Source organism: Salvia miltiorrhiza, chromosome 2 (genome assembly GCF_028751815.1).
Source record: "Salvia miltiorrhiza cultivar Shanhuang (shh) chromosome 2, IMPLAD_Smil_shh, whole genome shotgun sequence".
Classification (NCBI taxonomy): Eukaryota; Viridiplantae; Streptophyta; class Magnoliopsida; order Lamiales; family Lamiaceae; genus Salvia; species Salvia miltiorrhiza.
Window position 1 is genome coordinate 2797011 of NC_080388.1, and position 140096 is coordinate 2937106.

A 140096-nucleotide genomic window follows, 5' to 3' on the forward strand; every position below is an offset into this window, starting at 1 on the left:
ATGGAGGACCCGGGGGGTGCAACCAACTTTCGCGGCTTACGATTAAATAGTAACCCTCTGCGCGGAGCATGGAGGACCCGGGGGGTGCAACCAACTTTCGCGGCTTACGATTAAATAGTAACCCTCTGCGCGGAGCATGGAGGGCCCGGATGGCACAACCAACTTTCGCGGCTTACGATTAAATAGTAACCCTCTGCGCGGAGCATGGAGGACCCGGGGGGTGCAACCAACTTTCGCGGCTTACGATTAAATAGTAACCCTCTGCGCGGAGCATGGAGGACCCGGGGGGTGCAACCAACTTTCGCGGCTTACGATTAAATAGTAACCCTCTGCGCGGAGCATGGAGGACCCGGGGGGTGCAACCAACTTTCGCGGCTTACGATTAAATAGTAACCCTCTGCGCGAAGCATGGAGGACCCGGGGGGGTGCAACCAACTTTTGCGGCTTACGAGCGCTTCCCTCCCTCTGCGCGGAGCATGGAAGGCCCGGATGGCGCAACCAACTTTCGCGGCTTACGAGCGCTTCCCTCCCTCTGCGCGGAGCATGGAAGGCCCGGGTGGCACAACCAACTTTTGCGGCTTACGAGCGCTTCCCTCCCTCTGCGCGGAGCATGGAAGGCCCGGGTGGCACAACCAACTTTCGCGGCTTACGAGCGCTTCCCTCCCTCTGCGCGGAGCATGGAAGGCCCGGGTGGCACAACCAACTTTCGCGGCTTACGAGCGCTTCCCTCTGCGTGGAGCATGGAGGGCCCGGGTGGCACAATCAACTTTCGCGGCTTACGATAGCTTCCCTTCGCTCCGATGGCAGCGTGATTCCTCTGCTTTTCCCTTGACTTGCTGAGGAGCAATTTTTGGATTTTCGAATTTGAAAATTGGGGACTACGGGTATACACCCTACTCCCCCCCTGGTGACATGTGCAATACTCTGTTATGAACATGTTGGCCCAATTACTCCTTATTCCATCTCCGGCCCATAAACTCACGTGAGCCCGTTACCTTCTAGCCCTTTCCTTAAGCCCAACACCCTCTCTATATATACCCCCCACTTTTCATGACCTAGCTTAGAATCCCTTATCTTCTTTCCGCCGCCCCAATCTGATCTCCTCTCAAACCCTAGATCTCCCGACCCTTTGTCTCTCGTATCACGTATCCCTTCCTATCTTGGTTGTAAAGCACTCAGTCGGGGGAGTGAAACCTGTTAAGAAAGTGCACAATGTTGAAGACTGAAGAAAAACAGGACTTTCCCCCGCTTGAGAGTTTTATCTCCAGGGTTCATCTTTGAAGGCTTCGCCCTTCCCTTTGCGTTTTCGGGGTAGATCTCCGGTATTGTGGTTGTAAGGAGCAGGCTTCCGGCAATCGGGAGCATTATCATCGGCTTCCTGAGATCTGGATGTTGGTTGGTCTGTTCCTCTTCTGTACTCTTTCTTTTTGGCACTTTGACCTGTTTTTTTCTTTTTTCTTGGTGTTCTGCAGGCGTGGAGTAGATTTGGAGTAGATTCTGAGAAATGGGCATGTCTCAGCGGAGAGGAAGAGCTTGAAGTGTTGGCGCATGGAAGAGAAGTCGTCAATCCCTGATGTTTACTTTCCCTTTGACCTGCTAAGAAGCAGTTTTTGTATTTGTTTCTCCCTTGTCCTGCTAAGAAGCAGTTTGTATTTTGAATTTGTAAATTGTGGGCTAGGGGTATACACCCTACTCCCCCCTCTGGTGACATGTGCAATGCTCTGCATGAACATGTTAAGTAGCATATGTGATGTAAAAAAGCGATAATTTAAAGTAAATAAAACAACACCAGGGAATTCCCTAGAACCACATATCTGTTTTATTGATATTATGGCCACGGACCTCGTTAAAACTCCTGTGGGGAAAAAGAGTATCCGGTCTACATTGGCATTAGTCCTGCTAAGTAGCAGTTATACATAGAACTTTTTGAGATTGTTAATATTCCATGGTCTAGGAAGAGCTCTGCTGTCTGGATCCGACAATGTATAAGCTCCACCCCTATGACCTCTGTGATGATAAACGGGCCTTCCCAATTAGCTTCGAACTTGCCCACTCCCTTAATGCATCAACTCGCTTGAGAACCAGATCTCCCTTTGATAATTTCCGCGCTCTGGCCCGCTTGTCATACCCTGCCTTGATAATGCCTTTGTATTTTGCTGCTCTGACCCGGGCTTCATCCCTCTGTGCTTCCACCAAATCTAGCTCTGCTCGGCGAAGTTCAGCATTGTGCTCAGTGTCGTAGGTTGTTATCCGATATGATTCCAATCTTGCCTCCGCTGGTATTACCGCATTAGATCCATACACCAGAGTAAATGGTGCTTCACCCGTGGCTGTCTTTGGGCTAGTGCGGTAGGCCCAAAGTACAGTATCCAGCTCCTCAACCCATTTGCCTCTGCTCTGAGTCAGCCTTTTCTTGATCCCTTCACATATTGTCCTATTGGCCAACTCCACTTGGCCATTTGCTTGCGGATGGGCTACCGAGACGAATCTTTGAGTGATATCCATCCGATCACAAAAATCCGCGATCCTCTGCCCCGTGAACTGTGTTCCGTTGTCAGAAACGATGATCCTGGGCACGCCAAATCTGCAGCATATATTCCGCCAAATGAAGCGCTCCACAGTCACCTCATCGATTTTCCCCACAGCCTCAGCTTCGACCCACTTAGAGATGTAGTCCACCGCTACAAGCAAAAAACATTTGCCCCCTGGTGCCGTGGGCAGCTTCCCGACTATGTCGATACCCCACTTGTCGAACGGACATGCAGCGTACATAACGCCCATAGGTTCCCCTGGAATGTTGATTCTCCCGGCGTGTCTCTGGCAAGCCTCACACTTGCGGACGAACTCTCTGGCGTCTTTGTTGATGTTAGGCCAGTAGAACCCTGCCCGAATGATTTTGCGTACAAGGTCCCGGAATCCTGTGTGACCACCACAGCAACCTGCATGAACTTCGTTTAAAGCAAAGTTAGCTTCCTCTGGAGATAAGCATTTTAGTAAAGGCTGAGTAAAGGATCGTTTGTAGAGTTGGTCATTAAGCAAGCAATAATTTTCGTATCGGGCCCTCTGATTAGATTCCTTGTTCAACCGCTCCCCTGTCTTGAGAAAATGTAAAATAGGAGCCCGCCAGTCGTCTCTGATCTCTACGGAGAAGACATGTGAAGTCCCCATCTCTCTGGTATCACAGTAAAATAATTTCATCACTCCAGGTTTGTTCCACTGCACTAGCCATTCGCGCCAGTAGGTCTGCTTTCGTATTATCTTCCCGGGAAATCTGCTCGATTTTGAATTCCATAAACTTGTCCTTCATCTCGCTGAGCTTGCGGTGGTACGCCCTCATGCGTTCTTCTTTGACACTATAACCCCCTGAATATTGTTGGGCTACTAACTGGGAGTCTGTCTTGATGATGACACACTCGGCCTTGAGTTCTGACAAAATGTGCGCCCCTCTGACCACAGCTTCATACTCCGCCTCATTGTTGGACAGTCGGCAAGTGAATTTGATTGCAAACTGATATGTACCATACCCCGGTGATGTGATGTATACCCCAATTCCGCATCCCTCTTTTGTCACTGATCCGTCCACAAAGGCAACCCAAAACTCTGGTACGGGACGGCGAGTTGTTTCTTGGATGAAATCTGCCAACGCTTGTGCCTTGATCCGTCCACAAAGGCAACCAAAACTCTGGTACTCCACATCATATTCCCCCAACTCCACAGCCCACTTCACCATTCTTCCCGACAAATTCGGGCGCCCCAGCACTTGTTTAAAAGGCAAGGCAGTGCGCACCACTACCCGATGTGACAAAAAATACGGCCTCAACTTTCTCGCCGTGACCATGACCACCAGAGCAACCTTCTCTATCTCTGTGTAATTCAATTCAGGACCCTGGATGATTCGGCTGACGAAGTAGATAGGTTTCTGGTGACTTTCCTCCTCTCTGATAAGCACAGAGCTGATTGCATCTTCCCCCACTGCTATGTACAGATACAACGTTTCTCCCGGGACCGGCTTGGTCAGAGTCGGGAGCTTTGCTAGATATACCTTGAGATCCTCAAATGCCGCTCGGCATTCCTCTGTCCATAGAAATTTAGTGCCCTTCCTTAAGATTTTGAAAAACGGCATGCTGCGCTCTGCCGACCGTGATATAAACCTGCTCAGAGCAGTGATGCGCCCATTTAGAGTCTGCACTTCCTTGATCCCTCTGGGTGGTGTCATTTCCATGATGGCCTTGACCTTCTCTGCGTTAACCTCGATCCCTGCAGGGGTAACCTTGTAGCCCAAGAATTTGCCTGTTGTGACCCCAAAAGTACATTTTGCTGGATTCAACATGAGCCGATGCTTTCTAACCACAGTGAAGATCTCCTCGAGATCAGAGACATGGTCCTCTGCCCTTATACTCCGCACAAGCATGTCATCCACATACACCGAGATATTCTTGGAGAGCTGTTCCTTGAAGACTTTTTCCATCATCCGCTGATACGTGGCTCCCGCATTTTTTAAGCCAAACGGCATACTCCTCCAGCCGTAAACCCCGCAACAGACGGCAAAAGCCGTTTTGGCAATGTCTCCTCTGTTCATTTTAACCTGATGGTATCCCAGATACGCGTCCATCATAGATAGTAAAGCGCATCCCGAAGTGGCATCCACCAGCTGGTCAATCCTCGGCAGAGGATAGTGGTCTTTTGGGCAAGCGGCGTTCAGATCTCTAAAATCTACGCACATCCTCCAAGTATTTGTTTTCTTTGGTACCATCACCGCGTTTGAAATCCACTCTGGGTATTGCACTTCCACAATGTGCCCTGCTTCCAACAACCCATAGACCTGCTCCCTTATTGCAGCGTCCTTCTCGGCCCCAAAATTCCTTGTTCGTTGCTTTACTGGCTTAATTTTAGGATCCACATTAAGGCAGTGCTCTGCCAACCCTCTGTCAATGCCCTTTAAATCGGCGGTGCTGAATCCGAACACATCCGCATTTTTGCGCAAGCAAATAATGAGCTCGTCTCTGACTTGATCACTCATGGAAGACCCAATTTTGGTCTGAAAACCCTCTTTCCGTGGAAACAATTCGATCATGTTGCAAACATCACTAGTAGACACCAGCGCGGTTTTTTCTGTACTGTCCCTGTCTTTCAATACGTCTGCCAATTCCTGGCGCTCTTCTGCCGAGGCATTCACTTCGCCCACCTTCCCCTTCTTTCGTGCATCCAATCCCTCTGTCACTCTTTCCCTTTTCTGTCCCGCTGAATGCGTAAGCATTTGTACATGGCAAGCTTTCGATGCTGTTTGATCACCACAAACTTCTCCCACTTTCCCTCCCTCGATGGGGAATTTCATTTTCAAGTAAAACATGGAGATCACCGCCCTAAACGCCATCAATGCAGGCCGGCCAAGTATCACATTGTAGGAGGGCTTTGGCATGTCAACCACCAAGAACCGCACCATCCTAGTTTTGCTATTAGCAGCTGTAGTGCCGAGATTTAACGGTAACTCCACATAACCCAGAGGCATGACCATTTCTCCTCCGAACCCAAACAAAGGGGCATTCGTTGGCTCAATATGAACGTCGATTCCCATGTTTTGAAGGCATTCCCAATATAAAATATTCACCGCGCTGCCCGAGTCTATGAAAATACGGTGAACGATACAGCCGGCAATATCCGCCATAATAACCAGTGCATCATCGTGCGGGTACATTAGTGTACGTAGATCTTCTGCCCCAAAGGTGATCATCGGCTCTTCTGCCGCGCTTGTAACTTCCATAACCTGCTTGTGGTAGTATCCTGACTTCACTGCTCTGACCACTTGTTTCTTAGCCCTATTTGATGTGGGCGTCCCATTCTCTCCACAAATCATATGAACTTCCCTCCGATACGGGGAAGGAGGTGCTTGTCTTTCTGGCCCTTCCCTACGATTATCCCGATTGTCATTTCTCTGATCCCTATTATTCCCATGTTCTTGTCGCTGATCCTGGTTATTTCTCTGATCCCTCTGATCTCTGTGATCCCGCTGGTCCCTATGATCCCTCTGATCATTCCGCCTATGGCCCTTGGTTCCTCTGTCAATGAACCGGTCGAGATTTCCCTGGCGCACCAGTAGCTCTAACTGATTTTAAGATGCCCGCAATATTTTGTGTAATGTCCAAAAGAATTGTGATACTCACACAGCTTATTATTAGGCCCTTCCTGTGGCGGCCCATCCCGATAGGTTCCCGGTGCCCGAAAGAATGGTTGATCCTTTATCAAATGAAAGATTTCCTCATGTGGTTTATTTAAAGGCGTGTATTCAGTAAACCGCGTGACTTCGTTCACGGTACGTTGCTGCCGGGGCGGCATTTCTCCTTGGGGTGGCAGTACCCTCGGAGGTAACCCTCTGAATGGTGCTCTGTCCTGGTGTCTCTGTCTCTCTGGTGCTTCCTCAGCTCTTTTAGCTTTATATTTATCGTTTTACGCTTTTCTCGCCATCTTGGCGTCTTCCAACTGTAGATAGCCTGGCAACCTTGCCATAATATCGTCAAAATCCCTTGCTGGTCGGATCTGTAGCTCGTCAAAGAAGAGCCCCGGCTTGAGCCCTCTGACGTAGGCACAATTCTTAATCTGAGATTCCGCCTCTGGCACCTCCAGAGCGGTTAAGTTAAATCTGGCAGTGTATTCTCTCAATGTTTCATTTTGATCTTGTTTGATATCCATCAGCGACAGAGCTGACTTCCCCACCCTTCGCGAGCTTGCGAACTGACGTAAGAAGCGGGTCTGTAAATCCTCAAAGGAGTGAATAGAATTGGGGGCGAGCGTTCCGAACCATAGCTAGGCTGGTCCAGTGAGAGTAGTGGAGAAGATGCGGCACTTGATGCCCTTAGTATACATATGCAGTGTGACCAATCCTTCGAAACGATTGAGGTGGACCTTTGGATCGGTAGTGCCATCGTAATCTAGCGAGATGGGTTTATAGCTCCTGGGTAGAGTGTCTGTCAAAATATCATCAGAGAAAGGACTACGGTTGCTGATAGGATGAAACCTTGAAGTCTTGGCCCTCTTGTTCTCCTTGTACCTTCCCTGCTCCCTTCTGTCCCTTGGCACGTCACGGTCGTGACGCTTGTGAGCCCGGTGCCCTGGCCTGCCAGAGGAAAACTCCAGCTCCCTTTCTTCTGCTCTTTCGGTGTACCGTGATTTCTCTGGGCGGTGGGACTTCTCTGCTCTGTACGACCGCTCTGATCTCTGTCCCCTGTCGTCCCTCCGGGATTTCTCCCTCAACGATTCTTCCAGATTCTCGAGTTGGTGTTTCAGCTGCGACACTTGCTTTTTCAACCGTGCCTTCTCCTTCGGTCTCTCTTCCTCAAACACAAGGGAGACAGATTGACTATCAGACTCGTCAACCCTCTCCTTCCTGACAACACTGTTGAGCCTAACACGGCTCCCCTCTGGTCTGGCTAGTTCTCTGTCAGCAGGGTTCCCTTGCATTTCCCCAGGCATCACAGCCTGTTTGTTGATTGCCAAAATGTTTGCCTCCTGAGCAGCGGGAGGTGGGGCCTCAGTGCCCTGCGGGTTGGCAGCTCCGACCGAGGGAGCTACAGTGGGGATGACAGACAGCATCGGAGTTCCCAGTGCCTGACGCATATTAGCATAGCTGAGTAAAGCCATCATTTGCTCCGCCAGCCCGAAGTTAAGCGACCCCCCTCCAGACGTGGGGGCTAAGTTTGGCAGATCAGAGCCCGGTGTTGCCAGAGCAAACCTCTGGGTATTGACGTTCAACCCTGTTGTCGGAGTGGCTGAGATAGCCTGAAAACCCGGTGGCACAGTGAAAGTGGGGTTACCCTGAAGGCCATTGAACAGTGAGGTAGGCACCTCGGTAGTGATAGCAGCAGAATCGAACTCCTTCTCCAAGTTGCAGTGAGCATCAGAGGATCCCATAGTACCTACATATAAACAAAGTGAGAAGAAATCTAGATAACAAATGGATAGATCCTCCCCTACTGATTGAAAACCCGATATGAGAAATTCCAAGCACCGGCGCAGAGGCCATTAAAAAATTCCCCTTAAGACAACTCCATGTCCTGGGAAATAAACCCAGGGCATAGATTGGAACAATCAGAGCCCGAACAACAGAAATTTCCCTTGTAAACTCTTATCAAGATCCGGCAGAAGAAACAGAGTGTCCAGAGATAGACATAAACAGAACAACCACCAAGAAGCTTGTTAGCACAAAACGTTAAGCATGATATATAGTAAAGCATTTGCAAGAAAACGAACATCATAACCCGAAATTACCACGATCGTGTGCTATTTTAACCGCAAAAACCTAAAAACAACAGAGTTATCATGGCAATCAGCCGGATTAGTAATATAACGCGCTAAACAGGGCATAGAACGAGGATTAGTCGAAGAAAACATGGAGCACACCCATAATTATCACCCTCAGTCGAAACATAGCCACAAATTAACAGTGCAAACCCAATCATCACAGAAACAGATCATTACCCCATAATCCACCGATAGAAAACGAAGATTAGCCACGAAAACACGAAAAATATCGACAATTATTACCCTTAAACGAAAAACATCCACAAATCAACAACACAGGCTCAATCGCAGCAAAAATGGAATGTTGACCAACATTCTACCGAAGTGAAACCCCATAAATCGTCAACCAAAACCCAATTCAAGCAGAAACAGAGCGATACTCCACGATTCACAGGTATAAACATCAGATCTATAAATAAAATCTCGATTCTACGAAGAAACTTTGTATTTACCCATAATTGAACCGATCAATCGGTAAATAAACACATATCCCCCCAATTCATGATTTACGACTTTCGCCACCTTTCCCCATGCACCAAAAACATAATTAAACACAGATCGTAAAGGATTAAAAGCACATCAACCCGAAAAACGTAATTAGCAGCTCAAAATCATCTGGGTGTCCGAATTATCGGCTCAAGCGGTACCGACACACGCAAACCCGATTGGAATTTCAGATCTGCATGCGCCAGCGTCCACAAACTCACATCCTAACTCAGTAGCCTTCCCACAGACGGCGCCAGTTGGTGATTCAAGGAACCAACACCTAATCTACAAAGCGATAAATATAGACTATACCTAGTGTGAATGATCGGAGAAGGCAAAGTAAACAATCGGAAAACTCAGAATGGGAGAAAAGTAGCTGTTGTATTCGAAAATAAGAGATAGCGTCGTTACAATGTACGAGCTCAGGTTCTATTTATAGACTACATAGGAGGGCAAAATAGTAAAATCAGTGCCCACGCATGCGCCTTGCGTGGTCGAAGGATAGGATGGTAATTTCGTCTTCACGCGGGTACTCTCCCGCGTTTCTAGTGACTTCGCTGATGAAGAGCATTCCTCTGGCGAGAACGGTTCTTTTGCCGGATGTAGCTTCTCTGGTGGAGATGACTTCTCTGGCAAGGACGGCTCCTCTGGCTAACATGACTCCTCTGGCAAGTACGACTCCTCTGGTGAGGATGATTCTTCTGCCGAGAATGGTTCCTCTGGCAAGTACGACTCCTCTGGTGAGGATGATTCTTCTGAAGATTATGTTTCTTCTGCCATGCTTGTTCCGCTGGTGGGGCCAATTTCTCTGATTTGCATCATCTCCCTACTCTGCATATATCACTCCTCATCAGATCTGCTTCAGAATATCTAGCAGGTGGTCTGATGACTCTCCTAGCTCTATCTCTAGCTAGGTGATACTCACTCAGATTATCAGAATCATGGGTGCTAATTTCTTCTTCCTCATGTTTTACTGAGGTTTTAACTATTGGATGCTCAGTTTGAGTCTTAGGTTCTGGAGCACTATCATTTTTTATAATTTCTAGATCAAGCTCAGGATTACTACTGGAGCTATTCTCACCAGGTTTTAGAGGCATAATACTCTCTTTAAACACAACATCCCTGCTAATAAGAGCCTTTCATTTTCCAGGTTCTATATACCACAACTTATATCCTTTCACACCAGTAGGGTAGCCTATCATAACACACTTAAGAGCTCTAGGCTCAAGTTTGTCTTGTCTAACATGCATATAAGCTAAACACCCAAAACTCCTAAGATTTGTATAGTTAGCAGGCCTCCCATACCACATTTCTTCTGGTGTTTTGAATTCTATAGCAGCAGATGGGCATCTATTAATCAAGTAAGCAGCAGTAGTGACAGCTTCTCCCCAAAATTTAGCAGGCAATCAAGAACTAGATAACATACATCTCACCCTCTCAAGCAAACTTCTATTCATTCTTTCTACCACACCATTTTGTTGAGGATTACCTGGAACAGACTTGTGTCTTTTAATACCTCTTTCTCTGCAATATTCTTGAAACTTTTCTGATGTAAATTCTAAGCCATTATCAGTCCTTAAGCACTTGAGCTTACATCTTTTTTCATTTTCAACTTCACTGCACCACTCAACAAACTTGTTAAAAAGCATCAGATTTTTGTTTCAAAATATAAACCCATACTTTTCTTGAAAAATCATCAATCAAAGATATGAAATATGACCCTCCACCTATAGTAGTGGTTTTAGATGGTCCCCATAAATCACAATGTACATATTGCAGGGGCATAGATGAGGTATGTTTTCCAGTAGGGTGTGGTAATTTCTTACTTTTACTAAGAACACAAGTTTCACAATTATCAAGTTTAATATCATGAGATAAACTGATAAACTCTTGTTTCTTAAGTTCATGCAATCCTTTTTCACTTACATGAGCTAGCCTGGCATGCCACAATTCTGTTTCAGAGATATTAACGTTCTCAGATTCACCAACTATTATTAAAATGCGATTTTATTGAAGAGGAAAAAAAGGAAAATAAAAACAAAAAACCCTTGAAAGCGCAGGGACGCAGACTAAGGGCCGAGCCTCATTAAAACCTTCTTACAGAAAACCCTATGGGAAAAACCGTAAGAAGGAAAAAGAGTGCTCGTAAATAAAAGAAACCGAAAAAGAGAGCGGAAGAGAAGGTTTCAGGAACTCCGGCCTAACCATCGTCCCCAAACCAACCCGGCTCAGGCAAACCAAAACTAAAAAACCAAAACTGAAGCAAACAGGAGGCCGTTGAGACGCCGTCGCCAACTGACTTCAGAAAAGCCCAGGAGCCTAGGGCCGGTGAGACGCCGTCGCCCCAGACTCCACAGAAGAAACACGAGCAAAGGGCCGGTGATACGCCGTCGCCCCATGCCTAAAAAAAGAAGAAAAAAATGGGAAGCTTATGGCCGGTTATACGCCGTCGCCATAAAGAATTCCACGAACACCGAACACAGAAGATCCAAAAAAGGCCGGTAATACGTCGTCGCGTATAGCGAATCAAACCAACAACAAGAACAACAGAAAAGAAGCAAAAAAGAAACTTCAAGATGAAGCCCAACATCAACGCATGCTCCAAAACATGGAGGATCAGCATCTTCCCAACACCGCCGCTCTCAAACTGGTGCTCTACCCAACGCAAATGCCTCGCTGCCGAAGGGAGGGAGCAGTTCCTGGTGCCCGATCTCTGCCTCACCGCTCACAAACTTCCCAATTTCGGACGCCCACCACCTGTTCGCCAAAAAGCGGGACCGCATCCCTCTAACAACCAACTTAAAATTTGCATCTAACATGGCTATGGATAGATAAATCTCGCACCACAGCGTCTCGAATACAGTCTACTCCCAACGGCCACCATCCCTCCGGAGTGTGAGGACTAGCCATGATATCCGCCGGGACGTTTTCTTCTCTGAAAATGTGAGAAATCCTATAATCCATATTATCTAAAAGCAAAAGAGCTTGATTCCAAATTGCTTTGAATCTCCATGGAACTCGAGTGGATTTAGTGGAAAGGATATGAACAACATACGAAGAATCGGCTTCAAGCCAAAGCTTGTTCCACCCCCAATGATGAGCCAGCTGAATCGCCGTGATCACTCCAAGCAGCTCGGCTTCAAAAGCGAAGCCCAGCCCTCCCTCCACATGAAAACACCCTCTCACAAAGCCCCGCCAATCTCTAAACACGCCACCAGCGCAGATACGGCCCGGAGCTCCCATCGCCGAACCATCAGTGTTCGCTTTCAGCCATAAATGAGCAGGAGGAGACCAATAGACCGACGTCATCTCAGGCGGCGAACGAATTCTCGGCCGAACACCCATCTGTCGAATAACAAGATAATCCTTCCATTTATTGTCCATATGCCCCATTTTCGGGAAAGAATTATCTACTTCAATAAAAGTAGCTTTAAGGAAAACCAGGATTTCATGATGAACAAAAACCTTGTCGTCAAAGTGGCACTTATTCCGAGCAGCCCAAAGAGCCCAGATTAAAGAAATCACTCCCAACTTCCAGAACTTTTTAATTTGCGAACTCAGTTGCACTGACCACGCAAACACCAGCAACTCATGAACCCCGTGACAATCCAAGCCTTCGGCCAAACCAAACCAGCTAAGCAAAGCACACCAAATAGGTCGAACTATAGAGCAATTCCAAAGAATGTGGTCCAAATCTTCCGCATCTCTAAAACAAAAAGAACAATAGTTTGGAATGATAACTCCCTGCCTAATCACTTTGTCAAGAGTGGGAAGGCGGTTGAGAATAACCCGCCAGCAGGTGATGGATCGGCGAGCAGGAATAAACCTTTCCCAAATCCAGGTACCCCACAAAACACGCGGAAAACGATGACAACAAGAGGCAAAGGCAAGAGCCGAAGTAACCTCCCCATGAATCGAAGGCTTCCACAGGCGGACATCCTCCTCGTTTCCAATCGGCAAGATCAGAATGTCATAGACAATATCAGGGAACTCATGAACAAACTCCTGAGCAAAATACCAGACCCCATCATAAAAATAGTCCGACACCGTTTGCTGTAGACGATGCCTCATAAAACTAGGGATGTTTGTTTTATCTGCAATAGTGTAGCCGAGCCAATCATCATGCCAGAAATAGATCGTCTGACCATTTCCAAGAAGACAGTAGGAATCATCTATAAGCTCCGGGATAAATTGTTTAACACCTCTCCAAACCGAAGAAGCAAGCGCTCAGATTCACCAACTATAGTCAGATTCACCAACTATAGTAGTTGGAAGAAGATGATATAGAGTTTGTTTCCTAATGCCCTTCATAACAATCTTAGTGCCTTTCACAATATGCACATATTTTTCAGCAGACTTAAACTCATAGCCCTTTAATTGGAGTGAACCTAATGATATTAGATTTCGTTTGAGGCTAGGAATGTACCTTACTTCTATCAAGAGTCTAACAGAATTATCATGTACCCTTAATCTGATGGGTCCAATACCTTTCACAACACACACTTGGTCATTTCCCAAGATAACTGAGCCTAAGCCTTTCATCTGCAAATCAGAGAACCAAGATGAGTTAGGGCACATATGAAAAGAACAACCTGAATCAAGAATCCACTCATTTTCAGTAGAGAAAGAAATGATATTGAGTGCTTCAACTTCTTGGAATTGCTCAGTAATGTCAGCTGTGTCATTAGAGCCTTTTTGAGCTTGTTTTCTCTTCCAGCTGTAGCAATCCTTCTTGATATGTTCAGGTTTCTTGCAGTAGTGGCATTTTCTATTCTCCTTCTCATCATCCTCCTTCTTTCCAGATCCAGCCTTCTCATCTTTGAATGGCTTCTTGAATTTTGCCTTGTTGAATTTGGCTTAGACATTGAGACTTTCACTTGCACTTTCTTGTTTGTTGTCAGAAGCTTTCTGTAGCTCCTTAGATCTCAGGACATTCAAGACTTCTTCAAGGGAGATATGAGTATCTTTTCCATACAACATAGCATCCCTCATGTTGTCATACGATTTAGGCAGTGCACTAAGGAGCTGGATTGCTTTGTCTTCATCTTCTAACTCCACCTCAATATCTGCCAAGTCATCAATGGCTTTATTGAACTCATCCAGTTGATCTGATAAATTATTTTCCTCTGAAACTCTAAAAGAGTACAATCTCTTCTTCAAGAAGAGACGATTAGCCAGAGATTTAGTCATGTATAGACTCTCTAATTTAGCCCATACATCAAATGCAGTTACTTCCTTTGACACCTCCCTTAGCACTTTATCACCTAAGTGCAAGATGATAACACTATGTGCCTTTTTCTGCATTTTCATAAACTTCACCTTGGCATCTTCTTCCTTAGGTGCCTTCTCTGCCGTCAAGACATCGTCCAGACCTTGTTGAATAAGAATGGCCTTCATCTTCAATCTCCACAGGGAAAAGTCATTCTTCCCTGTGAACTTTTCAGTGTCATATTTGGTGATAGACATTGATTGGATTTGCAATCAACAATTGAACAATCACACACGAACACGAGCACAATCTATCCCAAGATCAATTGAATCAGATCTGCTGTTATCCTTTTTGCACAATAATGAAGCTCTTGCCAGTTCCCACAGACGGCGCCACTTTGATGTGGAAATTTGAATAGCAACGAACAAGAATAACAGAAAAGAAAACAACAAGCGCGATTTTACGTGGTTCGATCTTTCGATCTACATCCACGTCGGATAAGACTGTGAATCCACTACACAACTCGAGAACAAAGTTTACAGATTACACTTTACAAGAGAAAGCAAAGTAGAAGCAAGAAACACTCAAGAACCCTCAAGATTTTTCCCTCTTGCTCAACACTACTTCTATCACACTTAACTTTCAACAAAGTAATCTAACTGACTTGATTTACAACTGAAACTAATATATATATATGTAAAGACAAGGGAAAGAAAATAAGAATGAATCTGGACTGGAAATGAGCATTGGGAACAGAGCTCGGTTGAGCTGAAAACCTCCTAACAACTTTTGTACCTCACTTGCTGAGTAGTCCTTGAAGTCTTTGGAAATTACAGTTCAAGCCCCTCAATTTTAGTTTACTTCATGCACACACTTCAATTAACAGGATAGGTAACTATTTCAGCTTGTATTGAAGGCGGCTGAGAGTTATCTGTTGCCCATTTACCAGGAGCACGCCATGTGCTTTATTCAAGGCTTTGGAGTGTTAATCTGATCATCGTTATTTTCAACATTGTGGTCGTGTGTGCCCGTCAATTAACTTACATAAAATATTACATTTTTTATGATGCCGTTCATTATGTTGAAAGTGTGAATTCGTAGTCATGTCATAAAAAATTCATCCATCTTCAATGCAAAGAACCAATCCTCAAAAAATTACAAAAACATATATTTGTGTATTTCTTTCTATGATATAGTTCATTATGATGAATGAGTGAGTCTGTACACATCTCATAAAAGTTCAGCCATTTACAGAACAAAGAACTCATCCTCAAAAAATTACAAAAACATATAATTTACGTATTTCTTCCTATGCCAGTTATTGATGTGACAATAATATTCACCAATAAGATAAATCGAAATCAACAATCGATATACATAATTTGTCACGTACAAATTGTGTTGATGCCTCTACGAGAATTATAATGCAATTTAACAAAATTTTAAACTCAGGATTACAGTATGAATCATTATTTATCGTTGTATAAATTTATAATACTAATACGTGAATTCAAAGTTGTGCTTTGTCAATAAGTAAATCATAACATAAATGTATATGAACTAAAAAACAACTGTATTTTATGGACTTTAGAGCATCAGTTTATGAATTTGTTTACATAATTTCATGAATTAGCACATTATTATGATCATGAATTAGATAGTGAAAGGTTACGAATTACACATTTGGGAAATTATGAAACAGAATAACGTAAAACCCTTATATCTTGGAGTAACTGAATTTTAGAAAGCAAAATTACCTCAATGCCTTAATTTAATCTGGTGTTAATATTATAGATTTTAATAGGACGAAATATGTCCATCTATTTCTTTTGATCTATAGACTTATATTGATTCGTATTTTATATATGCTATTTGTAGTTACGAATATAAAATTAAACTGGCCTGAGTGTGCGGTTACTTTGATCGATAAATTTATCACGAGAAAATGATGGATAACATGCCTTTATATGCCTCCTTCATTTTTCCACATTTTATATAAAAGAGAAGTTCATCATTTTTCCTTCTTTATTTTAACTTCAACGAGGGATAATATTATCCCTCTGTTTTTAGTGTGATAATATTAGAAGACAAAATGATGAACTTCTCTTTTATATAAAATGTGGTGTGATAATATTTTTCCTTCAATAGTGAACTTCTCTTTTATATAAAATGTGAAAAAAAAGAAATGAGACATTTAAAGTAATAAATTTTTATTATCACTTTCTTTCACATAATAAATTTATCCATCAAAATAAATGCACTATCATATCATGTAAAACATTATCGGTGAAACTTATTAATCACAACAGCATAACAAAATAAGCTTCCACATACTGTCCAATAACGATGGCTAATTACATCACAAATATCGCACACTTTTTTTTTTTTCACACATAAGATATTTTATTTAAAAGAATATATGTGTATAGAATAGTTGGATAAACTCTTCACCTTTACAAAAATTCGTAAAATATAATGTTAAATCCAAAATGCACGGTCCAAATTCAACGAAATTAATTTAATGTGTAAATAATATGAAGAGTAGTTCTCATATCCATATGAATGATTAACCGACAAATTTCCTATTTTTTAAAGTCAAATATGTATATCCATAACAACAAATTACAAACAGCAAATTATATTAAGGGTGATGATATTTGAACACCCGGTGTCCTGAACACTTGCAAAAAATCGATTTTTTTTCCTTTAGCCCAAATGGACCGGTTTTGAAGGATTTTTGTGTTTACTAATTTATCCCTTGTATTATTGAGTTTTTTTTTTCGGTTATATGATTTCCAAAATGCAAGTTTTTTTGCTTCCTAAATTTTCGGTTATATGATTTCCAAAATGGAAGTTTTTTTGTTTCCTAAATTTTCGGTTATTTATTTCCTTATTTTACTGTTTCTTATTTCTGAAATTTATATACACCGTATAATTTGAACTTATATGATTTTTTATTCCGGATTGTTTTTAATTTATTTGTTTAAAAATATTGTTATTTATTTGTTACCAATAATTTAGTGTTTCTTGTTAAAATAATCCTAGATTTTCCAGCTATTATTTTTTTCAAAATTAATTTTTTTTATGAAGATTAAATTATTTATTTTCTTTTGAAAATTATGTTTTATTTATTTGTTTCCACATATTTAGGGATTCTTTTAAAAATAATCATAGATTTGTTTCTATACACATTATTTGTTTCGAAAATTATATTTTTTATTGTTTTACACTAATAATGTAGTAAGATTAATACTTGTAAATAATTGAATAATATTTTTTTGTGTTATTTAAAATTTAAATTATTAAATAAGATTATTAATTAAAAGAGATTTAACGCACGCCAACTGTTTGTTAAATTGTTTGAACGAATTTTGTATAAATAGTTGCATGATTTTTATCATTCTTAAAATGAGATCCTAAAAATGGCGATATTAAGTAAAGTATTCAACGTCATTTGGTGAGGTTCAAAATTGTATTTTAACAATCTTAAGGAATTAAAAAAAATGATATAGTCCAAACAAAAGAATGAAATTATACTAACCAAAAAACAAATAAAGAGATATCACTCAATGGAAAAAAAAAAGGTGCAAAATCAAAAGAAAAAAAAATTCACCCCTTTAAGGTGCAAAATAAATGTTTATTTTGCAACAAATAGTTGAATCGATTTTTTGTACATAGTCTTGCGAGCGAATACATTCATATAAACCATTTCACCTCATTTTATTTTTTATTTCCTCAAAATAACTAATTTAACTTAAAATAATTAATAAATATTTATTTTGTAACGGATAATTGAATCGACTTGTTGTACATAGTCTTCATTTTTAATAAATTGTCCTTCATTATATATATCTTATGTAATTCAACTTAATTTCATTTTTTTATTATCACTCCGATTTAATTACAATATTATCATACATTCACTTCTAGTATGTGTTATTTAGTTTTTCGATCAATGCATCTTTGTATAATTGTTTTTATTTACATTTTTCCCTCGATTTCACTAATTTACTTCAATTATATTATTCAACTTTATTACATTGAGTGTAATTATACGAGTTCATTACTCACACTATAGTAGTTCATTTTTTATTTTAGTTGGTTCATTTTTTTATTATTATATCGCATTTAATACTATATTATAATACATTCAAATAAACAATATATTTTCTTTATTTTTTAATATAACTTCACTAATTAATTTCAACTAATTAATTCAACTTCATTTCACTGAATATAATTATTTCGACTTCATTATTTACACTATAGCAGTTCATTTTCTTATTATCAAATCGACTTCAATACTATATTATAATAAATTGTCTTCAAGTACATGTTATATGGTTCTCCGAGCGATATCCCTGACTATGATTCATTTTTTTTTAATTTTTTTTTTCACATTCACTAATTTATTCCAATTCATTAATTCAACTCTATTTCATTGAGTATAATTATTTCTTATTATTATATCACTTTTTGTACTATATTATAATTCATTGTATTCAAGTATATGTTATATAGTTTTCCGAGCAAAATCTCTACGTAGGATTGATTATACTTTATTTTTGCTTTCAACTTCACTAATTTATTTCAATTAGATAATTAAACTTGATGAACGCTGAGTTTAATTATTTTGACTTCAATACAATATTATAATGCAGTGTCTTCAAGTATATGTTATATAGTTTTCCGAGTGATATTTCTGCGTATGATTCATTTAATTTTTTTTTTCTCTCAATTTCACTAATTTATTTCAATTAATTAATTCAACTCTATTTCATGGAGTATATTTTTTTTTCAACTTCACTAATTCATTATGATATTATACTAAGGCTTATACTAATCCAAATTTTTTTCACAATTGCGCAATTTTATTATTGTACCTCCATAATAAGTTATCACATAATTTCATTGTTTAATATATTTATTCATTTATAATGTATTCTATGAAATTTTATATTTTTTAGGGAAAAACATCTTCAACTGTTTTGACAACATATATATTAATTCATTTATAATATATTCTAGGCATTTTTTTTGTGCCTAACAACTTCAATTGTTTCTCCAACATAAATATTCCTTCATTATATATCTTATAAAATTCATTTTTTATTACAACTTCACTAATTAATTAAACATTATTTCATAGTTTTACCATAATTACGGCGACATCATTAGTCACACAATAATGGTTCATTTTGTTAACATCATATCGATTATAATACTTTATTATAATATATTCCAATAAAGTATATGTAATATAGTTTTTTCGAGCAAAATCTCATTGCATGATTTAGTTGAAAATTTTCTGTTTCATTACCCACACTATAGTACGTACTTCATTTTCTTATTATTATATCGCTTTTAATAAAGTATATGTCATATAGTTTTTCGAGCAAAATCTCTACGTATGATTGATTATACTGTATTTTTTCTTTCAACTTCACTAATTTATTTCAATTATATAATTAAACTTGATGAACGTTGAGTTTAATTATTTCGACTTCAATAAAATATTATAATGCATTGTCTTAAAGTATATGTTATATAATTTTCCAACCAAAATGACATCGTATTCACAATCACTTTTTTCCGAACTTCACTAATTTATTTTAATTAATTAATTAAAATTTATTTCCTATTGTTATATAGCATTTACTGGATTATTATAATACATTTAGTCCAAGTATATGTTATTTATTTTTTCAATTGATGCCCCCCATCATATGATTCATTTTATTTTATTTTTCTAACGCTTCACTAATGTGGTTGCCACTACTAGATAAGGTGGCAAAGTATAACTCACATATTATTGAGGTCTAAGGTTCAAAATCCACCAAGCACCTTTTTCTTGTATTTCGCTTTTTTTTTTTAAATCATCTTCGAATTTTTTTATTAAATATTTGAAAAAAAATATAAAAATGAAAACAAATCTAGGAATACTTTGAAAGGAATCTCTAAATTACTAGAAACAAATAAAATTAACATATAATTCGCAAAATAAAAAAGAAAAATCGAAAAATAAAATAAATGTCTAAATAAATTTAGGATTATTTTATGAGAATCTCTAAATTAGTGGAATCAAATCAAAGATTATTTATTGGAGAATAAAAATCTCTAAATTAGTGGAAACAAATCAAGAATTATTTTAGGAGAGTATCTAAATTAGTGGAAACAAATCAAAGATTATTTTAGGAGAATATCTAATATCTAAATTAGTAGAAACAAATCAAAGATTATTTTAGGAGAATATCTAAATTAGTGGAAACAAATCTTGAATTATTTTTAGAAGAATATCCAAATTAGTGGAAACAAATAAAAAAAACATAATTTTTGAAAAAATACAAAAATTTCAGAAAAAAATATTTTCGAAACAATAAAAAAATAATATGTGGAAACAAAAAAAAAGAATTTTTTTAAAGAGAATCATAAAATTAGTGAAAACAAATAAATAAAACATAATTTTAGAATATAAATAAATAATTTAATCATCTATAAAAATAAATAATATTAATTTAAAAAAAAAAGCTGGAAAATATAAGGAAACAAAAAACCGAAAAATTAGAAAACAAAAAAACCATAAATTTCGAAAATCATAAAACAGAAAAAAAAAGAAAAAAAAAGAAAGAAAGAAAAAAAAAAAAAACAAAACAATATATCTAGTAAGGGATAAATTTGTCAATCAATAAATGACTAAAAACCGGCCCATTTGAGCTAGTAGGAAAACCAGCGGTTTTTTTGAGGTGTCATGGCCACCAAGTGTCCAAACGTCATTTCCGTTATATTAAATTAAAAGCGGATTCAGAAACCAAATTCTCGGCCGATAATTTTGAAAAGAAAAGTAAAAATCCTACAAACAAACATCAATGAATTCGTATAAACTCGATTTAATCCTAACCCTAACCCCAAATCTCATATCTAATCACAAATCCCAGATTAATAAAAATCCGGATTAGCTAGTTTTGTCAGTAAATGATACACATCCAAATCTCAACGGCCAAAAACAACGCCTAGAAATTCAGATCTGACGGTCCAGAATAATCATAGAATTCCGCCATTTCCTGACCCGAACCCGTTTCTTCGCGGTGGAGCCTCCGCAGCGAATCCAAAATCCCCGATCCACACGCATTAGCCCGACCCGAATCAGTCATATGGAGCGGCGCCGTTTTACTTCGAGACGTCGCAACCGCCGCCGCGTAAGGCGGAGGAGCACCGATATTCAGACGAGATGACGCGCAGCTGCGATCCGCCTGCCATTATCACAATAGATCGATCAACGATTCGCTCATGATAGGAAAATTAATTTTCCGAATCTGATTCCTCAAAAGCTGAATTACACAAAAAATGAAGAATAAAAAGAAGAAGAAAAAAAAGCAAACCTCAATTCTCAACAACTTCCGCGAAACGACGACGTCTTGACCGTCAACCGCCTCATCGTCGCTGGAGTAGCTCTCGGCCGGCGGCGGCGGAGACCAGGGGACGACCTGATTCTCCTCCTCCTCGGCCAGCTCCTCCTCCTCCGACTCCGATTCTCCGCCGCCGCTGTCCTCGCACATCTCCTGACCGGCGCATTGCTCGCAGACGGAGACGGTGGGGCCGAGCTTGCCGCCTGAGGCGCTCCACGGCGTCGGCGACTGGCAGACGTCGCAGAGCAGGTTCCTCGAATGCCGCGCCACGAGGAAGTTGGCGGAGTGCACGGCGGCGTCGCAGTCCCAGCACAAGCTCGCCCGATCCGACGCGCAGTACATCCGCGCCTTCGCTTTGCACAACTCACACCTCCTCATCGCTCCTCTCGATTTCTGGAGAAGAAATCACTGATTTTCGCTGGAGATGAAGAGATAGGGAGGAATACGATTCCAGATATCCAAGGGAGGAAAGGAGAAGAGAATTTTCCGGTTGCGGAGTGATGAGAGAGAAAGTGGTAACTGATGTGAGAGAAATAGAGAGAGGAGAGAAGGAAGAAGAAGAAGAAAGTATGGAAGTAGAAACAGTTCTTTATTGGTTAAAGGCAAACATGATCTTCTTTATATATATATATATGATCAATTATATAATTTTAAAAATATAATATTCGAGCTTTTTTTTCCTGTCCAAGCAAATTTTGGCAGTTATATTTACATAAAGTTATTTATTTCTCTTAAATACTTAAAAAACAGTTTATTAGTCATTTCGAAAAATTATACGTGAAATTATTGAATTTTTTCTTTGTTTAGTTCAACTTGCAGTCAACCAGCGTAAAACCAACGACTTATTGAAATGACGATAATACCCTCCAACCTCTACTAATAAATCCTAAAGTTTACCAACAATTTGCAATCAATTATACCTTGGATCTTCTAACATGTAAAATATAAAAATCTTTTTAAACCAAATGTGATGAAGAATAATAAATATAGTAGTAATTTATTTTAATTATTAGAGTTTTATTTATGATGTTTATTGTTTCAGTTTACGAGTTGGCCTATCTAATTAATTTATATTCTCTTCGTCCTTGAAAAGTATATCACTTTATTCATTGTTGTTCATTCCTTAAGTATGTGTATAACATCTATTTGGGACATGATCCTACATAACTTCTTATATTTTTATCTCTCAAACACACCACGTCTAAAAAGTAGTGGATTTATTTCTCCACTCAACACATTATCTATCAAACATTTCTTGAAACTTGTGTCGGGCGCCCACTAAGTGATAAGTTTATCAAAGATGAAATGGACTTTATTGTGTATTATGCAATTGTACTTCTATATATAAAAGTTAGGTTTTATGTTCCCTTGTCTATTCAATAGAGAATCAACAAAATTTTACTATTCTCTATTTTTCTCTCTCGATATTTTGTGAATTTTAATCAACGGATTAGACGCTTCACTATTATATATCGCCTAAACATTACTATTTGACTTCTTTCATTTCATTAAGTATCCATCAGCCAGACAGACGGGTGATAATCATCTTTACAAACACCTAACAAACACTGATGCTAACATATTATCATATTTAAGAAAAATACTCTCTCCATACTTGAAAAGTATACGATATTTTTCATTTTCGTCCGTCTCTTAAAAATACATTACGTCTATTGTGAGACATGAGCCCATACAACTCTTTACATTTTTATCTCTTAAAAACATCACATTTAAAAAGTAGTAGATCCATTTATTCAATCAACACATTATCTACAAAATATTTTTGAAAACTCGCGTCACCCACCAAATGATACATTTATCAGGGACAAAACGAGTAATTCTTTCAACAGATGTACTCCCTCAGTCTACGAAAAACCTGTCACAACTTCCTTTTTCGGTTCGTTAAACAAAAAATTTGTCAATTTCATTTATACTACCCAACTCCACTTATATAAAGTGACTCATTTATTATATTAGCAACTCCACTCACGTTTTATCAAAATCTGTATAATCCATAACGTAGAATTTTTTTTTATGAACGTATGGAGTAGTATCTATCTATCTAGCAGTAGTGATAGAGTCCGTAGGGGCAAAAATGGAATATGGGGGTGGGGCCAGGAGAGATATTCCTTTCGCAATAGGATTTAGTGGGGGGCCCATTGATGAAATTTTGATGTGTGGCGGTGAATGGGGGTGGTACGAGGGGCGTGCCAGCTGTCGGAAAATTTGAGGACCAGGATAGAGGGGGCGGGACCCACAGGAATCTGCATCATTTGATTGGTGCAGGGGTGACTGGTGAGGATATTTATTTACTTGGCCCCTGCTGACGTGTCGGTTCCTTATTCTTTGCGATCTGACGTGGACTTTGGCTCGGTCCAAAAAAGAGGATTGGGCCACGTGGGCTGCATATGGTTGGTGATTTTGATTTCTTAAGCTTTTGGGAAGGGCCCCACCGTAGAATACTCTTTTGTTATTTCACCGACCCTACTTTATATTTGTTGCCTTCCTTTTTGTGGCTGAAAAAAGACCCATTTGGCCTTTTTGCTTTCTCGGATACCCATATCTCCTCTAAATATAGTGGAAATTTTCAACTTTTTTTTTTTTGATAAATTTACAATATTAGATAAAGAAATTAAATGGTCGTACCACTGGGGACTTGAACCCAAGTACATGATAAAAGTTTTTTTCTTTTTTTTTTTCATTTTTTCATCTATTATACTTTAATATACAAAATATTAATTTTTTAAAATTCGTGCCTAAAAGAAATTACTCAAATTTCGCTGGATGGAGGGAGTAAAAAAATTATCGAGCGTATAATTTTTTTAAAATTAATTTTAATAAAAAAATTATTGAATTTATTGATAATGTGGAAATGATGACATATTTAAGGCATTGTCAAAATGATTATGAGTAAATATGTGGGAGTTACAAGGGTAAATTGTCAAAATTATTTGTAAGATAGTATTCAAAAATAAAAAATGCGTATATTTAGGGAACAGACTGAAAAGAAAATAAATAACTTTTCCGTCTACCAAGAGTGTAACACAGTTACCCGATTGAACGTCCACAAAAGTGTAATACTTTCCCTTTTGGGACATGACCTCACTTTCTCCTTTTAACTACAACCACTCATTTTCATAATGTTCAAAGACAAACCACACATTTCTACTTAACACACATTTATCAATTATTTTCTCAAAACCTGTGTCCACCAAAAGTGCAGAGGGATATTTAGGATATCATCCACTGTCAAGGATATTTTATGAAAATAAAAATAGTTTAGGATCTTATGTTCTTTATAAGTTACGCATAATTTATTTTTACTTTACTGATTGAGTGTTTATATCGCTTGTTAATTTGACAAAAGAGCCCAATTATAGTGCACACATACAAGATAAACTTTCAAACAAGAACACAACTTTAATCTAATATAAATAGCATTTACAAAATTTAAAGCACAAAGCCATAATTCAATAAATTGTATATAAGATTAAATCTATAGTCAATATTGATATGATTACATTTCAAATGAGATAAGGTATTTTACTCGATATAATAATTAAGGAAGCTATGTGCCTTCGATATAAATATAATGAGAGGGAATGGGCCTAATGGGCCAAATGATACCCTACAGGCTACAAGTCAGATTTTCAAAATTAAAAAAGAAATTATTGTTGGCCCACTTAATATAAATAGTTGAGAAACATAACTAAATAAACCTCAAACGTTCAGTAATAACTAAAATTTCTACTTAAAACTGAAAAAAAAAAAAAAATTGAGGAGAAAATTCATGCATCACCCAAGTTGGAATCCAGAAAGTTAGATTTCTACTAAACAATACAAGATCTAAACATTACTATATAGCATTTCATATTACCACCAACATCCTTAGATGTGCTCTAACGTAGATACGAGAATAGAAGATGAAACACGACGACGACGAGACCAGGAGGCTCGGTCGATACAAGAGACGAGCACACGTAGCTAAGGGGGTCGTGCAATGTACACTCCGAGGTAGCACAAAAATAGAGGATGAAAAAAAGAAGGATATAACACCCTCAAGTTCAGTCACTATGCATCATCATCCACAACCAACACGAGCACGAGATTAGGAGGCTCGTCCGATGTGAGAGACGAGCACACGTAGCTAAGGGGATCGCGCAATGCTTACTCCAAGGTAGCACGAAAACAGAAGATGAAACAAAGAAGAATATATATAACACCCTCATGTCATCATCATCCATAACCAACACTAGCATGAGACTAGGAGGCTAGTCCAATGTGAGAGACGAGCACACGTAGCTAAGGGGGATCGCGCGATGCTTACTCTTTTAGTGAAAGGCGCGCGCTCTGGACCTTCACTGAGAGCTTCAGCTTCTGGTCTTCCATGTCTCTGAAAAGTGCAAGCAGAATTGCTCGATACACTTCGCATCTTTGGTTCGTCTGCTCCACTTCTGCTGTCAGTTCTTGGATTTTCTTCTCCTTCTCCTCCTACAAAATGAAGAAAAACTCTCTTTAAGACGCGTTTTAGTAGAACGAGAGTGCTTAAACAAAGGAAACATAATGAGCCATAAACGACCAACCCGTTTGTCAAAAATAAAGCCCAAAGCAATTACAAAGGCACATGAAAATTGGTTACACAGTTTGTGACAATGTCTGCGGGGAGCTGGCAAGCCAGGGGATTTTTTCACTATTATTTTCGGATACAGTTATGGGGAATACGGCGACTATATATAATGGCCAAAATAGGATTCCGCCGAAAGTGACTAATGTTGTCCATAATTAGGCACAAACGAAATCCTAATGGATTTAGGATTACGGCTTTTCTCCCAGTGTACATTGTATCCAAAATATCTCAGTGAAAAATCCCGGTTTGGCATCGGTCCCAGATGTGGTTACACATGTAAACAATTCTCATATGTTTTTTATTGTTTTTGTGATTATCTGTGCATGTTATTTCCCCACAACTACAATAACCGTTACTAACAAAAATGGACCAAACAACATAAACCCTTAACCCTGTCTATAATATAAGTTTTCATGCCAAACAACAACTCCCACAACCTTTTATGACCTAAAAATGACAAGGAAGTTCAATGTGTGTGATTCTGCAGCTTCAGACACAGTTTAGTATCATTTACAACATTGTATCTTGGTTTAAGAACAAATGGAAAGAGATAGTCAAGAGAATCAAACCCGGGATAGGCACGATGAAGATTGATTCTTGATTGCGTGCATCTCCTTGTTTCCTCCATTTGCTTCAATGGTGCAATGGGCAGAGCCAGAGTTTCTGCTCTTTACAGCAGCGACGCGTTTTGAAGCCCCTTGCAGAGCGTTCATTGCCACATTGTAAACGTGTATAGATTTCGCGCCTTCTTCCACGTACTTCAGAGCTTCTTGGCGTAGATTATCATGACGAACAATTTGAGATTCTTGATAAGTGCTTGGCCCTCCAAAAGCAGATCCGGGCATGGCTTCTCCACAACCGGTCTTGGCGTTTCTTGTCCAGCGTTTCAGAACATATTCAGACGGGAGCATGAGCACATTCTTGGCTCTGAAAACCGAGAGTATATGTCTGCAAGTGATACCTGAAAACTCAAACATCCGACAGCTACACGTAGCTTTCATCTCAAACGTGCTGAATCTGACTGTGTGAGCTCTGTGCTCCTCGCCAAATTTAGCTACCCGATACGTTGTTACTCCACCGGATTCGTCGACTATAGTTGCCGGATTAGCAAGGGTTTCCACCAGTTCCCCTTGAAAGTTCATGAAAATTCTCCGAGTGTAAAGGCTAGCAGCCTGCTTTTCCATAGGGGACGGCGTCTTCAAAACGGGAGTAGCAGTAGACGTATCAAAGTCATCCTTCAATTCCTTCTCGTGCCAGCTCGAAGCAACCTTCTCATACTGTTTAATCAACAGCTGTATCGTGGGCGAGCTGCTCAAGAAACCGTCAGAGAAAAAGCTCGAGGCATCACTGCAGTCCACTGCGGATAGTTCCCCAAAAAACACATCCCTCAAGTAAACCGGGACCCACTGATCACGGATATTATACAAAGACTGCAGCCACTCATTATTCATCAAATAGTACCTACTCACTAAACTCCCCCAACAAGACTCGAACTCCTCAACCGTGTCGGCCTCATTCACACACTTCCTCAACTCAAAGTCGAAGCTCGGGTTCACCTGACACACGTTGCCCAACTTCTCCTGCGTCTGCCTGAGCACACTCCACCTACAGAAGCGGTTACGTGCCTCTGGGAGCACCTGCGCCACGGCCATCTGAATCAGCCTATCGGGATCACTAGTGACGGACACAGGGACGCGTCCAGACATTGCACGGAGCCACGTCTGGAGCAGCCAGACGAAGGAGGCGTCCGATTCATTCAGAAGCAATGCACAACCAAAGAGGACAGGATCACCATGGTGGTTTACACCGGTGAAGGTGACGAATGGTATCTTAGACCGGCTGGACCTATACGACGTGTCAACCCTAACAGTGTCACCGAAATAGCTATAGTTCGACCGAGAAGCAGCATCGGCCCAAAACACATTCCCACACAGCTCACTGTCACCCTCAAACGCATAGAAAAAACCAGGATTCTCAGACTGCATTCTTTTTAGATAATCCAGTAAATATTGAACCCCGGGGCCCAGGTTTCTCTGCCTATTGCTGCTATTATTCATTTGTAAATAAATCCCCAATTTATGCTGCAACGAAGAATCAAACAGCATTAACCAAAAAACCCTAATAACTCTACTTAAAGAATGAAATATAGCAATTGTAATCCTAATTGAACCTTGCAACATTTAAATTATGAGCAAATTAGTTGAATTAAGAAAGAATCAGAATGCAGCAACACAAAAATTCATACTTGCTCGCATATGCGTGTATATAATCAACCAATATATAGAATCAAGGAAAACGCAGAGATAAATTATCTATCGAAGCGATGGGATCATAATCGAGTAAGGGGAAACAGAATTAACAAAGAAATTATCTAGCAAAGCGATGGGATCAAAATCGCAGTGAAAATTCTTAGTTAGCTACATATTTGTGCTGGCCAGAAGCACATTATTCACCCCCAAAAGCCAAAATGATGAAAAATTGAAACTTGCAGCAGGTATCAGCAGAAATTTACATGGTTTTGAATACTGGGACGAGAATTTACGAAAATTGGCGCCGAAGTCGGAGGTGTGAGTAAGAGGAATTCTTCAATTCTTTCACTGAGTGAGAAATTGCAATTTCTGAATTGCTAAATCGGTAGATATAATACGAATAATTGGGAAGAAATATTGTATGATAATAAATGCAAAAACAATTGCATAATAAAATAATGTTATAATTTTATATCATCTTTTTTTTCTTCCTAATATATAATCAAATAAGCAACTAGCACGCAGACGAGACCTCTGCACCACACAAAGGTGTGAAAACAATCGTATCCAAGCGAAAACATTATCCACACAAAGATGGGAACACAATTTACACGCACGCGAAAATTAAACCCAAGACTTATTGCAAAGAAAAAAAAATTGAATGCCACTTTAGCTAGATTTCATTAGCTCAAAAACAACAACAAAAAACAACAAAAGACAAAACCACAAAAATAACAACAAAAAAGTTTTTGTAAATAATTTCCAACTGTTGAATTAGTTTTGAACTTTATCATATATGTTAGGAATGATTTCCAACAAACGATATCTCAAATTTGTAAATATAACTCTCTTCTTCTTTTTTTTCCCTTTGAAAAAAAAAAACACTAAACAGTATGATGATGGTAATATGAATAAAATCCAAATCATTTTAGTTATAGCAAAAGAGTTTCATGTTAATTTTATAAAATTACACACGTGGGAAATCTATAACAGCTAATTGAAGTATATTTTTATGTAGGGTTAATTGTATATAAATTATTGACTTTAGTCAAATACTAATTTTGCATACAAACTTTAAAAAACAGTGTGATAATTATTGAAATATCATAAATTTTGATTTTACATATAAATTTTAAAAAATAACAAAATAATAAATGAACTATTGATTTAATTTAATTTTACTATCAATCGAGATTTCGACCAAATTTACTATTCACATAGCTAGCCGAATAATCTAATATTTCGTACATTCAAATAATGGCTATGATGTATCATCACTAACGTCGTTAAATTCCCTCACTAAATATCAATTATTCGCCTAACTATCTCAGTAATAAATTTGTCTGAAATCTCAATTGGTAGCAAAATCAAATTAAACCAATAGTTCGATAATTATCATGTTATATTTTAAAATTTATATACAAAATTATATCCATCAGGCTATCACAAACATATGTCAAAAACAAACCAAAACTGATTTTATAACCTACATGAAATACATGTTGATTCAAGGCATCTATCTAAGGATATCAAAATGGATGGGCTAGGCCTACACAAACATAGCCCAGTGACCCAGTCCTCCCAAACATAGAAATCGTTTGATCGACTCAGATTATTTTTGACAGCTCTATGTTTTAAAGTTGAACAAAATATTTGAAAATAAACAATTGAATCTATTTAAATTATCCCCCCTCCCAAAAAAAAATTATTCAAATTAAAATATTAAAATATAGTTCGATTGTTTTGATTTTTTTATTTAATCGATTTTACTTTTTTTTAAAATTGATTTTTTTTAATTCAGTTTTGATTTTATTTGAGTTGAACAAAATCGAAAAATCGAATTATTTTATATAATAATAAATATTAACATATATAATGAATTATTCAGTACTTATAAAGGTCATGATTTGGTAATTTGTTATTGATTTGTAATGAATGATCCGGTATTTATTTTAGTTAATCCTAATGTGTTGTTAATTAATTTAGTGGATATTTGCATATTCTTGAGATGAAAGACGAATAATGATTAAAAAAAAAAGTACTCCGATTCGATTTTTTCAGATTGTGGGGTTATTCCGATTTTTTGATTTTTTCGGTTGTAATATTATAAATTTCAGTTATTTCAAATTAATTTATTTGATGCGGTTTATTTCATTTAAAACCGAATATAAATTTGATTTGCTTCGATTTTAATATATAAAACCGAATCAAAAATCGAATGCACACCTCTACTACATTTAACCTATATCAAGATTGGACCATATTGCACATAATGCAAAGGCAGAACAACCCCTCATCGCCCTTGCGTCGTAGTAAAGGTGAGCTCATTGACAGAGATGGAGTCCGGTTTCGTGGAGGAAGACGACGACGACACGGTCGAGAGGCGTCTCCTCACGACGAACGCCGGCTGGGTCGGGAGGGGAAGAGGGCTGGTCTCGCTCCCCAGCATTATAACAACGGTCGACATGGAGGGCCGCTCGTTGGGATCTTCTTGGACACATAGTAGCCCTATGTTTATGCACTTGATCACTTCGGATTTCTCGCATGATTCCGACAACGTCGGATCAATCACGTCGAGGGCTTTGTTGTCGCACCACAATCTCCATGTCTGAACACAATGCAGCTTCAATAAGACAATGCACATAACAACAATACACACATTGAAAGAGAAAGAGTTTATCAAGGTGTGATAAAACTCACATAGCCTAAGAGATTTAGGACTTGTTGTGGATTATAGAATCCTGTGTTCTTCCTCCCACTTATGATCTCCAGCATTACAACTCCGAAGCTGAAAACGTCGGATTTGGTCGAGAATTTCCCGTCCAACGCATACTCCGGTGACATATAGCCACTTGAAGAAAGCAAAACAAGTAACTCAAAGGTTAAATGTCATTAATAAAAACGACAACACATGAACGTCAAAGGTAGTAAAAAACTGTGATCTTTCAGCGCATTTTTTAACTAAACGACCACGGTTTTATCTACGGCCGCAATATTTTATAAACCATTGTCTTTTCAGTGTTGTCTATCAGCATTTTGCTTGTTGTCTTTTCTTGTAGTTTGTCTTGAAAAACACAACGTTTACTCGAATGTGCAATCTTCACACGACTTCTAAAACATTGCAATTACAACATTAACCTCTTTGGTATGTTGTAATTGAAAAAATTAAAAAAGTCGTGTCAATATTGTAAATTCGGATAAACATCGAATCAAATGAATGAATCAAGAAAGTGTTGTGGACTTACTAGGTTCCGACCACTTTGTTTGTGCTTGCCTCTGTTCCCTTGCCTTCAACAATCCTTGCTAAACCAAAATCAGAAATCTTAGGGTTCATATCTTCGTCTAGCAAGATGTTGCTTGTTTTCAGATCGCGATGAATGATTCTCAACCTTGAATCTTGGTGGAGATACAGCAGCCCTCGAGCTATCCCCAAGATGATGTCGAACCTCTTCTTCCAGTCGAGTAGCAACCGGTTGTGTTCGTCTAGAAAAGAATGTAATGGAACATATATATCTTTTCACAGCTAATCAGGATGGAGAGTGATGAAATGCTAAGCATAGTAAAGCTGCACTAACCAAATAAGAAGGCATCTAAGCTTCTATTAGGCATGTATTCATAAAGCAAGATTTTTTCACTCCCCTTGATGCAGTATCCAAGAAGCCTAACAAGATTCCTGTGTTGAAGCTTGGCAATCAAGACGACCTCATTGAGAAATTCCTCGATTCCTTGGCCCGAGCAGCTCGACAGCCTCTTCACTGCAATTTCATGCCCCCCCGGAAACCTTCCCTGCAAAAGTTTATCGAGTCTCAAAGTGCATTCATGAAATTACGATGTTACAGGAAAGAGTGATGGACATTATCGTGACCTTATACACCGGCCCGAATCCACCTTGCCCGAGCTTATTTGCATCCGAGAAACTGTCTGTAGCAGATAAGATTGAATCCAGATTGTAAAAAGGAACATCAATGTTCGTGCCATTTTCTTGCATCAAGTTATTCACTTGTCTTTGGCTCTCGTTCGAGAAAAACACCGAGCTGGCTTCACTGCGTCTGTTATATCCTGAAAAAAGGCAGAAAAATCGAAAATAAAGTGGGATTGGATCAAAAATACAATCCAATGCAGTAGCTCTTCTTCTCATGTACCTGGTCTTTCAGCCGTCGTCCTCCTTCGATACAAGATACAGGCAGAGCAAGAAAGTAGTATAATTCCAGCTACCAAAGCAGTGATGGCAATCACATACACTCTTTGTGACTCGGTGCCTTTTTTCGGGTTCACTATGGATGCAGCTGTGCAAAGGAAATCATTTGAGTCAATTCTTCCAGTTATTTTTCTTGGTGAACTAGAAGTCATTGGATATAGTAAGATGCTCCTAACAATATTCAAAGTTTCAACAAAAACACTCAAATTCGCAACAGAAATAAGTAGGAAAATACCTTCAGATACGCGTAGAGAAAGGATAATGCTAGCAGCATCAGGATCAACCCAATGAAGATTCAAGACTTCGATCCAAACCCAACATCTCGAAGAAGTACCAGCAATAGCATCTTCGAAATAGTATGCCTGACACTTGCAATCATCCAAACACACGCCTTCGCACGCAGTCTCATTTAGTTGCGCAGTCTCATTTGGAGCATGATCAATTGGCTTGAAGCTTCCCCCAATTCTCATAAGCGGTATCTTCACAAATTTTTTTCTCTGGCTGCATTCTGCAGGTTGGACCCTATCACAGCCGTCAGAGTACTGTTCAACATCCCAATCTTCCGAAGAACCGGGGTTGAATCCAAGAGGACACGTACACATATGTGTTCCGGATGTATTGCAAAGACCGAACTTCCCACATGCGTTGTACACGCTGCAAGGATCATCGGACGCCGGCCACGCTCCAGACAACAAACTCACACCATCGCTCAAATTATAGAATTGTATCTGCCCTGAAGAGTTCATCACCAGCCTTGAGTAGTTGAAATTCGGGCTCAGCGAAGATTTGTTATATTTAATTGTCCTTTTTCCATTTCCATTTCCATTTCTCTCATTCGATGTTGTGGCAGAACCTGATAACATTTGGTCTACAAAGGAAGGCAACGCGTCCTTCATAAACGAACTGTCCTTTATAAACGAACCAGGCTCATTACTTTTCCAGTGGACATTAACAGATCTCTCGTATATTTGATACACACCTTGCTCTTGCACGAACGAGTAGTCCCCCTCAGCTGGATTACTTGGACTAATCCACGAGCTCAACTTCACAGTATCGTTCAGTTTCATACCAGGAAGAAACGTATCAGTTGGCTCGCTGAAGCTCTGCCACACTCTTTCACTTGAATTAGCGTCAACAAGAACCAAGTTCCCGGAATCCAACAGCTGCAGTGTTCGGTTAGAATCTGCAGACCTCGCAAGCTGTGTAACGGGGTAAACTTCACCCTTGCTACACTCAACCTCAACATTTCCATCATCCTCTCGAATTCGGATACCTCCACAGGAACTGGGGAGTGGCGCATCTCTTTTCGCAACCCACACGACAATTCTTTGTGACACATTGTAATACCATATGCCTAAATATCTGCTACCATTGTTTCCTTCAGGAGTGAAAAAACCAAGTTCAAATCGGCTCCCAGCTGATACAAGAGTCTCAGTACTCAACTTTAATAGCTCCCCCACGCTGATGCTATCTCTACCCTCACATTTACAACAACACGAAAACACTAATAATGTGATGAGGGAGAAGGAGAAGGAGAAGGCTGAGAGAAAATGCATACAGCCCATCCCCACAACAAGTCTAATGAATCTAGTCAATGCATTGTTACATTACATTTATCATTTCCAACTCGGCAACTCCAAATGATTATCATAATCTTCTTTTCCTGAGTAAAGATAACTACATTTTGTAACTTATTGAGTAGAACCCACAGTATTTTCTTCCTCCACTAAATATTAGCCCTACACAGATAGTGACATGACTCACCATGTTTTTTGCAATGTTCCTTAACTAATTTTGTTGACTAAAGGGTGTATTTACTTCTAAGAATTAGACAAGATAGATAAAAATAGTATAGGGCAATCCACTGTTTACTTATATGGATTAAAACTTTGGATATCCTGAGGCCGTTCATAATTTTTAGGGTTAATAGTGTTTTATGTCCCGAACTTTCAGCGTTTTCCATAAAATGTCCCGAACTTTCATTTTTTTCTAAAAAACCCCGAACTTTTAATTTTTTAATAAAATGTCTCATTATACAAAATTCGATGACGGAAAAATGACAAAAAACGACGAACTTTCAGCATTTTCTAACAATGGTAGTTCCTAATATGATTTTCCAACAATGATGGTTCCCAAAATATTTGTTTCGGCGAGATAATTCATCATTTTGTCAACGAATTTTGTATAGCGGGACATTTTGTGGAAAAAACTGAAGGTTCGGGGTTTTTTTTGGGAAAATGAAAATTCAGGACATTTTGTGGAAAACGCTGAAAGTCCGGGACATAAAACACTATTAACCCTAATTTTTATCATTTGAGCTAATTTTTGCTTGATTCATATCCCATTAAAAGACTAGGACTGGAGAAATCCTATTAATGAAGATAAAAATACTCAACGCTCCGTTTGGGGATGGAATACAGTAACCCAAAAAGTTACTACCAAATTGATTTCCACAATACCAATATCACAGTTCTGTGCGACAATTCATCAAACACGCTGTCTACAATATTCACTCCACAGTCCACACTAACAAAGAAATGCTCAATGAATGCTGGCTAAAATTACCTTTTTTTCATCACCACCATAAATTGTCTCTGCAGTCATCTCTTGACTGAAAAAAATTACTGCCAAAACAAGTAACAGCCATCAATTATTTAGTAGTACATTAATTGATTGAAATCTAATTCAGTTCAGCGTGTAAGATGGGATCCATGCGAAACAAAAATCACTGGACCGTACTTACGTTCACACGCTTTTGAAAAGTCTCAATTGTTGTTATTGACCACAGATTTCACCATATACAAGTATAATTCTACCACTGCAAAAACTTGATTTTCTTAATTATTCAAAAGATTACAAAAGTGGAAAGAACACGGAGGATCTAACCTTCAAACTCAGCCGATGTCATCAACACGGACGCCTCCAAAACAGATGGATTCCACTTCACGCACTGTATTTTACTACTCCGGCGGAAATATTAAAAAAAATATATTGTATATTACCCTCTGTTCCATTTTAAATAACTCAATTTCTATTTGAATTGTCACACTTCAAATGATAATTTCCACAAATTTATATATATATATATATATATATATATATATATATAGGGAAAGGTTCAAGAAATAAAAAAAGAACAGAGAACTATTTTCAACCATTCGATTATTAAGATCTACGGTGAATGTATCATCTTGTTGGATGAATGCAGATCCTGGGTTCGAATCATGAAGGGAGCAATTTTTTTATTTTTTTGACTGCATTAATTTTAACAGCGAATGCATTAATTTTTACAGGAAATGCATTAGATTTGATGGTTCTCACATTCTCACAAATAATGTAGTTATCTCTAGAACCACACCCTATATATATATATTTGTCAAGTGAGTTTTTTTTCCCAACGACTTAGAGCATCCGCAGTCATTGCACCCACTCCTGCAACGCTTGCACCTCCTTCGCTTGCACCCACTCCAGCAACGCTTGCACCCATAGTGGGTGCAATAGAAGTGCAATAAAAGGGGCGCGTGTAAACACGCCCCTCCTTCGCTCCCACTATTGTCGAGTGCGACCCATCGCCCCCCTCCCTTCGCTCCCGGGTGCAGCAACGGCGCTGGGTGCGATAGGCCGGGTTCGATCCGGCCATCGCACCCAGCGCTGCGGATGCTCTTAGTTGAATTGCACTATTTTAGTTCTCTCTATCTCCCTCTCTTTTTTTTCAATCTTTCTTTATTTGTTAATGAAAATAAATATTTTTAAAAACGGTAAACTGAAATTCGAAATATCTGGTAGAAGCATTAACTACTTCAACATGAAAACTAACATATATATCTATTTATTTATTATATGAAAACACAGTTTGTGGCAAAATCGTAATTAAATAATCAATCAAAGAGTATTTATGAAACTCAACAAAATAAGCTCATAAACAGCTTAAAAGCTCCAAAAATAAGTTCCAAGAGCTTATAAGCTCCCCAAAAAATAAGTTCATCTACCCCAACTTATTTTTTTATAATCTCATATGCCACAACTTTTTTACAAATATTTTTCAATTATAATTTATTATTTTCATCATATATCATTCAAATTTATTTTTTTTCGATTTTCTCTCTCTAAAAAAAATATTTTCTCTCTCTAACTTATAAGCTTAATTATCCAAACAGTTTGACAACTTATAAGCTCTTAAAAATTACATCTTATAAGCTCTTTAAATAAGCTTAGCCAAACACCTTCTTAGTGAGACGAATGGAGTATATAAAAGAAAAATCTAATGTAAACTTTTTTCCCACCATGATTTCTCTCTCTTTAATTGAATAATGACTTAATCATTACTTTAATTAAGGATAATTCAATCACTCAATTTATTAACCCTCAAAATAAAGGATAAACAAAAGAAAATAAATCCCTTATTTAGGGGTGTAAATTTGGGTTGCGGATATCGGGTATACCCTCACCCGTTCCGATACCAGCGCGGGTATCGGGTACCCGATACTCGCAAAATCAAGGAAGAGGGTCGGGCGCGGGTATTGTTTTTCCAAAAACTGCGGGTATCAAGTACCCTCGAAGTACTCGCATGTATTTTTTAATTCAATAAATAATTTTTAGAAAATATGAAAATAACTCCCTAAGCCCTAGACTAGTCAATCTCAATTTTTAGGAAATATGAAAATAATTTGTTAGTTGTTTTATTATTATTTCTTCGTCACAGGTTTTATGAATAATCAATGAAATAGAAATGATATTTTCAATTTTTTTTCTAAAATGAGGGACAAAATACCCGCGGGTAAAGAGGATACCCGCACATTGCGGGACAAGAATACCCTCCGACCGGACAAAATACCCTTCAGCGAAAAAAAAACCCATCAAAATTAAAAGTAATCAAGAACTTGCGGGAAATGAGGGTACCCTCATACCCGCAGCGAATACCTGCTGCGGGTATTCGGGTATCCGCAGCATATAGGCGGGACGGGTGAGGGTGGGGATTTCAGACGATTTTATCCTGCGGGTATCCGCATTTTGCAGGTAGGATAGCCACGAATACCCGAATTTACACCTTACCCTTATTAGTGATTCATTTTCATTATTAAATCAAACACTAAATAAAAATAATAATTATTACTCGCATTTCTCATTTTTATTTGATTCTATTCCTTTTTTATTTTTCCACTTGAACTAAATTGACACTAAATTATTTTAAAGAGTTTGTAACTTGTAAGCTCAATCAAACAACCAGAATTGGAATTCTTCAAATATGAAAATTGATGTCCCCCTCAAAAAATAAAATAAAATCGATGCGATATTCAAGCATCGACTAACAAGTCAACAGAGTCTACGGTTTGAACGAAATTCCGGAAGTCGTTATACATCAAAGTTTAATTATAATTTCTTCAAAAAAAAAAGTATAATTGTCATTTTCACTTTTTTATTTTAATTTGCCACCAGAGAAGTCGACTTCATGCAATTATTCGATATAAAAAATGTTTTGTTTTGTTTTTTTCCCTCTTGGGATGTGATGATTTGGCTTTCTCTTAAATATTGTTCACTTTGATTTGGAAGTATTACCTTTTCCCTCTGAAAAAGTAAAATAAAAATAAAATGTAGGAACAAAATAGAGTACTTTTTTCAAATTAATTTTGAAAGTATATAACTTATTGAATTTGGCCCTCACAACTATATATGTGTTGGTATTAATTTATTAACTATATATAATACCGATTTTATTTGGTTTTGTCTTCTTTAATAATTACAATATTCCTTGTATTTTTATAAATATATATTGTTTATTTTACAACATAGTGTTATTTCGGTTATAAGCATAAAGGAATAAATAAATAAGGAATACAATCTGTGATAGCTCGAAGCCAATTTATTTATTTGAAATTTATTTTTCATGGAATTATTTGAATTTTAATTATTTTCTTTGAAGTCATTGAAAATTTTATTATATTGTTCAATTATAAATTGTCTAGTCGTGCCCCTAATTAGATATAAGATTTGGAACTATAGATTTAATCAATAATTAGACTTTTTTTTTACGAGGAAAAAAGCAGATGTCGTTCCTCTCCACCAAGCGTGCCCTAACCCTAACTTTCCACCGTTAATCCCTCTCCGATCATGTCTTCCGGTGAATTTCAGCAGCCCTCGCTCGACAGGGGTGGTCTTAATTTACCCCAAGTTTCGAACAACTTCATCAAAGCCTCTACTGACGTTGCTGGCCCAGTTTTACCAACCTCCAATGCTAACCCTAGTTTGCCGAGTGTTTCAGCGCTGAAGAATCAACAGCCGCTGCTTGGTTCTTCCTCTTCTACCGCAAAAGCTGTTGGAACGGTGTCCTCTTATGCCCATGTCACGGCACCCCAACGGATCAGGAAGCCGGACTTACCGGCACATAAATTCCACGCGCTTCAACCCTTTGCTCAAGGAGGACATGGCGTGCTCAAAGTTCCCCGCGAAATCCAGAATTTTCAGGCGTCAAAATTCCAACACGCGCTTATTGTTCGTTTCATGATGAATAAGGGTGTAAAACCTAGAACCACTAGAGAACTCAAGGCGGAATTACAATCGTTGTGGGCGATCAAATCTCCTTGGTTTCTCATGCCGATGGGAAGAGGGTTCTATACTTTAAAGTTCCTCAACAAGGAAGATAAGGCTACCGCTAAACGTCATGTGATCTGGGATCTTCCTGCCGGTTCGATACGTCTTCGTGATTGGGTTCGCTTTTTTAACCCCTATAAAGAATCGTCCTCTTTGGCTCAAGTTTGGGTGAGAGTCTATTACCTGCCGGTGGAGTTCTGGCACCCGGAGGTTCTTTCGGGCATAGGTCGATGGTTGGGACAACCGTTGAAGATTGATGGTACGTCCATTGATGATGAAGTAGCTCACTTTGCTCGTATTTTAGTGGAAATTGATCTCTCTCAACCTCTCCCGGAATTCATGACGATCGATGGAGGCGAGTATTTTTTTAACATTGAATTCAGTTATGAATATATTCCTTTATATTGCACTAAATGTAAGATAACTGGTCACTCGCCGGACAAGTGTCGGCGAGGAAAAGCAGGGAAAACTGTTGAACCTGAGGCGAAGAACTTTAGAGGCCCGGAATGGCAGGCTGTTGTGGAGGCCACGAGTAAGCAGCCTCTCGATGGAGAGGTGGCTTCTGATTCGGAGTCCGAAGATGGAGCTAAGGAAGCGAGTGTTGCTTCGCCTAAGGAGTTTACAGGGCCGGATCTTTTGGAGTGTAACAGGAGTTCGGGGACTAAGCATAATCAACGGGGGTCTCAGGATGTTAACAGATTCGCCATCCTTGAAAATTCCTCGATTCATGAAGCTTTGGAGATTAACATCAGGATACCATTCCTAAGAACACAGCTGGGGACATCGACATGAACACTGCTTCGGATGAAAATAATAATAATCAAGGAATGAGGTCTCAACAGCAAGAGAAGGGTTCGGAAATCGCTGCCATCCATGCTCAGCAGCCTCTTTCGGTGGAACTTTTCAACAAACAGCTGGGGGACGTCAATTTAATGACGGCAGACGGCTCTATTATGCAGGTTGATGGGGACCAAAGGATAGAACAGTTGGAGGACGTCTCGAAGAAGGTGGCAGCAGGCTCATACCACCCTTCTCTTCAGGTGGAGCAAATTAACGAACCATGGGGGGACGTTACGGAGAATGCGGCAGCAGGCTTCACTCAAGTTTCTCCTCAGGAGGAGAGACAGGGGAGGGATCGAGAGACCATTATTCAGCAGACTGCGCAGAGCACTCATGCTCATCTTTCGGCTGACCAAACAAGCAAGGAAAAGAAAATTCTCGCTATAGAAAATGATATTAAAGTGGAGAGGTTTAAGCATGAGGTTTCAGGATCAAGCTTACCTAAACGTGGCAGAGGGCGTCCTCCCAAGAATGATCAGAATGCGCGCAATCATAATAAATCTCTTCTTCTTCAGCAAGAAAGTATCAAAAATCGTCTCCGGAAGGCAGTTGATGCTGGGCATCAACCACGTGATTATATTGTTGATTATCAAGAGTCGGAGAGTTTGCAGGCTATGGACAACGTAGCAAACAAACGGTGGGATAAGGAAGCGGAGCTGGGGTCTTCTCAGCCCAGAATCAATCAATAACTCTTATGAATTTTTTGGTTTGGAATGTCCGAGGCTTTTCGGACGATTCTAAATCTCTTCTTAAGGAACATTGTCGTTCCTTTTTGCCTTTACTTGTAGGCATTATTGAGCCTAAGAAAAGCCTTCAGAAAGTTCGCCAGAGCTATTGGAGATCGATTAATTTGGTCCCTCGTCATCAAAATTGTCGACAACCTCGGAGATCGAACATTTGGTTGCTCACTAGTCCGGCTGTACAGACCACGATTCTGCTCTCCTCGGATCAAGTCATTATTGCCGATTGTGTTTGGCAAACCTACTTTTTCAGAGTTGCTGTTGTGCATGGTGCGAATGATCACATTTCTCGACGTGCTTTGTGGACGAACCTTCTTTCTTTTGTTGATGGGAACACGGTGTTTATTGGAGATTTCAATGCCGTTAAGGGAGCTCATGAGCGACGTAGCTCGGCGGCGCCTTTGAGAAGTTCTTGCAGCGAGTTTTGCGACTTCATTGAGGCTTCAGATATGATTGAATCGCCTTCTTCTGGCATTCGTTTTACTTGGTCTGGTCGGAGATTACTTCCTCGGCATGTGGAGTCTAGATTGGACATGGCGTTTTTCTCTCTTGGTTTTGCGAATTTGTGGGCTTCGGTTAACACCCATGCGCTCCCAAGGCTTACCTCTGATCACTCTCCCTTGATTTTCCAATGCAGCGATGAGATGGGTAATGGGAGACGCTTCAAATTCTTGAATATGTGGACTTCTCACCCTAACTTTCTTGAGCGAGTGGCGTCTTCTTGGGATGCTGCGACTGACGTTCGTTGTCCTATTTTTAAAATCATGTTCAAGCTCCGTCGTCTCAGAAATGATCTCAGGGCGTGGAATAAAGATGTGTTTGGGCAGGTGGACATGCAGATTAATTCGGAGCAAGTCTCCTTGCTCGACGTGCAGAACAGGATTTCTGACCACGGTTACACAGATATGCTTTTTGAGGAGGAGGTCAGTCATCAAGCTCGGTTGTCTTCTTTGCTTGCCAGGAAGAACTGTCTTTTGCAACAAAAAAGTCGTGCGCACTGGCTTTCTGATGGAGACCGGAATACTTCTTTTTTCCATCGTGCTATTCGCTTTCGAAAGCAAAGTCATAGGATTGAGCACTTGAAGATTGGCGATGTTGTCTCGTATGATAGGGGAAATATTCAGCAGCATATTATTGATTTCTTTTCCTCTCTTTTTAAAGAAGAAAGTCCCAGTAACGTGAATTGGGATATGCTGGAAGGTATTATTGATCAATTTGTGTCTGAGGATCAGAATGGGAAGCTCACGCATATACCTGATGATGAGGAGATTATGGCTGCGGTTTTTAGCTTGGATGCGAATAGCTCGCCAGGCCCGGATGGGTTTTCTGGGAAGTTTTTTCAGAGCTGTTGGAGCATTATACGACTGGATATTCTTTCTGCGGTGCGTGCTTTCTTTCTCAACTCTTATCTGCCTGCAGGTTGCAATGCTAGCATTTTAATTTTGATCCCAAAAAAGGATGTGGTGGAGACGGTGGCTGATTTGAGACCTATCATTCTGTCAAATTTCTTCTTTAAAATTATCTCCAAAATCCTCGCTACCAGATTGGGGGAAGTGGCGGCTGTTGGGGTGTCGCCAAACCAATTTGGGTTTATTGGAGGTCGCTCGATTCATGACTGTATCATGCTTGGCTCTGAAGGTTTTAGCTGCATGAATCGCACCGGAAAACGCTCGAATATGGCGTGCAAAGTGGATATTCGCAAAGCCTTTGATACTATGCGCTGGGACTTTATTCTGAATGTGCTCAGGGTTAACGGTTTTCATGGAAAGTTCATTGAATGGATTTCCATTATCTTCAGCTCTGCCCGGATTTCCATTCTTTACAACGGGCAGTTGAGTGGCTACTTCGCTTGTTCTAGGGGGGTTAGGCAGGGTGATCCTCTCTCTCCTATTTTCTTTGGAATTGCTGAGGATGTTTTGAGTCACTTATTTCTCAATTGTGTGACTACTCGTCACATTACTTCCATGGATTTCAGCAGAAAGGCCACTTTTCCTACTCATTTGCTTTATGCTGATGACATCTTGATTTTCTGTAAGGCGTCGATGAAAAACGCTCGCAAAATCAAAGAAATCTTGGATCTCTATGGTGATATTTCGGGACAAATTTGTAACCCTGCTAAGTCTCACGTTTTCTTCGGGAAGGGCGTTTCTTGCGTTATGAAGAATCGTGTGATTAGTGAGCTTGGCTTTGCGATGAGATCTTTGCCGGTTACCTATTTGGGTGTCCCGATTTTCTCTGGTCGCATGCGTGCTTCTTACTTGATTGGTATTTATGATAAGATTGTCAATAAGTTTTCAAGTTGGAAGGGGCTACACTTATCTATGGCAGGCAGAATTTGCTTGGTTCGCTCTGTGATCCAAAGCTCGGTGACGCACTCTATGATGATATATAGATGGCCTAAATTCCTCATCTATAACCTGGATAGGAAGTGCCGCAACTTTATTTGGTCGGGACATGTGGACAAAAAGCCTTCGTGCCCGGTGAGCTGGTCTAGGGTTTGCGCTTCTCGGGCGGAGGGTGGCCTCGGGGTTAGGTCTTTCTCGGCTATGAATAGAAGCTTCTTGATGAAGATGGCCTGGAGGCTTGTGCAAGGCCGAGATTTCGCCCCTTCGGTCCTGGCTACTCGCTACTTGTCAAATTTTGGCTATGCCAAGATGTTCTTGGCTTCTTCGCCTTTCTGGACTGGCGTGAGGGAGCATGTGAACTCCTTGGTGATGGATTCTTATTCCTATATTGGCACTGGAGAACACATTTATTTCTGGCATGACGATTGGCTAGGTTACAAGTTGGCGGACAAGCTTCACATTCCACCTTTTATGAGAGACTTCCTGCAGCAAGCTGTGAGTGATTACTTCTATGATGGCGTTTGGCATTTCACTCCAGATTTTGTTATTCAGTTTCCTGATCTTGTGGTGGATATTTTGTTGCTTCCGATTGGGGAGGAAAGTGACACTCGCTTCTGGAAACCTTCTGTTAGTGGGGAGGTTTCGGCCTCTCTTGCCTATGTTGCGCAGTCTCCGCATTTTCCCAAAGTCCTTTGCGGAACTTGGATTTGGGAGCGTTTTATTCCGGACAGAAGATCTCTTATCGCCTGGCGGATTCTGCATTTGAAGATGCCGACTATGGATGGTCTGATCAAAAGGGGCATGCACGGCCCCAATAGATGTGTGATGTGTGGGTTGGCTGAGGAGTCTATTGACCACTTATTCTGGAATTGCAGTGTTATTCGGCAGATTTGGGTGGTTTTCTTTGATTGGTTTGCCAAATCGCACATGCTGGACTGCTTGGATATTCATAGCATGTTGGCTGCTGCATGGAACACGGATTTCAGTCCGTTGGTTCGGTCCTATTGGAAAGCTGGGGTGATTAATTTCATTTGGAAAATTTGGGATTGCCGCAATCAAGTGACTTTTAATGATGCCAGTTTCCACTCGAATATGATTCTTGGGTTCCTTAAAGTTGCGTTTAAGGAGATGGATTCCAATTTCCCTAAGCTTGGGCGTTCTCATAACTCCTGGCAGGATTATTTGGTGCTTAGGCGGATTGGCGTTGCTATGCGCGCTGTTCCGCCCCCTATGATGATTGAGGTACACTGGTGGCCTCCGGCGGGGCAGTGGATTAAAGTCAATACTGACGGTTCGGCGCTTGGGAAACCTGGGAGCATTGCTGCGGGCGGTGTTTTTCGTGATAACTGGGGTGCGGTTCGCGGTTGCTATCACTATAAAGGGGGTTCGGGGTTTGCTTTTGAAGCGGAGCTTTTAGCGGTCATGCATGCCGTTCGAATTGCGAATTCTCGTGGTTGGCACTGGCTTTGGATTGAAGCAGACTCGTCTTATGTTGTCCAGCTTCTGCACTCACGTTCTCTGAATGTCCCCTGGCGTTTTCTACCGATCTGGAAACAGACTTTAAATTGGCTTTCAAATTTCCGACTTCAGATCTCGCATATTTATAGAGAAGGAAACAGTGCGGCGGATATTATGGCTAATCATGCCCGGATCGAAGGGTGGTGGCCCTTTGCTATTGAGGATATTAAGATTGCGGTGTCTTTAGATATGGCGACTCATAGTCGCGTTCGTATGAAGACTTGATGACTTGGGGCGGTTTGGAGTGGTTTCTGCTCGGCGGGGGTGTCTCCGGTCTTCGTTTGGTTGATGCTTGGATGTATCTTCATGGAGGGCTTCGGTCCTGGCTTTCTTTTTTGGGTTCTCTTTGGGCGCGGGAAGGAGCTTTGGCGACGGCGTATAACCGGCCAATTTCTCTTCTTTTCTGCCGTCTTCCGAGACAGGGGCGACGGCGTCTTACCGGCCTCTGTCTCGTCTGTCTCATGATCTGTTGGGTTGGCTCTAAGTTGATTTCCAGCAGGCTGCTGTTCGGTCTCGTGTGTAGTCTCCGGCGGTCGGCGACTCCTCGGCTCTCTGGCTTGAGGTTCCTTTGGATGATGGTGAGAGATTTGGCGACGACGTATAACCGGCCAAATTCTCTTCTCACTTGGCGTTTTTGGGGACATGGGCGACGGCGTCTTACCGGCCTTTGTCTCACTTTTTTGTGGTCTTTTTTGGTTTACTCAGCGACGGCGTCTAACCGGCTGAGGTTCACCTATTTTTTCTTTTTGTTGGATGATGGCGACGGCGTCTTACCGGCCATCGTCTTTGTTGTTTTGCGTTTTCTTGTTTCGGTTGTGACTGGTTTGAGCCGGGATTGTTTTGGGACGATGGTTAGGCCGGAGTTTCAGAAACTTTCCTTTCCGCTCTTCTGGTCGTGGTTTTTGTCGTTAGACGGGCACTCTTTTTCATTTTCTGGTTTTTCCCACGGGGTTTTCCATGAAAAGGTTTTAATGAGGCTCGGCCCTTAGTCTGCTTTTTTGTGCTTTCAAGGGTTTCTTTGTACTTTTTTCCTTTTTCCTTTTTTAATAAAATCGCATTTTAATAATAATAGATTTAATCAATAATTATAGAAATTTATATTCTCATAGGATTATTACTTTAAGTTGGGCCTAAATGAATTATTTGTAGTATACTTTTTATGTTGGGCTATATATAAACTTTTCCTTAATTTAATGGGTAGAGGTTTTATATTTTTGAAGCCCATTTATCATATCTTATCATAGGCCCAAATACCTCTTAACAATTTCAAAGTTTGACTTTCATTTTAAGAATGTATAATACGTGTTGTTAGCAGCTTAACACCACATAATCTTCGTATACTCATCCCAAAATATTTAACATTTTCAGAAAATTGAAGTTGGAGACACAGTGGAGAATCGAATGGACACATCTAGTCATATTTTGAACAATAATGTCATTTTGAAATATATGTAGTATCTAATATTTTGTATAGTATAAGTCTAGCATATCAAACCATGTTCTTTTCAACTTAGTTTAGTATCCAATATTTTTGGTGTAGCATAAGTCTTGGATCCTAAACTATTTGCATGTCATATCCAACTTTTCAAGTTATAATATTAGTACTTTATGTTTATGCCATGTCTAGAAGCTTTTAAAATTCAAGTTTTATTTGAGCATTTTACTTATCAGTTTATTTACTTTGGAATTTGTTTTAAAATGAATAAAATTATTCACTTTATGATTTTCCGCATTAAAATATTTATTCAAATTTATAATTTATACTTTAGTTAGATTAGGGTGTTACACGATCAAAAGCATGAAGATAGAAAGATGATTAAGAGGGTGTTTGGCTGAGCTTATAAGCTCTTCAAAACAAGCTTATAAGTTGTTTAGGAGCTTATAAGCTCCTTTAAACTGTTTAGCAAAATAAGCTTCCAAACAGCTTATAAGCTCCAAGAACTTATAAACTCCTTAAAAAATAAGTTTATCTAACCCAACTTATTTTTTTTATAATCTTACATGCAACAATTATTTTTTAAATATTTTTCAATTATAATTTATTATTTTCATCTTAAATAATTCAAGTTTATTTCTGTTCGATTTTATCTCTCTAAATATATTTTATATCTCTCTAACAATTTTTTTTTCTCTATAACTTATAACCCCTTAAGAAACTACAACTTATAAGCTCTTGAAACATCTTATAAGCTCTTTAAAATAAGCTTAGCCAAACAAGGTCTTGGAGTATACTTTGTGGTAGGGATGTCAGTGGGTGGGTATTATCCGGACTAGAACTGTTAAAATTATTACGGTTTTGGATCCAAAACCTACCCATTGCTTATTGGATCAGCACCGGACCGGACTATTAAGTTATAAAATAAAATGGTTTGGGTAGATTAATTACCCATGTATATGATAATACCCATGGATCTAATAATACCCATTACCAAATTCAAAAAAGCCCATGGGTCTGACCCACTCCACCCCACCCCCCACCCACCCCCCCACCAACAATCCCCCCAAGCCATTTTTTTTAACAAATATGATTTTTTGACCACTGCCCCACCCCCCACGCCACCCCCCAACCCAAGCCAAAAAAAAAATAAAAATTATTTTTTCACAAATCTGATTTTTTGACCACTGCCACATCCCCCACCCCCTCAAGCCAAATTTTTATTTTTTTTCATAAATCTGATTTTTTGACTGCTGTCCCCTTCCCCCAAGCCAATTTTTTTTTATTTTTTCACAAATCTGATTTTTTGATTGCTGCCCCCCACCCCCACACCCCAACCCACCCACCCCCACCCCTCAAGCTAATTTATTTTATTTTATTTTATTATTTTTTCACAAATCTATTTTTTGTATTGCTGCCCCCTCTCCCCCCCACCCACCCCCATGCTAAAGAAATATATACTCCCTCCGTCCCTGAAATGGCTTCCTCTTTGGGGACGGCACGAGTTTTAATAAAAAGTTGTAAAGTGTATTGATAATGGAGAAAAAAGTGATATAATTATTATTGAAAGTTGTGAAAAGTGTTATAATTAGTATTGAGAGTGGTGAAAAGTGAAAAGTAAGAATAAATAAAGTATTATTAGTGGTGGGGTAGGTTTCCAAAAATGGAAAGAAAGAAAGATGAAGTTATTTGAGGGACGTCCCAAAATGGAAAAAGAGGAAGATATTTTAGGGACGGAGGGAGTATATATATATATATATATATATATATATATATATATATATCAGATTTTGATTAAATCAGATTTGTGAAAAAATAACAATAAAAAAATTGGCTTAGGGGGGTAGGAGTGTGGGTGGGGGGAGGGGGGCGGTTAAAAAATCAAATTTGTGAAAAAACAATTTTTTTTTTTTGGCTTGGGGTGGGTGAGGGTTGGGGGCAGCTGTCAAAAAATCATATTTGTGAAAAACTAAAAAAAAAAATTGTCTTGAGGGGAGAAGGGGGGTGGCAAACATACAAGAATTTGTTAAAATGAAATGCATTTGTATGGATCAGGTCGTATCAAACTCGAATTAAAAACAAAAAATGTTTACGGTCAGATCGGATCGGGCTCGAAATTATAATAAATAAATAAAAAAATAGACTCCAAATAAAAAAACAAAAAGAAACACAAAAAAAGGTTTATGGGGCGGGTCGGATTGGACCCGAAACAAACAGGTCGAATTGGATCTAGACCGATTAGGTTATGGGTCTGAGCGGGTCGGATCTAAAATCAGAACCAAAACTATTACTTTATAGTTCAACAGGTATGAACGGTTCTAATTATGATCCAGATATCCACCCACTGACATGCCTATTCTCATCTATTATTTCCTTGACGTTCAACTCCAATACTTTTATAAATAGATGATGAAGAAATTGCGTTCGACACCAACTCATCAATTGCGAAATGTCATTATTGAATAATATTGTTGTCAGTTTGAGTAAAAGATCTGTGAATCATAATGTTTGATAGATTGATAAAATAAATGAGTAAATACTTGTTTGTCCATTAGCTCAATAGAAGATATTTATATCCTTTCTTGTATTATCTACTTGATTAAGATGGATTCTTATTCTAGTAGATTGTAATTCACTTTGCCGTGACTTCAGATTGGATTGTAAATTAACTAATAATTTGTGGTATAAAGTTTGTTCATTATGTTCACAATTTATTTTTTTGTTGAATTAATTTCTTTTATAGTAATTATTGAATTTAATGTATTTCAATTTCCAAATATTTATGCTTTTCCAGTGCAATAAGGTCGAAATGTTGAGATTAATTAGCTATTAAATCCAAATAAAAATAAAAAATGAACTCAAATCATAAATGAATCTAGCCGAGCTAAGCCCAATACAAAATAGGCCACGAATCTCATGAGGGTATATATGTAATTTCACCACGAGAACAATTATATATATAATGACGTAATTATCCCTAATTGTATTTTCCGCATTAAACTCCCAAATTTCCACCAGCGATCGCAGATCGCACCATCGAAGGAATTCTAATTCCGCCAAATCCAAATCCCTAAATCCCCAAATCCGAAGCGGCATCCATTGATCCACGACGTCCTATTTGGAATCCTGAGCCGCAGCCATTGATATACGCCGTCTTATTCGGAACCGGTAGCCTTATTCTCGTAGCCATCAATCACTTGCAAAAAAAAAAAAAAAAAAAAAAATCATTTTCGGAGGGTTCGAGCATCCTCTGTGTGCTGATTCATCTACACCGCCGAAGTTTACTGTTTTGGACTAATTGAAAACTTTAGAAATCAATAGTTTTAATCGGACAAAGTCATAGTATTGATTAGCGTGGTCTGGTCGAGTTCAATTTGAGTTTTCCGACGGTTCAGCTGAAGAAGAGCTCTCGTTTGGCGTCGCTGCTGTATTGCGGGTATGGAGGTTTGAAACTCGCAAACTATTTCAGCTGATTTTTGGCGTGAAGAGCGAACAGCTGATTTTTTTGTGAATGCAACTCTGAATTTGTGGCTGTGGGATTCTTAGTCGATTAGCAAGTTTTCGATTTATCTTTGACCATTAAATGGCTAGCATCGACCCATTCAATCGGTAATGCAATGACCCTCCACTATCTGTGATAGTAGGTTTTGTTTCTTTGGTGTTGTTGATTAGCATTCGTTCAATCTTTTGCAAATAGCCTGGTGAGACTTGCAGCCCGAGCGTTCTATGATGATATAACGACAAAAGGTGAAAACCAGCAGAGGCCTGGGAGAAGTGATAACAGAGGAATTGCTGTGGTCATTCTTGATGCTCTTACTAGGTATAATGAGCTACTTATTTTCCTTTGAGTTCTGCTGAAGTTAGAGAATTTCATATATGATTTCATGGATATAATAGTACTTGTTTGGTGCATCATTTGAGGTCCGTGCAGTGTTGGGGGAAATTTTCTCATTCTATCTCTTAAATATGCAGGGGATGGGGGCACCACTTGTTTAATGAATGAGAATACACTGGAGAATGATCATGTTTATGTTTAAATATTAAAGATGAAATGACAAATTTCTCTTGAACACCACTTTTTATCCAAACTTACTAGAGAACTATTTTCATGTCTATGGAGACTCATGAAAAACAAAGTATTTGTTGAAAGAATTGTTATGCTGCATGAGAACGTTTTGTTTGAGGTACATGACAAGTTATGGTTTTCATTGTCTAAGTACTTTACAACAATCGTCAGGCTAAAAGTTAAATGTATTATCACTTTACATTTGATTTTGTTCTAGACGTCAGTGGACTAAGGAAGAAGATTTGGCTAGGGACTTGAAACTTCACACGAAGCAACTCCGTCGGACTCTGAGATTCTTCGAAGAAGAAAAACTGGTCACTCGTGACCACCGCAAGGAGGTTCATTCTGCTGGTTCAGCATTATGGCCTGAATCTCTGATTCCTTTCATTACTGTTATCTTATAGCAGTTTGTTTCACCTCTGTGATTGCTGAGTTGCATTCAGTGGTTCTATATGCGATTTTCAAGATACTCATTCCAGATAAATGCTTTTCCAGTGATTAGAAGTACGTAAATGTGATCCTACACCCATTCACATAATATAGACATCTATATGATAATTATGTGTCTTTATAGAAATTAATTCATTTGATGAGGTACCCGTAAATGGAAGTCCATCAGTTGCTTATTACTTGGCTAGGGTCTCCCCCTTCATTATATCCATTTGATATCAGTTTGTTCACTTCAAAGATAACACAAAATGTGGGTTCAATGCAAAGTAGAATTTTTGGTTGACGAACAGGCTTAAACTCATCACATATGTTGGATAAATCATTGTCGATTTTGAAGTTGGTCTAACTTTCTATTGCTTTCAGGGATGGTCCATACTCATGATTATCCTTTGGATATGCGAGTTTCCAGCTTTAGTTTACCTGAATAACTCAGTGGTTAGTGTTAGGTATCTATTGCTGCCTCAATGATATTATTTATCTTCTGCAGACCTCCAAAAGTGCAAAGATGTTCAGTGCTGCAGTGGCTGCCACAATGGATGGTCAGAAAAATGGAAGAGACGATGAGAAGCAAAAAGTGCACACTCAGTCATATTGTTGCCTAGATTATTCACAGGTAACTTTTCCAATGCTGCCTCTGGTAAAAGCTGAAGTTTGACATGAAGTGGACCAATAACCATTAAAACATTTCAAATTTATAGAACACATCGTAAGACATTGTTCTCTCTCTCTCTTGGGAGGGGTGTGGGGTGCTTTATTCTGATAGCAAATAGCTACATAGTCTGTTGTATTCTCGTGGAAAGTATTTCAAGAAGTTCCTAAGAAGTGATATAACTCTGAACCAAGTTGAGCCTGTTTTGTATCATTGTGCAATGAAGATGTAGAGTCGTATTGTTCCTTTGAACAAGGTAGTTTCAATATGTATGCTGCTATCTTGATTGATTGCTAGTACAGCTCTTGGAGGATTTTCTTTTATCTCTTTGTGTTGCTATATTTACTGTGACATCATTGCTGCTGCAATTGGAAAGATGTGATTACATGCATTAAAATGAACTGTTCATTTTGAAATTCCTTGTAGATATATGATGTTGTCAGATACAGATTACATCGCATGAAGAAGAAGTTGAAGGATGAACTGGAGAGCAAAAACACAGTTCAGGAATATATATGCCCTAACTGCAACAAAAGGTACTTGATTCATACAATTGTTTCAGTTTATCTCTTGCCCTCGATTCTTGAATCTTCGAGACTTTGATTTCTTTTGTGTCATGAACTCCAGATATAATGCCCTCGATGCACTCCGGTTGATCTCCCCATATGATGAGTACTTCCACTGTGAAAGCTGCAATGGGATCCTTGTGGCTGAGAGTGATAAGCTGGCTGCTCAAGAAATGGGAGATGGAGATGATAATGCAAGTAGACGTCGCCTTGATAAATTAAAGGACATGCTGACAAAGATGGAGGTTTGTTTTTAATCCATATATTGATTCAGTTGGTACTACTCAACCCTCATCCTTTTGTACTGTATTTTTTTTTCTTTCCATAATTGCTTTTTTCCCTATTATATACCCCCCCCCCCCTCTCTTTCTCGCCGCACACACACTGCTTATCATAAAACTGAAAGAAAATAAGGTTAAAAGAACCATGGGCCAATTTGCTCAATCAAGTCTCTGAAGGATTTACACTCTGAATGTGAGCACCTATTCATATGAATCATATCCTTACCAGATAGGTTTCAAGTATATTTTACACTACCAATTTGAGGTCTCTTCTGATTGTATTTATACGTTAGAAACTAATAGTTTTTTCTTAAATAACCCCCCCCCCCCTCCCCCCCCCGGCCGCCGCCGCCGGTTTATTTTTTCTTGCTACCACATTGTGGATGTTTTCTGTGGTACAGGTACAGCTGAAACCACTAATAGATCAACTCGGGAGAGTTAAGGATTTGCCTGTACCTGAACTTGAAGGTCTTCAAGCCTGGCTACTTCGAATGGCTGCTCAACAAGCTGCAAATGGAGATCATAATGCTAACGACCCTAATAAATCTATGCATGGAGGTTTTGGTGGAACTGCAATGCCTTATGTTGGGGAGACTAAGGTCACTAGTTCAAAGCCTTCTTTTGATTTACATTTAAGTTTTAATTTTTCTTTCACTCTACATTACATGGGACTTAGGAGTTTGAATTAACATTGATGACCAGTCAGAGACTACGATCACTGGAAAATAAATGAAATGTTGGAATATCTTATTTTTTGTCTTCATATGTGATTTCTTGATTACTTGACCTTGCATTGAATACAGATCTATTCTCATTCATTATGTGTTTGTCTATCTGCGTGGATTACACTGCATAACCTTACTAATAATTTGGATTCTCATGTGAGACATAGAGCTGCAAGAGATGTATTTCTGGGAACTGGATTTTAATATTTTAATCCAAATGGCTATTGGCTGTATGGTTTATGGGGAGCAGTGACTGAGGATATTGCTTTGTCATTCTCGATTTTGAAATAACTAATCTGGAATCTGTGATCATATTGTTCCTCATTATTGTCGCTTCTCTGAGACCTTAAAGTTTGAGATGGCAGGTTGAAGTTGCATTTTCTGGTACCGACGACAAAGGTGATGTTAAATCAATCAACACAAGTACACCTATGAAAGTTTTGCCTCCATGGATGATCAAGCAAGGAATGAATCTTACAAAAGAGCAACGTGGAGAGACCAGTCAAGAGGCAAAGATGGGTGGTAGTTCAGTAGCTTTGGAGATTATCGATGACAAGAAGTCTGCAGCTTTAGACGAGGACAAAAAGAATATACAGGTTTTTGTGATCTTACCGTTGGTTATGGAAATTCTAGTTTGTCCACCTCCCTTTCTTCTAGTGATTATTTTCTATCGTCTTGTTTTATAGGATGAATATGCCAGAGCGTATTATGCTGCTTTACTTAAGCTCCATCATGAAAAAGAAGAAAAAATCAAGAAAGAAGCAGAATCACCTAATGATGCCATCATCAGTGAAGTCTTCAATGCTCCATCTGAGCGCCAAGTAGGCATGAAGTCGAAACGTGAAGATGAACTTGAAGGAGATGATATTGAATGGGAGGAGGGGCCATCTACTGGTAAAATCGTAACACTTTATATTACTTTCTTTTGAGGATTATTTTGAAAGCGATGGCGATGTCATATAGATGAATATTATGCCTTTACAGGTAACACTTCCGATCAATTTAAAGTTCACGACTTGAACGTAGAAGCAGAAGCTACTCAAGATGACGAGGATGAAAACGACTGGGAGGACGGGTGAGGACCGATAAGCCAGCCTTTGCAGTTCAACGAGCTTCTCTCCGTTGCAGGCTTCATTTCCCAACTGGAATGGCCTAATTTTCCGACCCATTCGGTTCACGGTTGCTAATGATGCGTTGCTGGAGGTACAGCGAAGAAGACCAAGATATTCGTATTGAAAAAACTGATACTCTCCTACAAAGAAAGAATTTACCTTTGTTTGTTTTGTTTTTGCCACTTCTTTTGGTGATATATCATACTTCTTTTTGCATCAAGAAAGTGTATACAAAAGGATGATGCGATAGCTGAGTTACGCTGTTAAAAAAGGAATTTATTTGTATTTTTCTCACATTTTTAGTTTTGATATATACTAATTTTACTTTCATGTTTTCAGAAATAATATTGTCAATTTTATTGATATGTGATTATTTAAAAGAAAAATAATTGATACCTATAATACGAGAATCGTGTTTGTTTTGTTTATGGGATTTTTTTTGATAAATTTTATAAATAAATAAAGAGTTGGGTTTTTTATAGAATAGAATGAAAAACTGAAAAAGAATAAAATCAAAAGATTTGGCTTTTCCATCTCATACTTCAAAAAAAAAGAAAAGAAGAAGAAGATATAACTTAGTAGATTATGTAATTATTTTATAAGTTTTATGTTTAACAATATTTATATTATTTAGTTATCATACAGTCTCATTATAATTAATTATATTAATGTCATAATATTAACTTTGATTAAAAACAAAAAATACATATATAAATATATATAATTATTAAAAGTTTAAAATGAATGTTGAACTTAATGTTTTCATTATTATTTCTTGCTAATTTCAGTTTACATAGCTCCTTTTGTGAAATTGTATAACAATTTACTAAAATAAACAATAGTACAAAGATATTATTGAAAAACGTTTAATAGTAGGAGTTTGAAGTCGCATTTGCTATTTCAAGTTATATGAGACGCATAAAATACCTACGCAAACCCAACCCAAATCCAACCTACATGAAATTGGACTGAGAGAGTGAGAAACCCTACTAAATTATCCCAAAAATGAGATCGAATCAGGCCGCCATGTTCTCGGGAAGAGTTTTGCTCGATTCCTCGTTCAATTCATCTACTCATGCCATTGCTTCTCCTTTTCTTGTTCCCAGATTCACATTTGTTAATGTCACACACTTTTCCGGCTACCCCAGATTCGATTTTGGATCTATACGTGAGCCCAACGATGCCGTCGCTCTATTTCGAGAAATGGTGAGGACGCAGCCGTGCCCTTATGCTTCTGTTTTTTTCAGTAAATTGTTGAGTACTGTGGTCAAGATGAAACAATACTCTCTTGCCCTTCATCTGATCGACGAAATGCTTCAAAGGGATGTTCCTGTAGATCACTACATATTGAGTATTGCGATTGATTGCTACTGCCGACAGAAACGACCTGATTTTGGGTTTGCGATCTTGGGCATTTTTTTCAAGCGTGGGTACGAGCCTACTGTTGTAACCTTTCACCACTCTACTCAAAGGTCTATTGTTGGTTGGAAGGATCCCAGAGGCAGCGAAAGTGTTGGGGAAGCTGTCGGCCTAGCAACTGTGCGAGCCTAATGAATATATGTATAATACTATGGGTTATGCAAAGCTGGAGATATTCTACAGGCGATTGATTTGCTTTGCTCGTTGGAAAAAGGAAAAGGGAGCTGCAAACCCAATGTCTATGCTTGCAGTGCAGTCATTGATGGTCTATGCAAGGAAGGAAAGGTTGGTGTAGAGGTGGAATGGTGGAAGAGGCCGAGCATATGTTGGTATCTATGAAGGAGATTGATGTTCAACCCAACATTGTCACATACAGTGCATTGATTAATGGATATTGTTTGCAAGAAAAAATGGATGAAGCCGGACGCATTTTCCAATTGGCATTGAATTCTGGAATCAAACCCGATATCATAAGCTACATTAGCATGATGAATGGGTATCTAGAGGCGCTATTTCATGAAGGCAAATGCGAGGACGGCTTGAATTTGTTCGAAGAGATGCAATCTCTGGAATTGTCTCCTAATGTAAAGACTTACAATATCTTGTTGGATGGTCTGTGCAGTGCTCATCGTATCACTGAAGCATTTTCCATATTGCACATCATGGAAGATAAAAGCATTGCTCCAGACATGGTAACATCCAATATTCTCATTGAGGGATTGTGCAACGACAACAAAGTCAGAGAAGCAAAAGATCTGTTCCATGATCTCCCATCCAAAGGTTTGCAGCCTGATGTCATAACATATAATATTCTCATTGGTGTACTTTGCAAAGAAGGGCAGATTGAGGAGGCTAAAGATCTGTTCCATGACCTCCTATCCAAGGGGTTTGCAGCCTGACGTCATAACTTATACAATCCTTATCGGTGCACTTTGTGAGGAAGGGCAGATAGAGGAGGCTAAGGATTTGATGACGCAAATGGTAAGCAACCGTTGCTTGCCTGATAGTGTAACATACAATGTTTTTGTTCGAGGTCTTCTCAAAATGAACAAGATGGTTGATGCAATGCCAGTGTTGGAAGAGATGGATTCAAGGGGATTCACACTTGACTTGACAAAACTGCATATTCGATGTTGATTGAAGCTGTGAAATGGGAAGGTAAAGATAGCATAAGAAACTCATACCAAAGGACTTCTATTCTAGTTAGGTTTTATGTTGTGTTTGAAGGTCAAGAATTATTGCAATAGATTATTAAGGGGAAAATACAATTGTTTATTTGTTTATTTAATCTTTATGTCATGATGATTTAAAATGTTTCAATTTTGTAGTTGTGATGTTGTTTTGTAGTAGTAGGCATTGTTGTTTACTTGGAATGGGAGTTGCTGAGCTATGCACCTTGACTTGCAACTTCTGCATTCGTTGTATGTGCAAATTGGAGCTACATTAATTTAGTTTCACAATGTAAGAATTATGTATGTTAAATCTTGATTGAAATCAAGATCTCTGTTTTGTCTGAGCTTGTAAGTTGATGTGTGGCGATCTTTAAGTGAGATGTGAACTTGAGGCCCTCCAATACCTCCTGTGGTATCTGAGGTTCATTGTCATCATTGAAAACTGAGCATCGAAAATAATAATTAAGCAATTAGTTTTCTTGGGGAGAAAAAAAGAAACATAGAAAAAACATCACCTTGAGGCTTGAACAAGAACTGCTGCGAGAAACAGTATGAAAAAGAACAAGTGATAGAAGGGATTTTAATGGGAGAGAGAGAGACGTTACTGCTGAGCTCTATCTGCGTATTAATTGTTTTTCACTTGTCAATAGTTTTTAACTGCCTCCTGTTTGGTAAGCACGACTTGACAACCAACAGCAATATTGATGGAGATAGCAAAGAAGCAGCAGATCCAGAGAGACAAATCTCATCTGGAACTCCTTCAAATTGTTTGGTAAAATAAGTTCACAAACAGCTTACAAGCTGCAAAAATAAAATTTAAGAAAAATAAGTTCCTCTACCCCAACTTAATTTTTCATAATTTTGTATGCAATCATCATTTTACAAATATTATTCAACTATTGTTTATTTATTTCTGTTGTGTAACTTTTCAAGTTCATCCATTTTGATGTTCTCTCTCTTGAAACATCTTATGCAGCTCTAGTTTAAATCGTTGCTCTTCTCAACAAATCAATGGCGGCAGCTTATGCAGCTATAGTTTCTTACAAAAGTTTTGCCTGTGAAAGTTTTGCCTCCATGGATGATCAAGCAAGGAATGAATCTTACACAAGAGCAACGTGGAGAGACCAATCAAGAGGCGAAGATGGGTGGTAGTTCAGTAGCTTTGGAGATTATCGATGACAAGAAGTCTGCAGCTTTCGATGAGGACAAAAAGAATATACAGGTTTTGTGATCTTACCGTTGGCTATGAAATTGTAGTTTGTCCACCTTTTCTTCTGGTGATTATGTTCTATCATCTTGTTTTATAGGATGAATATGCCAGAGCGTATTATGCTGCTTTACTTAAGCTCCATCATGAAAAAGAAGAAAAAATCAAGAAAGAAGCAGAATCACCTAATGATGTCATCATCACTGAAGTCTTCAATGCTCCATCTGAGCGCCAAGTAGGCATGAAGTCGAAACGTGAAGATGAACTTGAAGGAGATGATATTGAATGGGAGGAGGGGCCATCTACTGGTAAAATCCTAACACTTTATATTACTCCTTCCGTCCACTAATTCAAGGTCTACTTTCCTTTTTGGTCCGTCCACCAACTCAAGGCCTATCTATTTTTAGTAAGTTTTTATTCATATTTTAATTGGTGGGTCCCATTAAACAATATACTTTTTCTCCACTCAACTAATAAACAATATACTTTGTGGGTCCCTTTCTCCACTCAACCAATAAACAATACATTTTGTGGGTCCCTTTCTCCACCCAACTAATAAAAGTATACTTTTTCTTAAAACCTGTGTTTTGCCTCCTAGGTCTTGAATTAGTGGACGGAGGGAGTACTTTCTTTTGAGAGTTATTTTGAAAGAGAAGGTGATGTCATATAGATGAATATTATGCCTTTACAGGTAACACTTCCGATCAATTTAAAGTTCACGACTTGAACGTAGAAGCAAAAGCTACTCAAGATGACGAGGATGAAAACGACTGGGAGGACGGGTGAGGACCGATACGCCAGCCTTTGCAGTTCAACGAGCTTCTCTACGTTGCAGGCTTCATTTCCCAACTGGAATGGCCTAATTTTCCGACCCATTCGGTTCAAATTATTCGGTTGCTAATGATGCGTCGCTGGAGGTACAGCGAAGATGACCAAGATATTCGTATTGAAAAAACTGATACTCTCCTACAAAGAAAGAATTTACCTTGTTTGTTTTGTTTTTGCCACTTTTTTTGGTGATATATCATACTACCTTTTGCATCAAGAAAGTGTATACAAAAGGATGATGCGATAGCTGAGTTACGCTATTAAAAAAGGAATTTATTTGTATTTTTCTCACATTTTTAGTTTTGATATATACTCCCTCCGTTCCCAAAGTAAGTTCCTCTTTCGGGACGGCACGGGTTTTAAGGAAAGGTGGTAAAGTGTATTGATAGTGGAGAAAAATATGTTATAATTAGTATTGGGAGTGGTGAAAAGGTGAAAAAGTATTATAATTAGTATTGGGAGTGGTGAAAAAGTGAAAAGTAAGAATAAATAAAGTATTATTAGTGGTGGGGTAGTTGTCCAAAAATGCAAAAATGGAAAGAAAGAAAGAGGAACCTATTTGGGACGTCCCAAAAAAGAAAAAGAGGAACTTATTTCAGGGACGGAGGGAGTACTAATTTTGTTTTCATGTTTTCAGAAATAATATTGTCAATTTTATTGATATGTGATTATTTTAAAGAAAAATAATTGATACCTATAATACGAGAATCGTGTTTGTTTTGTTTATGGGATTTTTTTTGGATAAATTTTATAAATAAATAAAGAGTTGTGTTTTTATAGAATAGAAAGAAAAACTGAAAAAGAATAAACTCAAAAGATTTGGCTTTTCTATCTCATACTTAAAAAAAAGAAAAGAAGAAGAAGATATAACTTAGTAGATTATGTAATTCTTTTATAAGTTTTATGTTTAACAATATTTATATTATTTAGTTATCATACAGTCTCATTATAATTAATTATATTGATGTCATAATATTAACTTTCATTAAACACAAAAAATACATATATAAATATATATAATTATTAAAAGTTTAAAATGAATGTTGAACTTAATGTTTTCATTATTTTTTCTTGCTAATTTCTGTTTACATAGTTCCTTTTGTGAAATAGTATAACAATTTACTAAAATAGTAAACAATAGTACAAAGATATTCTTGAAAAACGTTTAATAGTAGGAATTTGAAGTCGCATTTGCTATTTCAAGTTATATGAGACGCATAAAAATACCTACGCAAACCCAACCCAAATCCAACCTACAAGAAATTGAACTGAGAGAGTGAGAAACCCTACTAAATTATCCCAAACATGAGATCGAATCAGGCCGCCATGTTCTCGGGAAGAGTTTTGCTCGATTCCTCGTTCAAATCATCTACTCATGCCATTGGTTCTCCATTTCTTGTTCCCATATTCAAATTTGTTAATGTCAGGCACTTTTCCGGCTACCCCAGATTCGATTTTGGATCTATACGTGAGCCCAACGATGCCGTCGCTCTATTTCGAGAAATGGTGAGGACGCAGCCGTGCCCTTATGCTTCTATTTTCACTAAATTGTTGAGCACTGTGGTCAAGATGAAACAATACTCTCTTGCCCTTCATCTGATCGACGAAATGCTTCAAAGGGATGTTCCTGTAGATCACTACATATTGAGTATTGCGATTGATTGCTACTGCCGACAGAAAAGACCTGATTTTGGGTTTGCGATCTTAGTCATTTTTTTCAAGCGTGGGTACGAGCCTACTGTTGTAACCTTTCACCACTCTATTGTTGGTTGGAGGATCCCAGAGGCAGCGAAAGTGTTGGGGAAGCTGTCGGCCTAGCAACTGTGCGAGCCTAATGAATATATGTATAATACTATGGGTTATGCAAAGCTGGAGATATTCTACAGGCGATTGCTTTGCTCTGCTCGTTGGAGAAAGGAAAAGGGAGCTGCAAACCCAATGTCTATGCTTACAGTGCAGTCATTGATGGTCTATGCAAGGAAGGAAAGGTGGACGATGCTCTCCAACTCTTCTCCACTTTAGGTGATAATAAGGGGATTTCACCAAATGTCGTGACATATAATTCAATAATCGAGGGGTTGTGCAAGATGAGAAGAATGGACGAGGCTCAAGACATTTTGAAAAAGATGCCCACATGTGTGGACCTTTAGTATCTTCGTGGATGCTTGGTGCAGAGGTGGAATGGTGGAAGAGGCCGAGCATATGTTGGTATCTATGAAGGAGATTGATGTTCAACCCAACATTGTCACATACAGTGCATTGATTAATGGATATTGTTTGCAAGAAAAAATGGATGAAGCCGGACGCATTTTCCAATTGGCATTGAATTCTGGAATCAAACCCGATATCATAAGCTACATTAGCATGATGAATGGGTATCTAGAGGCGCTATTTCATGAAGGCAAATGCGAGGACGACTTGAATTTGTTCGAAGAGATGCAATCTCTAGAATTGTCTCCTAATGTAAAGACTTACAATATCTTGTTGGATGGTCTGTGCAGTGCTCATCGTATCACTGAAGCATTTTCCATATTGCACATCATGGAAGGTAAAAGCATTGCTCCAGACATGTTAACATCCAATATTCTCATTGAGGGATTGTGCAACGACAACAAAGTCAGAGAAGCAAAAGATCTGTTCCATGATCTCCCATCCAAAGGTTTGCAGCCTGATGTCATAACATATAATATTCTCATTGGTGTACTTTGCAAAGAAGGGCAGATTGAGGAGGCTAAAGATCTGTTCCATGACCTCCTATCCAAGGGTTTGCAGCCTGACATCATAACTTATACAATCCTTATCGGTGCACTTTGTGAGGTAGGGCAGATAGAGGAGGCTAACGATTTGATGACACAAATAATAAGCAACCGTTGCTTGCCTAATAGTGTAACATACAATGTTTTTGTTCGAGGTCTTCTCAAAATGAACAAGATGGTTGATGCAATGCCAGTGTTGGAAGAGATGGATTCAAGGGGATTCACACTTGACAAAACTGCATATTCGATGTTGATTGAAGCTGTGAAATGGGAAGGTAAAGATAGCATTCTGTTTAATAAGGTTAAGAAACTCATACCAAAGGACTTCTATTCTAGTTAGGTTTTATGTTGTGTTTGAAGGTAAAGAATTATTGCAATAGATTATTAAGGGGAAAATACAATTGCTTATTTGTTTATTTAATCTTTATGTTATGATGATTTAAAATGTTTCAATTTTGTAGTTGTGATGTTGTTTTGTAGTAGTAGGCATTGTTGGTGGTATTGTTTACTTGGATTGGGAGTTGCTCAGCTATGCACCTTGACTTGCAACTTCTGCATTCGTTGTATGTGCAAATTGGAGCTACATTAATTTAGTTTCACAATGTAAGAATTATGTATGTTAAATCTTGATTGAAATCAAGATCTCTGTTTTGTCTGAGCTTGTCAGTTGATGTGTGGCGATCTTTAAGTGAGATTTGAACTCGAGGCCCTCCAATACCTCCTGTGGCATCTGAGGTTCATTGTCATCATTGAAAACTGAGCATCGGAAATAATAATTAAGCAATTAGTTTTCTAGTAATAATTTTATTAAAGCAACTATTGTGTATGAAATTTATATTTATATTAATATATTTTAAAATTCTTTAATCCTATACATAAAATTTTTAAATGGAAAAAATTTGTATTGATTTTAATATAAATTTATAAGAATAAAAGGTGTGCCTGCGATTCTCAACCACTCATCTACAGACTCAAAAAATTGAAGAATAATTCTATAAAGAAAAAAACAATGCGACTTTAATTTATCAACTTTGAAAAACAACCTTATACAATGTAGATTGTTCAATTAATTTATGATAGAATACATATTTAGTTAGTTAATATGATTTCTTGACGGTTTGAGCTCAATAGATTAATAATAATATTATTCAAATCCAATTATGGAATTTGTAACAATTTTAGCTTGCCAATGAAAAATGACATTAAATAAGTCCCAAATAATGGCTAATTAATTCTGGAAACCTGCTCTCTATATTTACTTGATCATTATTTCTAAAAATAAAATAAAAAACATTGTGTTATGTTGTGTCGTTAGAGACAAAAAAGAAAAAGCTGAGAGTAGATTGCAGACCTCTCTCAATTTTGAGCACAAACTTTCTTAACAATCTCTTGCAATTTCTCATCTTTACCTTCTCTAATTCTTAGTTCCTCACGCAAAGCATAAATGATCTCAGAATTAACCACGAATCCTCTCCTGCACATCTCCTCCAAGAAAGGAATCGCTTCATGCACCTTTTCACTCTTCACCAGATTCCACACGATAATATTAAACGTCATGCCATCAGGCGCACAGCCGCTCCTATCCATCTCCTCCATCAACCTCCTAGCCTCCCCTTCATTGTAGAGGGAGTTGAGCATCATGTTGTAGATTTGTACGTTCGGATTTAAGCCCTTGGAAGGGAGATGGTTGAAGAGCCTTATAGCTTCATCAAGTCTTCGGCCCCTGCACATGCCATTGATCAGAACACTGTACAAAACTATATTAGGATTCATGCCTTTCGCCTCCATCACCCTAAGAAATGCCAACGCCTCATTAATCCGACAGATCCTACACAAGCCATCCAATATGATGTTGTAGGTGTAGAGATCCGGTTGTAGATTCTGAGCTTCCATATCTTGGAAAAGCTTCCACCCATCTAAAAAACTTCTTTGGCGTATTAGCCCGTGCACCATCGTGTTGTATGACACAGTCGAGTGTTTGAGACCTACGCGCGAGATTTCATCGAAGAAACACCACGCTTCATCAAGGTTTCCCGCCTTGCAGTATCCCTTAATCAAGATATTGTAGGTGAATATATCGTGCTTGATTCCCGTCTTTGCCATTGAATCGAAGAGTTGTCTAGCTTTAACCATCTTCCCATGCGAACAATATCCATCTATCAATATGTTGCATGTGACAACATTAGGCGAGATACCCTTCTCCACCATCTCGGACAGCAGAAGCAGAGCTTCATCAACCATCCCACACTTCAACAACCCATCCAATAATGTATTATAAGTTTGCACATTATGCTTGAGACCTTTATCACGAATTTCAAGAAAAATAAGCCAAGCTTCATCCAAGCTTCCTTTCTTGCAATATCCATTTAGCAAGGTGCTATAGTTAACAATATCGGGTTTAAGGCCTCTCTCTACCATGGAATCAAGTAACTGTTTCGCTCTTTCGATTTCACCCTTCAGGCACAACCCTTCAATAAGCGAAGAAAAAGTGAAGACATCGGGACAAATTTTTTGTTGCATCATTATTTACAACATATTTTCAGCCGCTTCCATCTTTTCTTCTTTACAGTATGCACTAACCATAGAATTATAAGTGAAAATGTTAGGTAAAATACCCTTCCCAACCATTTTGGTTTGAACCTTGAAGGCATTGTCCACCATTCCACCATTGCAAAATCCATCATTTAGTGCAGTATAAGCGTAAACGTTGGGGCTCCACCCACTACTTTCTAATCTATGAAGCCAATCATGGGCTTCAATGACCTGTCCAGTTTTGCACAGCCCATCAATCACGTGCAGAATCATAACACCATTTGGCTCGCAAAGTTTTAAATCCAAAATCTTTTCAAACAGTTTCACGGCTTCAGCCTCCTTATTAACTAAGAATAACCCTTTTATGAGAGTGCCGAAAGTCACGACATTTGGTTCGTGACCTCTCTTGAGAAAGAATCCCATTATAGAAAAAGCAGAATATATATCTTTCAAGAGACAACAACAGTTGACAGCAATACTCATTGTGTAAATATCAACCGAGACACCCATCCTAAGCATTTCATCGAACACATCAAGGGCAATATAATACTGCTCAATCGTTACACTAACACTCATGAGTTTGTTATACAGGCGAAGAGAAGGCTCTTGCCGCATGCTCTTTATTTTTTGAAACAATTCAATAACATCGTCTACTTCTTTAACACAACTGAAATCGATTCTAAACCGCTTAGGTTGAAAAGCCTCGGAAGAGAAGAGAGAGAACAGAGGAGAGAGAATACCTGATTGATGCTGCGACCATCGATTGAGAAATCCTCTTCGATGAATGAGATCAATTGCAGAAACAACAGCTCTTTTCGTTGTGGAATTTAATGGATTTCTATGGATTTTAAAAGTCTGGGTGTATTCGTTCAAGACTTTTAAAAGTCTGCAGAAATCTTGGTGTATTCGTTCAAGACTTTTAAAAGTCCATATAAATCTGGGTGTATTCGTTTCAGACTTTTTAAAATCCATACAAATCTAGGTGTATTCGTTATTCCATTGACTTCAAATCCGGAATGACTTTCATGGATTTCATCCAAAACATACACACGACGAAATCCGGCCAAGAACCACGAGAATTGAATTCCATGGAGTTTTGAGCGAGCGCTGAGTTCCAGCGCCCGCGGCCAAGAAGCCAGCGAGCGCTAGAACTCAGCCACCGTTGAGAGATGAGTCCAGCAGACGCTGGTTTTGAGCAGACGTTGGAATGTGCTCCGATTCTTTTGCTGAATTCAGTCAATTGGTTGAGTTGATATCATATATGTCAACTTTTCGGCAACAAATTGGGCTGATAAAGGGAATCCTTTTCTAAGTTGCTGCTGCTTTAGTTCTATAAATTTTGATCCCTGATTATCATAGTTGCTGCTCCATTTCTTTTTTACTCTCTCCAGCTTCCTGTTACTACCTCATTCACTATTTTAAGTAGGATTCTCGCTGGGTTTCCAGCGCTCGCTGGATTCCCAGCGGTTGCTGGGTTTCCAGCGGTGCTGGGACTCAGCGGGCGTTGGTTTTCATGGATTTCAATTCCAGAATTATCCCCTAAATTGTTCGAAAATCAGTAAAAATCGGGGTGAAATCCAACCACGAATTCTTTGAAAGTCGTCTGGAATCTATGTGAATTCCATGTAATTTAAATTCCATGGACTTTTTAAAGTCTGTGGAAATCCACAACGAATACACCCCCCTTAATGTGAAGAAAGAGAGATTAGATCTGAAGTAAGGTACAAAAGTGAGAAAGAAGAGTTTCACTTATAGAATATATAGTAAAAGATAAAAATATAAAAGAAAAGGGAAAAAGTTCTCAGTCAAATAGTAAGTTCAATTTTTCACTTTTTCTCGGTTATTAGTTTTTGAAAAGCTATAATTTTTCAACTAATTAACTAATAATAAGAACTTAATCATTGGTTAGTTATATAATAAAGAAACAATAGGGCCGAATGGCCCTATTCAACATACAACATCAAATTTTGTCCACCATTTGAAAAAACATAAATTTTGGCCATTTTTTGTATGTCATGACTATTCTACCCTTCTCTCTCTCCTCTCTCTTTCTCATCTCTCTCTCTCCAGCGGCTCCTCTCTCTTTCTCATCTCTCTCTCTCTCTCTGCTCCAGCGGCTCATCTCTCTTTCTCATCTCCCCCTCTCTCTCTCTCTCTCTCCAGCGGCTGCGCGGCAGCAGCGCCAAGCTTGGAGAATTCGTCGGAGCTCTCGCGGCGGTGGTGGATGAGATCCTCCCCCTCTCTCTCTCTTCAGCGGCTGCCGCTCTCTCCTCTCTCTTTCTCATCTCCCTCTCTCTCTCTCCAGCGCGCGGCGGCGGCAGATCTAGTTTGATGAGGCGGCGGCGGTGGATCTGATCTGATCGTTGCGCCGCCTCCCCCATCGGCAGATCTGATCTCCGCCTCCTTCGATTTCAGCCATGGCAGATCTGATCTGATCTGTGTGCTGCACGTATGGCACTTATGGCACTATTAGTGCCATAAGTGCACACTTCCCCCTAGGGTTTAGATATTCCATTTAGGGTTTAGATTATCCATTTGAGGTTTAGATTATCCATTTAGGGTTTAGATGTTCCATTTAGGATTTAAATGATGTTGTTGTTTCTGTATTTATGCTGCACGTATGGCACGTATGGCACTATTAGTGCCATAAGTGCCAAAAATGATTATTTTACTTGGTTTTATTTTGGATTTCCGTTGGCACTTATGGCACTAGTAGTGCCATAAGTGCCAACGGAAATCCAAAATAAAACCAAAGTAAAATTTTGGCACTTATGGCACTAATAGTGCCATAAGTGCCTAACCCGACCCGACACGCGACCCGCGTGCCTGATCCTACCCGGTCCGCCTCATTAAGGGTAAAAACGTCCAAATCAATAAAAATGGCCAAAATTTATGTTTTTTCAATGTGTGGCCATAAATTGTGTTTTATGCTTCATTTTGACTACTTCAAAATTTTACTCTATAATAAATCTGCAAATTTCTTTAATTAACATAATTATCATAGTGTGACGCAGACATATTTGAATCTCAAGAGGAATTATACGGATAGATACAAAAGTATTTCTGTCACAACATCGTTGTTGGGTGAAGGAGAAGCAACCATTGTTATGTTAGACTTTTATTAAAAATAAATTTAAATGAGACTTTTTATCAAATTAAATGAGATTTTTTAGGGAAATAAATGAAATTATGCATACAAAGCATCTGATATATTAATTAATTACATAAATGAGATTTTGTTCAAAAGAGAATGAGAGTTTAATTAAAAATAATAACTTTTTTTTAAAAAATTTAATTAGTAGAAAAAAGTACTTAGAGCTGCATTTTTATAAATAAATTAATGAGAAAGAGTTTCAAGAGTAGTACTCATTTTGCTATAAAATAGGACCATAATTTTTATATCATACTATATATTATAATAAAAAGTACATACTTCATGACTTCGATACTTTCAATTCAATAATTATTTTTCTTTTGTTTTGTATAAGCATTAACAAACTAACAAAACACATGGTACAAAAATTAATTTATGAGTGTTTCAATTCACTCTCCAAATTTTAGAGATCCAGCTAATAAAGGAGAGATTATAAAATAAAGCAAATCAAAAGAAAGAAATATGCAATATTTAATAAAAAAACTTTCCACGTAAAGTTTACAACTTACAAAAAAGTCACCATGATCATATATTTTAAAAGTGGTAAATTCTTGTCTGATTGGAGAAATTGTCATCAAACAAAATAAAAAAGGAAAAAAATCATTCTTTTCATTTCTTTCATTCTTCTCAAATTTCAAAAAATTTACAGGCCAATTGTTGGGAAATTAGACGCAACTAATTTCGCTTTGGATCTAGTGTGACGCAATATTTTAAATATCGACTGATATGAAACGAATAAAAATAACACCGATAATTTTAACGTGGTTCGGCCAAACTGCCTACGTCCACGGACCCACACCAATATATTAGAGAATCTCAAAATGAGGAGTACAACAAAAATATCACACTGTATTTTGTATCTGCCTACGCAGAGACTATCTCTCAGCTCACTTTAATTTTATCACTCGTGTATAACTTCCACACTGAAGTTTTCTCTCACAAGATTTTTCTCTCCCTCTAGCAAATAACTTTGTTTTGCTTGGTGGTTTGCAGGCCTTTTATTTATAGCAAAGTTTGAGGTGGTTGGTGGCAGCAAATGTTGAAGAAATGTTGCTGCCATTAGGGATGTCAATCGGGCCAGCCCACCGGGTTTTTGGGCTAGCCCTATCGGGTTTCGGGTTAGTCGGGTGCGGGCTAATCGGGTTGGAGATTTTTTCGGGTTGTAAATCTTCAATCCTAACCCTAAACTTTCGGGTTTCGGGCTAGCCCATCGGGCTAATCAGGTTAAAAGCGTAAAAATAAAATTATCATTTGTATTTTATTATTCCTAATGATCTAATGTATAATGTATAAAATATACATAGATATTAAAGATATAAATTATATAGCAAAGCATGAAATGCAAAAATATAAGATATTCAAGATTACATAAACAAAATTATATTAAAATGAGATAGTAAAATTTAACATGTATCAATGCACTAGAATCAATCTGGATTATTACTGAATAATTAGTGGATTTGTCATGCACGTCTCATTGACAGGAAAAAAAAAATTGGTATCACTTTAAAATGAGATACTAATAATTAATTTCTAACTAATGAGATACTAATAATCAATTTCTACAAAAAATCCATAATTAATTTCACTTTTTTTAATGAGATTGCACACACACACACACACATATATATTCTAACTAATTAATTTCACTTTTTTTAATGAGGCTACATATATATTTAAGCAAATACCATTGATCTAACCATAGCAGAAGTTGTAACTGAATGCATCAGTCACAATTCCGTCAGCCCACCGGGTTTTCGGGCTAGCCCTATCGGGTTCCAGGTTAGTCGGGTGCGGGCTAATCGGGCTGAAGGTTTTTTCGGGTTGCGATTTTTCAACCCTAACCCTCTAATTTTGTCGGGTTATTCGGGTCGGCCCACAGGTTTCGGGCTGCATTGACATCCCTAGCTGCCATATTTGAAAAAAGGAATGTTGCTGCAAGCAGCAAAAGTAGAACTTTGCTGTAATATTTGACTAACAATCTCCCACTTGAGGACTAATTTCAATATGTCTTCACACCTCGATCAACGCAGCAGCCTTTCAGTCTTTGTTATTCTAGCAAACCGATTGAAGCTGAGCACAACTTCAATTTATCAATGGTTACTGTCTTTGTAAGCATGTCGGCTGGATTTTGAGCTCCTTGGATATTTTCTAGGATTAACACCTCATCCTCCAAGAGCGATCTGATGAAATGACAACGAAACCTAATATGCTTCGTTCTAGAATGAAATGTTGAATTCTTTGCCAGATGTATTGCACTCTGACTATCGCTGTACAAGACATTCTTCGTCTGATCAAAATCCAATTCTGCCAACAACCCTTGTAACCAGATCATTTCTTTGCTAGCCTCGGTGATTACCACGTACTCTGCTTCTGTAGTGGATAAAGCAACAATCTTTTGTATCTGCGAGATCCAACTAACAGCAGTCGTGCCAACAGTAAAGACATAACCGGTAGTGCTTCTCCTGCGATCTACCTCACCGGTAAAATCTGCATCTACAAAACCTTGTAGTGCTACATCACCTCGTCGAAAGCATAAGCATCTATCAGTAGATCCACGTAGATATCTCAATATCCACTTTACTGCTTCCCAATGCTGCTTTCCAGGATTTGCCATAAATATGCTTACAACTCCAACTGCATGAGCGATATCTGGTCTAGTACAGACCATGGCATACATCAGACTTCCAATGGCTGAGGCGTAAGGAATTTTAGCCATGAAGTCTCTTTCATCCTCAATCTTTGGGCAGTGCTCTTTGGAGAGACGGAAATGGTTAGCTAAAGATGAGCTAACCGGTTTAGCACTGCTCATATTGAATCTTTGCAAGATTCGATCGACGTATTTGGCCTGAGACAACTGCAAAACACCTTTTTGCTTTTCTCTGTAAATTCTCATCCCGAGAATTTGCTTTGCTTATCCTAAGTCCTTCATCTCAAACTCCGCCGAAAGCTGCCTTTTCAACTTCTTGATTTCGTTCAAGTCTGAGCCGGCTACTAACATGTCATCAACATAAAGTAGCAAGATGATATAGCTGGACTCGAACCTCTTGAAGTAACAACAATGGTCAGCATTACACTCATGTAGCCATTTTTCTTCATGAATCCATCAAACTTCTTGTACCATTGCTTCGGAGCTTGCTTTAAGCCATACAAACTCTTTTTTAACTTGCACACCAGCTTCTCCTTTCCTTTGACAGAGAATCCATCTGGTTGTTGCATGTATATTTCCTTCTCTAAGTCACCATTGAGGAAAGCAGTTTTCACGTCTAACTGCTCTAGATGCAAGTCCTCCGTTGTGACAATACTCAGGACCGATCGGATTGTTGTCAACTTTACAACCGGAGCAAAGATATCTGTGTAGTCAATTCATTCTTTCTGTTGGAAACCTTTAACTACCAATCTCGCCTTATATCGCTTTGAACCATCATGTTCTTCTTTAATTCTGTACACCCATTTGTTGTGTAGAGCTTTCTTTCCTTTGGGCAACTCAACTAGTTCCCATGTCATATTAGAGATAAGAGATTTTATCTCTTCTTTCATTGCAAGCTCCCACTTGACAGAATCTCCGACTTCACATGCTTCTTCATAGAATTTAGGTTCACCAGCATCGGTCAGTAACATGTGATTCATGTACTTTCTGTTTGGGACATGAGGTCGAGATGACCTCCTGGGTATAGGAGCTGGAGCTGGAGCTGGAACTGGAGACTGTGGTGAATCAGCCTCGGAGTTGGGCTCCTCCGTCTACAAACCTTCATCTGTTTGCTTCGATGTACTGCACTCTACAGTATCATCTGGATCAACATATGTTGGATCGTCACTTGTTGTGTCGGTGGACTGCACTACATTCCTGTCCTTGTACATCACATTTTCATTGAATATGACATCCCTGCTTCGAATGACCTTCCTATTTTTGTCATCCCAAAAACGGTACCCGAACTCATCTCCACCATATCCAATGAAAATACATTTTAGTGATTTGGAGTCGAGCTTACTCCTAGCATTATCACTAATATGTACATATATGCGACACATCCAAATACTTTCAAGTGAGAAAGTTTAATTTCTTTGCCGCTCCAAACTTCCTCAGGTATTCTGTACTCCAATGGTACAGATGGCCCATGGTTGACGAGATATGCCGCTGTGTTGACAGCTTCTGCCCAAAATTATGTTGGCAGTCTTGCATGTATCCTCGTGCTCCTAGCTCTTTCTGTCAACGTTCGGTTCATGCGTTCTACAACTCCATTTTGTTGTGGTGTCTCTGGCAACGTCCTCTCTAACTTGATGCCGTCTTGGTAACAGAATTTCTTAAACGCCATATCATCGTATTCTCCGCCATTATCGGATCTCAGCTTCTTTATCCGTAAGCCAGTTTCATTCTCCACCATGGCCTTCCACTTCTTGAACACCTCAAACACCTCTGACTTGTGTCTCAAGAAGTAAGCCCACACCTTTCTCGAGTGGTCATCGATGAAAGTCACAAAGTAAGACTTTCCGCCAATAGATGAAACTTTTGCTGGACCCCAGACATCTGTGTGGACTAACTCAAGCTTTACTTGCTTCGGAGTTCTACCACTTATGTTGAAACTCACCCTCTTCTGCTTCCCGAAGATACAACTTTCGCAAAAGTCTATATCAATAGACTGAAGCTCTGGTAGTTTTCCTTTCGAATGCATATACTTGAGCCCTTTCTGGCTCATGTGCTCAAGTCTTTGGTGCCACAAATTTGCATTCTTCTTGCTATCAGCAACTGCAGTTGTCACACATGTATTCATCGTTGTGTATAGGCTGCCAGTATCTTTGCGTCCCTAGTGATTTTCCAATAATCACGTGAGGAGTGTGTATCACATCCTTCTCTCGACAATTGCTTGACAGAGATCAAGTTCTTCCTCAACTTTGGAATATGTCTCACGTCTTTCAATTTCCATACAGATCCATTGAGTTTGATCTGTACTTCTCCTATGCCCACCACGCTGCACGGATGATCATCTCTGAGATATACTTCTCCAAAATTTTCGACATATAATTTATGAAGAAATTTCGATTCGGGGTGGCATGGAAAGAAGCTCCAGAGTCTATGACCTAGTACTCGGCCCTTTTCTCCATGGAGCATACCAAGGCATCGCCTTATTCTTCAGCCACAACATTGGCTTCGGTCTTTTTCTCGTTTCCCTTTGAAGGTACTTTACAGTGTGTTCTATAGTGTCCGACCTGACCACATTTCGAACATTCAACAGACTTTGATTTGTTGGAATTCTTGTGGATCCTGGAGCTCTGTCTGCCATTTCTTGACTTGCTCCGTCCACGCCCTTGACTTCTATTTGAGTTTCTGCCTCTACTTTCGGCATTTAAAGCGGCACCTGAAGTGGAGGCTACATCTGACTGCCTCCGGATCTCCTCGGTTAAGACCATGCTCACGACATCATCGAACTTCATTTTAGACTTACCAGCAGAGCTGCTAATGGCTGTAACTGTGCCATTCCAGCTCTCAGGTAACTGCCCAAGTATTAACAAAGCTCGGACCTCATCATCAAATTGGATGTCCACCGTGGCAAGTTGGTCTGTCACTTCGTTGAACTCGTTCAAATGTTCACTGAATCTCTCGCTTTCGATCATTTTCATATTGAACAATTTCTTTATCAAATGAACTTTATTTGCTGCAGACGGCTGCTCGTACATGCTGGATAGAGCTTACATGAGAGGCGTTGTTGTCTTATCATGTTATATGTTGAAGGCAACTGACTTTGACAAGGTCAGCCTGATTGCGCCGAGTGCCTTTCGATCAAGCACCTCCCACTCATCGTCCTTCATATCCTCTAGCTTTTCCTTCAAGGGCTTATACAGGTCCTTCTGGTACAAGTAATCCTCCATTTGCATTTTCCAAAATCCAAAATTCACACCGTTGAATTTGTCAATTTTGGAAATTTTATCATCCGTCGACATTACTCCCACCCGATCAGAAAACACGATAATTTTCTTAAAAAATTCATTTATGATGCGGAGGTTCAGTTTACACTGCAACCACAGAGCATACTAAGAATTTTTTTTTAAAAAATACCGACTGTTTGCGCACGAAACACTATTCGCAAGAAAAAATATTTTCGCCACCAATGTAGCTCTGATACCAGTTGTTGGGAAATTAGACGCAACTAATTCCGCCCTGGATCTAGTGTGATGCAATATTTTAAATATCGACTGATATGAAATGAAGAAAAATAACACCGATATTTTTAACGTGGTTCAGCCAAACTGCCTACGTCCATGGACCCACACCAATATATTAGAGAATCTCAAAAGAAGGAGTACAATAAAAATACCACACTGTATTTTGTATCTGCCTATGCAGAGACTATCTCTCAACTCACTTTTATCACTCGTGTATAACTTCCACACTGAAGTTTTCTCTCCCTCTAGCAAATAACTTTGTTTTGCTTGGTGGTTTGCAGGCCTTCTATTTATAGCAAAGTTTGAGGTGGTTGGTGGCAGCAAATGTTGAAGAAATGTTGCTGCCATATTTGAAAAAAGGAATGTTGCTGCAAGCAGCAAAAGTGGAACTTTGCTGCAATATTTGACTAACACCAATATGTGCAACTTCTCCACCAATCATATTAAAATTTCACACTTGTTCTGTCACAGCTCTCCTCGTTTTAGCTTGTCAAAGAAATCCAGTTGAGCATCGTACTAGAATCATTATTTTGTTTTATCTGTTCCATCTCTTCCAAGTGTTTGATGCACCAAGATACTTAGATTATCACCCTTCACTCTATACTAATTAATGCTTTGCTGAATCTGCACTTTATAAATATCCTCCATCTCTTTCTCAATTCCACCTAAAATTGTATATTGAAGGGCGGCGAGAATGGAGGAAAGGAAAGCGGTAGAATTTCGTAGAGAAATTGAAAATGAGAGAACAATTGAAGAAAGAAAATAGGATGGTATAGTGTGCGTCAGTAAGGGGTTAATACCAAAGGTCTTGGGTTCGAGTTACATGTGGTGCGGCCTTTAAATTTCTTTATTTAATACTGTTAAGATAAGATTTATTTAGATGTGGGCCAATTGCTGTTTTTATTCCATTTATTCATTAATTTGGGCTGGAATGTTCTTTAAAAATGGGCTATCGTTTTATTTGATTTGAGCTCAGTTTTCAGTTGGGCTGCTTTGTATTGGACTTATTTAAGTACCTGGGCTGATTATTATTACTCCTATTAATTTGAGCCCAATTGAAGACTAGTCTTATATTAATCGATTAATTGGATTTAGTTATTTAGCACATGGTTATTAAATTAGTGAGTAGGTTCGAATACCCTAAGACAAATGTAATTATTAGTCCAATCTCATGAGACGAGCCTTATATACAGTGTTTCTATCTGGATCTCTTGACTCGTGAAACATTCTTCACAATCTCAGCTTCCCCGTAAAATATTTAGACACACTGTAAAGGAAATTCACTTGAAATGTGTGTGCAAGGAGAGGATATCATGATTTCCACAATTTCTCAAGATTTAAACGTCAATTCAAGTCAAGTTGTAAACATCACCAAGAATACTAGCAGCAAATGTGGCTCAAAACAGATTGGAAGCAACTGCTTCTCCAACCAATTTTAGAAGCCAAGAAAAGAAAGTAAAATGAAAACAAAGATCAAAACTAAAGAGACAAGATTTAAGTGGTTTGATCAATATGATCTAAATCCACTGCAGAGCCCTCAACTTCACTAATCAACAACAACAAATACACTGCACAATTACAAGAAATCTGCAGACCTTCTTCAACTAAGGCACTGCACTCTCTTTTCTCTCTTTCTTTCTGCTGTATTTTTCTTCTCACTCACAGACATACAAAATTTTTATTGAATGTGTAACTGAAATATACAGTATATATACTACAAGCAGGAAGAAATCTTGGCCGTTGAAGATCAGCTGGAACCGCAGCATCAAGCTTCAAAGTTGTCAGCTGAGAAGCAGTTAGTTGAGCTTCTTTTCTTGTAGTTTGCAGCTGTGTCCTCCTTAGCCAAGAATTGCAGATTGCTCCCTTAAGTAATACATATTTACATATCAATCACCACTCACTACAAAATGCAAACATACACAACATTTTTCTGTAAACATACAATAGCATTTGCATTTACAATGCCAAAAGAAAAATTACCTTGTAATATACCCCTCTTAATTTTGAGCACAAACTTTCTCAACAATCTCTTGCAATTTCTCATCTTTACCTTCTTCTATTCTTAGTTCATCAAGCAAAGAAGAAATGATATTGGAATTAACCTCGAATCCTCTCCTGCACATCTCCTCTAAGAAAGGAATCGCCTCATGCACCCTTTTGCTCTTCACCAGATTCCACACAATAATGTTGAACGTCACGCCATCAGGCGTGCAGCCACTCCTCTCCATCTCCTCCATCAACCTCCTAGCCTCCCCTTCGCGCCCTTCATGGTAGAGGGAGTCGAGCATCATGTTGTAGATTTGTACGTTCGGATTTAAGCCCTTGGAAGGGAGATGGTTGAAGAGCCTTATAGCTTCATCAAGTCTTCGGCCCCTACACATGCCATTGATCAGAACACTGTACAAAACTATATCAGGATTCATGCCTTTCGCCTCCATCACCCTAAGAAATGCCAACGCCTCATTAATCCGACAGATCCTACACAAGCCATCCAATATGATGGTGTAGGTGTAGAGATTCGGATGTAGATTCTGAGCTTCCATATCTTGGAAAACCTTCCAGCCATCTAAAAAACTTCTTTGGCGTATTAGCCCGTGCGCAATCGTGTTGTATGACACAATTGAGTGTTTGAGACCTACATGCGAGATTTCATCAAAGAAACACCACGCTTCATCAAGGTTTCCCACCTTGCAGTATCCCTTGATCAAGATATTGTAGGTGAATATATTGGGCTTGATCCCTGTCCTTGGCATTGAATTGAAGAGCTCTCTAGCTCTAACCATCTCGCCCTGCGAACAACATCCATCTATCAATATGTTGCATGTGACAACATCAGGCGAGATACCCTTCTCCACCATCTCGGACAGCAGAAGCAGAGCTTCATCAACCATCCCACGCTTCAACAACCCATCCAATAATGTACTATAAGTTTGCACATCATGCTTGAGACCTTTATCGCGAATTTCAAGAAAAATAAGCCAAGCTTCATCCAAGCTTCCTTTCTTGCAATATCCATTTAGCAAGGTGCTATAGTTAACAATATCAGGTTTAAGGCCTCTCTCTACCATGGAATCAAGTAACTGTTTCGCTCTTTCGATTTCACCCTTCAGGCACAACCCTTCAATAAGCGAAGAAAAAGTGAAGACATCGGGACAAATTTTTTGTTGCATCATTATTTCCAACATATTTTCAGCCGCTTCCATCTTTTCTTCCTTACAGTATGCATTAATCATGGTATTATAAGCAACAATGTCAGGTAAAATACCCTTCCCAACCATTTTGGTTAGAACCTTGAAGGCATTGTCCACCATTCCACCATTGCAAAATCCATCAATTAGTGCACTATAAGCGTAAACGTTGGGACTCCATCCACTACTTTCTAATCTATGAAGCCAATCATGGGCTTCAATGACCTGTCCAGCTTTGCATAGCCCATCAGTCACATGCAGAATCATAACATCACTGGGCTCACAAAGTTTTAAATCCAAAATCTTTTCGAACAGTTTCACGGCTTCAGCCTCCTTATTAACTAAGAATAACCCTTTTATGAGAGTGCCGAAAGTCACGACATCTGGTTCGTGACCTCTCTTGAGAAAGAATCCCATTATACAAAAACCAAAGTTTATATCTTTCAAGAGACAACAACAGTTGACAGCAATACTCATTGTGTAATCATTAACCGGGACACCCATCCTAAGCATTTCACCGAACACATCAAGGGCAAAAGAGTACTGCTCAATCGTTACACTAACACTCATGAGTTTGTTATACAGGCGAACAGAAGGCTCTGGACGCATACTCTTTATTTTATGAAACAATTCAATAACATCGTCTACTTCTTTAACACAACTGAAATCGATTCTAGACCGCTTAGGTTGAAAAGCCTCGGAAGAGAAGAGAGAGAACAGAGGAGAGAGAATACCCGATTGATGCTGCGACCATCGATTGAGAAATCGTCTTCGATGAATGAGATCAATTGCAGAAACAACAGCTCTTCTGGCCATCATCCTTAATCGGCGGTGAGATTTAATGTGAAGAAAGAGTGATTAGATCCGAAGTAAGGTACAAAAGTGAGAAAGAAGAGTTTCACTGCCATTGGTGACTTTTTCTATAATGTCACCATAAAAGACAAAAAGCTTAATTAATAAAATAAATGAGAAATCATCAAAAAGTCATGACATTGGTTGGCTAACCGCCTTTGAGGCATACAAGAGTGACTTCCATGTGGCACCATTTCATTGGGTGTCACTTATATATATATATATATATATATATATATATATTTAACTCTTTTATATATATATATATATATCACAATTAAATTATTAAAAATTAATATTTAACATTATATATATAAAATGTTAAAAATTATTTATATAATGTTAAATATTAATTTTTAATAATTTAATTGTGATATAAAAAAATTAAAAATTGAAACAAAAATTCTATATATATTTGTAATTTAAATTTCCTATGTGTATTTGTAATATGCTTTATGTATTTTTAATTTTATTTAACTCTTGTAATTTTCATTTATGATGAAATAAATTTTGAATTTTAAAATTTATTTATTTTTTCTCTGTTTTTAAAATTTTGTAAATACATTTAAAATTATTATGGCTAATATAAGAATTAAAAAAAACAAAATAAAAAAAATATTTAGGTCATGTGAGTGTCACTAATGGGAGTAGAAATAAGATAAAGGTTGGGTTGTGTATGTGGAAGAGAGAGAAATGAATATATAGTAAAAGATAAAATATATTGGGCCCAAACATGAGGTGATTTCAATAACTTTAGAGCCTCTTCAACAGAAGTTGAGAATTTTAAGTTTGAATATGCAATTATTTCGATAGTTAATTAACATTTTGTGTTGTTCATTATTATTATTATTATTATTATTGTTGTTGTTGTTGTTGTTGTTGTTATTGTTGTTGTTGTTTTTGTTATTCTTGTTGTATGCCACTCATGCTATGCACGGACCATAATATATTGATAATGAAAAAGAAAAAAATATTAAAATGTCAAAATATCATCATTTATAAGTTAAATTATTTGGTAACATTTGAGATGGGTTGAACCTTAGCCCCAATAATAATCCATATAGTATAGCAAAATAAATCTTATTCTACGTGGCATCGTATAATCACTTCATTCTAATTTTCCTCAATTCTCATTCATTCTTATTTATTTATACATTTCTAATCAATTTGTACATTTAAAAACTATTAAATAATCATATAAATTTATAGATAAATTCAATACTATTAGATAATCGTATAAAACTATTAGATAGAGTCTGTACTATTAAATAATTGTATAAAAACTATTAGATAAATCCAACAAATCCATTTAATTATAAATCCTACATATATTCCTACGTGGCACGTATAATCACTCCATTCTAATTTTCCTCAATTCTCATTCATTCTTATTTATTTATATATTTCTAATCAATTTTTACATAATAGCAAAATGAATCATATCCTACGTGGCATCGTATAATCACTTCATTCTAATTTTCCTCAATTCTCATTCATTCTTATTTATTTATACATTTCTAGTCAATTTTTACATTTAAAAACTATTAAATAATCATATAAATTTATAGATAAATTCTATACTATTAAATAATCGTATAAAACTATTAGATAAAGTCTGTACTATTAAATAATTGTATAAAACTATTAGATAAATCAAACATATCCATTTAATTATAAATCCTACATATTCATTTGATTATCGGAACCCAGCCAAATTAAAATACATTAGCACTTCGAGGGTCCATTCGTCTGTTTTCAAACGCCTGAAATCTCTCCCAACCTCATACCAACTTTTCTTTTATATATATATATATATATATTTTTTTTTTCTTATATATATATATATATATATATAGGGTGTGGTTCTAGAGAGATCTACAATATTTGCGAGAACGAGAGAACCATCAAATTTAATGCATTCACTGTAAAAATTAATGCATTCGCTGTTAAAATTAATGCACTAAAAAAATTAAAAAAAATGCTCCCTTCAGGATTCGAACCCAGGATCTGCATTCATCCAACAAGATGATGTATCCACCGTAGATCTTGATGATCGAATGGCTGAAAATGGTTCTCCGGTCTTCTTTTATTTATGGTTCTTTCTTGAACCTCTCCCTATATATATATATATATATATATATATATATATATATATATATATATATATATAGGAATGGGATCATATAGATCCCAATGCTTATAATAGATCCCTAGATCCAAATCTTGACCACACATTTATGACATGTGGCGCATCAAGATGGTGACACGTGGCAAGGATTCCAAGGCAAAATCTGGAGGGGTAAAATTGGAATGTAATTTTCGGATTTAATAATTAAAAAAAATATATATATTTTTAGATTTTCTCAAAATAGATATATTTTAGATGCATATAGTTTCACACAAAGATGCATAAAGTTTTCACATGAAATGCATAACTTTGAACAGAAAAATGCATTTAATTTTTCCAGTTTTGGTATTTTCACCACCCCACCCCATACCACCCCCCAATCCAGCCCACACCACCCCCCAACCCTCCCCATTACCACCCCCCAAAAATAGGCATGTTTCACATGCATATAAAATCAAACAAAAATGCATAAAGTTTTCACATAAAATGCATTAAACTATACAAAAAATGCATTTCATTTTAATAAATCTGGTAGTTTCGCCACCCCACCCCAGCCCCTGCCCCCCCCCCCCCCCCCCCCCCCCCCCCCCCCCCCCCCCCCCCCCCCCCCCCCCCCCACCCCCCCCCCCAAAAAAATTTTTTTTTTTTTTTTCAAAAACTGATTTTCTAATTGCTGGCCCACCCCCACCCCCCACCGACCCACCCCCACCCCCACCCCCACCCCCCACCCCCCCCCCCCAAATTTTTTTTTTTTTTTTAAAAACTGATTTTCAAAAAAAAAAAAATTTTTTTTGGGGGGGTGGGGGGGTGGGGGGTGGGTGGGTGGGGGGGTCAGTGGTCAGAAAATCAGTTTTTGAGAAAATAAAAAAATTAAAAAAAAAAAATTTTTTTGGGGGGGGGGGGGTGGGGAGGTGGGTGGGTGGGGGGTGGGGGTGGGGGTAGGGGTGGGTCAGTGGTCAGAAAATCAGTTTTTAAAAAAATAAAAAAAAAAAATTTTTTTTTTTTGGGGGGGGGTGGGTGGGGGGGTAGGGGGTGGGTGGGGGTGGGGTTCTGGGGTGGGGTGGGGTTCTGGGGTGTGGGGGGTGGGGTTGGGGTGGGGTGAAATCTTATGCATATTTATATGAAACTTTATGCATTTTTATATGAAAGTTCATGCATTCTCGTATGAAACTTTATGCGTCTAAAATATACCTATTTTGAGAAAATATAATTTTTTTTTTTTTTTGAATTTCGAAAATTACATTCCAATTTTACCCCTCTCCAGATTTTGCCTTGAAATGCCTTGCCACGTGTCACCATCTTGATGCGCCACATGTCATAAATGTGTGGTCTAGATTTGGATCTACGGATCTATTATAAACATAGGGATCCACCGGAACCCAACCCATATATATATATATATATATATATATATATATTATCTCAATGACCAACAAGAACTCATCATGCCTCACAATCCACCTTTTTTTCACCCGAAAAATTTAACTTAATAAAATGATGGCATCGAGAATAGGAATCTTTATACCCACTTAATTGAGATTGTTCCATGTGTGACTAAAACTTAAATAAAGTATACTAATAAATTAATCCACGTAAATCAATCAATTCAAATGTCAATTCATTTTTTAGAAAAGATATTCTTCAACTAAATGTTATAAATAAATAAAATACATGCCTATGCCTAATATATATATATATATATATATATTATATATATATATATATATAATAGCAAAATAAATCCTATCCTACGTGGCTCCGTATAATAACTCTATTTTAATTTTCTTCAATCATTCTTATTTTTTTTCTAAATTTTTAATCAATTTCCATATTTAAAAAATATTTATATTTGTATTTTATTTTATTATATAATATTAGTTTAAGTTTATCACATCATACTCACAAATTAATATGTATATATAATATGTTTATATTAGATGTATTTACTTAAATAATTAACTATATATATATATATATATATATATATATATATATGATTGAATATGATTTCAAATTTGACGATGTTGTTTAAAGTTTGAGACGAGATTATTCTCATAACTTAATTATAGTTTCACAAATTCTAGATAAAATGATACTCACAAGTAAGTTATAATCTTCAAGCTCTATACAAGATGATGCTCAAAATTCAGATGTGGTATTTCAAACTCCAAAAAATATGATTTTCAAAATTTTGACGTTCAAATGTCATATGTGGTCTTTAGAGCTTCATATGATTATCTGGTCTTATTAGGTCCATATGAGATGATACTCAGATGACATATGTTTAGTTAAATTATTTCTTATTCGTCAAATTTAAAGAATTTGAACAAACTTAATACTCCATCGGTCCCCCAAACATCTTCATAAGAGAGGATGACACGAGTTTTAATAAAAGTTAGTTATGTATTTGATAAGTTGAGAATGAGTTCCACAAAAAGTGAAATTATAAGAGTGGTAGTTAATGAAAGTGGAGAAAGAGTCCCACAAAAAATGAAATTGTAAGAATAATAATTAGTGAAATTGTTTCCAAAAGTAGGTTAGGAAGATGTTTTGGGGACGAACCAAAATAGAAAAAAAAAAACAAAAAATGTTTGAGGGACGGAGAGAGTAAATATTATCGATGTACGATTAACAGCAGATGCGACACATCAAACGTACATCATATCATACTTTAAATTTACATATTTTTTCTTCTAAAATCTTCAATCCCACATCAACTTTTTATAAACTTCATCAAATGAATATTTATATAAAAATGTATTTCTATTATCACAACCTACATTTAATTGGCGAAAGTGATTAAGATTAATATTATTTCAAATATTGTATTACTAATTTAATTTGATCATATCAAATTAATTAAAGAAATAATTTATTATATAAATTATTTCATATGCTATAGTAATAAAAATAACATAAAATAATTATAAATGATGACATAAAATGATTCCCGTCGAATTTCGACGGATTTGATGCTAGTAATAATAAATTTAACAACTACAAGAAGCGGGGCGATTAGCGACGGAAAATCCGTAAAAGTGGTCGCTAAACTACCGACGGAATTTCGGTTCGTCGCTAATTTTCCGACGGAGATAACGACGGCGCGGCCGTCGGCGGAAAACGCCGACGAAGGCGTCGTCAGTCATTAGCGACGAAAACAGTGACGGAAAATTCCGTCGCTATTTAGCGACGGACTAAAATTCCGTCGCTGTTCGGCTGGTCCACTTTAGCGACGGACTACGATTCCGTCGCTATTTGTCCGCTCTATATTTAACGACGGAATTAAATTTCGTCGCTGATTTAAAAAAAAATTTAAAAAAAAATTGTAATTTGCTCTACCCAGTTATCGACGTCCTGTTATACACTTTTATTCTACTATATTATCAATACACCAATCACCAAAAACACAAAATCAATAAAATATTAAAATTCTAAAATATCATTCATATATAGTCATAACATAACAAAATATTCAAGTGTTAAGAAACATAATAGAAATAGTCAAGTATTCAAAGTACAGAAACACAACATAATAATCAAGATGAAGCTCCGGTGGGTGGAGTGGGTCCCGTAGATCCAGGTGGAAGCCTAGCCAATATCTGGTCGAGCATACGCTGCTGAGCCTCAAATCGAGCATCGGTCTGCTCTTCTTTCTGCCTCATCTCCTCCTTCTGACGTGCTATCTCCGCTAAGGCATCCTGCAACTGCTGCTCCATGTCTACAAGTCGTTGTGGATCGACAGTATGGCCATGGAACTGAGATGTACATGTAAAAGATTAGAACATATAGTAAGTGTGTGTACTGCTGTGGTCCTTTGTTCTTAATTCAGAGGTTAACAAATATAGGTAGAGTGAAAATGGAGGTAACCTTGATGTTGGTGATCTTGTTGGTAAAATCTTGTTTCTCTTTCTGGATTTGGAAATTATTTTGAAAACTTGAAGGAACCGTGAGTGTAGAGTGTAGATTAGGGAGATGGTGTGAGAGAGATAAATTTAGCTTAATAAGAAAGCTAAAGGCAAGTGAATAAGGTTTGGCTTATTGAGTAAGATAAAAGAGGAATATGTTTGGCTTAATAAAGAAGCTAAAATGTGTGGATAGAATAATAAGATATTTGAGGTTAAATAATATAATAAGGCAAGTGGGTGATTGTGGAGTAAAATCAAGCAAGTGGGTGGAATTAATAAAATGAAATTCATGAATTCTAATTAAATAAAATTCTTTAATAACGAAAATCCTTGATCACTAAAAATGATAGTGTCCAACTTGAAAACTTAAGATTTCGATGATAAACAAGGATAAATGTTACTCATATAAATATACTCAAAATCAGGAACAATATTCTATGCAACACCTTTGTGTGAAATCCTTAAAATATATATATTGGGCTCATATTATATACATTGAGCACTTCCTTCAAATTCAAAAGACTAGATTTTGTTTTTTCTTTTTAACAAAAGCTTTTGAAAATAATTTTGTTGGAATTACAATAAATCAAATTTTTTTTCCGGCGTGAATCACCTTAATCTAAGTTTAAAATAAATTCTAAACTTAATAGAAATGGGCGGGGTATTATACTTCCCTTACTCACTGTGTGTGCAAATAGGCCCCTGAAGTCTTAAAAATCGCTCAATTAAAATAATAGGCCCCTGAAGTCTTAAAAATCGCTCAATTAAAACCCTCTGATCAAACGTCGTTTTCCTCCGTTAGTCAACATTTTTTTTTAATTAAAATGGGCAGCTCACATTTCTTTCCGATGGCTTCATCTTCACCGGAGTTGCTGCACGAGATCTGCACTCACCTCCACACCAGCACCACCGCCACCACCATCCCACTCCACTCATTATCATGCCACCAATATGCCACCTCTTCCTCCACCGCGCACTACCATCCACACCGCCAACTAACTTCTCTACCTTCTCATTCGAATAATGAAAGAGAGCCTCCAAAGATCCAACAAAAACAATGCTCCTCAGTTTTTCTACTCTCCTCTCTGTCGAAGCTCCGAAGTCAAATTAAGTCTTATCTCCTTCCGACGGAGTCCGATTGGAACAGTCTGACGATATGGAAAAATCTGTCCACCGACGGAGTGATATCGGCTCGGACGTCAGCGAAGATGGCGTGTGGAGAGAAGAAAACAATAAAAGGAAATGAGAAATAAATGTTGGCGTAGAGAAAGATTAGTGGCAGAAAGAGAAAGAGAAGAAGGTGGTGTGCGCATATAGAGAGAGACTAGCGAGTCAAAGATGAGGAGGAAAAAGCAGAGGGAGATGCAGCAATTCCGAAACTTTGCCTGAGAACGAAGATTTTAAATCCCTCTGCTGCACGAGATCGCGGCGGCGATGGAGAACTCCGACCAGGAGTTCGTCTGGGTGGTCGGAAAGACAAGAGGGTGACGGCCAATCATATGGTCTATGACCACTGCAAGGTTCTCTGCCACTCTGGCAGAGTGCCTCCACCATCATCGATACCTTCGAATTGCCCATCGGTATTCATCAAATATGACAATAAATTTTATGTGCTTGACTAGCAAACAATTAACTTAAATTGGTTTAAATTTTTTGATTGAAAAAATAAATTTTACTTCTCCGGGCATGTATCCACCTAATATACAAATTTTTGAAACTGCTTTTAACATTTCATTAAAGGAAAAGTCGGGGTATTACAAAATAATATCTGAAATATTGAAATAACATATATTAGTAAATATTTTGTTGAGAAAGTACATGCACATATATTTTTTAATATACAGTTTGAAGAATTAATTAATAACCAATTAATTAGATGAGAATTTGATAAAGCTTGCGTACATATTATTGTAATTTATAATTAAAAAAAATAATGTTCAATTATTAAATGAAATTATTTAATTAGTGTTCCTTAAAATAAATAATAATACATAATTTGATTATTTTAAGAGACTGAAATACGGTTCCAATTTCAAGTAAAATAGCATTACTTTTTCAAAGAAAATAATAAATATAAATTATTTTATGCATTATAACTTTAAATTAGCATAACTTGCTTATTTTAAAATCTATTGTTTACATATTACTATATATCAAATTAAATGTCATTTTATGCGCTTCCATTCAAGATGTACACTACATATTTATCTGATCTTTCTCCGAGCTTCTAACCAGTAGAGACTCAGAGAAGCTACAAATCCTTCAAGATTCCTCAAACCAAAAAATTTACAAAAGCAACAGATTAAATTTGCAAGCCAAGCTGCTACTTCTAGAATCCGATTTCACTAAATCTAAGATGTTCAATGCTGAAATCAACAGGAAAAATAAGCAGATTCTAAAACAGCAATCAATCTTGGACCTCGAACTATCATAGAAATAGCTTCTCTTTTAATATATACATATAGATTGTAGCAGAGCCAAAATAAAAGTTGATTTGTGGTATTAATCGGATAGAACGGTAGAAAGATAAGAGAGAAAATAGAGTTTAGAGAAAATGAAGGTAAAGATAGAGAGCAGAAAATAGATATTTCATTTCTACTACACATTTAGAAGCCAAGAACAGAAACTAAAATGAAAACAAAGATCAAAACTAAGGAGACAAGATTTAAGTGGTTCAATTCGATCTATATGATCTTTTCTCTAATCAACAACAAGAAATACACTTCACAATTACAACTCAAGAACAAGAAATCTGCAGACCTTCTTCAATTAAGGCACTGCACTCTCTTTTCTCTCTTTCTTTTTGCTGTAATTTTCATCTCACTCACAGCTGATCTTAGCCGTTGAAGATCAGCTGGAACCGCAGCATCAAGCTACAAAGTTGTCAGCTGAGTTTGAGCTTCTTTTCTTGTAGTTTGCAGCTGTGTCCATCCTTAGCCAAGAATTGCAGATTGCTCAATATGCTGCATGTGACAACATCAGGCGAGATGCCCTTCTCCACCATCTCGGACAGCAGAAGCAGAGCTTCATCAACCATCCCACGCTTCAACAACCCATCCAATAATGTACTATAAGTTTGCACATTATGCTCGAGACCTTTACCGGAAATTTCAAGAAAAATACGCCAAGCTTCATCCACGCTTCCCTTCTTACAATATCCATTTAGCAAGGTGCTATAGTTAACAATATTGGGTTTAAGGCCCCTCTCTACCATGGAATCAAGTAATTGTTTCGCTATTTCGATTTCACCCTTCAAGCAGAGCCCTTCAATAAGCGAAGAATAAGTGAAGACATCCGGACAAATATTTTGTTGCATCATTATTTCCAACATATTTTATAAGCGACAATGTTAGGTAAAATACCCTTCCCAACCATTTTGGTTAGAACCTTGAAGGCATTGTCCACCATTCAACCCTTGCAAAATCCATCAATTAGTGCACTATAAGTGTAAACGTTGGGACTCCATCCACTACTTTCTAATCTATGAATCCAATCATGGGCTTCAATGACCTGTCCAGCTTTGCACAGCCCATCAATCACATTCAGAATCATAACATCACTGGGCTCACAAAGTTTTAAATCCAAAATCTTTTCAAACAGTTTCACAGCTTCAGCCTCCTTATTGACTAAGAATAACCCTTTATGAGAGTGCCGAAAGTCACGACATTTGGTTCGTAACCTCTCTTGAGAAAGAATACCATTACAACAAAAGCAGAGTATATATCTTTCAAGAAACAACAACAGTTGACAGCAATACTCATTGTGTAATTATTAAATGGGACACCCATCCTAAGCATTTCATCGAACACATCAAGGGCAAAATAATACTGCTCAATCGTTACACTAACACTCATGAGTTTGTTGTAGAGGCGAACAGAAGGCTCTGGGCGCATACTCTTTATTTTTTGAAACAATTCAATAACATCAATTTGAAGAACTAATTAATAATCAATTAATTGGATGAGAATTTGAGAAAGCTTGCGTACATATTATTGTAATTTAAAACCAATTAAATTCAATTAATTAAATGAAATTATTGAATTAATGTTCGTTAAAATACGTAATTTGATAATTTTAAAAAATTGAAATACGGTTCCAATTTCAGGTAAAATAGCATTACATTTTCAAGGAAAATAATAATAATAATAATAAAATATTTTATGTATTATAACTTTAAATTAATATAACTTGCTTATTTTAAAATCTATTGTTTACATATTATATATCAAATTAAATGTCATTTTATGAGCTTTAATTCAAGATGTACACTACAAATTTTATCTAACACATAATTACTTGAAAATAAAAAAATGTTGTATCTATTAAATAAGAAACGAAAAAAATAAAAGATTTAAATAAGACATCGTCCTGAGTACTGGTAGAAGAAACAATCATCGTCGGACAGCCAATGAACTCACTATGCCAAAATAACACAATTCTCCCTACAATACGAAAACCACGGAGACGAACTGCAAGAGCAGCATTGCTTTCCTTACCGAGAAGTTTCGTGGCGCTTCTCATCTGAGCCTGAGGCGATATTGAATAGACTAGGCTGTAGATTGTAGACGAAGAACTCATGTTTATTGAATATGAAAATCAGATCTACAAGATGTAGAAGCTGCTCTATTTATACATCGAAATAGAAGATGATTACAATTAACTTGCTAACTACCGTCTACTGTAGCTAACTAACCTCTGCTGTAACTAACTTACAGAAACTAAGGCAACAAAATTAACTTTGCTGCAACATTTCAAATATACTCCAATACGCCCCCATGAAACCAGACCTTCATCATGTGCGAAGCTCAACAAGATTTAACCTTTCCCGTAACATACAGAATCGTGTATCAGCTAACGGTTTGGTGAATATGTCAGCTAATTGATCCGTGGAAGGCACATACCCTACGTCCACAGTGCCATCCTTGACCTTGTCACGAACGTAGTGAACGTCGACCTCGATATGCTTGGTGCGGGCATGAAAAACTGGATTCCCGGCCAAAGCGATTGCACTCACATTATCACACCAAAGCTTGTGAGGAGCTCGTGACATAAGGCTTGCAGCCAAACAATCTCTGTAGTGGCATTAGCCACGCTCCGATATTCGGACTCTGCACTACTTCGTGACACAACCTCTTGCTTTTTGGCAGACCATGTAATGAGATTAGGCCCTAAGAAGACACAATGCCCTCCGGTAGATCGTCTATCATCCGGGCAGCTTGCCCAATCTGCATCTGAGAAACCAACAATATGAGATGAAGAGGAAGAATGAAAGGCTAATCGGAGAGAAGCAGTGCCCTTCAAATAACGAAGCAGGCGTTTACACGCATTCCAGTGAACAGTAGTGGGATTTGTCAAAAACTGACTTAGTTTGTTGACAGAAAAGGCAATGTCTGGCCTTGTGATAGTGAGATATTGCAATGCTCCAATAGTACTGCGGTATAGAGTAGGATCAGGAATGAATTCACCATCAGTTTTGGAAAGCTTAGCAGCTGGAAGCATAGGCGTAGGGCAAGGTTTGCTGTCAACCATCTTTGTTTTAACCAAAAGCTCATGAAGATACTTATGTTGGCATAAGTAAAAACTCTTGCTGTGATGAAGCACTTCAATTCCCAAAAAATAGCTAACACCCCCAAGATTTTTCACTGAAAACTTCTTGTGAAGATGATCAATAACAGAGTTGACAATAATAGGATCATCACCAGTAACTAGTATATCATCAACATATACCAATATTAGAGTAAGGGCAGAACCTGATTTCTGATAAAATAAGGAGAAGTCAGCAGTGGACTTTTGAAAACCAAGGCTGCAGATTTCAGTAGTGAGGGTGTCATACCAGGCCCGAGGAGCCTGCTTCAAGCCATATAAAGCTTTCTGCAACTTACAAACATAATCAGGGTGTTTAGGATCCTCAAACCCAGCTGGTTGAGCCATATAAATCGTATCAGTTAATGCTCCATTTAAAAACGCATTATTCACATCTGTTTGTTGTATAGACCACCCATGTTTTGCTGCAAGTGAGAACATTAACTTGATAGTGGAAGCTTTCACCACTGGACTGAAAGTTTCAACAAAGTCTACCCCAGCCATTTGTTCGAAACCCCGTGCTACCAATCTAGCTTTCAACTTGTCTAAGGTGTAATCTGGATTGAGTTTTACCCTGAATACCCACTTATTACTGATAACCTTTTGAGTAGGGTCAGGTGGAATAAGTACCCACGTGCCTTTGCCCAATATAGCATCAAACTCTTGAGCCATAGCATCATACCAACCATTATGAGACAGAGCTTCCTCCAGTGTCAAAGGTAAAGCAGGAATAGACTTGTGAACAGGAGGTCCATCAAGTACAGCTATATATGCTTTAGGTTTGAAAATACCATTTTTAGATCGTGTAACCATGGGATGAGTATTAGAGGGAGGAGAGGAAGCTTCAGCAGAAGATGGACTAGACATATCTGAAGCTAAGGGAATAGAGAGATTAGATGTGACAGAAATATCTAGAGGAGAAGAAGCAGGAGAGATATCAGGAAATGTAGTAGCAGGAATACTTATGACAGGAGAGGTAGGTGTAGCAGACTGAGGATGAGTGAGAGTGTTAGTGTGAGTGGATGGAGTGAGAGGAGTAGATTCAGTTGAATTAGAGCTAATAGCAGGAGAGAAAGGTGTAGTGTTTGAGATGATGGGAGAGAGACTTGGGAGTGACCTAGGGATAGAGGGAGACTGTGAAGCAGATGAAGGAAACAAGGATGTATATGGAAACTCAAACTCATTAAACTTGACTGTATCAGCGATGTAAAGTCTGCCACTTGAGTGTAAACACTTATAACCTTTGTGATGAGCACTGTAGCCTAGAAAAATGCACTTTGAAGACCTAAACTGAAGCTTATGATTATTATATGGTTTTAAGTAAGGAAAGCAAGAGCAACCAAAGACATATAAGGAGGTGTAATCTAGAGCTTTTCCATTTAGAACGAAAAAAGGTGATTTCATTTTGAGTGTGGCAGAAGGAAGCCTATTTATGAGATAGGTGGCAGCTTCAAAAGCATGCCACCAATATTCCATAGGCAGGCAGGCTTGACTAAGCAATGTAAGTCCTAAATCTACTATGTGTTGATGTTTCCTCTCAGCTTTGCCATTCTGAGTATGATTATGTGGGCAAGGATGTTGAAAGTGAACACCTAATTGTTTGAAAAAAGGAACTAATGGCCTATATTCCCCACCCCAATCGGATTGAAAAGTTTTGATAGAGGCAGAGTATTGGCATTGAACCATTTTAAAAAATTGATGGACTACTGAGCTGGCTTCAGATTTAAGAGTAAGGGGATAAATCCATGTGTACCTACTGTAGTCATCAACAAAATGAATATAGTATTTATAGCCTTGAGCAGTAGGTATGTATGATGGCCCCCAGATATCTGAGTGAACTAATTCAAAAGGATGAGTAGTTTTCTGAGGTTGAGTGATATGGGGTTGTTGATGAAGTTTTCCTATGCTACATGCATCACAAAATGTAATGGCAGAACCTTTAGCTGAAACATTAAGTTTATGAAGCACATGAGTTAACACATTGAGATTAGGATGACCTAAACGTTTATGCCAAAGATCCAATTTATTGATAGTAGGAGCAGAATCAGTACATTGTTGCTGAGTATTACAAGTAGAAACAAGAGCCTGATGTACAGATTTGGATTGTGCTAAACTAGAAGAAGAAAAAGTGGATGTAGAATGTCCTGACCGATTTTGAAGCTGAGAAAGCTGAGAGAGATCTAACTGATATAATCCTTTATGAAGATTGCCCTCCATCAGAGTTCTGAGGCTCTTCTTGTCCTTAACAAGACAGCAAGAATCATGAAATTCAAACAATACATCATTGTCTTTTGTAAATTGAGAAATACTAATCAAGTTTTTTGTAATTTGAGGGACAAAGAGAATGTTGTTTAAAAGAAGAGAAGTGGAAGGAGATGGCTGTATAATATTTGAACCAATAGAGGCTATAGGAATTTGCTTACCATTGCCTACTGTGAGAGCTTCTGTCCCATCATATGGTGATTGAAGCTGAAGATTGCTCAGATTGTTTGTGATATGATTGGTGGCACCACTGTCAACATACCAAAGACCAGCATCCTCATCAAATTCATACTCTGGTAGTTGAGTGAGATCTGTGATATAAGCCTGAGGTGAACCAGAAGAGGTATCTGCACCAGTAAAGTGAACATCAAAACGCTTATAACATTTCAAAGCCACATGACCTGGTTTACTGCATAATTGACAAACGACAGAAGCTTTGCCAGGTGTTTTGAATCCTCTTCCAACCATGCTTCGACCCCTGGAATTAGCACCACCTCTCTGAACATAATGAGCCATTGGATCAACCACATAGGTCTGCTGCAATCTGATTTCATGAGATTGAAGAGCAAATTGCATTTCCTGAAGAGATGGAGGCTCAGTTCTATGCATAAGAGTGACCACAACTGCTTCAAATTCTGGTCCACAGCCATTTAGAATAGAATCGCCGAGTTCATCATCGGGAATTTGATGACCTGCAGCACTTAATTGGTCAGCATAACTTCTCATTCGAAGAAAGTAGTCATCAACAGACAGAGAGCCTTTTTTCTGTGAATGAAGCATTTTCTTCAATTGAAGAACGCGCGCGCGTGATTGAGATTGGAACAATTGTTCCAATGTGTTCCAGATATCAGATGCAGAAGTGCATCTAACGACGTGACCAAGCATGGTTTCGCCAATGGAGGTGAGCATCCAGCTCATCAAATGTTGATCCTTGCGAATCCATAGAAGATATTCAGGATTTGAGCGTGGAGGTGTGCGTGGTGCGATCTGAACTTGAGGAAGAAGTTGAGATGGCGGTGCAGCTGTTGGAGCAATAAGATCTTCCAGACCATGCACTCGAATTGTGCTTAACACTTGTATTCTCCAGAAGGTGTAGTTGCTCCGATCAAGACGAAGGAACAGAGGATGCAAATTTGGAAGTGAGGCAGCGGCGATGGTGGTGGTGAGATGATTTGCCATGAGATCTAGATCTAAAATTTACACAGGAATCGTGGATCGAGAAAGAAGAAGATCGAAAGATACTCAATTTTGGAGAAAAAAAACTGATGCAGTTTCAAAACTGCCGAAAAACTTTTGGATGATTTGAACTTTCAATCATACAAGCTCTAGATACCATATTGAATAGACTAGGCTGTAGATTGTAGACGAAGAACTCATGTTTATTGAATATGAAAATCAGATCTACAAGATGTAGAAGCTGCTCTATTTATACATCGAAATAGAAGCTTCAAGAAGATGATTACAATTAACTTGCTAACTACCGTCTACTGTAGCTAACTAACCTCTGCTGTAACTAACTAACAGAAACTAAGGCAACAAAATTAACTTTGCTGCAACATTTCAAATATACTCCAATAGGCGATGGTGCCGCATATCTGAGCCAGCTTGACGTCCCTGTGCTCCCGGCTGAGTTTCCGTGGGACACCAATGTAGCCCTTACACAAAGGCTTCTTCGCAGTCTCAGCTTCCCTGTAAAAAATTTAGACACACTGTAAAGGAAATTCACTTTAAATGTGTGTACAACGAAAGGATATTATATGATTTGCACAATTTGCCAAGATTTAAAAGTCAATTCGAGTCGTAGACATCTCCAAGAAAAATTCCAATGTCAAAAGCAAAATTACTAGCAGCGATTGTACAAAAGCATTTGCATTTACAATGCCAAAAGTAAAATTACCTTGTCAACGTACACAACCCTTGAATAATCCAAGCGTTAGAGACAAGAGAAAAGCTGAGAGTAGATTGCAGACCTCTCTCAATTTTGAGCACAAACTTTCTTAACAATCTCTTGCAATTTCTCATCTTTACCTTCTCTAATTCTTAGTTCCTGAAGCAATGCAGAAATGATCTCTGAATTAACCTTGAATCCTCTCCTGCACATCTCCTCCAAGAAAGGTATTGCCTCATGCACCTTTTTGCTCTTCACCAGATGCCACACAATAATGTTGAACGTCACACCATTAGGCATGCAGCCGCTCCTTTCCATCTCCACCATCAACCTCCTCGCCTCCCCTTCGCGCCCTTCATGGTAGAGGGAATCAAGTATCATGCTGTAGATGTGTGCATCAGGATTTAAGCCCTTGGAAGGGAGATGGTTGAAGAGCCTTATAGCTTCATCAAGTCTTCGGCCTTTGCACAAGCCGTTGATCAGAACACTGTACAAAACTATACCAGGATTCACGCCTTTCGCCTCCATCACCCTCAAAAATGCCAACGCCTCAGTCATGTGACAGATCCTACACAAGCCATCCAACAAGATGGTGTAGGTGTAGGGATTCGGATGTAGATTCTGAGCTTCCATATCTTGGAAAAGCTTCCACCCATCTGAAAAACTACTTAGGCATATTAGCCCATGCATCATCGTGTTGTATGACACGGTCGAGTGTTTGAGACCTACACGCGAGATTTCATTGAAGAAACGCCACGCTTCATCAAGGTTTCCAGCCTTGCAGTATCCCTTAATCAAGATACAATAGGTGAATATATCGTGCTTGATCCCCGTCTTTGCCATAGAATTGAAGAGCTCTCTAGCTCTAACCATCTCGCCCTGCGAACAATATCCATCTATCAATATGCTGCATGTGACAACATCAGGCGAGATACCCTTCTCCACCATCTCGGACAGCAGAAGCAGAGCTTCATCAACCATCCCACGCTTCAACAACCCATCCAATAATGTACTATAAGTTTGCAAATCATGCTCGAGACCTTTATCGGGAATTTCAAGAAAAATAAGCCAAGCTTCATCCACGCTTCCCTTCTTACAATATCCATTTAGCAAGGTGCTATAGTTAACAATATTGGGTTTAAGGCCCCTCTCTACCATGGAATCAAGTAACTGTTTAGCTCTTTCGATTTCACCCTTCAAGCAGAGCCCTTCAATAAGCGAAGAATATGTGAAGACATCCGGACAAATATTTTGTTGCATCATTATTTCCAACATATTTTCAGCCGTTTCCATCTTTTCTTCCTTACAGTATGCATTAATCATGGTATTATAAGCAACAATGTCAGGTAAAATACCCTTCCCAACCATTTTGGTTAGAAGCTTGAAGGCATTGTCCACCATTCCACCATTGCAAAATCCATCAATTAGTGCAGTATAAGCGTAAATGTTGGGGCGCCACCCACTACTTTCTAATCTATGAAGCCAATCATGGGCTTCAATGACATGTTCAGTTTTGCACAGCCCATCAATCACGTGCAGAATCATAACATTACTGGGCTCACAAAGTTTTAAATCCAAAATCTTTTCGAACAGTTTCACGGCTTCAGCCTCCTTATTAACTAAGAATAACCCTTTTATGAGAGTGCCGAAAGTCACGACATCTGGTTCGTGACCTCTCTTGAGAAAGAATCCCATTATAGAAAAAGCTGAGTATATATCTTTTAAGAGACAACAACAGTTGACAGCAATATTTCTTGTGTAATTATCAACCGGGACACCCATCCCAAGCATTTCATCGAACACATCAATGGCAAAATAATACTGCTCAATCTTTACACTAACACTCATGAGTTTGTTGTAGAGGCGAACAGAAGGCTCTGGCCGCAAACTCTTTATTTTTTGAAACAATTGAATAACATCGTCTACTTCTTTAACACAACTGAAATCGATTCTAGACCGCTTAGGTTGAGAAGCCTCGGAAGAGAAGAGAGAGAACAGAGGAGAGAGAATACCCGATTGATGCTGCGACCATGGATTGAGAAATCCTCTTCGATGAATGAGATCAATTGCAGAAACAACAGCTCTTCTGGCCATCATCCTTAATCGGCGTTGAGATTTAATGTGAAGAAAGAGAGATTAGATCTGAAGTAAGGTACAAAAGTGAGAAAGAAGAGTTTCACTTATAGAATATATAGTAAAAGATAAAATATATTGGGCCCAAACATGAGGTGATTTCAATTTATGCCCAATAACTTTAGAGCCTCTTCAACAGAAGTTGAGAATTTTAAGTTTGAATATGCAATTATTTCGAAATGTTTGCAATTATTTCGAGAGTTAATTAACATTTTGTGTTGTTTATTATTATTATTATTATTATTATTATTATTATTATTATTATTATTATTATTATTGTTGTTGTTGTTGTGTTATATGCCATGTTGTTGTTATTCTTGTTGTATGCCACTCATGCTATGCACGGACCATAATATATTGATAATGAAAAAATATATATATAAAAATGTCAAAATATCATCATTTATAAGTTAAATTATTTGGTAACAAAAAATAATTTATTTTAATTAAACTATTATGTGATTTGAAATTGTATATATTAAATTTAATGAGTATCTTATAGTAATAATTAAATCTCCATATTGTAAAGAAAATAATTTAAGTCAGTTTCATTTTGAACAAATCTATATTATATTAAAAGGTACTTTCCAATTTGAAGTCAATTTCAAAATTGAGTGACAATTTTGTAGTCATAATAAAATTGAAGGTTTATATTTAAACAGTATTTTTCTTTTTATTTTTCATTTCTTTAACTTCTGATTTGTTGTTTTATTTACTTCTAAAATTGTGAAATTCGATTAATTATAAAATATTTAATATGCATATCAAATTAAAGATCACGATAAAAGCTTTAATTTGATATATTTTATACAAATATTTGATTTAAAATGTACAAATTAAATTTGTTTAAATATTAAAATATTATAAATTTCTCTCTCCTCTCTCATCTTTTTGAAAAAAAAAATATTTTTAATTATTTTTTATTAGTTTTTTTTTTGCTTTTCATAGTATCAAAATTTATAATTGTAAATTCTTTTTTATTTTTTTAATATATATTTAGTTAAAATTAATTTTTATTATATTTATGAGTATGATAATTGAATTAGTATTTATATAAATATAAAAATTAAAAAATATTTTCCCGTGTATTACACAGGATGCAAATGCTAGTAATATTAAATCATCAATATCAAAACAAAAGTTTAACTAATAATCTGAAAATACAAAATTGGTTAAACAAATGAATTGGGCATATTATGATATTCAGAAACAAATGAATGCAAACAAAGAATCATGAATTGGGCAAATGAAAGTAAACAAAGAATCCTAACAAACATAATCATGATATTTTTTATTAAAATAAAGTTGCCAAAAAATAAATACAAACAATAAATCATAAATGGTTCCATCTATGTGTTCCCAATAATATAATCAGTACTTTTAATTTGTTTCTAACATGATCTAGTATGTATTAATAATTATTTATTCATATTATATGATATTTTTCGATACATATTATATTTGAATTATTAATGCAAAACCTAAATTGTTTTAATTTATTTTACTATCATCTTAATTACTTTTATTTCAAAGATTTTTACCATACAAAAGTATTTGTACCATGACAAATGTTATCACAATTTATTTTGTTCTCCTTTAGGTATATAATAGTAAAATAATAAAAATAATAACAATTTCATTTAGTTTGAATTAATTGAGAAGCTTATTGGTTAAGGATAAAACATTTTCTACAATGTTAACAAGATAAAATTGTTATTGCAAAAATTAGAATAACATTGAGAGAAATATTTTTCATTAATTTATTGATAAATAATACTTCATTCGTCCACGAAAGAACATCATATTTTTTCATTTTGGGACTTTCACAATAGAACTTCCTACCTATTTTGGGACTATATCCCACCACTTGAACATACCCCATTTACCCTTACTTATTTCATTTCATTTACATTAAAACCTAATATGGCCCACACGTTAAACTTACTTTATTAACAAATTAATTAAATCAGTGAATAATTAAATTAGTAATTGAATTAAGTCACTCTCTCTCTTTCTCTCTCTCTCTCTCCCTCTAATGTTCTTCGTATTATACTCAAACCCTAACCTAAGTTCTCTCACTCGCCGTCTTCCTCTCTTCCCACTTCTCAAACTCTAACCCCTTCCTTCGCCGCCGTCGATGTCTCGGTCACCCCCTCATCCCCTGCCGACGACACTCTTACAGGCGAGGAGTGTTGGGTGGATTTGGGGGATGATACTGCAGTTCCAGAATGTGGTTATATAGTGTTAGGGATAAATTTTAGCTTCAAAGTGGTTGTTTCTTTATTCTTTTTTTTTTTTTGAAACCGAAGTAAAACTCGTATATTTATGAATATTGGAAGCAACAATGTCCCTCGACCAACTAGGGAAATTACAAGACCACTCAACCGAAGCATCACCGCGCCCCGCAAAATGAGCTAGTGCATGAGCCGCCTCATTTGCCTCTCAATACACATGCTTCATGCCAATCAATAAATTATCACGCGCCATAACAAGAATGTCTTTGATGTCATATGATCCGGAAGACATCGATTCTCTTCCTCTTTCATTCACCATCGCCCTTGCCGCTATGAAAGTGGTTGTTTCTTTATTCTTGTGTACCCATTAATATAATTCGGAAGTTTTCTTGTCTTAATTATTTTTCGCAGGTAAGTTTTCTTCCATTAGTTAGTTAGTAAATTACTCACATAATTAAGCATCTCTTCAATTAACATTAATTAAAACATCACAATAAATTATTAATATTTTTTCACAATTCACATTACACTTTACAACTTTTTTCTCCACTCTCAATACATTATACAATAATCCCTCCATCTTTAAATAAGTGTCATAATGTAGAGTTTTTTTTTTTTTTTTTTTTTCGTCCTCTTTTAAGTGTCATATTGTGGAATTTTAGACTACAATAGAACTAAACTTTCAATTTTACCCATGTCATAATATTATAATTAAATGAAATTTTGAAGTTGGGAAATATAATTAAGGGTCGGGTATGCGTGTAAAATTATACTCGATCCTCCTTGATATGTGTAATTTTATGTCATGTGACACTTTTAAAGATTGAGAAAATATTTTATTAAAACTCATGTCACTCCCTCCTATGAAGTTCTTTCGTGGACGGAGGGAGTAATACTTATGTAAATTACATTATTCTAATTAATAGAGGCACAAAATTACTAAATTAAAGTTGAAAATAAAATGATAACTATAAAATAAATATGTTATGTAGAATATTAGGAAAGCCGTAACTATAAACTCGAAAAGCAACTTTAAGTCACACCAAATTTTAAATTTCATAAATCTCAGTGTATAATTATTATAATTACATCTACGTATTGAATGTAATTCTATAATTCACAATTCTTATTTAAAATTAGTGAAAAAATCACTAATCCATAGAACATGTGGTGAGATATTTTGTAACAGCGAATGTAAGTACGAAAGATGAAACACACAGAATGATAAACCAGTTTGGTGATAACGCACCTACGTTTGGGGGGTCTCGCCCAGGGAAAATTATCCACTATATATATGAAGTTAAGATGTACAAAAGACTTACACAATAAGACGCCCTCTTACTTAGCCTCTACATCTTCCCAAAACCTCATCAACGGTGAATAACTAAACTAGACAACAACTAACTTCCTAGGCACACCTAATCCCTTGAGAAACAAAGAACCAAAAATAAAGAAGAGTTTATAACTCTTTTACAATGTACGCTCAAGTGTATGACTCACTTGGATTCTCAATGAAATAAAAGTACTATATCAAAGTACTATAAAAGTACTATATCAATGAATGCACTACAAACGGTACCAAGTCCCGGGGGACACAAAGCATGAACGAGAATTCTCAACTACATCGTGAGGGCTGTTGAGCACAAATTTCCCCCAGCCCTTATGAACGAAATTGGCCTCCTTTTATAGGTTTCAAACCTTCTTGTTACCCAAGTTAATCCTTTCCTAGTCATAGAAGGAAACATGATGAAGACTCTGCTTGGATGATCTTAATCTATCTGTAACTATGCTCCAATAAGGCTTCATTCAATCTGTAAAATCGTGCCCATGTATATCCTAAAAGATCGCATAAGATAACTTTGGAGTTATCTGCTAAATACAAGTATGAAGGCACTGAATGTCTCAACTTCAACTTAGAACATATGAAGAGACTGACACAAACACTCAGAGAAGAACATTTGTAGATATTATTACTTATCTACATAATAACAATATAATAGAGTACAAATTTTACTCTAACAATTAGAATTGTATGTATAATTAAAATTAAAACATATTAATTTGATATTTAAAATAAGTAAATTATATTGTTCCATGAAGAGAAAAATGGGGAATTTAAACAAAAAAGAATTCAAAAGAAAAGAAAAGAAAAATAGAAAAAGAAAATGAAAGACCAAAATCGACGGTCATAAGCAAATGAATAATTTTCTTCATGCTTTTTTTGAGTCATATCCCTAGAGCGTGCTGTAAAAAATGGATTTTTTTTTGGTCTATTTATTTAATTTATTTATCCACCAAAAAAGTAAATTAATAATTGCCCTACAAAGAAAGTTAAAAAAATATACTCCCTCTGTCCGCGATATCGTTTCCACATTGTGGACGACACGAGTTTTAAGAAAAATGGTTGATAGTAGTGGATTTTGTAGTGAGTGGAGTTTGGATCCCACTATTGTTGTGTGTGGAAATTTGTGGACCATACTTCTATAAATGGAAGTGGAAACTATATCGTAGACGGATCGAAATGGCAAATGTGGAAACGATATCACGACGGAGGGAGTATAATTTTTGAATTGTGCTAAAACATTAAATGGTCGAGTAGGTTTTAAAAAAAACAAAAGAAATATTTGTTTTTTGAATTATGACATTAAATAGTCAAGAATACTTCGCACAAAAATAGTAAAATATGTGTTTTGTGTAAAGAATAAAAAATAAAAGTTAAAATGTTATACACTTTTTGCAAAAATACATCCGCTGATATCAGAAAATATTGGCTTTAGATTTTTTGAAAATAATTTATATTAGTTGATAATAAATTTATTATATTATCTCTTTTTTAAAAAGGAATGAATCACTTCTCTATTTTATATATAGTAAGATTTAATTACTTTGAATAGAGTAGTACGAAAGTACATGCAAATAGCTTTTTTTATATATAATATTAAGAATTATTTAATAATCAATTAATTAGTTAGATGAAATTAATGAGTTAATGTTTCTTAAAAATAAATTATAATATATGACATACTACCAGTTTATAATAATTATATATTGTCCTATTAATAAATTTTCAATATATAAAATAAACAAAAGCAAATAATTTTTAATAATATATAATTATTTTATTCATGTGTAACGTTTTAATTTTTTTTGTTCTTTACACAAAATACATATTTTATTATTGTTGTGTGCATTGCTCTTGACCATTTAATGTTTTAGCATAATTATGTAATGTTCTACTAATAATTTTTTAAGGGGAAATAGCACCAAATTTCATGTGGTTTCGCGAAATTCGCATATTTCCCTTGACCTTCGAAAGGTAGTGATTAAATCCTTGAACTTAATCCCGATTCTTATTTTTCCCATAAAATTGATCGGCTCCTAAACTTATGCTAACATGGCTGTCGGAAATCCACGTAGGATTAAATTTTCGGCGAATCGCTGACTGTGTTTAAGCGAGAACATTAAACGTCGCCGTTTTAAATGAAATTAGGGTTCTTCAGAGATGATTCGCCCATCTCCTCTCTTCTCCTCTGGCCGCCGCGACCAGGCCGCCGGTCACCTTTCTCCCGCTAACCTCTCTTTCCTCTCTTTACAGATCCCCTCTCCTCTCTTCTCCTCCGGCCGCCACGACCAGGCCTCCTCTCTCCCGCTAACCCCTCTCTCCTATCTTTACAGATCCCCTCTTCTCTCTTCTCCTCTGGCCGCCGCGACCAGGCCGCTTCTCTCCCGCTAACCCCTCTCTCTTCTCTTTACAGATCCCCTCTCCTCTCTTTTTCTCCGACCGCCACGGACACACAAGCACGAGGCGGCCATTGTTGTAACTCCGACGAGGAGCGTCGGTCTCGTCCTTCGTCTGTACTCCCTCAAACTGCAACACCTTCGGAATCTCCCTCTCAGTCCCCTCCCATCCGCCCTTGGCTGGGCAGCGCAACGACACCACCACCGCCGACCCCAACCTTTCTCATCTCTGTCAACTCTGCCCCTAAGTCAGATAACGACACACAACCTCCGACCGCCTTGTTCCCTCAACCAAACCAAACAGTCTCAACAAGAAGCTCAGAAAAACAGCGAGAAAACATCATTTTAAGGTCAAGGGAAAAACGAGAATCACGCCAAACTTCATGGATTTTGACGCTATTATGTTAGCCGCAAAACGACGTCGTTTAGCTTCTAATTAATCTACTCAGCATAAGTGTGCCATGTTGGTGACACGTCATCTAATTAATGGTTGGAAAACGCCACTTAAGGAAAAAATGAGAATCGGAGCAACGGTTAAGGATTTTATCACTACCTTTTGAAGGTCAAGGGAAATATGCGAATTTCACGAAACCACAAGGATTTTGGTGCTATTTCCCCATTTTTTAATATATAAAATAAATAAAAACATATAACTTAAAAAATTAAAATATTAGAATTAAGGGGGAAAAAAGAAAAAAAAAATGGTTTGGAATATAATTGTTCGGCCATTTGTAAATTTAATGGCAAAAACTTCGGTGAGACTAGGTGTATGGGTGATACAGGATTACAGGTCGGGGTAGGGCTGGGGCGCGAGTCTAGGCGCTAGTTGGGGTGGGCAGAGCGCGGGTTGCAAGTCTCAGGCCGGTTAAAAAGTACGAGTAATTCAAAGTAATTATTGTTTGATGAAAAGTAATAATTGATATGAAGAAATGTATTGTTTGTCAAACATTACTTTTTTCACGATAATTGTTATTTTTACTCACGAGAACTTGTATTATTCATTTATTTGGTTAAATAATTATTATCATAAAAAAATAAACTAACGCATGTTGTTTCTTGAGTTGTGGATATTTTTTATTTATAGCTCTTGGTGAGAACCGGTATCATGGTTCATGGATACTTTGCTCCTGGAAACCAACTCAAATTTAATATTTTGCTTTTTTGAAAAACGAATTGGCTGCAATTTTTAAGGATATATATGGCTGGCATTTTTCATATTTATAATTTTCTCCTCAATTTCCAATTACATTTCGCTAATTAAATTTATTTAAAAACACTTACTCCCTCCGTCCCCAAAATAAGTTCATCTTTGGGGACGGCACGGGTTTTAAGAAAAAATGGTAAAGTGTATTGATAGTGGAGAAAAATATGTTATAATTAGTATTGGGAGTGGTGAAAAGGTGAAAAGGTGAAAAGGTGTTATAATTAGTATTGGGAGTGGTGAAATAGTGAAAAGTAAGAATAAATAAAGTATTATTAGTGGTGGGGTAGTTGCCAAAAATGAAAAGAAAGAAAGAGGAACTTATTTGGAGGACGTCCCAAAAAGGAAAAAGAGGAACTTATTTCAGGGACGGAGAGAGTATTATATATATATATATTATTAATTAGGAATGACAGGGTAGTCACTTTTGTGGGCATTCTTCACTTTTAATCTATGTTAATATTTTTTGTACATTTAATTTTATTGTAATAACACATAAATTATTAGTGGCATCAAATTTTTTTATGGTGAACAATGATTTGTGCTCACAATTCGTATTCTATTCAAAATTCCTAATTTTTAGTGTTTTCCAAAAAATATATTGCAACATAAAATTCAACGACAAAATAATGAAACAAATAAATAACTTTGACCTCATTGAACTATATTTTGTATGGAGGAACATTTTTTTAAACAAGCTGAAAGCTTGTCTTTTAGAATCAATGAAACAAATAAATAACTTTGACCTCACTGGACTAAATTTTTGTGTAATACTCTATCCGTCCACCAAAAATAGAGCATAATTATTATATTTGGCGTCCATGAAAAATGGGCCACTTTCCTTTTTAGTATATAGGCCCACCTTTTTTTCTTATCTTTGATCCTTACCGATACTCCTTATTTACAAAAAAAATTATCTTTAATTCAATCTCAACCACGTATTTTATATAATGGACTATGGTAGGACTCTTTCTCCTCTAACCACCCATTTTATGACTTTGCCCAAAAGAATGTGTTTTATTTTTTGTGGATGGAGCGAGTAGCACACAAATAATACTGCAAAGAAAAATACAAAATTTATTGTGTAAATGTCTGCATGGTACGAAGCATTCACATGATCTAATATTCCCTCTATCCACCAAAAGTATATCAATTTGGCTAAGTACGGATTTTAATAAAATGATTGGTATTTTCTTTTTACTGGAGAAAAGATCCCATCATTATATGAAATAGATGGTTGAGATTGAACAAGAGGTATTTTTTTTTTTTTTTTTGTAAATAAGAGCTATTTATAAAGATAAATGATAAGGAAAAGACGTGAATCATGTATCCAAAAAAAAAAAAGTGACACTTTTCACGTAGCAAAAAATGACAAAAATGATATAATTTTGGCGAATGAAGACAATATAATATCTACAAAAAAAACCTATTAGAATACATACGAATGTCCGTATAGAAAAACGATGTTTAGCAATTTCTCACTCTATGTATATCAACATCTACAATAAACTTTTTTGGATGTACAAAAGACTAAGCAAATTAACTAAAAGATTGAATTGCAATACTAGCTAGGAACAAAGCAAAGGCAAAGATCTACCATACACAAGCCTTGAAGTTCTTGATTTCCTCATCTTTACATTTTGAGGCTGCATTTTCCTACAAACCATCTCCACCTCTGAAACCCTCGTCTGCATTCCTTGCAGACGAGGTTTTACCTTCTTGTGCTTGTCCGAGGCATTCAGTTGCCTCGCGTAGAGCACAACTTGGTCACAACCCTCGACTCTCCCTCCCTCATAAGTAGTACCCGCGGGCCGAAGCAAGCTTCTCAGCTTGCTTCGCCGAGAGACGAGGGCGAGAGCCACGTGTTCCCACGGGAAACGAGCATTTCCGATGAGATGGCTCAACGCTGTCGGCGACAGCTTCTCATAGTTTATGCTGCAGCAGAGTATCCTCCTTTCCTCCTCCGACAAACCCCGGTGCACCTGCATCGCGAGGATCTTTACTTTAGCAAGACAACACAAAACAAGAACACGAACACGAACACGAATATGAACACGATTTCATACCTCAAGATACAAATTGACGGCATGATAAACTGCATCGAAAGAGTCTCTAGCCGAGTCAGGAAGTGCCCTGACCACAGCCAAGAACTTCGATGGCTTCAACCACGGATCGGGCGCGATCTCAGCCAGATACGAGTCGACCAAGCCCGCCACGCGCGCCATCCGGCTCAACGGAACCGAACCAACCTCCTCCCCAAGAAAGGATCTCAAGAAACTCAACACCAAATTCACATTATACAAGTAGCACCTTGATGGTGAGGATGGGATGAGCAGATCATCGAGCCTCGCCTGATCCAGCAACGACCCAATCGCGCCCTCCACCACGTTCCTGCACCGTCGGCTCACCCTCACCTTCATCACAACCCTCAGCAGCTCAAACAAGCTCTTGCAGGAGACACACCTCACATCCAAAATGCCAAGCATCTCAACTACTTCTTCAACAATCCCAACTCTCTCATCCAACGAGGCGGATGCAGATCTCGATTTCAGGTAGTGGAGCAGAAACCTAATGATCAATCCGCTGTCGAGCCTCCTCAGCGCCATCTGCCTCGTCACCATCTCAACCACACGGGCATCCAACGCCACGAGCTCCTCAAACCACCACGTTGCCCCGATACCATCACACGAGCTGCCCGATGAGGAAGCTGCAGACGAGGAAGGGCTCGTCTCAGAGCACGAGACAATCCTCCCAACGAGAGAGCTCAGCAACTTATCGAGCACAGCACCTCCAACGCGTTGCTGCTGCTTCAACGCCATCACAACCTCGGACAAGCTCCAATGATTGATCTCTTCCAACGACCTCTCAATCTGCTCGCTGAGATGCTCGATCTCCATAAAATGTGCAGCTGAGGCGAGGGGAAGGATGTTCGAGGCATTGATGATGCCGGCCTTCCCCTTGTCGTAGCAGAACCTCGTGATCAGCTCAAAACTCTCCGCGCCGCCGGGGAAGCCGTGGAATATCACCTTCACATTACCCGTTGCATCCCTCATTTTGCCGAGCAATTTGCTCATCCTTCCCGAATAGGACGATATAACTCTCTACAACAATCAGCAAAACAGCCCATTTTTAGATGCAAAACTCTACCTAGATATGCATTATGTAATAGCTTTGCTTTCAATCTAGGCTAATCAAGAAGAAATTAAAGCAGAGTATTCAACAAAAACTATGCTAAAGATAGTCATTTATTCAAGGGCTATTACTAAGAATTAAATAGAATGAACTTTGACCCCATGTTCACTTTTTAGCCAAGAATTTACAAATATTATAAATATAGTATGTACATATCTCTATTTACAGTTTATAACCCGAGTCAAAATTCCAACCAATTAAGGCTGAATGTGTCGAGGCCGGAGGGTGATTTGACAATGCACATGGCTGTAACGGCAATCAACTTGATCAATATTCCTTTTCGGACCGTCCCAACTAACTTGATCAATTTTCTTATATGAAATGACTTTTTCACTTTATTCACTCCATCACCAGACACACTTTACACACTAAACATTAATTTCTTAAATATCGTGCCGAAAAGAATTTGATCAAACTAGGTGCGACACAGGGAGTACATGCTAAGAAACCACTACTATCAATGCCTCTAATCCACTTGTGTTGTTTGTGAAGTGAAACATGAGATGAGTTATGGAGCAATAAATTCTTGCAAGAAAAGAGTAGAAGTAGTACTGATTTAAGTTAGAGATGTGCAAGAAGCAGAGGTAAAGTCAGGTATCATTAAATTTTCCTAATAAATGACAAGAGAAACAAAACAAACAGAATAGGTGAAGAAATTATGACACTAAATGTGTTTCAGGTTGAACCAGACCACATTAAATTCAAACACCTAATAGCTTTAGCCATGATTTCTTGATCCATCTCAATGATAGAATATCAGCACTCTCAAGAAGGCTTCAAGGGCAGAGACACACACACACACACACTCAAACACACACAGTTAGGGGAAATTAAATGAAAAGCAGATTAAAATTTCAAAAGAATATGTACCTTATCAACCAAGAAAACCTCTTCTCCATTGACATCCACTTCAAGATAACAATTTCCCTCCATAGCAAACACACACACACAGTGAGAGATGAAAAAAGGGGAAAAGACGATTTTTTTTTTATTTTTTTTGGCTGAGGAAAATGAAAAGGGGCGAGGAAGAAAAGGTGAAAATCTTGAATTTTGTGGGCGTGGGTCAAATCAGCGCAAAAACGAACACTAGTTTTTCTCAGACAGGAGTGTGCGTGAAGCAACTTACGTTAAAATGCGCATGTTGAGTTGAACACTAAACTAGGAGAGATCAAAATAAATGCAAGAACGGCAGATAAACGGAGTTGGTTTAGAGCCCATGTATCTATTTCTCTCAGACAATTCTTTCGACTCCAAATCAGTTTGTGTTCTCTTTTTTTTTTTTTTTTTTCGTCCAACTTATCTTGGCACTTTTTTCGGGGACACGAAAATTAACAATAAAGAGTTAATAGTGTAAAGTGAATAGAATCCATTTATTTTATGTGTGTAGAAAATATAGGGACCACGTGTTATTTTTAAAAATTGACATTATAAATCGAACAAACTAAAAAGAAAAGTGTCAAAATAAGTTAGACGGATGTAGTATTACATGATATACTGCTCTGTACGTTCACTAAAAAATAGTCCTAAAAGAGGATGACACGAGTTTTAATGAAAATTGTTAAGATATTATAAGTTGATGAATGTCTCACTTAAAAGTAGTATTAATAATTATAATTAATTGTATGGTGAGGCGAGAAAAGGATCCATGTGAGAGAAACATTTCAAAAATAGAATGACTAATTTTTGTGGACATCCCAAAATGACGGAAAGAGTATTTTTTAAGCCAAAAAAATTAATTGCAGGCTTAAGAGCACTCCCAGCAGAAATCCCAAAATTATGCTCCTATATTTCTCCCTAAAGCTTCCCTATTTAATTTTAAGATTTCGATTTTATAAATGCATACACCAGATCTCCGATTTTCTACATAAAAATAATAATTATGTGTGGGCCCTACTGATTATAAGCTTAAAATAAATTTAGGGTGGGTGTAAATTTAAGATTGAATTTAGGTAGGTGTAAAAATTTTTGTGGGTCCCATCCAATTTAGGGGATGTGTTGGATGCATTTTTTTATCTCATTTTTAATTGTTTTAGCCTAAATTTAGAGTTAGTGATGCATATAGGTGATCTGCTAGGAGTGCTCTAAGTAGTCTTCTTAATAGGCCGACTTTCAATTATTCATATTTTTACCAAATTAATATTAATGTAACTAGTTGAAGTGACAAATGGAGATTTATTATTTAGATGTAACTCGAACTTTGATCGTATGTAATTTTTTGTTTCGAATTTACAAAAACTAGTAATTTACCCGTCGAATTTCGACGGGATTTTAATAGAACATAAATTTTTGTAATCATTCAATATATTTTTTATTTCATGAATTTCTTTTCACTAAAATAGAACATTTAATGAAATTATATTACAGTAAAAGGATGTAATATTTGTTTGAAATGTAGCTGAAACCAGTAACTAAAAAAATTAGATTAAATAATATCATTAATGACTTGAACTTTCAAACATTGAATAAATTATTAAATTTGCAATTACATCATAGTCTATCGAAAATTTCATCATATACCACGTTAGTTGTTACGTCTTGCGTATGACCACTCTCATCACGTACTAAAATCATTAGACCTCTTTTTTTAGTGACTCTTGATATTGCCATGTAAGTTGTCCATGACTAAAAACGGGTTTGGGTAGGTATAATCCTACATTTGAAAGAGATTGTCCTTGACTTTTGTTTATTGTCATAGCAAAACAAACACTCATAGGGAATTGCCTTCTCTGAAACCGACTTAAAAATTTAGTGAAATCTGATGGACTCATGATCATTCTAGCTATAGGAAACTTCTTGCCCGCATTTTTTCCTGAAATGAGTTTGCCTTCAATTACGCGTTCCCCAAGTTGAATTACTATCAGTCTAGTGTCATTCCAAAGCTCATTAGATGGATCAATATTTCTGATAAGCATGATTATGCATCCTTCTTTCAATTTAATTTCATGACTCGACAATCCTGAATACTTGATTGTGTTGAGATATTCAATCGAGAATACCTGTCGAGGTCCACTTGTCCATCTTCTTCGCAAATGCTGTTTGAACTTAGGTAAACCCTTTCCTTGGTAGACATTAGAGTCATGACGTAATCATTGATAGCATCAACCATCTCATTGGTGGGGGTTAAGCCTCACTGTTCACACACAGGAGATCGCACCGCTTGGTGTCCCCTTGGGGACTATTGGTGGGGGTTAAGATAATTATATTCTTAAATATTTCTGGATCAAATGCATTATTCATCACTTCATGGTATGTGTTTTCCACTATAGCTGCAATAGGATTTGATGCATCGCGTATAAGAATGTCTTCTGATAATGCAACAATAGATTCTCCATCACCAAGACTTTGTCCAGCAGTACCGTCACCTATTTTAAGTATTGATTCTGCAAATTCTTTGGATTCTTCTGCATTCGAAGCAGAAACATTTGCCTGATTTCTTATAAAAAATAATACTCCCTCCGTCCCAGTCAAGACGATACATTTGCTTTTCGGCACGAAATTTAATGAGTTGTAGATTAGTGTTTTAAGTGTGTAATATTAAAGTGATAAAGTAGGAGAGAAAATGTAATAAAGTGATAAAGTAGGAAAGAGAAGGTAATAAGGGAATACTTAATTAATGTTAATTAAGTGTTTAAAATTCCTTATTTTTGCCAAATATAGAAATGTATCATCTTCGTAGTGACGGCCCGAAAAGGAATATGTAGCATCTTGGGCGGGACGGATGGAGTATGTAATATGTAATATGTATATTTGAAAAATAATATTAGTTAATTGGAATAAAAATAATAATTTTATCAAATACGTAATTAGAAAAAAGTAATGAGAAATCGAGAAGAATAGTTGAGGTTAAAGAAATAAAATTAATTATACACTTTTTTATAGATGAAATATAAGAATAGTTAATTTGTGAAAGAATTCTACTTTTAATAGGATTTATCTATAATTAAGTGAATCTCTCTTTTTTTATTATTAATAATTGTGATCTTGAATTCTTGTATAGCTTATTATTTTGCTTTTGATATATACTCTCCGATTTTTATTTAGTGTATTGAATTAATTTTACTTCCTTGATGAATTGATTTTGTTTAAATCATAATACATGATTCCTTTTGATATATATACATTCCGACTTATACAATCTTATAATCAATCTCTTTTATTTTTTTATATTTAAACGCTAATTTCAATTTTATAAATTATCAAACACCTACGTTATCTAGCCTCTCGTTTTACTAATAAGAGGAAGATATAAATATTTTTTAGTATAACATAAAATAACTAATCTTCATTTATTTAGAGTTTAAAATCAAGAGGAATTCTAATATAAGTCATCGCGTGCATTAAGGGGGGTGTATTCGTTGTGGATTTCCACAGACTTTAAAAAGTCCATCACATAGATTCCAGACGACTTTCAAAGAATTCGTGGTTGGATTTCACCCCGATTTTCACTGATTTTTGAAGATTTTAAGGGATAATTTTGGAATTGAATTCCATGAAACCAAAAGCGTGGGTGGGCTGGGCTGCCTGGGCCCAGCGGCCGCTGGGATCCCAGCGGTTGGGGACCTTCTAATGCACCAAGATATGCGTGTATAGTTGAATTGTATGGATATTAGTCCAAACAGATATTGTCATCCCAAAACAAGGAAAATAAGTTGTAAGTACGAAGCCATCAATGTTTTACATGTTCATCTGCGGCAGAAGATATCTCCAGATTTGTCTTTTGTGCGCTTCGTCTATTCCAGCGGTTGGGGAACCCAGCCTCCACCTCTGACACTCTCAACGATCGCTGGACATCTCCTAATAGAGTACCTAACCCAGCGACCGCGCACACCCAGCGCTCGCTGGCTTCTTGGCCGCGGGCGCTGGAACTCAGCGCTCGCTTAAAACTTCATGGATTTCAATTCTCGTGGTTCTTGGCCGGAATTCGTCGTGTGTATTTTTTGGATGAAATTCATGAAAATCATTCCGGATTTTAAATCAATGGAATAACGAATACACCTAGATTTGTATGGATTTTAAAAAGTCTTGAACGAATACACCCAGATTTCTGCAGACTTTTAAAAGTCTTGAACGAATACACCCATACTTTTAAAATCCATAGAAATCCATCAAATTCCACAACGAATACACCCCCCTAAATATATGATGAAGAATATTTAGATAAGAAAATTGATTAAAAATTTAGAAAAAAATAAGAATAAATGAGAATTGAGGAAAATTAGAATGAAGTGATTATACAAGGCCACGTAGGATAGGATTTATTTTACTTTTATATATAGATTACAAATGTAATCTAAATTTACGTATGTTGTTTACTTAATAGCGCCCGAGTCGTATTATAAATAAAAGTCGTTGCATAATTTTTTATAATACGAAACTTGTAAATACTGGTAAACAACTCTAATATTTCTTGTTCATTGCATGTACGTTCTTTAAACACCATAAAGATCGAACTCATCGCATAAATTTTTTTAATACAAAACTAGTAAATGTAGGTAAACAACTTTATTATATCTAGCTCATTCCATGTACTTTTTTAATACAATAATAATTTTCATACATAGTTTCTTTTCTCGTCATTTTAAGGAAGATAAATAGTCATTCACTGTTTTTCCACCATTTTAATTTCACATATTTCCTATAATAAAAAACTTTTTCTAGGTAATGACGGTTCTTTTTTACTCATTTTTTATTTAATATTGGATAATATTATTTTTTTAGAGCAATATGATAAATTTAATAATTTATCCGCTCATTTCCAACGAAGTATACATCTGTATAAAATAAATATAGTATATGATCAAAAAAATTATCTCTACTATACTAATAAAAAGGAAAAAAATATAGTAATATATTCTTCTTATCTACTGTTTTCTAATAAAAACTTTACAATAAAAATAAATTCACCTTCAATCAAAAAATAAAAATAAATTCACCTAGAAAAGTTTCACGAAACTTTTCCTAATGTACGTGTACTACAGTGCTCATGAAAAACGTTTTGAAAATTACAAAGACAAAAAATGGTGCGCCTAAAAACATCTTTGGACACACGCTACTCCTGTCTGATATTTAAATTATTTAATATTATCGTTAACTATGATATAATTCTTATATTATTTTAATTAATTACTATATATTCTTTGAATCACATTTGACTTTACATGTATTTATTTTCGAGGTCTTTCACTTGCCTTTATTTGTTTATTTTAGATAATTATTTTACACTAAATTAGATATGGATACACATATTTTTATACCATAATTTTATTTTTTTTAAATAATTATGTTGAAAAATAATAGTCAAAGTCAGTTGGAACAAAGGGAATAATTTTTTATTACTTCCTCTATCCTGACTATCTTGAGAACTTTTTTTTAGCACGAGAATTAAGAAAATAGTATTTTGTGTGTAGGTGAAAATGTGAATAAATGGTAAAACTTTTGTCGAATAAAAAGATGTTTCAAAATAGATGGGACGCTCAAAAAAGTAAGTATCTCAAGATAGGTGGGAAAAAAAAAGTGTCTCAAGATAGGTAGGACGGAGGAAGTATTATTGTTAGTCTCTTTGATTTAAATTTCTTACAATGAAGTGATGATTGTTGATATGAGACGTTTCTTCTCCAATCAATAGGTTAGGCTTTTAAGTTATCTAAAGAGGTTGAGCGTCAGTACAAATATTTACTAATTGTAATTTAAAACTTATGTATGTTTTCAATGCTATCTTTCTATATTTAAATTATGATTTAAATAATTATTTTTTATAGTTGTGAGTGTCTTTGATTTAAATTTCCTACAATGAATTGATGACTTTTTGTATGATGCATCCCCTTCAATCAATAGGTTAGGTTTTGATTTGAGCGTGAGTACAAATATTTTTATTACTTTGGTAATATTAGTAATTTAGAACATATGGAGTATATTTTTATCAATGCTATCTTTCTATTTTTAAATTATGATTTATTATATATTAAATTATTTACAACTTTCTTTTGTTATAAATTGAGCTTTATTACCTTATGTTATATTTAATACCAAAAGTTTTTTGTCACAAACAAACAAACTTCCCTCCAAATCGAAATGCAATCTTATTCTTTTCTTACCTTTATGCTTACTTTAAATTGAATCTAAATGATTTAAAATATATATATAGGGGTCATGTCATTGCTTATATGCTTTAAATTTGAATTTACAGTATGAGAATCTGAATGGGGCATACGTGGTTGATTCCAATAATAGAAATCCTACTTTTTTCGTTTGTACTTTGTAGGATGCATTGTAGAATACTAGTTTTATGCATTTAATTATGTTGTATTTTGATCTACCGCAACCTTTAGTTATGAATGCTCACAAAATATTTTGATCCGTAACATATTTATCAGAGTTCAAATTTATTATCACTAACATTTGCATCATTCGAACAATGCACATAAATGATTTTTTATATTATTATATAAAAAAATAATATCAATTCAATTATCATATTTATAAATATAATAAAAATATAACTATTTGATATATCTGAATTGAATATAGAAAAAAATAAAGAAGAATTGAAAAAAAATATATTGATATTATGAAAAAACAAAAAATAAAATAAGTTTAAATAAATAAATAAATAAAAGAAATTGAAAAATAGATTTATTCAAAAAAAAATGACCCAACTTTTAGTATTCATTTGAGAGTTGGTTGGATGTATTGTGAGTGGAATAAATGTCTCATCTATTATATGAGTGTTAAAATAGTTAAAGTGAAACAATGGTCTCACCTACTTATACTAAAAATAGAAATGGATACAAAAATATGAGACGACCATAAAAGGAAATATAAATATTAAAAGTTGGGACGGAGGGAGTATAATTTTTATATTTTAAATTCAATATTTACAAAAAATAAATCGAGTTAAAGCTCTTGAATATTTTATAACTATCCAAATTTCATAATTTTAGAAAAGAAATAAAAAAAATATAGGTTTACACCTTCAATTTTATTATAATCACAAAATTATCTTTCTAAATTTGAAATTAATTTTAGATTGAACTTTTAATATATTATTGAATCAATCGTAATTTCACTATTCTACAATTCAAATAGAAGGGACAAATTGTTGTGTAGATCGATCTAGCTAAAATATATTGGCGAATTCAAAATCACAATATTTGTCTACAAATTTATTGACTCCACTACTAGTGTTTGAGGCTGACTCATAAGATATGTGCATAATAACTTGAGTGAATTGTTTTTGGGAAATCTATTTAAAACAAGAAAATAAGGCCAATCATTTTTTTAGATAATGAAGGTAAATTGTTATAATTTTTTAATTTCTTATATTTTTTTATATAGAGAATCAATAATAATTATTCATTTATATAATGCCTATAATTGATCACCAATTAAATTACGCTTCATTATTAATATAATTATTTATATCACGTGTAACACTAGATGAATTATACCAGCAAAGCTAGGATTCAAATTAAAGTGAACATAATCATACTGTATATGATGAGAATAAGGCTTGTATTAATGGAAAAGTAAAAGAGTACAAAACATCCAAGAAAGCGCAAAAGAGAGCAAACAAAAGATCGAGCCTCATTAAAACCTTCTAAGAAGAAGAGACCTTAGAAGGAAAAAGAGTACTCGTGAAAGACTCACATTCGGTTCAGGAGCGGGAAGAGACAACTTCAGGAGTTCCGGCCTAACCATCACCCCTAAGAAGCTCGGCTCAAGAAAACCGGAAGAAGAAGAACCAAGAAAGAAAACAGGAGACCAACAACAAAAGAAAACAACCCAACCAAAGCCTAAGGGAACCAACGAACCTGCTTATATAACCATACGGATATGACTATGCGTCGACATATCCCTTGCAACCGCAATCCTAATCTCCTCAATCGCAAAAGGCCACCAGCCTTCCTGCCGATCATCATTGGCCATAATATCTGCCGGTTGATTACCCTCACGGTAAATATGCGAGACCATCAAAGAAAAATCCCGAAGCAGGCGAAGAGTATGCTGCCAAAACGCCCTAAATCTCCAAGGAACATCACTCGAGCGAGAGTACAAAAGGTGAACCACATACATAGAGTCAGCCTCAACCCACAGATGCCGCCAGCCTCGGGTATGAGCAATGTGAATAGCATAGATCACAGCCAACAATTCCGCCTCGAAAGCAAAGCCGTTGCCGCCTTTAAAATGAAAACAACCTCGGACATGAGACCACTTGTCTCGAAAAACCCCACCCGCAGCAATAACTCCAGGAGCTCCCGCCGCCGAGCCATCTGTATTAACTTTAATCCATTGACCAACGGGAGGCCACCAGTGAACCTCCACCATACAGGGGGGAGGAGCAGCACGGCTCCTCACCCCAATCGCACGAGTGATCGAATAGTCAGCCCAAGAATTAGAAATATTACCCAACTTCCGGAAAACCCCATCAATCTCCATAAAGTAAGCCTTGACAAAGGCCAAAACCGCACGTCTATCAAAGCACAAATCCTAAAAAATAAGCGCATTGCGTCCCGACCAGATACGCCACATCAGAGTGATAATTCCCGCCTTCCAAAAAGAACCAATTTGGGAACTCCAAGAGAGATTCCAAGCCAGAACTAAGAAGGAATGAATATCCATGCACCCCAAGAGATTCTCTTTACCAAACCAACCTAAAAAATCAGTCCAAATAGGGCGAACACACGAGCACTCCCAAAGCACATGCGAAATCGTCTCACTATCTTGGAGACACAAAGAACAAGCATTGGGCGCAAATAACCCTTGCCGGATCAGAACATCAATAGTAGGCAAGCGCCCATGGAGGACACGCCAACAGAGAATAGATCGCCTCATCGGAATAAAGTCCTCCCAGATCCATTTGCCCCAGCTAACAGCAGGAAAACGATGGGAAATATTAGAAAAAGCCAAAGAGGCCGAAACCTCACCCTTAACCGACTGTTTCCAATATCTCGTATCCCTCTGGCCGCCCATCGGAATACGCAGAATATCATCCACAATATCAGGAAAACGAGAAACAAAGGATGTCGTGAAATGCCAAACACCATCATAAAAATAATCACTAACCGAGAAGCTCAGAAAATCATGCATATATATCGGAATTTTAAGTTTATCCACAAGCTTGTACCCAAGCCAATCATCCCGCCAAAAGTAAGTATGCTCACCACGGTCAATACAAACATAAGAATCATCCACCAACTGATTGACTTCTTCTTTCATCCCAATCCAAACAGAAGAGTTCGACACCGAATCCTTTGCAACCCCAAAATTGTTTAGATATCTCGATCTCAGAATGGAATGCGCCCAAACAGTTCCCTGAATTAACTTCCAAGCCAGCTTCATCAAATAAGATTTGTTCATTAACGTAAAAGATCTAATGCCGAGGCCGCCTTCTTTCAAGGGGGAGCAGACTCTACCCCAACTAACAGCACAGCTGGGCCGTTTATCAATATTTCCCGACCAAACGAAATTACGACATTTCCTGTCAAGGGAGTGCAGTAACGATTTTGGCCATTTGTAAACCATCATGGAGTGAACAATCGAACTCTGAATAACCGACTTGACTAAACAAAGCCTCCCAGCCATAGAAAGATGACGACCTTTCCATCGAGCAAACTTCTGGACAATCCTATCATGAATTGCCTGAAAGAAAGAAGCTCTCGGACGCCCAACGAAAATCGGAACTCCCAAGTAATTGAAAGGAAGGTTTCCGGTAGTGAAACTGAGCTTACGATGAATAGCACTTTTCCTGTCATTGAGAACTCCCGAACCAAAGTAAATGCAAGACTTCTCCAGACTACACTGCTGACCCGAAAGAGAGTCATAGTACGAAAAGATCTGATGAATTTTTCTAGCATTCCGAACCGTAGCTTTACAAAAGATCATAACGTCATCCGCATAGAACAAGTGAGTAGGGAACTGAAAAGTTCGACTATAGCGCATAGGTTCTAGATGCCCAGAATCAACGCAGCTGCTAAAAAGCCGACTCAAGATATCCTCCGCAATTCCAAAGAGAATCGGAGAAAGGGGATCTCCCTGACGCACTCCGCGAGAACAAGCAAAATATCCCCGCAGCTGACCATTATAGAGAATAGAGAGCCTGGCCGAGCTGAAAATAATAGAAATCCAGTAAATGAATTTCTCATGATAGTGATTAGCTCGCAAAACTTGCAAGATAAAATCCCATCGAATAGTATCAAAGGCTTTTCGGATGTCAACTTTACAAGCCATATTACGTCCCCTGTCCGTGCGTTTCATACAGTTGAAACCTTCCGAGCTGAGCATGATGCAATCATGAATATTACGCCCGCTAATAAAGCCGAATTGATTGTCAGAAACATGAGACGCAGCCACCACGCCAAGACGAGAGGCAAGAATCTTCGAGATAATCTTGAATAAGAAATTCGAAAGGACAATCGGGCGAAGATCAGCAACAGTGTCGACTGAATCCTTCTTGGGAATCAAAATCATCGTACTGGAATTACACCCAGAAGGTAAATAAGAATGGCGAAAGAAATTCTGAACAGCCGCAATAACATCCGCTTTAATCACATCCCAGCAACTTTGAAAGAAGTTACCAGAGAAACCATCAGGGCCAGGAGCACTTGAAGCATCCATATTAAAAACCGCCGCCGCAATTTCACTCTCATCGGGTATACTCACCAACCGCGCATTCTGATCATCAGACACCCCCGACTCAAAAAGCGCATCAATCTCTAACTGATCTCCAGAAGGTCGACCATCATCAGCGAAAAGAGACGTAAAGTGGTCAATAATATGATTCTCAATAATAGTGGCATCATAAGTCTCTCTACCATCAATCTTGAGGCGAGTGAAAGGCGCATTCCGTTTCTTGAACTTGGTCAAACGGTGAAAAAACTCAGTATTCCTGTCTCCATCCCGAAGCCAGTTCGCACGGCTTTTTTGCTGAAGCAAACAGTTCTTATGTGTCAACGATACATTTAGCTTTGCCTGAAGACTAACCTCCTCATCAAAGAGATCGTTCGTATATCCAGAAGCAGAAATCTTCCCCTGAGTAGTCTCAAGCTGTTTCATGAGAGAAGAAATGGAGGAATCCACATTGCCAAAAACCTCTTTATTCCAAACCCCAATCTCCTTACGAAGCCTTTTCAATTTCAACATAACACATAAAATCGGGCAGCGTGTGCTGACAGTCTCCCTCCAAGATGTCGCCACCATCTCCTGAAAGGTCGGATGCAAGGTCCACATATTAAGAAAACGGAAAGGCCTCCGACCAGTAGGGTTTGTCAATTTGCATTGCAACACCAACGGAGAGTGATCCGAAGTGAGGCGAGGCAGGACAACAGTAACCAACGACGACCAGAGATCAGCAAAACCCTGCGAAAACAAAGCACGATCTAAAACAGATTCCACATGGTGTGGTAAAAATCTACGTCCCGACCAAGTGAATCGAAGCCCCTCCGTAGGGGATTCAATAAAGCCAGAGTTATCAATAAAATCACAAAACTCCTCACAAGAACCTCTATGTGGCGAAGCTAAACTCAGACGCTCATGAGCACCTTTCACCGCATTAAAATCGCCCATGAAAACCATTTTTCCAGAAACGAAACGAAGAAGATCATGCCAGAGATCACGGCGGTCATTTTGGTCATTCGAACCATGAACAAAAGCAATACGAAAATCATAACTATGCCACAGGCAGTCCACCACAACCACCTGATCAGAAGAGAACAAAACATTAGTAACAACAGAAGAGTGAACAAAAACCCAAATATTCGAACAGCGAGGAGACCGGCAGTTTTGATGCACCGGGACAAGATTCAACGAATGCCAGTAACTCTGTCTAACTTTCCGAAACGCCCGTTTCGGTTCAAGAATGCCCAACACCACCGGGCTAAAAGAATTACAATGCTCCTTCAGCAGACGTTTGGATTCATCCGTTAAACCACGGACATTCCATGCAATAATATTCATCAGAATTAATTTATGTTAGCGGAGGCAGCTCCGCTTCTTTCAACCTCTTCCGCCCAGCTCTCTTTGGCGACGCTCTCCATGGCTAGAGCGCTGTCTCTATTACTTGTATCAATCACAAAAGTACGCGACGTATCCCCCGTGTTACGAAGTCTACTTTTAATGCTTGTGTCCGCTGGCCTGTTTGCTTTGTTCTCCGCTGCCCTAGCAGCTTGGTCCTGTTTGGATGGTCTTCCTCGTCGCTTAGCAGGAGCAACTGTTTCTGGCATGGGCGCTTTAGCTATCGCCAAAATCTGCTCAAGTCTTTGAGCTTTCAAGGCATTATTAACAGCAATATCATCCGTTGTGGAAACGTACTTCCCACTGCTGTCATAGTTCACTTCTTCATCCTCATCCGAAACCTCCTCCGAGATATGTCCATCATTGATCGCAGAAATGTTGACTGGCTTATCAAACACCGAGTTTTTACAAGGTTTTAGACACTCGGCCAACCTATCAGGGCCGTAGTGTTCAGCAGAATTGGAATCATCCAAAGATTTACCCCTAGAAAGAGGTACCCGCCGCTGCTGCTCCGGTTCTTCAAGCAATTCAGTGCCTTCGTTATCCAACAGGGCAAAACTGTTGTTCGACGCCGAAACCGGCAAGCTTAACTGTTTATGGTGATCATTTTTCTGAAGTGAGTAACATCCCGGGTCCGAACGAGCTGGGGAAACCTGTATGTCGCTTCTCGAACCCACCTCAACCGGCCTATCTCCCTTGGCTGTCTCCTGCTCATGTTCTCTCTCGTCTCTAGCATTACCAGAGATAGGTTGCCACTGTTTCCCATTTTTAACCAAAGGCATTTGACTTCTATCTTGAACATCCTCTTCCACAACCGTCTTCTTAACGGAGATTTTCCGACACTTTTCGGTGGGATGTCCTGTAAGTTTACATTTTGAGCAATAGAAAGGTAAATTCTCATACGTGAATTCAACATAGAACGAAAAAGAATCGTTATCAATTAAGAGAGTAGTAGGAAAGGATTTGGACATATCTAACTCAATAAGAAGGCGCGCGAACTGCCCAAAATCACGACGGGCCGAGGCTCCGTCAATTTTAATAGGATGACCAATGTACCGCCCAATCCCGGCTAGAATCTCAGGATGCCAATACTCAATTGGCAAATAATGTATCCTCACCCATACATTCGCCATGGAAGAATTCTCTTTAAATGGATCAAAGTGTTTGGACCATTCTCGAAGACGTACATGACCACAAGATAATTCCCAGACCGGCTTGGCTTTAGCACGAGTTTTGTCTTCAGGAGTCCGGAAAACCAGCGTATAATACCCTTTCCCAAGAGGAATAAGTTGCCACTCAGATTCTAATTTCCAAATTTTGTGAAGTTCTGCCTTGAGAAGCAATGCAGGTTGAGGTTTGTCTCCTTTACGAAGGAAAAGACGACCAATAATAGCATGAGAGAATTCCTTACTGACTTCTTGCGCATATAGGTGCTGTGGAACTTTTAAGGAGAACTGCTCTCCCTCTTTGGTGGGACGTAATGAGTGAAACCGATGAGCAGCTAGGTCGGGACGTCTCGGTGGCCTGTTCATCGTGATATCAGCATACGATTTGGATTTGGGCATATTATCAGCCCCCACATCCGAATCATTAGGGTTTGAGATAGCCGTGGCGTTGGGTATAGCAACTTCTCGTTCCTCCACAAAAGCAGAATCTGCTCCGTTACCGCCAGCCAAGCCCGCACCAGTCTTTGTGTAGTCATTCATCGGGGAATTATTGCAGGCAAAATTGTTCGAAACTATTGGGAGATTCAGACCTCCCGGAGAAGTCATGTGGTACCCAAAAACTCCTGCAGCAAGAGCCAGAAAAGCAAACAGACAGCAGCTAAACAAGGGAGCAACGCATAGCAAAATCAGTCTTTGGTGCTTTTTGTCAAACAGCTGGTGTGCTGTTTTTGGGACCTTGTTTGTGGAGGTTGTAGACGCCAATGAGACACTAGCCACCAGATCGGTCCACCACGCTGTCGGATCCGGCCACCAGAGTTTGGCCACCAGAAACGCAACCACCGCCTGTTGGTTGACTGCTGCCAAGGGGACGCCGGTCGCCGGGCTTGTGGATAGCCGGTGCCGCGCAGACACAGAGGGACTGCCGATGACGCCGGTCGCCGGTACGGTGGGGAGAGGCAGCGCCGCGCAGACGAGCTGGGAGCCGCGGTGCAGTCGCGCAGCTGAGATCGGCGAGAGACAGTCGCGCAGCGAGCTCCGAGATCTGGGGCAGGCGGCAGCGCGTCTCAGCGGCTGTCGCTGCTCCTCCGGCGCGGTCAACGACCGGTGCAGATCTCTCCTCTCTTCTGCTCTGCTGCAACGGGCCGTAGGTGGAGACGACGCCGACTGCTACTGTTGCTCAACGGAGATCTGCTCACGGAACGCCGGCTGCTGCAACTCCTTTGCTGGTCACGGCGGCTGCTGCTCACGGAACGCCTGCTGCTGCTCACGGAGGAGGTCGGACTGCTGCACCGGAGGCTCTACCTGGTCGAAGCCACCGAGAACGTCGGCAACGGAGGTGTGCCGGTCAACGTGAGTTAATTCGCAGGTTTGAAACCCATCTAGGTGATTCCCAGTTCTTCTTCATAATCATACTGTATATGAACATTAAATATATATATATATATATATATATATATATATAGGGTCAAGTTAAACAGAGAATGCTAAATATTTAGAGAATAGAGAAATCGTGAAACAAAAACGAACAGATCTACAAATTTAACGAACAGATCAATGTACCGCATGAACAGCAATTTGAACAGACGTATTTAGTAAAAAAAAAGAAAATCTCGCCACCAACAGGATTCGAACCCTGGGCAAATTGTTGTTCATGCAGTACATTGATCTGTTCGTTAAATTTGTAGATCTGTTCGTTTTTGTTTCCGATTTCTCTATTCTCTAAATATTTAGCATTCTCCGTTTAACCTTTCTCTCTCTCTCTATATATATATAGGCCAAGGTTCAATAAAGAAGGCCTAAATGTAAGAAAGAAAATAGAAGTAATCTCATATCTTGATCTTATCTAATCTAACGGATATGATTTATTCACGCCATGTTCAACGGATTTTTTCGTTAAACATATGGGGGGTCGAAATCCAGAACCCCCAAAATATTGTATATGTTCACATGGCGTAAATAAATCATGTCCGTTAGATTAGATAAGATCAATGAATGAGATTACTCAGGGTCGGCCCTGGGCATAGGCGAGGGGTGCGACCGCCTAGGGCCCAGGACAAAATGGGGCCCCGATTTTTTATTTTTATTTTTATTACTGTATGAAAATAAGAATTTTTTTAGTCACATATTGGGCCTCAATCAGTAAAAAATGGGTGATTTTAAACACAGCCCCCAATTTTCTCACTATAGCCTCATATTTAAAAAATAATAAAAATAATTATAATTGTACTCATTTACCCCTAAAGCCCCAATAAGTTTTTCTAAATAGAATAATCGTAAATTTAGTGAAAAGAACCTATAAGAAATAACTCCATCTATAACCCCCAATCATCTCAACACAATCATTTTTTTCTTTATCTTTATTGATTTAGTATCTATTATTCTAATGAAAATGGAGTTATATAACCCCAAACTCGAAAATCTATGAACTGATTCTTGCGGCTGAAGAACAAAGAAGTAAAAATAATTATGATGCAAACTTTATTTTATCGTCCAATTCAATTTATGGAATTTGAATACATGGAGTGTATTTCTCGATAAATTCTTCCCCTCTGTGTATGGAAACAAACAACAACACACTCATGAAAATAATTATTGCAGAAATTTAGAGAAAACAATTCAAAAGAGCATGGGGCGGGGATACCCAATGACCAGAAGCAAAAGAAAAAAAAATCAAAATAAATCCAAGGTCTATTCTAATGGAACCTTAAATCAGTCTTAATTTATGACATCATCGGTATGCATTCAGCTTTAGTAGGTTGCATAGTCACCATCAACAAAAAGCCGTTTAAATTATGATATCTGAAAGCAGCATCTGCAAATTCCCACGGACTCAAAGTTGTGAGTCTTGTGACTATTTAAATAAAGGGGTATTGGCCAATAAATACATCAACTTTCCCAATTTTCTAGAATATAACATCACCTTTAGTTTTTGCTCCATAATACACCACTTTTATTATTTTTCTGATTTCTCCCATAAGAATTTCTGAAAAATTCTAAAACTACCCCAAATATAATCAAAATTACAGAATAACCCCAAAACAATTAAAGCAAGACAGAATACCCATATTATGATTTTAAAACAGTTTAACAATTAATCAGGCCCAACATGCTTCCGTAACACTTCGAAATAAATCTTAAATTTAACCAACATTATACCTTTGTCGACTGGTCTTCTTCAGGAGTCGGTCTTGTTGCTTTTTACGGCTCGTCTGCCCACCCGGCACGCACCAACCACACACTCGCAAGAGATGGTTGCAACCCTTCTCCTTCACTAAGTGCCGACTAAATACTTTGTTGGAAAATAAAGAAAATATTTTTACTCAACCCGGAATAGTTGGACAAAAACTAAGCGTTTATAGAGGATTTATATAATAATTAATTTATTTTATAAAATATTCCCCAAGGGAGGAGACAACTTGTTTAGCTACTCATAGTAGCTAATACTTGTGTACATAAAATAAAAGAAACTAAAACTAAAAATGAAAAGACTTTGAAAATAAAATTACAAAGATAATTTCTAGAGAGAGGAAGTTGTGTGTGTGAAAGTGTTGTGATTTTTCGATTGCCTTATTCTCTCCAGCCCTTGTGAATTTATAGAGGTCTGATACCCTCTATTATTGCTTGGTTGTTGGCCTCGGATTCCATCCTCGTGGCCAGCTTGCTTGAATATGACATCCACCTTCTTTTGTCGGCCTTTATTGCCGACCCTTGTTAGTGGCATCACATGGTGCTAGACCCTTGCTTTATCGTCTTGTGATAATGCTGGTAGGGGCCGGCTGCTTTTCCTTCCACTCACTTTTGTCCTGGAGCATTTGGTGAGTGGTCCTCCTGTTCTTCCACCCACTTTTGTCGTTTCTTTTGTGGGTGCGATCCTTGCTGTGAATCACATGATTCACTCTGCTCTGTCGGCCACCTTACTTTTTTGGTGCCCGAGGGGTCCTCCCCTTTGGAGTCTGATGCTTGTCGTGTTCATCAGACCGGAACCTCCTTCTGTCTGGTTTCGGGAAGAAACCTTTGCCGAATTCTGGTTCCTTCTGCGACGAACATTGGTCACAGATTTTCTCGATCCACTGGCCCGAGTGAGCCATGTTACAGAATTTGCGACGAGTTTCTTTGCTCCCCGCCATCTTGTTGTCCCATATAGTTTGCCTCTTTTTCTCGAAAGATTTTTCGGCAAACTCGGTTGTTGTTCCTGTCATTGTGTTTACCAGGAACGTTCCCAGATCTGAACTCTGAAAGAATTTAAACCTGGACTTCATTTTGTCCATCTCTGTGAGACAGACCCAAAGACCCCATGCTCGTCTCGTGGAGATTTGATCCTCCGTAAATGTTGAGGCGATTGGGACTTGAAAATCAGGAACTTTGATCCGGTTCAAGGCTCCTGTATCCGGTCTCCGAAGCTTGATGAAATGAAAAGCTTCATAGACTCCTTTTCCGACAGGTTCTGGTGCTGCACTGAAGAAGTATAGTTCCAGAACATCTCCCCGTTTAAGGGACTCGTTGTTCTCCCAGGCTTCAAACACTGTTCTCTGGATCCACTTGGGTAGACCCTTGATTTCGTTGAAGGCTGGAGCGGTGGTATAAACTGAGGCCAAAGCCCCAAACTCATACCATTCTTTGATGTGATTTGGATTGGCTCCCGGAGTTGTCCAAATCCTGGGGTATCTCCCTGCAACATCAACCCGGCAATTTCCCGGATTGATGCCCTTTCTCGTGATGAGTTTCTCCCATCTGTCCTGATAAATCTGCCAAGAAGGAGAAATATCAACAAAATTAGTATCAATCTTAAGTTGGCCCGTCATTGGCCTAAGATTGATCTCTCCCTCTTTTACCCCAGAGGTGGTGGGTTGACATGTTGGTTCAGGGTGTGACCCCTTAACAACATCTTTTCCTCGAGCGTCCGGCTGTGAAGCCATTCTCTCAGGACTTGTGCTAGGGGTACTTGAATCCCCTGCTACAGGTAATCCGCCCTGTACGGAAAGCATTGCTTTAGCCCGATTTTCACGGACAACGCGCAAAAGCGGCTTGTTGAGTACCTCCTGAAGATTAAACATCTTCATGAAGCAATCATCGATTTGGTTGGATACTTGGGCTTCGTCAGCCGCTTGTATCTTTCCAGCTTGTTTAGTGTGTAGTACACACTTCTGCCATTCTTGTTGTAGCAGCTCTAGACTTGCAAAGAGCTGCCCCTGTATTGCCTCGATGGCCTCCACTTCAGGGAGCTCCATCCCTTGTAAGGAAATCTGCAAGAACATTCTGATCAGATTTCAAGACGACAATATCATAATCATAATATTGACATTCGGCTTGCCATCTAAGCAATCTAGATTTTTCAGGCTTAGATTCAATCTTTTTTGTTAAGAAAGCTTTAACGTTAGTGTTATCTACTTTCAAAACAAATTTCTTAGCAAGTAAGAAAAGCGGCCATTTTTTAAACGCCTTTCGCACTGCAAAGAATTCCTTTTCATTGATGTGCCATCGCACAGCTTCGTCGTCGGAGAAAAGACCGCTACAGTATCTGCAAGGTTCTTCTCCATAGGGGGTGATCTTTGTAAGCACTGCTGCCCACCAGTAATCACTCGCGTCGGTGTAGAGGACCAAATCATCCTCGTCTTGTGGTATTGAAAGCTTCGGGAGATTTTTGCAAATCTCTTTCAACTTCTTCATACCCTCCCGATGCTCCTCTTTCCAAATGAATGGAACATCTTTCTTTAGCAACGGACTGAAGACTTTCCGGTACTCTGCAAGATTTTTGATAAACATTCCTGCAAAGTTAACAACTCCGAGAAAGCTTTGGAGCTGCTTCTTTTCTTTGAGATCCTCCGGAAATCCCTGGACTTTTTCCACAATATGATCTTGTAGAATTATCCCAGATTCATCGATCTCGATCCCCAGAAACTCCATCTTCTGGGTGGCTATGACCGCCTTCTTTTCTGACAGCACTAGTCCTTCTTGTTGACAAACATCCGCGAAGATCTCCAGATGCCTGACATGTTCATGAATGTTTTTTGATGCAATAAGGATGTCATCAATGTAAACAAACATAAACGAGGAATAATCTTTAAAGAGATTATCCATCTTCCTTTGGAATATCTGAGGCGCGTTGGCTAGCCCCATCGGCATGACATTCCAGACATAATGTCCTTGTGGAGTAGAGAAGGCTGTGAACTTCTTACTTCCTTCCTCCATGCGAATCTGGTAGAAACCTGATTTGCAATCGAACTTTGAGAATACCTTTGCACTTCTGATGCAGTTGATGAGGTGTTCTCTGCTTGGGATAAAATATCCGTCAAACTCAAGAATGTCATTAATCCCTTTGTAATTAATGACCAGTCTTGGTTTTCCTCGCTTGATCTCCCCATGATTTCTCACCAGAAATCCAGGACTGCTGTAAGGCGACCTCCCTGGTTCGATCAGCTTCAAATCAAGGTGTTCCTTGATTATGCTCCTCATATCCTGTTGATCCTGAGTATTCATCAGGATAGGTCTGAATCTCACAAACTCATGCTCCTTTCCAGTTTTAACTTTCAGGGTGGCTTTGAGCTGGTTCTTATCCCACCATGCCAAAGGATCCTCGTGGTAACACTTCTGGATTCTTCTTTTGACATCGGCAATGGACACCTGTTCTTCTTCCTTGATATCTTGGTGTGATATCAGGGAGACTTTGATGATTTGAATTTCCTCTTCAGAGAGTTTTGGGAAACCCTCCGTTCTGCATTTAAGCAAAACTTCTCCGAATCTCCTTTGATCCTTCATTTGAGGTCTCCGGAGTCTGCCATCATCACCACGCTTGCTGCGAAAGTTGATTGGCATCGAACGATGAAAAGCTCCTTTGAGCCTTTGCACAATGATCTTGTGGTCACAATTGGTTGTGAACACTAGCTTCCTGGCCTCATTATCTTGTATGTACCGCTTGAAGCTTTGCAGAAAATTATTTCCGAATAATATATCTGCTCCGGTATCATGGAAATAAATTGGTGGAGTTTTGACCTTGTACCAGGGTGTCTGTCCTGCTCCACCGATCAATATTTCCGTCTGTTTTACTCCCTTTGATAAGAGTAAAATCTTCTTGGAGAAATCCCTTCCTGCAATTCGAGGTAGATCTTCTTCCACTTCTATTGGAAAGACTCCTCGTTTTGCTGTACAGATTCCTGCTCCTGAATCCACATAAGCAGCAAAATATTCTGCTTTGTATTTCTCATATAACATCCCTACAGAGATGTATATTGAGAATGGACTGGTCATTGGATCATCACTCTTTGGCGTCCAATGGTGATCTCCATTCCTCCTGCTTTCCATGACCATGGTTTATATTTGTCAAGGAAATTTCGTCCTAAGATTAGGACATCTGCTTCTTGTCCGGCTTGGCCTTCAGTCTGAATTTCAAAACCTCCAACCTCCAGAGTTCCGATGTATCGGTTGTCGCCTGGATTCGCCAGATAATACAACATACTGCAAGGAAACTTGTTTTCCATGCTTGTTGTATCAATCCTTGTGGAAACCTGTCTCCATCCTTCGGGGCATTTGAATTTGACCCTCATGTCTGGAACTGGCGTTTCCTGGATCGTTCTTCTCTCATATGACTGAGAGAAACTTCTTGTAATAGGCCCTGAAGTTAACCTATTTCCCTGGAATGATAGCCTTGGTGCTCCCAGTCTGAGACTCTGGGTATGGCTTAGCACCGGTTTGTCTCCAACGTCGATGTCGATTTCCCTGTTCTAGAAAACCCTTGGTAGGTTTGAACCTCTTCGGTTTCCTTCTTGAGTTTTTTCACAAGCTGCTTCACCACTTCTTTCTGTGGTATCAGGAAATGGCTTGTAAATCCACTCTGATCCTCCTTTTGGGTGTGGTGGACCTCGTGTTCTTCTTTAGTCTGACTCGGCTCCGGTTGATCCATCGGTCATCTCCGAATCATCAGAACTAAAGATTTCCTCTTGCTCATATATACTCTCATCAGAGGATATATTTTCGAATTGATACACGGGTATCAATTTTTGGTAGAAGATAGCGTCTTCGATATCCGGTGTGGATTCGAATCTTCTTATCTCCCTTTTTTCGTTGTCTGGGCAGTTGGTTGAGATATGCCCCTTTGCTCCGCATGTCCAGCAGTTGCAATCCTTGAAACTTTCATTTGCTTTGGCCTGAGTGCGCCTGAAAGTTTTTCTCGCCGGGATTCTCTTTTGATTTGAGAATCGGTTTCTGGATGGTCCGCTCCGTTGGCCTGACTTGTAAGAGCGTGCCTTCTGTCTGGTCCACATAGTTCTTGGCTTCCAAGAACTTCTTCTGGACTTTCTTTCATAGGGTTGGTACCTATGTTTCTTTCGGCTCCTCCTTTGATACAACAACTCAGCACCAATCTCTGTTGGAAGATCAATGTTGTCGCACATCAATGGGGATTTCTTGTTGAGCCTCCTCAATTTCTTGAGATTCCTCAGGTCCGCCGCCTTCTGGCACCATTCGGACAGCTTTTTGTGAACATAAGACATCCTTCTTGAAGCACTATCAAGTGGATATTCTCCGGGTGACACGTATTCGTTGATGAGCATCTCCCTCCATGGACTCGGAAACTTTGTGAAAAAGAGGTCCTTGGCGGTTTGAGCATCAACTACCCCCATATGAACATATAGGGTATACAACCGTAGAAATTCATCTAGAGCTTTTGGCTCTAGCACCATTAATCTTAGATTATAAAGTGCCTGATGATATTTCTTGCGTTTCTCCTCTGCGGATCCTTCGAAAAAACCCATTCCCAAGAAATGGATCTTAATTTGTTTAGTAGCCTCCTTAATGATGTCATAAGGTTTTGTGCTAGTAAACAATTCTTCCCTTGCTGAGATATCAATTTTATCCCAGTATTGTTTTGCCATTCCTGCCAAACTTGCTTCGAAGATTTTGGCAAACTCCTTTTTATCGTACTCGATTGTGGTGACTACGATATTCAATGATGAAGCCCATTCGTCAATCAGATCCTCCCAATCTTTGAAGCTGGCTTCGTCGATGTTGAGAATCAATCCATATGGATGGATTGGTTCAAGTGTGGCCTTTCCTACAGGAGTATCCCGCATCTGTGGCCTACGTCTTTTGGTTCGCTGGTAATGGCTGGCATCATCTGAAGCCCCACCTCTTTTTGACGAACTTTCTTCTTGGTGCTCGGGTTTGGGCACCTCATCTCCTTGGTTCATCTTTAGATCCACCATGTTGAGGTTAGCAAAGGATTCTGCTAACTCCTGAAGATCTTCTAATCCGATTCTGTCAAGGCTATTCATGATATTTGCCTTTCATGATTCGGATTATATCCTTCGGCTGCAACTCCTTGGGTGCTGCCTCAAATATAGGGGAATCCGTCGGGTCGTTGGACCATTGATTCCGAATTTTTCCGGAACATGGTTTTCGCCTTTCGATCTCCTTCATTCTTCTCTGGATATCACGCAAGAGGGTTAAGATTTCCTCTTGTTTTAGTGATATTCTGCTTATCTCCATCGGTAGCTCATACAGCTTGTTGCCGTAATACTCCACCGTTTTCTGAATCTCCCGCAAATTGACGTTGTTGGAAGAGTCTGGCTCGATCTTGTGGTAGCTCGGATAAGCTACTCCCGCCTTGTCCTTTGGTTCCATCAGTTGTGAGACCAATGAGCATCCCACATGTTTTGTTCAATGGTCGTTCTGGCTGCGACCATTCTCATGAGGTGTTCGTGGTAGAACTGGATACTCGCAATAATATCGCGAATAAGCTCGATATCTCCTCCTCGTCGTATGTTGGTAACAAGGGCTCGATTGTTCCATCTTAGGTCACTGATAAAGTGACCCATTTCAATCTCCAGATTTTGGAGAGAGTTCCTGTAGTGTACACATCTCGGACACTCGTCCGGATCCATAAATTTCAATGGAGTCTCCTCCCACATGGGTTAATCATAAAAATAAATTAAAAATTATATAATTCCTCTATAAAAACCCGCTCTGATACCATTTTACTCAAGGATCTTTTAAACTGTTTTTTGCTTAATAGTACGTGGCGTTGTCTCACAGTCCAGACCCAGATTACAAAGTAATCTATCGGGCACGAGGAAAGTTTCCAGCCGATATACCTTTTAAGCCAAATTTTATACATATTTTGGGTAAAAATTGTCTTTGAGTCAAAACAAAAGTTTTTAGGGGTCAGAGTGCAATAAATTTTATAATGGGGTAATTTTTTGAATATCCATACTTTGGCCATGGGAGATTTGAGAAAGAAATGAAAGGTGATGTATTATGAGGCAAAATCTAAAAGTGGTGTTATAAACTAGAATTTAGTCATAGTTTATGTATTTAGGGGCAATAACCCCTTAAATAAATTGTCAATAATTAGGTAGCAACGCAAAAAACAATCCAAGTTGTCTGCATTTATCAATGAAGAAGATAAACAAATCCAGTTGTACAAAATCGATCTCACCTCTCAGTAATATGCTCGTCACTCCAGAGTTGGTGTACAATCTCAAAAGAGGTATTTTTGAATCTAAACAATGGAGAGGAAAGAAAAAATTATTGTGTTGAGATGATTGGGGGGTTACAGATGGAGTTATTTTATCGGAATCAAATCTATTTAGATAAACTTATTGGGGCTCCAGGGGTAAATGAGTACAATTATAATTATTTTTATTATTTTTTAAGTACGAGGCTATGGTGAGAAAATTGGGGGCTGTGTTTAAAATCACCCAAAAAAAATACATACAAGCCCAAAAACTTCAATCCTATTCCATTAGAAAATAGGGCCCACAAGCACACAATCATATTAAATTAAAAGGGTCATTTTTTCTCATTTCGCCTAGTGCCCATGAAATTTTTGGAACGAGGCTGAGATTACTTCTCTCTTTTTTCTTACATTTAGGCATTTTCATTGAACCTAACCGAAGACATCAAACATGAATAAAAAAAAAGGTGTAATGACGCATGCAATGATGTTATATTAAAGGTTTACTATTTACGAAGTTTTTACTTATAAATTAAATAGAGCTAAACAAAGCCTTAAAGCCTTTGAAAAACAAGGTTCTTTACAATGGACATCTCAGTGGTTATTTTGCTTGCACTAGAGGGGTCAGACAAGGAGATCCTCTTTCTCCTATTATCTTTGGCATCGCCGAAGACATGCTTAGTCACCTGATCTTGAATTGTGTCGCTGCTCGTCGCCTCACTCCTATGAGCTTTTGTAGATCGATGTTGTTCCCAACTCATCTTCTATATGCCGATGATATTCTCATTTTTTGCAGGTCTTCCATTCGTAATGCTAAAACGATAAAACATATTCTGGAGTACTATGGGGAGCTGTCTGGACAAGTTTGCAGCTTGGAGAAATCACGGATATACTTTGCGAAGGGAGTTTCTACGTCTATGAAGCGTGGAATAAATCAGGTCTTGAATTTCACTCAAGGGAATGATCATATTACTTACCTGGGAGCGCCGTTATTTGTGGGGAAGCCAAGGGCTTCTCATCTCACAAGCATCAAAGATAAAATTATTCATAAATTTTCAAGATGGGCGGGTTTGCATCTTTCGATGGCTGGCCGAATTTGCCTTGTGAATTCTGTCATTCAAAGTTCCTTAACTCACACTATGATGGTTTACAGCTGGCCAAAGTCGCTTCTTTATGAGCTGGATCGAAAATGCAGAAACTTTATATGGACTGGGAACACTGAGCAAAAGCCTTCTTGTTCGGTAAAATGGAGCAGATGCTGCGCCATTAAGGAGGAGGGTGGATTAGGAATACGCTCGTTTACTTTAATGAACAAGAGCTTTCTAATGAAGCTGGCTTGGAATATTATAAAAGGTAATTCCTTTGCACACAAAACCCTTTCTTCTCGTTATCTCAATCCGCAGGGCTATGCCAAAGAGAATGTGGCAAACTCCTCGATCTGGATAGGTGTTAAGCATGAAATTAATGTACTGGTGGATGACTCTTATGTCATGGTGGGGAACGGGCGGCACACCCTCTTTTGGCTTGATGATTGGTTGGGGTATAGGATTCGTGATAAACTTGGCATTCCTGTCTTTTTATGGGGTTTATTACAACAGCCAATTTCAGATTACTTCTTTGATGGCAAGTGGCATTTCTCTGAAAACTTTGTTGATAATTTCCCTGAAATTGTGTGCGATATCCTTCTTATCCATTTGGGAGATGGGCATGATGAGCGCTTTTGGAAGGCCTCTTTGCGCGGAGATGTTACTTCCTCGTTGGCTTTCGCCAATATATCACATAGATACCCCAAAGTTGTTTGGGGGAAGTGGATCTGGGATCCGGCTGTTCCTATACGCCGCTCCATTGTCTGCTGGAGACTCATTCATGGGAGGCTTCCTACGATTGATTGCATGATTAGGCAGGGGCTCATTGTTCCCAATGCTTGTCCGATTTGCCTTACTGCTGCGGAATCTATTAATCACACTTTCTGGGGATGTTCTAGGGTGATTCCGATTTGGCAAGCCTTTCTTGGCTGGTTTAGGCAGTTGCATCTGCTTGACTGCCTTGACATCCAGAGTTTATTGGTCATGGCGTGGAATATGAATTTTAGCTCTCTTCTGGGAAGACTGTGGAAGATTGGAATTCTAAGCGCTATTTGGATGATTTGGACTAGCAGGAATGCATGCATATTTGACGATCAGGCTTTTACTGCCATAAAGGTTCTGAGCTTTATAAAGACGGCTTTCAAGGAAGCCGAGGCGTTGCCGTTGAAGCTCGGCTACATGGCCAATGAATGGAACGATTACCTCACTTTACGATCCATTGGGGTTTCTTCTCGGCCTGCACCTCCGCCGGAATTCTTATCTGTGCATTGGTGGCCGCCGGATATTGGTTGGATCAAAGTAAATACGGACGGCTCTGCGTCCGGCTCACCGGGTTTAATTGCTGGTGGTGGAGTGTTCAGAGACCACGCTGCAACTGTTCAGGGGTGTTTCCACACAAAGGGAGGATCGGGCTTCGCTTTTGAAGCTGAGCTACTTGCGGCGATCACTGCCATTGCGATAGCTTATAACCGAGGATGGCGCAAGCTCTGGCTCGAGGCAGACTCCTCATATGTTGTTCGTCTCCTACAGCAGCGATCGATGGAGGTTCCTTGGCGTTTCATCAGTTATTGGAAGGAGACGTTAGCTCGCTTACATGAGATCACTTTTCGGGTTTCGCATATTTATCGGGAGGGAAACGTTGTGGCGGACATTATGGCAAACCCTGCGAGACAAGAGGGTTTTTGGAGCAATGGGATTGAGGTCATTGAGGACGCTGTCATCCGAGACATCGCGAGCCATAGTCATCTTCGTCGCATCTAAGTCCCGTTAGGGGTGCTTGTGATTGTTGTTGTTCCGTGCCCGTCTTGGCCTGCTTCATGGCTGATTGGGTTCTTTGGTCTTTGTCTTTTGTTTGTTTGAGCCGGATTTACTTGGGAACGATGGTGAGGCCGGAGTTCCTGAAGTGTTTCCTTCCGCTCGTTTGCTTTTTTGTTCTGCTCTTGTCAAGTACACTCGTCCCATAGTTGGCGTCTCTGTGCCTTCATGGGTTTGTTCTTCCTTTGTTTTATCTTTTATAAAATACCGCTTTTAATAATAAATATTGCTTGCTTAATTTAAGCAAATTTTATATACTCTCTGATAATATATATATATATATATATATATATATACACATACTTTTTTTGTGCATTTTGATAAATAAAATCACAAACTATTTCGAAATTAATTAACCACCTTTTTAAATTTCTACAATTGCGCCCCCCCCCCCCCCCATTTTTTTTTGTCACTGGTGTACTGAGTTGGAGCTTACGTGGATTAGTAAAGACGACGTCATTTTTGTGAGGCCTAAACAACGTTATTTCGTATAATTTTAATTAAAAAAAATTCTCAAATTATAAAGGGGTTGTGTCCGACATGTATATGCACCATAATTTATAATGTTCAATAATTTTATTACAAACAACGTCGTAACATGAATAGTACGGAAAAAAAATATTTCACATAAACTCCAAAATAATAGAGAAGCAAAATAGTAAAAACTAAAAAGATAATAATTTATTCGTCTCACTTTAAAGTCAGATTAAAATTACAATTTCAAAATAATATGTTATTTTATGTCCTCGTCCTCCCTCTTTTTTCTTTGCAAAATTTAAATGCAAATAGATGCTTAGCTAGGTATGTGTCAGTTTCATCCCTCTATAAGAATTTAAAATATATTTCAGGGAAATAATATAAATTTCTATCATTCTTTTTTTGAAACCTAAATTTCTATCATTTTAGGTTTACTACACGTTAGTGATTTCATAACCATATTTTATTTTAAGTTATATACGTGAAATTATAATTGTGAATTGAATTTTGAACCTGCACATGCCAATGATGTGGCATTGCTAAATAGGTTGCTGGGTAACTATAAACTATTTATCATATCTATAATTTAATTATAGTAATTGATAAGTGATAGCTAGATCGCATTTCATCATGCATGACTTACATCAAGGATCCAACTAGGATTTGGGTGAAGAAAAATTAACATCATTTATTTAATATAGTGGACAATGAGCATGTGAAAATGTACATGATAGTACCACATCACTCATGATAAATAAGTATATATATTTTTTTTATAGTATATAGATTGTACCTTTGTAAGTTTTTTCAATTTTCAATCCAATAATATCTCATCTTACTATATATATTTAATTGGCGGAGCCACGTTTATGGGAGTCGGGAGATGGGGTCAACCACCTCAATTTTGTGTGGGCATATTTTATATATTCTCTCCGTCCCATTAAAAGTAATAGGTATACCACTTTGAATCACTAAAAGTGACGGGTATATATCTATTAAAAATATTTAGTTATTATTCCCACTAAAAATTACAAAAACAGAGATAAAACTGAATCAAGATTGATTCAAAGGTTTTATTTATTTTATTTTTGTAACTTATATTTTAATATAACATAAAAGGTAAATGTAGATTGCAGAGAGAATGAGATGCAACTGAACTGTATTTTTTCTATTGTATATTATTATAAAAGAATGACTCTTCCTATGTATCTTTCAAGCTTCTTCCATCTTCAAAATATATAGCTTATTTATGACAAATGCAACCGTGAAAATAGTTTTTTTTGGATCATAAAAACTGTAAAAAAGCGGCTTCGAAATTAAATAGGAGATTGTTGGATGTGTGATTGTTTGATTACTTATATTGAGAAGAAAATTTTTGAAACAATTAACAATGAATTAATATTACATCTTTAAGAATATGAGTAATTGTAAAAACATATTGTAAGGATATTTCATTATATATTTTTCTTAAAAAAATATTTTTATTTGTCTACATATTTTCTCCGCCACTGTCTATTGTGAATAAGTCCACTTTGAATGCTAAATAGAAAACCATCGTTTTTAACAAGGAGTTGAGGACACTTCATCGTTTGGATTCTTTGACATCATAAAATATCTATTAGAATAAAGTCAAAATTTGAGGTATTTTTAGTTTTCCTAAAACCATGAAAATTTTCATCTCACTTGACAAATACAGCCAAATAATTCGATAGGTCGTCCTCTAAAAAAAATAATAATATATAAAAAAAAATCGATAGGTTCAAAACAAATTTGTGCAAAAATAAAATAAAAGACAAGCTTAACATGATATTTCCACATGATGAGATTCAATGTACTAGAACATTTTATGTCTCACTTCGTATCCCACTTTTAATTTTATTTATTTTCTTGTATATTTTTTCTTCAATTTCAACTTTGTATGCTTTAATTTAATTTTATGATTATTAACTAAAATTTATTCCATCAAATTAGGGTATATAATTATTTTTTATCATTTAATTTCACTTTTTATTAGTTAATAATAGGTTGATAAATTCAAATTCATGGTATATACTTTTCAATAAATTTACTTTTTTAAATAAAAATTAAATATAATTCATAATATCATAATAAAAAAATTACAAAAAATATTTTTAAAATAATAAATATTATAAGAATGAGACATACCGACACACATGAAATTGCGGAGCACTAGTCGAATCCCATATTTCTACAAACATTTCCCACAAGAATACAAACTCTTGTGATGGGAGAGTTACGAGAGTATAGGCAGTGTTGAAAATACAAAGTCAGAGAAGGCAGCATACAAAGTCAGATAAAGCAGTAGCCAACTTCAGTCAAAAATGAACAAAAATCCCTTAATCGTAGGGATCCTTGTATGACTATCATCTCCTCTTTTGTAGTATAAAGGGATGATTGTAATCAGAGAAATATAACATCAGAAGCAATACAAGCAAAACAATCTTTAGCTATCTTTTCTTTATCAATGTCAATATCATGTGAAAACATGGTATCAGAGCAGGATTAATCTTGGAACTCAGTTTTTTTTTTGTTTTCCATCATCGTTCCATACCCTCCTTCGAACCCTCTGCCTCGACCAATATCGGTCTTTCCTTTCCTACAAAAACAGAACATCAAAAATGTCAGAAAGAGAGGTTCAAATCACAAACACAAACTCAGAGGAGTTAACACTACAAATCACGAATCTTATGCGAAATTCTGACAACGTCACGCTAGGATTCAAGTTGGATGGGAACAATTATGCCCTATGGGCTCGCCTCATGAAGGTGGCAATAGGGAGCAGAGGCAAGTCGAGCCATATCACCGGACAACCACCGCCACCAAAATCGACGGATCCCGATTATTACAAATGGGAGGAATCGGATCTGTCAGTTTTCTCATGGTTAATACAAAACATGGAAGGCAAGTTGATAATCAATTTCGCCCAACATCAGACGGCAAAAGCCGTCTGGGATAGCCTGGTTGTAACGTACGGGAGTGGAACCGCTGACCCACTTCAAATTTACGATCTGGAAGTGAGAGCCAACAAGGTCAACCAAGGGCAACTAACCTTGGAAGACTACTGGAGTAATCTACAGACCATTTGGCTCAATATTGATAGAAGAGAGCCCAATCCTATCGGCTGCTGCGAGGAAGGCATCTCAAAGTACCGGAAATTAATCGAAAACCGCCGCCTCTATCAATTTCTCTCTGGATTAAATGCGAAGTATGACGGAATCCGGCGAGATATCCTTAAGGAATCTCCCTCTCCCTAAGCCGAGTCGGCATTTTCGAAAGTACGGAGGGAGGCCGCCCGGCTTCTGATATTACAGCCGGCAACCTCCCTCACCGACTCTGAAGTTACATCATCGGGAGGAATCGGCGTTGGCCTCACCACCTCTCGACCTCCTTTCTCACGGCCGGAAGGACCCCAACAACAGAACACCACCGCAAGATCTCAGCCATACCAAACCGACGCCCCATCATCGCGAAAGAAGGTGGATAAATCGAAACTCCATTGTAGTCACTGTGGAATGCAGAGACATACGAAGGAGATGTGCTTTCGGCTCGTCGGATATCCTGATTGGTGGGAAGATAACCGGAAAAATGCGAAGGGAAAGTCGGCGATCGGGGTGGAGACGGCGGAGATCGCCGGATCGGCGGTGGCGGTGAGCTCCGGCCTTCAACAGACGAGAGAGAAGGAGGGAGTGGCTGGAAGAGGAGAGGCGTCGCAAGCCTCAATTGACCGAGACTATCAACAGAAGAGAGAGAAAGGAGGGATGGTTGGAAGAGGAGAGGCGGCTTCCTTAATTGACCGAGAATTTTTAGGTAAAGGGTTTGGTGGATTTCCACTAAACCCTCCCATTTCTCCTATATTACAAAATAAACCCCACCTCTCCTATTTTCAGTCCACAAGTTTAAAGAAATTAAAGAATAAACCCCACTTTAATTCCTTTAGTTTGGGAGAATTATCAAATGAACCCAAAATTTCCCATAATTCGAAAATTAAACCCCATTTATGTGGAAAATCCATAGATACCTCTATTGCTTACCAAGTCACAAATAAAAACAAAGATAGAGATATAGGATGGATTTTTGATTGTGGAGCCACTGATACAATGACCTTTGATAAAAATGATATTATCGAGTCATCAAAATCCTCTAGAACTCATGTTCAAACGGCCAGTGGTGACTTGACTCGGGTTGAAGGAGCAGGAACAATAGAGATGTCTCCCACTTTAAAGCTTTCAAATTGTCTATATGTCCCGTCTCTTTCACACAAATTATTGTCTATCAGCCACGTTACAAAAGAATTAAATTGTACCATGCTGATGCATCCCCACTTCTGTCTTCTTCAGGATATCAGGACGGGGAAGATTATTGGGCGTGGTACTGAGCGGAATGGACTATACTATGTGGATGAGATAGCTCAACAAGGCAAGGTGATGCTGGCTCATGGAACTGCAGACCGGGAAGCCTGGCTTTGGCACCGACGTTTAGGGCATCCTTCCACGGGTTATCTTAAGCTTTTATTTCCTAAACTTATGAAAACTGAGGGTTTATCTTGTGAAACTTGTATTTTGGCCAAAAGCCACAGACAATCCTTTAAGCCTACTAATACTCAAGTAAACTCGATTTTTTCACTTGTTCATTCTGATGTTTGGGGTCCGTCACCTATCATGGGGGGTCAAAGTTTTAGATATTTTTTGCTCTTTATTGATGATTGCACTAGGATGACGTGGGTGTATTTTCTAAAACACAAATCTGAAGTTTTTGAAAAATTTATTCATTTCTATACCATGGTGCAAACTCAATTTCAGAAAAATATTAAAACCCTTAGAACTGATAATGGGGGGGAGTTTATTAATCATTCCATGAAACATTTTTGTCAACAAAAAGGTTTAATCCATCAAACTACATGCCCCCATACTCCTGAACAAAATGGTGTTGCTGAAAGAAAAAATCGAATTTTACTTGAAATGACTCGAGCCATGATGATTGAGTCAAAAGTACCCACTTCTTTTTGGCCAGAAGCGGTTGCAACCTCGGTTTACCTTGTAAACCGTCTCCCCACAAGAACCCTTCAGCTTAAAACACCTTTGAAAAAATTATCTACCCTTGCTGAAATACCTGAAGCCCTTACTCTTCAACCTCGTGTCTTTGGGTGTTCTGTATTCGTTCATATTCCTAAACATGAACGAACAAAGCTCTCTCCTTGTGCTCTTAAGTGTGTCTTTGTTGGCTATGGGGTTAATCAAAAAGGGTATAGGTGTTACAATCCTCAAACACGTCAAATCTTAACCACCATGAACTGCAATTTTCTGGAAACCGAGTATTTTTACAACAACCACCTTACCAGTCAGGGGGAGAGTAGGGATGACCTGTTAAGTTGGTTGCCAACTCCGGACCTGGAAGCAGATCTAACAGAGCAAGTTAACCTGACCACCGAGCAGACTCCATCTACACATGAACAGTCTCCGCTGCGTGCTTCACCAATATCTCCTCCGCCGCTGGTATCTGAGGTAAGATACCCTGAACTTGCCACTGAGATTTTCGGTTTCACTGATCATATGTCTCAAGATGTTGAAAGGAATCAGGGGGAGAATCAAGATGTTGAAAGGGATCAGGAGGATAATACAGCAAATGAAGGTACAAGGGAATATGTGTTACCCCCTAGAAGTAATCGAGGGATTCCTCCTAAACGTTATTCACCAGAAAAGTTTGGGAAGAACACTCGGTATTCTATTGGGGGTATCGCCAAAGGGAACCTTTCCAAAACTGCCGCTGCCTATGAAGTAGCTTCGTATGACGAAGAAATCCCAAAGAATGCGGAACAGGCCTTAAAGATTCCACATTGGAGAGATGCCATGAAGAAAGAAATAAGTGCACTGAATCGAAACCATACATGGGAGAAGTGTAGACTACCAAAGGGGAAGAAAATGGTAGGATGCAAATGGGTCTTCACAATCAAAAGGAGACCAGATGGATCTATTGAGCGTTACAAAGCTCGATTGGTCGCAAAAGGATACACACAGATGTATGGGATCGACTATGAGGAGACCTTCTCACCTGTTGCAAAAATGAACACTGTCAGAGTGCTCCTCTCAATTGCTGCTAATAAGGACTGGGATCTTCATCAGTTCGATGTTACTAATGCTTTCCTACATGGAGAGCTTGAAGAAGAGAGGGAAGTCTACATGGAGGTGCCTCAAGGCTTTTCAGGAGATTTTGGAGAGGGTGAAGTTTGCAAGTTGAAGAAAACCTTATATGGGCTCAAGCAGTCTCCCAGAGCTTGGTTTGGAAGATTCACCGCAGCCATGAAGAAGTTTGGGTACCAGCAAAGCAACTCAGATCACACCTTATTCTTAAAAAAACGAGGTGATTTGATCTCTTGTTTAGTCATCTATGTTGATGACATGATCATAACAGGGGATGACACAGAGGAGATTCAGAAGTTGAAAGAAAGCTTGTTCAAAGAGTTCGAAATGAAGGACTTAGGGAAACTAAAATACTTCCTCGGAATTGAAGTTCTCAGATCAAAGAAGGGGATCTTCATCAACCAGAAGAAGTATACTCTAGATCTCCTAGCTGAAACTGGGATGCTAGATTGCAAGCCAGCAGAAACTCCTATTATCGTAAATCATGGGCTACAAATTGTGGAAGGAGCTCAGTTAGCCGATCGAGGACAATATCAGCGTCTGGTAGGGAAACTAATCTACCTTTCCCATACTCGACCTGACATTGCTTATGCTGTTGGTGTTGTTAGTCAATTCATGCAC

The 140096-nt window shown here is 38.0% G+C and overlaps 10 protein-coding genes and 4 pseudogenes across 14 annotated transcripts; 4 read left to right on the forward strand and 10 right to left on the reverse strand.

Moving 5' to 3' along the window:
- Window positions 1-20794: 20794 nt before the first annotated feature.
- Window positions 20795-22007, reverse strand: LOC131012619 (zinc finger protein CONSTANS-LIKE 2-like). The gene is made up of 2 exons (XM_057940603.1): window positions 21370-22007; window positions 20795-21240 (listed from the first exon to the last, which is right to left on the reverse strand). Exons 1-2 carry the CDS (start codon window positions 21772-21774, stop codon window positions 21001-21003), a joined length of 645 nt encoding a protein of 214 aa, XP_057796586.1. The 5' UTR covers window positions 21775-22007; the 3' UTR covers window positions 20795-21000.
- A 3193-nt stretch (window positions 22008-25200) lies between these two features.
- On the reverse strand, window positions 25201-28713 carry LOC131012620 (protein FAR1-RELATED SEQUENCE 9). 2 transcript variants are annotated; one of them, XM_057940605.1, is made up of 3 exons: window positions 28566-28713; window positions 26593-28104; window positions 25201-25887 (listed from the first exon to the last, which is right to left on the reverse strand). In XM_057940605.1, exons 2-3 carry the CDS (start codon window positions 28078-28080, stop codon window positions 25720-25722), a joined length of 1656 nt encoding a protein of 551 aa, XP_057796588.1. In that variant the 5' UTR covers window positions 28081-28104; window positions 28566-28713; the 3' UTR covers window positions 25201-25719. The 2 variants fall into 2 exon arrangements, with proteins under 2 accessions (XP_057796588.1, XP_057796587.1); XM_057940604.1 differs by having other exon boundaries at window positions 28536-28713.
- A 1727-nt stretch (window positions 28714-30440) lies between these two features.
- On the reverse strand, window positions 30441-35517 carry LOC131012621 (G-type lectin S-receptor-like serine/threonine-protein kinase At4g03230). 4 transcript variants are annotated; one of them, XM_057940608.1, is made up of 10 exons: window positions 35357-35517; window positions 35214-35288; window positions 35036-35094; window positions 32706-33943; window positions 32415-32558; window positions 32138-32331; window positions 31848-32058; window positions 31518-31755; window positions 30973-31123; window positions 30441-30880 (listed from the first exon to the last, which is right to left on the reverse strand). In XM_057940608.1, exons 3-10 carry the CDS (start codon window positions 35053-35055, stop codon window positions 30566-30568), a joined length of 2511 nt encoding a protein of 836 aa, XP_057796591.1. In that variant the 5' UTR covers window positions 35056-35094; window positions 35214-35288; window positions 35357-35517; the 3' UTR covers window positions 30441-30565. The 4 variants fall into 4 exon arrangements, with proteins under 4 accessions (XP_057796591.1, XP_057796592.1, XP_057796589.1 ...); XM_057940609.1 differs by lacking the exon at window positions 35214-35288; XM_057940606.1 differs by lacking the exons at window positions 35036-35094; window positions 35214-35288; window positions 35357-35517 and having other exon boundaries at window positions 32706-34436.
- Window positions 35518-48918: 13401 nt separating this feature from the next.
- On the forward strand, window positions 48919-54115 carry LOC131012624 (transcription initiation factor IIE subunit alpha-like). The gene is made up of 10 exons (XM_057940611.1): window positions 48919-49545; window positions 49634-49756; window positions 50220-50340; window positions 50940-51065; window positions 51528-51637; window positions 51729-51912; window positions 52350-52547; window positions 53039-53269; window positions 53360-53567; window positions 53658-54115. The coding sequence occupies exons 1-10, from the start codon at window positions 49520-49522 to the stop codon at window positions 53750-53752; spliced, it is 1422 nt and encodes a 473-aa protein (XP_057796594.1). The 5' UTR covers window positions 48919-49519; the 3' UTR covers window positions 53753-54115.
- A 675-nt stretch (window positions 54116-54790) lies between these two features.
- On the forward strand, window positions 54791-56774 carry LOC131012623 (pentatricopeptide repeat-containing protein At1g12300, mitochondrial-like; annotated as a pseudogene).
- On the forward strand, window positions 56218-58693 carry LOC131012625 (uncharacterized). Its single transcript, XM_057940612.1, has 4 exons — window positions 56218-56362; window positions 57353-57598; window positions 57684-57891; window positions 58275-58693. The coding sequence occupies exons 2-4, from the start codon at window positions 57455-57457 to the stop codon at window positions 58367-58369; spliced, it is 447 nt and encodes a 148-aa protein (XP_057796595.1). The 5' UTR covers window positions 56218-56362; window positions 57353-57454; the 3' UTR covers window positions 58370-58693.
- A 946-nt stretch (window positions 58694-59639) lies between these two features.
- LOC131012626 (pentatricopeptide repeat-containing protein At1g62930, chloroplastic-like) lies at window positions 59640-61833 on the forward strand (annotated as a pseudogene).
- A 690-nt stretch (window positions 61834-62523) lies between these two features.
- LOC131012628 (pentatricopeptide repeat-containing protein At1g62720-like) lies at window positions 62524-64495 on the reverse strand (annotated as a pseudogene).
- A 10011-nt stretch (window positions 64496-74506) lies between these two features.
- LOC131012627 (pentatricopeptide repeat-containing protein At1g12620-like) lies at window positions 74507-77284 on the reverse strand. The gene is made up of 2 exons (XM_057940613.1): window positions 74996-77284; window positions 74507-74878 (listed from the first exon to the last, which is right to left on the reverse strand). The coding sequence occupies exon 1, from the start codon at window positions 77020-77022 to the stop codon at window positions 75013-75015; it is 2010 nt and encodes a 669-aa protein (XP_057796596.1). The 5' UTR covers window positions 77023-77284; the 3' UTR covers window positions 74507-74878; window positions 74996-75012.
- Window positions 77285-82595: 5311 nt separating this feature from the next.
- Window positions 82596-84666, reverse strand: LOC131007832 (uncharacterized). The gene is made up of 4 exons (XM_057934748.1): window positions 84474-84666; window positions 83982-84173; window positions 83051-83217; window positions 82596-82938 (listed from the first exon to the last, which is right to left on the reverse strand). Exons 1-4 carry the CDS (start codon window positions 84664-84666, stop codon window positions 82720-82722), a joined length of 771 nt encoding a protein of 256 aa, XP_057790731.1. The 3' UTR covers window positions 82596-82719.
- A 1106-nt stretch (window positions 84667-85772) lies between these two features.
- Window positions 85773-87061, reverse strand: LOC131012630 (pentatricopeptide repeat-containing protein At1g62680, mitochondrial-like; annotated as a pseudogene).
- LOC131007833 (pentatricopeptide repeat-containing protein At1g62680, mitochondrial-like) lies at window positions 85973-86407 on the reverse strand. The gene has a single exon (XM_057934749.1). It carries the CDS (start codon window positions 86405-86407, stop codon window positions 85973-85975), a length of 435 nt encoding a protein of 144 aa, XP_057790732.1.
- A 5274-nt stretch (window positions 87062-92335) lies between the features above and the next one.
- LOC131012629 (pentatricopeptide repeat-containing protein At1g62680, mitochondrial-like) lies at window positions 92336-95001 on the reverse strand. Its single transcript, XM_057940614.1, has 2 exons — window positions 92831-95001; window positions 92336-92622 (listed from the first exon to the last, which is right to left on the reverse strand). Exon 1 carries the CDS (start codon window positions 94916-94918, stop codon window positions 92909-92911), a length of 2010 nt encoding a protein of 669 aa, XP_057796597.1. The 5' UTR covers window positions 94919-95001; the 3' UTR covers window positions 92336-92622; window positions 92831-92908.
- Window positions 95002-103580: 8579 nt separating this feature from the next.
- Window positions 103581-106530, reverse strand: LOC131012632 (BTB/POZ domain-containing protein At3g22104-like). Its single transcript, XM_057940615.1, has 3 exons — window positions 106190-106530; window positions 104194-105228; window positions 103581-104109 (listed from the first exon to the last, which is right to left on the reverse strand). The coding sequence occupies exons 1-3, from the start codon at window positions 106250-106252 to the stop codon at window positions 103696-103698; spliced, it is 1512 nt and encodes a 503-aa protein (XP_057796598.1). The 5' UTR covers window positions 106253-106530; the 3' UTR covers window positions 103581-103695.
- Between the last annotated feature and the right edge of the window lie 33566 nt (window positions 106531-140096).

Bases quoted from the DNA above. Each gene is read 5' to 3' on its own strand.
- LOC131007833 (XM_057934749.1), bottom strand. From the start codon at position 86,407: ATGATGCAACAAAATATTTGTCCGGATGTCTTCACTTATTCTTCGCTT.
- LOC131012629 (XM_057940614.1), bottom strand. From the start codon at position 94,918: ATGATGGCCAGAAGAGCTGTTGTTTCTGCAATTGATCTCATTCATCGA.
- LOC131012632 (XM_057940615.1), bottom strand. From the start codon at position 106,252: ATGGAGGGAAATTGTTATCTTGAAGTGGATGTCAATGGAGAAGAGGTT. The intron at 105,229-106,189 runs GTACATATTCTT...TGATTGTTGTAG, and splicing joins AGGTTTTCTTGGTTGATAAG to AGAGTTATATCGTCCTATTC. The intron at 104,110-104,193 runs GTATGAAATCGT...CTCGCGATGCAG, and splicing joins CCGTCAATTTGTATCTTGAG to GTGCACCGGGGTTTGTCGGA.
- LOC131012624 (XM_057940611.1), top strand. From the start codon at position 49,520: ATGGCTAGCATCGACCCATTCAATCG. The intron at 49,757-50,219 runs GTATAATGAGCT...ATTTTGTTCTAG, and splicing joins ATTCTTGATGCTCTTACTAG to ACGTCAGTGGACTAAGGAAG. The intron at 52,548-53,038 runs GTCACTAGTTCA...TTGAGATGGCAG, and splicing joins CTTATGTTGGGGAGACTAAG to GTTGAAGTTGCATTTTCTGG.
- LOC131012619 (XM_057940603.1), bottom strand. From the start codon at position 21,774: ATGAGGAGGTGTGAGTTGTGCAAAGCGAAGGCGCGGATGTACTGCGCG. The intron at 21,241-21,369 runs GTTTGCTTTTTT...TGATAATGGCAG, and splicing joins GGAAGTTGTTGAGAATTGAG to GCGGATCGCAGCTGCGCGTC.
- LOC131012627 (XM_057940613.1), bottom strand. From the start codon at position 77,022: ATGATGGCCAGAAGAGCTGTTGTTTCTGCAATTGATCTCATTCATCGA.
- LOC131012621 (XM_057940606.1), bottom strand. From the start codon at position 34,035: ATGGGCTGTATGCATTTTCTCTCAGCCTTCTCCTTCTCCTTCTCCCTC. The intron at 31,124-31,517 runs GTAAGTCCACAA...GCTTTCTTCAAG, and splicing joins AACAAAGTGGTCGGAACCTA to TGGCTATATGTCACCGGAGT. The intron at 30,881-30,972 runs GTGAGTTTTATC...CATTGTGTTCAG, and splicing joins TCCTAAATCTCTTAGGCTAT to ACATGGAGATTGTGGTGCGA.
- LOC131007832 (XM_057934748.1), bottom strand. From the start codon at position 84,666: ATGGGCAATTCGAAGGTATCGATGATGGTGGAGGCACTCTGCCAGAGT. The intron at 83,218-83,981 runs GTGAGTGCAGAT...TTACTCAATAAG, and splicing joins GCGGTGGTGCTGGTGTGGAG to CCAAACCTTATTCACTTGCC. The intron at 82,939-83,050 runs GTTACCTCCATT...TGTACATCTCAG, and splicing joins ACAAGATCACCAACATCAAG to TTCCATGGCCATACTGTCGA.
- LOC131012620 (XM_057940605.1), bottom strand. From the start codon at position 28,080: ATGAATAATAGCAGCAATAGGCAGAGAAACCTGGGCCCCGGGGTTCAA. The intron at 25,888-26,592 runs GTTTGATTCTCT...TTCATTTTGTAG, and splicing joins CTTCATCGTGCCTATCCCGG to GAGGAGAAGGAGAAGAAAAT.
- LOC131012625 (XM_057940612.1), top strand. From the start codon at position 57,455: ATGATCAAGCAAGGAATGAATCTTACACAAGAGCAACGTGGAGAGACC. The intron at 57,599-57,683 runs GTTTTGTGATCT...CTTGTTTTATAG, and splicing joins AGGACAAAAAGAATATACAG to GATGAATATGCCAGAGCGTA. The intron at 57,892-58,274 runs GTAAAATCCTAA...ATGCCTTTACAG, and splicing joins GGAGGAGGGGCCATCTACTG to GTAACACTTCCGATCAATTT.